This window comes from Vanacampus margaritifer, chromosome 2 (assembly GCF_051991255.1).
Source record: "Vanacampus margaritifer isolate UIUO_Vmar chromosome 2, RoL_Vmar_1.0, whole genome shotgun sequence".
NCBI classification, from domain to species: Eukaryota; Metazoa; Chordata; class Actinopteri; order Syngnathiformes; family Syngnathidae; genus Vanacampus; species Vanacampus margaritifer.
Window position 1 is genome coordinate 26,908,555 of NC_135433.1, and position 143,103 is coordinate 27,051,657.

At 40.6% G+C, this 143,103-nt stretch overlaps 9 protein-coding genes across 10 annotated transcripts; 2 read left to right on the plus strand and 7 right to left on the minus strand.

Annotated features, from left to right (window-relative positions):
* Positions 1-222: 222 nt before the first annotated feature.
* Positions 223-17,987, minus strand: cacng1b (calcium channel, voltage-dependent, gamma subunit 1b). Its single transcript, XM_077558313.1, has 4 exons — positions 17,612-17,987; positions 13,380-13,454; positions 12,402-12,539; positions 223-2,416 (listed from the first exon to the last, which is right to left on the minus strand). The coding sequence occupies exons 1-4, from the start codon at positions 17,850-17,852 to the stop codon at positions 2,184-2,186; spliced, it is 687 nt and encodes a 228-aa protein (XP_077414439.1). The 5' UTR covers positions 17,853-17,987; the 3' UTR covers positions 223-2,183.
* Positions 17,988-23,046: 5,059 nt separating this feature from the next.
* cacng4b (calcium channel, voltage-dependent, gamma subunit 4b) lies at positions 23,047-50,175 on the minus strand. Of its 2 annotated transcripts, XM_077559636.1 has the most exons (5): positions 50,106-50,175; positions 47,193-47,426; positions 29,345-29,428; positions 26,137-26,277; positions 23,047-25,580 (listed from the first exon to the last, which is right to left on the minus strand). In XM_077559636.1, the coding sequence occupies exons 2-5, from the start codon at positions 47,413-47,415 to the stop codon at positions 25,048-25,050; spliced, it is 981 nt and encodes a 326-aa protein (XP_077415762.1). In that variant the 5' UTR covers positions 47,416-47,426; positions 50,106-50,175; the 3' UTR covers positions 23,047-25,047. The 2 variants fall into 2 exon arrangements, with proteins under 2 accessions (XP_077415762.1, XP_077415761.1); XM_077559635.1 differs by lacking the exon at positions 50,106-50,175 and having other exon boundaries at positions 47,193-47,597.
* Positions 50,176-51,470: 1,295 nt separating this feature from the next.
* On the plus strand, positions 51,471-57,229 carry zbedx (zinc finger BED-type containing X). The gene is made up of 3 exons (XM_077559062.1): positions 51,471-51,785; positions 54,051-55,391; positions 56,618-57,229. Exons 1-3 carry the CDS (start codon positions 51,594-51,596, stop codon positions 56,984-56,986), a joined length of 1,902 nt encoding a protein of 633 aa, XP_077415188.1. The 5' UTR covers positions 51,471-51,593; the 3' UTR covers positions 56,987-57,229.
* A 2,695-nt stretch (positions 57,230-59,924) lies between these two features.
* On the minus strand, positions 59,925-62,936 carry aimp2 (aminoacyl tRNA synthetase complex interacting multifunctional protein 2). The gene is made up of 4 exons (XM_077559063.1): positions 62,678-62,936; positions 61,136-61,354; positions 60,835-61,069; positions 59,925-60,750 (listed from the first exon to the last, which is right to left on the minus strand). Exons 1-4 carry the CDS (start codon positions 62,798-62,800, stop codon positions 60,362-60,364), a joined length of 966 nt encoding a protein of 321 aa, XP_077415189.1. The 5' UTR covers positions 62,801-62,936; the 3' UTR covers positions 59,925-60,361.
* Positions 62,937-73,544: 10,608 nt separating this feature from the next.
* On the minus strand, positions 73,545-76,052 carry pvalb8 (parvalbumin 8). Its single transcript, XM_077557083.1, has 5 exons — positions 75,760-76,052; positions 75,508-75,578; positions 74,144-74,276; positions 73,952-74,061; positions 73,545-73,719 (listed from the first exon to the last, which is right to left on the minus strand). The coding sequence occupies exons 2-5, from the start codon at positions 75,566-75,568 to the stop codon at positions 73,694-73,696; spliced, it is 330 nt and encodes a 109-aa protein (XP_077413209.1). The 5' UTR covers positions 75,569-75,578; positions 75,760-76,052; the 3' UTR covers positions 73,545-73,693.
* Positions 76,053-81,544: 5,492 nt separating this feature from the next.
* LOC144043414 (parvalbumin beta-like) lies at positions 81,545-84,130 on the minus strand. Its single transcript, XM_077557021.1, has 5 exons — positions 84,060-84,130; positions 83,444-83,513; positions 83,214-83,346; positions 82,009-82,118; positions 81,545-81,913 (listed from the first exon to the last, which is right to left on the minus strand). Exons 2-5 carry the CDS (start codon positions 83,502-83,504, stop codon positions 81,888-81,890), a joined length of 330 nt encoding a protein of 109 aa, XP_077413147.1. The 5' UTR covers positions 83,505-83,513; positions 84,060-84,130; the 3' UTR covers positions 81,545-81,887.
* A 983-nt stretch (positions 84,131-85,113) lies between these two features.
* Positions 85,114-88,724, minus strand: LOC144044080 (parvalbumin beta-1-like). The gene is made up of 5 exons (XM_077558284.1): positions 88,694-88,724; positions 88,222-88,294; positions 87,158-87,290; positions 85,645-85,754; positions 85,114-85,303 (listed from the first exon to the last, which is right to left on the minus strand). The coding sequence occupies exons 2-5, from the start codon at positions 88,280-88,282 to the stop codon at positions 85,278-85,280; spliced, it is 330 nt and encodes a 109-aa protein (XP_077414410.1). The 5' UTR covers positions 88,283-88,294; positions 88,694-88,724; the 3' UTR covers positions 85,114-85,277.
* A 2,906-nt stretch (positions 88,725-91,630) lies between these two features.
* LOC144044079 (parvalbumin beta-like) lies at positions 91,631-96,385 on the minus strand. The gene is made up of 5 exons (XM_077558283.1): positions 96,225-96,385; positions 95,673-95,758; positions 92,921-93,053; positions 92,586-92,695; positions 91,631-91,880 (listed from the first exon to the last, which is right to left on the minus strand). The coding sequence occupies exons 1-5, from the start codon at positions 96,341-96,343 to the stop codon at positions 91,858-91,860; spliced, it is 471 nt and encodes a 156-aa protein (XP_077414409.1). The 5' UTR covers positions 96,344-96,385; the 3' UTR covers positions 91,631-91,857.
* Positions 96,386-98,292: 1,907 nt separating this feature from the next.
* On the plus strand, positions 98,293-133,713 carry lmtk2 (lemur tyrosine kinase 2). Its single transcript, XM_077557031.1, has 14 exons — positions 98,293-98,785; positions 112,817-112,938; positions 113,145-113,298; positions 113,403-113,479; positions 113,564-113,682; positions 113,884-113,971; positions 120,745-120,875; positions 123,994-124,078; positions 124,822-124,943; positions 126,300-126,449; positions 127,873-130,756; positions 130,848-130,980; positions 131,047-131,280; positions 131,415-133,713. Exons 1-14 carry the CDS (start codon positions 98,683-98,685, stop codon positions 131,441-131,443), a joined length of 4,431 nt encoding a protein of 1,476 aa, XP_077413157.1. The 5' UTR covers positions 98,293-98,682; the 3' UTR covers positions 131,444-133,713.
* Positions 133,714-143,103: the final 9,390 nt, after the last annotated feature.

The window sequence follows — 143,103 nt, forward strand, 5'->3', positions numbered from 1 at the left end:
AAGTCAACTGTACAGTAGCATATGAGAAGTGAAATGAAGTTAATTTTTTCACATAATGAATTAGTTGTTTCCTCCACAAGCCAATTGCGCACCAAAGCAATCTTACTAAGTGACCTTTCCTACCAGCAAGCAGAAAAACCAATAGCGATGCTCCATGCTGAAATAGCAGACAGATAATTACTATTGTTTACACAGCGACACGCGGATGAGCACAACCTTTTTGAAACTGACACACTAACACATTTGTTGTCATCGCACGGAATCCTTCCCTTGCATGTTAAGGTACCGCTAAATTTTGCAACGGATTTATCGGAAGCAGCAGGAGCCCCGCGGCGTGTGCGTGAATTCCTGGGATGAAACATGACAGTGAGTAAATACGAGACGGGCTGCATCCATCAATCCAAAGGTAAAGGTCTCATGAAAGATTAAAGCAGCTCCTTGCATACATTTCCTCCAGAGTTGCCATCAGCAGTGTGTGACGTCCCTGGAGATTTCAGCTTGCGTCTTCTCGCTTCAACGAAGATTTTCTTGCTTGACGCAAATGTGTGGGCAATGACCCCGAGATATCCACATGGGTTTATTAAAGAAATGAGAAATCTCTTTTTATTGGTAGAAGGCGCTTTAAGTCACTTAAAAGAATATGATAGGGTTGAATGTCATTGCTGTCAGAAAACACAATCATGCTGGAGTTATACGTATATATTTTTTATCATACGCAGTTACGCACCAACATCAAACACAGCAAAACACAACACCCCAAAATCATGTTCAATTGCTAATTTAATAATGTGTACACAAAAATGAGCTTATTTATTACAATTGACAATGATTAAAATGGTAGAATTGTTCGCCAGAAAAAAATCCCTTCACAAAAGCAATGAAATGACAAAAATCTTTTTCATATGTCTTAAAGCAATGGGCGATACATTAAACAAAATGATGAGCTCATTTAGAAGTTTATCAGGTGGAAATTGAACTTGTACAGCGAATACAAAACATCTGTACACTACTCTTTAATTGACGTTTTTTTGTGATCGTTTTAAATCATTTTCTGACATAATGTGGTTGCATAAATGTTCACACCCTCTCCTAACTGGGTAAGGGACTGTGTCAATAATTAAGCAATCCCATTCAAACTCATGTTAAATGGGAGTCAGTAAGCTCACACCTGCAGCCCTTTTCATTAAAGCAATTCCCTTCACTCCCGGCGGTTTTACTGGATTTTGACTGATTTTGCAAGGCCCACAAAATATTGTATTCTATTGCTATAAAAACATGGAACATACCAAAAGAAAGATTAGAGTCTCTTTTTTTCAACAGGATAAAAAGGTATATTTGTATCTTTTTTCTGTTTTGCAGCAATTGGCAATCATTATTCACAAATCTGGTTAGAACTGTGGGCAAATCAGCTTGTTTGCAACATGGCCCCGGTTGATCTCTTATACCCTGCTGCCACCTGCTGGCCGTTTGTGTAATAACTACAATTTCTTTAACCGTTCTTTGTAGTTGAGAGGCTGCATCAAAGCCTCTGTATGCTCTAGAATTAAAAAAACAACAACATTCAAAACATATAAATACGTCTTTGGGACACTTAAAACATTTCAAATAGAACGCATGTATACGTTTTTGGGAGCAAAAAAAGTGCACCAAATAATGTTTAGATGTTCTAGTAGGCTTTTCCCTGTCTAAAAGATACATTTTGTTGTTCAGTTGAGTTGTACAGGTTATAGGTCACATTATTGGTGTAAATTATATTTCTAATATCACAAAAACCTAGCATTTGACCAGGGGTGTGTAGACTTTTTATATTAACTCCCTGCTGATTTCGCACGCGGTGTGGCTTTGAGGAGCACATGAAGTTCAATGCGCAGGATGAATGACTGATAAGGCCAATATTATGGCGGCGCCTTCGGGATTCGAGTCAGCGGGGTGTTGCAGAATCAATGACTTTCGGACGAGACAAGTGTTGAGAAAAACAGCTGGATTTTGCTGCTTAATTTATATTCCACTAACACAATAGTAACCAGAATCTATTAAGGGCTGCATAGAACATATTTTTGTCAATCATTTTTTGGGGCATTGACTTCCTGGAAATTTTTAATCCTTTTTCACTAGTTTTTCTGCATAAAAGCTCTCTGTCAAACTGTTTTTCTTGCTTGCACCATATGCGAGCAGGTGTGAAGCTAATCTAAGGTGTCGGGCTCGGCGTCCATGCAGGTCTCCCAGGGGTTTCTGGGCATGTGCGGCATGGAGATGAGGAGGAGAGCGACGCCGCTGAGGATGAGGAGGGTGAAGGAGGCGCAGGCGCACGTGAAGGACCACGAGTAGTAGTACTCGATCCAGATGGTCTCGTCGCTGGCGATCATCCTCTTGACCGACTGACGCATGACTTCCACCGAGATGATGATGCAGAGGCCTGCGGGCAAGATAACACATACTTCAACCCCATACTAAAGTCTGTACTTTACTCAAGGATTTATTTTCCTGATGACTTTTGCTCCCTACATTTGGAAACAGATGAAGAAAGAAAAGAAAAGTATCTGGACTTTACTGTGTACTCCTTGGATGGAAGCGACAGGGACTGTATATTTCTTCTTCGATATGAACTTGAAGACGTTTAGTATTTGTTTAACTGTACAATAGAGATGATTATTCAAGAACAACATTAAATGATGTATAAGATGTGAAGTTCCCCCCAATACTGAACAGCATTTGCTGTTTCATGACAAAATAAGAACAGTATCGGTGTTCAGTTAGTACTTTCACCAGTTTTTTTTTCTATCATTACTTGACCTAAAGAGTACTTTTTTGACAGCTCTTGTGTCATACAGTCAGCTCCCTTCAGCCACTCGTGTCTTGTCCAGGTGTGCCTCGTTGTCTGTATTTAGTTCCCTGCTTTCTTTTAGTATGTTTTGGTTCATTGTTCATTGTTCATTGTCACATTTTATTTGTTTTGTCATGTTGGTCATAGTCAGGCTTGAGGAGTAACGGAATACATGTATCGCCGTTATGTAATCAGATTACCCAAAAAATGATTTTAAAAAAATGATTTAAAAAATGTAACTTCACGGACGGGAGGAGGAAATGGTGACCGGTATTCACTGGAACTTACTCGGAGCAAAAGTTTGAGCTGAGAGTCCAGCGGCATGCTACGGGCTGTAGCTTCTTGCTAGCTAGCGCGCTAGCCTACAACCATAATGTGAGTTACACGTTCCAAACAAATCTTCCTCCCACCAATTCACTATTTAAACATCATACACAACATATACACGGCTAAATTTGTGACTGGGATAAAAGTTCATTTTGCACTTGATGTCACACATCGTCATCCCCCACTATCTATCTATCTATCTTGTCACGGCTTGAGAAGGGCGGACCCAGATGCAGTGAGGAAGGCGAGCCACGGCAGGGATGCGGATAACTTTGATTTAATGTGGCGATAAACGCAAACACAAAATCACGCACACAGGCGGACAAAAAATAAACACAAACTCACGCACACAGGCGGATAGCAAACAAACTCAAAATCACGCACACAGGCGGACGAAAACAAACACAAACTCACGCGCACAGGCGGATCACAAACAAAACTCAAAAGCACGCACAGTGGCGGCAAAAAGGTAAATCATGGGCAGCAGGAGAAAACTTGTAAGACGAGTACAGTCAGGTCAAGAGAGCGGCGTCTCGGGGTAATCACCCGACACTCCTTGCTGTGTCCATCAGGCTTTTATTGAGGTCTGATTGCATGATGGGCAGCAGGTGTGTATGGTGGGTGGAGCCCACCAGCTGACCCAAATCATGACAGTACCCCCCCCTTAACGACGCCCCTAGGCGGACCACCCGGCGCCGATGGATGTGCTAAATGGAAATCCCGAACGAGGGACTGGTCCAATATCCAGGAGCGGGGGACCCACTGGCGGTCCTCGGGTCCGTACCCCTCCCAATCGACCAGATACTGAAACCCTCTGCCCCGCTTTCGAGAGTCCAGAATGTCCCTTACTGTGTACACCGGCTGCCCCCCCACTACCCGGGGAGGCGGCGGGGGCGCGGTCGGCGGGCACAAGGGGCTGGCAGAGACAGGCTTAAGCAGGGACGTGTGGAACACTGGGTGTACCTTGAGAGTAGGGGGCAGGTTGAGCCGGACCGCTACCGGGTTGACCATAGCGTTGACCTCAAACGGACCGATGAACCGCGGCCCCAGCTTCCTTGAACTCCCCGCCAACTGTAGGTCCCTAGTTGAGAGCCACACCTTCTGACCCGGTCGGTAGAGCGGTGCCGGAACCCGGTGCCTGTCCGCGAGCCGCTTGTTGCGGTCCGAGGTGCAGCACAGGGCCTTCCTAGTGTCTTGCCAAACCCTGCGAGCCCGGCGGAGGTGGGTCTGGACTGAGGGAATGGCAACACCGCCCTCCTGGGAAGGGAACAAGGGGGGTTGATAGCCACAGGCCGCGTTGAACGGGGACAGGCCTGTGGCCGAGCACTCGAGAGTGTTGTGGGCGTATTCGACCCAAGGGAGGTGGGACGCCCACGAGGAAGGGTGCTGATGGCACACACATCGAAGCGCTGCCTCCAAATCCTGGTTGGCACGCTCCGTCTGCCCATTGGATTGGGGGTGGTAGCCCGACGACAGGCTAGCCGTAGCCCCCAAGGACTTGCAAAAGGCCTTCCAAACCCGGGACACGAACTGGGGCCCCCTGTCGGAGACGAGATCCACTGGAATCCCGTGGATCCTGAAAACGTCTTTTATCAGGATATCCGCCGTTTGTAGCGAGGTGGGCAATTTGGGCAGGGCGATAAAGTGGGCCATCTTTGAAAACCGGTCCACCACCGTCAGGATTACCGACCGCCCGTTGGAAGTAGGTAGTCCGGTAATGAAATCCAGGGCCACATGCGACCAAGGACGGTGGGGAATGGGCAGGGGTCGGAGCTGGCCGGATGGCTTCAGGCGGGAGGACTTATTACGGGCACACACCGTGCAGGACGTGACATAGTCCTGTACGTCCTTGCGCAGCCCAGGCCACCAAAATCTCTGTGCTACCAAGGACAGCGTGCGACCCACCCCAGGGTGACATGCTACCTTCGACGCATGCCCCCACTGCAGCACTTCCTGCCGAAGGTGTGTGGGCACGAACAACTTGTCTTCAGGGCACGCGACCGGGGTCTGCGTGTCGTCCGCTGCATCCGCCACCTTCCGCTCCACTTCCCACCGGAGGGCTCCCAATACTCTGTCCTCCGGGACAATGGTTTCGGGTGGAGACCCCTCGGCGGCTGGACTGTGTATTCGGGACAAGGCGTCCGGCTTGGTGTTCCGGGCTCCTGGTCGGTAGGTGATGGTGTAATTAAATCTGGTTAGGAACAGGGCCCAGCGTGCCTGGCGGGGATTCAGCCTTCGGGCGGACCGGAGGTACGCCAAGTTTTTGTGGTCAGAAAAAATCTGGAAAGGTTCCGCCGCGCCCTCCAGCCAGTGCCGCCACTCCTGCAACGCAAGGATAACGGCCAGCAGCTCCCGGTTGCCCACGTCGTAGTTGCGCTCAGCCTGGTTGAGCCGGCGCGAGAAGAAGGCGCATGGGTGTAGCCTCTGGTCCTCCGGTGACCGTTGGGATAACACTGCCCCCACTCCTGTCTCTGAAGCGTCGACCTCGACGATAAAGGGAAGAGTCTCATCGGGGTGTGTCAACACCGGGGAACGCGAAAATAATACTTTTAAATTGACGAATGCGGCCTCTGCCTGTTGGGTCCAAACAAACGGAATTTTGGTGGATGTCAGTCTTGTTAGTGGTTCCGCTTTTAAGCTGTAGTTCCGAATGAATCGACGGTAGAAGTTTGCGAATCCAAGGAACCTCTGTAGGTGTTTCCTGGATGTGGGAGTGGGCCACTCGACCACGGCCTGGATCTTCGCTGGGTCGGCTCTCAATCGACCCTTCTCCACAATGTAGCCGAGGAATTGGACTGAACTGGCGTGAAACTCACATTTTTCGGCTTTTACATACAGCCGGTTTTCCAGCAGTCGTTCCAGGCAGCAACATAAATAAAATAACCAAAAAAAAGACAATGAATGATGGCCAGCATGAAAATCGAACCAAAACAAAAAGGCCCAAACAAAGAGCAAGGACTGCGTGGTAAATTAAGCAAAGTGAAGCGAATTTTGATGTGAGGTGCTCAAACCGCAACCGCTGTTGAGTCCCTCGAGTGTGAAAATCCTAACAGAAGGCCACGAGTGCGGCCGCCATCTTGCCGTAAATGGTGAACCCCGTGGCTGAATGTAAGGGAGCAAACGCTGAGTCCATTAGCGGCAACGGATATTTGTTCTTGATAGTTATGTCGTTCAGACCACGGAAATCGATGCACGGGCGTAGGGTCTTGTCTTTCTTTTCCACGAAGAAGAACCCCGCCCCTAGCGGTGACTTGGAAGGCCGAATCAGTCCGGCCGCCAGGGACGTGGTGAGGTACTCCGTGAGGGCTTGACGTTCCGGCTTGGCGATCTGATATAGGCGTGTACCAGGCAGCGGTGCCCCAGGAACCAGTTCTATTGCGCAGTCATAAGGTCGATGTGGAGGGAGAGACATGGCCCGGTCCTTGCTAAACACCTCCCGCCAGTCGTGGTATTCTGCCGGTACCTCATCCAGGTTAATCTCCTCTAACGTGGCTTTGGCTGGGCCACGGTGATCATCCACTGCTGACTGCAGGCAATGCGAGTGACAGAAAACACTCCATCTCTCCACCCTGGGAATGCCCCAGTTAATGTCCGGGTTATGCCTGGCCATCCAAGTCAGGCCCAGGACCACTGGGGCCGACCGGGACGGCATAATGAGGAACTGAACGGTTTCCACGTGGTTCCCCGATAGACGCATCTGTAGGCTCTCCGTTCGGTGTGAAATCACACCCAGGGTGCGCCCGTCGAGGTCGCGCATCTCCTTGGCTCTCTTGAGTTCAACCACCGGGCATTTCAGGATGTCCACCATCCTCGGGTCAATAATGCATTCATCCGACCCTGAATCCACCAGAGCCGTCATCCTAGCGTTTACCCCCCCCCCCATGTCATCTCTCCTGAGACTAGTAGTCTCCTTGGGTTACGTTGGAATGGGATGGTTGGGGCTGGAACAGGTGCGACGTGCCTGTGTCTCTCAGGCCGCCTCCCACACTTGGCCGCTAGGCGTCTCCACCGGTCCGTGTGCTCCGTTGCCGAGAGCCGCTCTCCTCCCAGCTGCAAAGGCTCCGCGCCATCTCTGGCAGGCGCGCGTCGCCATGAAGCGTTGGGAGGCGGGGCGTCGACGAAGCGCCCCGCGGACGTGGCCGACACCGGCTGAGCAGACGTCTCCGTTGCCTCCGGTCGTCGCTCCTCCTCCTCCCGTTCCCGCCGTCGCTCCCGCAACCGGTTATCCAACCGGATGGCCAAGCCGATGAGCTCCTCCAGCGTGGACGTCTCGTCCCGTGCCGCCAGCTCATCCTTAATCCGCGGGTTTAGTCCCTGCCGGAAAATTCCGCACAGCGCCGCGTCGCAGTAACCACTCTCGGCGGCCAAAACCCGGAAAGAGATGGAGAATTCCGCCAGGGAGGAGCCGGCTTGCTGGAGGTCCAGTAAGCGGCTGCCTGCTTCTTTCCCTCTTACTGGGTGGTCGAAGACATTACGGAATTCAGTCAGGAAGGCAGGAACTGAGGCTCGGAGCTCCGGGTTGGTTTTGCTGACCGCCATCGCCCATAATGCTGCCTGGCCGGACAGCAAGCTCATAATAAAAGCAACTCTGGAGCCGTCGTCCGGGAAGGTGTACGGCTGTTGGTCGAGGACCAGGCTACACTGATGAAGGAACTGGTCACACCCACCAATCTCGCCAGCGTAGCGGGGGGGATGCGGAATATTGGGTTCCCGGAAGACAAGATTGCCTGCTGATTGGGAAATGGGGAAAACAGGAGACGCTCTGGCAGGTCGTGAGTCTTCCGCGGCCGTGGATTCCGGTCTCCGCTCCATCTTTAAGGTGAGCGATCCAATCTGTGCAGTTAGTGCCGACATCACCTCCTTTAGATCCTGGAAGTATTGCTCGTGCCGGCCGAGCAAGTGTCCATGGCTGGCCAGGACCTGGCGCGGGCTGTTGGGATCTGCGGGGTCCATAGTTGGTCGGGTGATTCTGTCACGGCTTGAGAAAGGCGGACCCAGATGCAGTGAGGAAGGCGAGCCACGGCAGGGATGCGGATAACTTTGATTTAATGTGGCGATAAACGCAAACACAAAATCACGCACACAGGCGGACAAAAAATAAACACAAACTCACGCACACAGGCGGATAGCAAACAAACTCAAAATCACGCACACAGGCGGACGAAAACAAACACAAACTCACGCGCACAGGCGGATCACAAACAAAACTCAAAAGCACGCACAGTGGCGGCAAAAAGGTAAATCATGGGCAGCAGGAGAAAACTTGTAAGACGAGTACAGTCAGGTCAAGAGAGCGGCGTCTCGGGGTAATCACCCGACACTCCTTGCTGTGTCCATCAGGCTTTTATTGAGGTCTGATTGCATGATGGGCAGCAGGTGTGTATGGTGGGTGGAGCCCACCAGCTGACCCAAATCATGACATATCTATCTATCTATCTATCTATCTATCTATCTATCTATCTATCTATCTATCTATCTATCTATCTATCTATCTATCTATCTATCTATCTATCTATCTATCTATCTATCTATCTATCTATCTATCTATCTAACTGTGATGTGTGGTTGCTTTCAGTGACAGTTCGAAAACAGCTTATGGCCTTCAATCAATCAATAAATCAAGTAATCAATCACCCAATCAATCAATCAATCTATAGCCTACATGCTTTTTAATTACACAAGGATTTTTGCTATTTGTAGGCTGCCCGGGTCCCTATCACCCGCAAATAGCAGGGGCACATTGTATAGAATATATATTGTGGTGATATTTATTTTTATTTTGTCTTCATGAGCCTACTCAATATTGGAGTAATCCAAAAGTAATCCAGTTACATTACTTTAATATTATGGTACTTGGATTACGTTACTAACTACATTTTTTAGCTGGTAACTTGTAACTGTAACGGATTACATTTTAAAAGTAACTCTCCCAACTCTGGCCATAGACTGCAATGGCGTTTTCCTTCTTTGTGGATTTAGCAGTATATTTGACCAAAAATCTTGTTTGCTGTTGGGGGGATATTTAGCCCACTCCCCTGTTTTGCTTCTCCCACATCCCGGCATTTGGGTCCATCTCTTGCGTACACTCAACCACATTGAAACCCCACAAATTTGACATTCATGATGAACAGTGTTGTCACCAGTGTTGGGAATAACGGCGTTAGGTAACTCCTTTTTTTTTCCATAAACGGACTAATCTGACTAATTATTCTTCCCATATTTGAAACGGCGTTATCGTTATTCTATGAGAAATGTGTTGCGTTACAATTTATTTATTAGATTCAAGGCTCGAAAGTAAGCTTACAAGACATTGTGCGGTGAAAATGTCAGTTGCGCACAATTAGAGACACTGCTGTTGTCGTCGGACCTCGTCACAATAAAAGTATCTTGACAGCTGAAATGTAGAGTGACTTTTATTTTGGAGGTGCTGCAGGAAGCGTGTCAAGACGTGACGGCCGTGTCTTCTTTCTTTCTTCTGGACCTTAAGGCTTAGCATATTTTAGCATTTTAGCAAAGAGTCCACGTCCTCGCCTGGAACTGGTTTGAGAACTTTGACAAGAGTGACATTAATAAAAAATACAGTCAAGATTTGCAGAAAAACGGCCGCCATGAGGAGCGATTTGTTGACAACCATGTTTTACCAAGAGCCATATTGCGACTCCACAAGCACCATAACAGCGATAGTCATAGCGAGACGCTCGGCGAGTGTAATTAATAGCGCCAACAATTGTATTTCTCCTATTTCACGAGTGCTAAACATGGAGGCGATGGAGTGACATTTATATGTTAATGATGCATGTTAAGCCTAGAGTTGGGCAGTTTTCTGACGTAAATCAATCATTAAACACGTCTTTATATGTGTGGAATTATAAACTGAAGATATATCACCATACTCTCATATTTGAAAGTGTACAAAAGTATATGTTTTTCCAGAGAGATCAAGTGGAAGTTGATGATTCTGAGGAGTAAATATAGTAATAGTTATGGCTATGATTTTGGCCATAATAGCATTAAGCACTGTATATTTTGATAACATTGGCAATTTCTGTTATCTATTATTGATTATTTTAGCCCGCAATAATCATAACAAATGCCCGGGAAATCCTGGAGGGACTGGCTAGGACTATCTACAATTTACCTATTGATGACATACTGTATGTGCCACAAATCACCATCTATCCAGTATTTATTTTATCTGTATTATTATTCTGATTACTGTAGTAACTGGGAGTGGTAGAACATACATCACCCCTCCAAATTTAATGAATTATTATTGTTGCTGTTGTTGTATGATGTGTCATATTATGGAGTGAGGCATTTGTGTGACATAAATACTCACAAAATAAAATGAAAACACCCTATATAGCCTGGATGAAATTGAAATTCCTTGTATAAAAATATAATGATAATAATATATTTTTTAAAATCCAAATTGTTTGATAAAAACAATTTGTAGTAGTTTGAAGTTGTGAAAATAGTTACTTTGCCTGGTAGCAAGTTACTTTTTATTATGAAGTAATTCAATTACTAACTAAGTAATGAGTAACTATAACTAATTACTTTTTTAAGTAACGTTCCCAACACTGGTTGTCACAGATTACATGAAAAAGTAATGTGATTACTGATTACGGCTAAAAAAAGTAATCTATTTACTTTACTGATTACTTTATTGTCAAAGTAACTAAGTTACTTAGAAAGTAACTTATCAATTACTTTTTTACCAATTTCCGCCGTGTGCTCCCTCAACATAAGAATGATAACCGGTTACTTAAATAATACTTCATGAAAGTGCATAAACTTGAAACATCCGTTTCTCTGGTTTTACAATACAGAAACTGGTGTGTAACACGTTACACCAGCAGGCTGGTTACAAACTATAACTATAACATTTACATGTAGGCTGGATGCAACTGTAACTATAACATTTTTCTATTTTCTCAAGTACCAGAGCTGAACTACAGTCATGCAGATAGCCTTTTTTTGTTCTTTTTTTTTTTTTTCTCTGGCATACTTTTTCTCGAGGTATGACGACAAAGACACTCTGTGGGGGCAGCTCAGCATTATTACCAGTAGGGATCTTTTCTAGTGTAATGAATTAAGTGTGTTGTGTGTGTACAAACTATGCTTTCAAATCATTTTGATTGATGAATAGCTTGCATAGTGCCTACAGTACATTTGATCTTAAGACAACTTAAATAAGTTCAAATTTAAAACCAGTGATCCATTATTTTCACAAAGTGGGTAAATATGGATGCAATGTGGTTAAGTGTAATTTTTCAAACCAGCATAAATCCTGCAGTAATATGAACAAGAAAACATTTGGTTGACGTAATTTGATATACAGCATGTCACCACACGAGGGTGCCATATTTTCAAATCGGGACATTCACATTACGTCAAGGTCACTTCATTAGGTACACCCCCTTTCTCATTACTAAAATCCAGCTTCATCTGTTTTATCTGTTCGGACTGGTTAATGTATACTGAGCTAAATATTTCCTGCAGCACATGACATAAACGCAAAATTAGTTCATGTCAAGTGTTCTTGTTTTACTTTAAATGAAGAATTTACCTATAAAGATGGTGGTTTTCGCCACATTAGATTCTTGTAGCTGACAACGCAAAAAATTCTCTTAAAGTGGAAGTAAACCTTAAACATGTCTTGACAATATTATGTTATATGTGACCTCACTAGTCTAAACATGACATTCTTATGAATGAAAATGAGTTAAGCAGCAAAATACAGCTGTGTTTTGTTTTTTGTTTTTTTTAATCTCAGGGGGCGGCCATTTTTCAATTTGCTGTCAACTGAAGATGGCATCAATGTTGCTCAGGTTTCAGGGTGAGCTGTGATTGGTCGTTGCCTGAGACCTGAGCAACATGGATATCCTATTCAGTCATCAGCAAGTGGCAAAATGGCCGCCCCCTGAGATCAATAAAAACAGCTGGATTTTGCTGCTTAACTCATATTCCACAAACGCAATATTAAACAAAATAACATATTTAGACTAGTGGGGCTGCATAGAACATATTATTGTCAAAAAACAACGCAGACCTATTTTGACAAAGTAAGGTGTTCAAAATACAGTTTCAGTTTAGTTTTCAAATGTAGAGAGTAAAAATTAAAAGTGAATACTTAGATACAAGAAGTACAAATAAAACTTGTGCAAACAAACAGATTTGACCCCCCCCCCCCTTGCCCCCCTTCAAACATTTCACCATTAAAAACAGAAAATGAAGGGAGGAGCACCTGCAAAGGCAAAGAACATCCCAGCAGGCCGCAGCAGATAGTCGCGGCCCTTCCCGAAAGAGAAGATGACGCACAAGGTTCCCAGGATCATGAAGAACAGGCTGAAAATGGCGATGGCCGCCGCCGAGATGTTGTATTCTGACAATAAAAAAAACAGTGAAAAGTCCTTGTGGCGGCTGAGCGACTCGCATAATTGACTTTCGCCACACTTAATTAGCTTGCAGCTGAAAACAAGCGCCGCTTCTGCAAAGCTACCGTGATTCAATTTGCATGACACATTTGTAACAACAACATGGCCACATTAAAAAACACACACACACGCAATACTGTGTGTTATGACTGTGGTCCTGCATTTTAGCTTCAGTATTTGTGATGCTAATTTTGTCATATAAGCCTTTATTCTGTTATATAGAATTGCGCATTACCCTAGCGAGATTTACTGAATGACACTTTTGTCAGCATGTTGAGGTTCCTTAGCCGAGGTGTGGGAAACAATACAAATTAAAGCTACACACTGATTGCTTTATTTTAAATCCATTTTGTTGGTGATTAAGGCAAACTCCTAAAAACCACTGTCCAAATACTTCTGTGCCTAAATGTGTAAGCACTGCAAAACACAACCACAATAATAAACATATCATTAAATATATTAACTACCTGTATAATCTTTGTAACTAAATGCAGATTTTCTCCCCAAAGGGCTCTTCTAGTCAATCTCATTAGATATGTGCAGGTGTACCTAATGTTGTGGCCTTGTTGGCCTTGGCCTTGCAACAAATTAAAGCGGGAATAAAAGTCTCGCCTGTGGTGAAAAGTATATTACTGCAAGGATGTACGGCATCATATTTGATTGTTGTTCATCATGAGCAGAAAGTGCATGTTTGTATTTGCAGACGTGCTCTTATAAATATATACAATGCATACATGCACTATACACTCAGCTCTATAATGGCGTGGAGGAGGTGATGCAACTTTTACCTTTCTGGGTCTTCACTTCAAAAACTTCTGCTTCTTCTCCTGACGTGAAGTGTTTGAAGTAGGAGCAGTTCTTGGCTGCAGCGGGACAGACAGGAAAGACAAGTTGTAGGTGGCATACTTGGAGTGGCAGTCCTCTTAATGCTCGTATTATTTTAACTGTATTGTTGTAATTTGATTACTTTTTTGGGTCTTTTTTGTGTCTCTCGTAAACTCCAATTTGTAATATTCTAATAAAAAGAAAAACAACAATCCAAGGTCATTATAGCATTGCAGACCTCTTGCCTAGTGATGTAAATGTCACATTTGCAGATTTTCACAAACCTTCTTTTCACCACAATGTGCATCCCCAAGGAATTGAAAAGAAAATGCAAGTCACATCCCTCCCATCTATCTTGTGTTTGCTGTCTCTCAGGACAGCCCAGTTGAAAGGAGCCTTAGAAAAGCCAAACATCACCACTTTTAACCATCTTGACTCCCTCAGATTCAAACCAGAAAGCACACGGGTGCTCGCTTTCTGTCCACATCCATGGACAATATTAGTGCGTGCGTGCGTGTGTGCGTGAGTGCGTATGAGTGTGTGTGTGTGTGTGTGTGTGTGTGTGTGTACACACCAGGCAACAGAGGAGCCGTTTGTTACTCCGGATGAGAAAGAATCACTAAAGAGGTTACCTAGCAACAGGCTGCTGCCGGTTCTGCCTGGTCCAATTCAGCCACATGTTAAGGCATAGCAAGAGGACTGTAGACATGATTGCATGTGTGTGTGTGTGTGCGTGTGTGTGGTTATTTATTTATTTACTTACTTAATTACTTACTTACTTACTTACTTACTTACTTACGTGCCAGATTTTGGCCTTTATGGGCTTTTGTTTCTTGACCACTTTGAGATTTCTCTTGAAATGTGAAGTGCATTACAAATAAAATTTTATTATTAATATTATTATTATTATTATAATCATTATTCTTATTATTATTTAGGGGTGTGAATTGCCAGGTACCTGTTCATAGGCCACGATTTGATTTGATCCCGATACGAATCTATAAATTGATTATTGCGATTTTATTTTTTAAACTCAAATTTAGAAAATACAAATCAGTAAACTTGTACATGTACACTGTAAGATTTGTATGAAAATGTACTTTAGGCTTATAACTGCGAGCCACTGCATTTAACAAACAGGTTGCAGTCTGTTTCATGTTTGAACAGCACTGAAATCAAATATTAATGCTTAATGTTCCATTAATATAACATTCTTCCATGCTTAATGTGTGAATCCTAACCCTTAGTAAGACGTTTTGTTGAATATTTCCATAAAAATTTGATGTTTAAAAATCGATTCAGCTGCATATTGAATCGATTCGAGAATTGCGTGCTGTAATATCGTGATATATTGCCAAATCCATTTTTACTAGCACCCCTATTATTATTATTATTGTTATTATTATTATTATCAAGCTAATTATTATCATAATCATTATTATTACCATCACAAGTCGGACACGAAGTGTGACATAAACATGCACAGGCTAGATTTTGTTGTGGTATTTCTTTATTTTTTTAAATGGGCACCGTTGTGGGTGTGAACACATCTGCCAATAGACGTGGCCCCTCTTTTTCCCTTTAAAATCAGCACTCACACGGCCGAAGAAGAAATTGATTTGCTGAAGTCCCTGCAGAAAGTCAAAGGAGCTCCATGGCTATGTGGTGGCCAGTGGGATGATTTTAAGCAATATATATGTATGTATGTATATATATACACATATATAATGCTGATATTATTCTGATGCACCTCAATAAGATTCACCAAAATTTTATTACGTTACCTGTGCCAATACTTAGATGTGGTTTCAGCAGGCATGAAGTTTAGTCAAAGGAAACAGTGTCGGTTCACTGAAAGCTTCAGATTTGTCCTCACAGGGCCACTGAGAAAGTCTTCTTATTTATTTTTGTGTTTCTTGTGATAGCAAACCATTATGACCACACGCTTGTCGTCGAGTGTGTCCCATATGAAATGTGGCGCTCATTAAACGTAAGCTGCCGATTTGTAACGAGCGAAGGTGAAACCAATTGAAGGACGTTCGACCACATCATTGACCTTCCATCCAACAGATACAGACATTTTAGTTGCGGGGGAGCACCTGTCACTCAAAGGGATTTTTTTTCGGTGCAGTTGACGCTCCGTTTAGCAGTCTGTTATCCGTCTCAGTGTCGTCAGCCATCTTTGGTGTGGAATGACAGCTAAATTCTGGGTCAATGTGAATGAGGGTTGCCACTGGTGTTTAATTGGCCATGGAGCTCGAATAAAGTGGGACACAACAGAGCCTTCAGAGACTTCATTCATATCCTGCGGGTGCCTGTGGTGAGATGTGTGGCCTTAAAAAAAAGGTTCCGCTGTTCTTTGCTACATTTTATATGTAATAGGTATTATATACAGTGTGGGCTTGAGATACGAGTGACAAAACGAAAAGGTGGAAACAATTATTTTAAATTGTTATTGTTGTGTTTGTTTGTGAAATACAATATCCGGAAACAGAGTGCTAGTTTTCTTATTTCAAAACAAATTCCAGAAGTTCTTTTGTCAAGGACTGACGGACGGAGAGATTGGTGCGAAATTTCAAGTCAGTCAGTCTCATTGGGTATAGTTGCCATTTAACTCATTCACTGCCATTGACGGCTATAGGCGTAAAAAAATAATTTGAACTATTTATATTAGTTTAACATATTTTTCCACTTTTGCTAACAAAAGTATGAAAACCTAGAATTTTTTTTATTGTACATTTAGAACAGATATTACATTTGTGATTAATCGTGAGTTAACTATCGAAGTCATGCGATTAATTACAATTAAAAATTGCAATCGCCCGACGCAATTTTTTTAAGAAAAGACTTAGTTAATTCACGATTAATCCCAAATTTTATATCTGTTCTAAATGTACAATATTTTTTTCTAGGTTTTAATACTCTAACAAAAGTGGATTTTTTAAAAAAGTAATAGAAATACAGTAGTTCAAATGAATTTTTGACATCTATAAATGTCAATGGCAGTGAATGAGTGAAAGTTCGTAATTTTACCTGCTAGTAAGAGTACGCCGAGGCAAAATAAACAGTATTTTAAGTATCAAGTGAGTAATCATCACATTTCTGCAAATATTTTATTAGATCGTTTGATGGGACAACACAGAATACATTTCACTAAGGGGTGTGCTCACTTTTGTTGCCATCCATTTAAATATTAATGGCAGCTAATTGACACAGTTATAAAAGCTGTCCACTGACAGCAGAACTAGACTTCATCGTAAATATTCTCCCAGTCAATTTACAAGCTTCTGACTGTTTTCCTCAGCATTTTTTTTTCACTCTCAGCTCTGTCCAATAAAATCCAATAAAAGAAAGCATGCGGCGTACTGATTGTGCATGTAGGTGCTTTGACAGAAAACTCTGCCTCCATTATTATCCAATAAGACGATCCGGAGACATTCAAAATGAACATTCAAGACCCACTAAAAGCTCCCATTGGACGTTTGAACATTCTGCAACTTCCTTCCTCATCCTCAGCACACGATTCCTTGCCTCTGACCACGCACGCAGTACCTCACACCCCCGTCAATCCTCTCCACCCCCCACTCCCTCCAATGTTGGTCTCCCAGGTGTGCTTTTAACTGGCGAGTTGAAGCGCTAAGGCACACTTTATTAAGGCTCGTCCTGATGTGGAGCAGCAGGAGCCGCCGGGCTAAAAGTCAATGAATGAAATCTCAAAACCGAAGTGGCCAGGCACGCACACACAGCCAGAGGCTTAAAAAAAGATAAACTTCCCATAAGGCCAGCTGTAGTCCAAGAGCGAGAAGTGGTAAAAGTACTCACAATTTGTACTTTAGTAGGCAGGCATAAAGATAGTTGTGTAAAAAAAAAAACACACTCATTCAACTACTGAACTTCAAAGTAAAAAAAAAAAAAAGAGTTTGAAATGTACTGAAATAAATGTCCCAAAACTTATTTTCTTTTTGGTTCAGGTAGCATTCACCGAATGGACCGATTCACCGTACGACTTTCGCATCATCAACAAATCATCAACAGATACAGTAGATGAACTGACCGACCGGTCTGCCCAACCAACTGACCATTCGCCCGACAAATCGGACCAACTCTTGACTGACTTATCTGCCTACAGATGAACTGACTGACCAATCCATTGCCAGACCGACCGACCGACCTATGATCTTACTGGTAATCCTACCTCCAGGTAAACCGATGGGGCCGCAGCCTTTGCCTTGCGGGTCCTCCTCCACCATGAAGATATTTTTCTTGCATAGCCTCCAGAGGCCGAAGTGGGCGGCCTGGCAGGTGACATTGAGCTTGTCCACGCGGGGGCTGAGGACGGCCCAGTGGTCCGTCACTACGGCGGCCAGCATGGCCGACATGCCCGCCACAATCACCACCGACGTGATCTTCACCTTGGTGGCCTGCTCCTCGAACATGCTGCGCAGTGGAAGCCTGGAGTTCCTAAGTCGCCGTGCTCCTCCGGTCCCTGCCTACGACTCTTTCTCGTCTTTCTCGCCCTCAGTCTTGTGCCTGCTGTTTCGTTCCAGAGAAAAAAAAGGGGGGACCTGAAAGGAGCGCCCTACTTTCTACCTCTCCACTCTTGCTCTCCCTCACCACTTTCTGTTTGGTGAGTGGAAGCCGTGCGCTAAATGATGTACTTCTTACACCTCATATAGAAGCAATCTAAAGTCGACGTAAGGTCACTCATCCTGTTTCTCTTCCCCCTCCGCACTCCCGTTTTGGCACATGCAAGGCCTCAAAAACAATGTTGTCATTTATGTGGAACATTCTCATATTCTTAGTAGCTTCAAAACTCATTTGCGTGTCAGGGGATTTCCATTATTAGTTGTCAGATGAGCTGATCCACTTACCCAGCCAATCAGGAGTCACCGTTTCAGAAGAGGGTCCCACCTGATGGCAGGAGATGATCCACATTTAGAGACACGTAAAAAAATAAAATAAAATAAAAACTCTCAATGAGTTTACTGTATATAATGCAACGTGGCACAATAGAAAGCACTAAGTATTAAATCGTTTTTTGTGTGTTTGGTTTTATGTGGTTAACAAAAATTATATATGATTCACATGTTTGAGCTAAGCCTAAATGAGGTATGATTTGCAATTTCGGCCAACATTTTCTGGAAAAGTACAAGAACATTTTGTGAATATCCAAAGGATTAACTCCACAACTGACTGTTTTTTTTTAGTCTTTGGTTTTGTTGTGTTTTTAGCGTGTGATGCCACTACAGAGGGCACAAGCAGGGGCTGACTTACCATTAGGCAAAGAAGTGCAGGCAATTGCGGCGGGGAGGGGGGGGGGGGGCAATTTTGAAGCACCCCGAAACGTCTCATGAAACCTGATTATTAATAACGTTTTTGTCCATTTGAAGTAATTACTAATTGTCAAAATTCTTGAAAACCCATTAAAAATGCTTAATCTGTTTTAACTGCTCTTTCTTTTAAGTAATTGACTATGTAATGTATTACATTTTCAAACAGGAAGAAGATAGCAAAATGAACTTGTTGGCACGGTTATGAGAATGAAGCAGAGTTACCCTGGCGAAGTGAAAAGTAGATGTCTCCAACGAGTGGTTGGCGACCAGTCCTGCTTGTACCCCACCTCTCGGGCAGCTGTGGATAGACTCCAGCTTTGAAAATGGATGATTTGTTTTGTTAAAAAAATAAAAATAAATTGAAATTAGTTCTGCTGTAGCTGCTTTTCATCGTGCCAATGAAACCAACTCAAAATGTAATATTAAAAATCCTCAAAGAAGAGAGGCTCACTGCACTAAAATAAATAACTAATCTCACAGGCACAATCATACTTTTCATCCATATGAAAGGCTCATGTGAATGGTCATGCTCTTTATTTTTAAAGCAATGCGCTCCACTTTTGGCAGGCCTCTTTTTCATCCTGGAGAGCACAACTGAGGTTTCACACTCAAGTTTTTACAAAGTATCATTGGTGGGATAAAAATATATTTCACTGATCATTATACCAACACAAAATATACATTTTAGCTCTAAAAATTAAAAAAAAAACGACTTAAGGGTATGAGATTAATTTATGTATTCTTATTTAGAAGAATATATATTTTTTAACGTTTACATTGCGTTTAGAACTTCAAATGTATCAAACACTGACTGTTTCGATAAATATTCACATATTTTACTACATATGGGAGTAAACATGTCCTGCAATAATCAGAATTAGAAGCCACTTAATGATGTTGTTTTCTTTGTGCCAATGTATTTGCGTGAGTAAATAGGCGAATGAGAAGCATTAACGTTGTGCACTTTGTATGTTTGTTGTAGCGTTTTAAGATAACACGTAATGTCTACGTCTACGTAATGTCTAATCTAGCACTTTATTGTCTTGTCATTTAAATGCACAACTGACATGAAGTTTAGTTTAATTTGGTCAGCTATTGGTAAGCTAAACTGTCAAGCTAACCTAGCTAGCTTTGTTTCACAGGATCACAGTTCACACAGCTAGCTTACCTACGTGACAACGTCTGGCAAACATCGTAGTCGTAGATGTTGTGTTTCTTATCATTTAGTTGCAAACCTTGAATGTTGCTATTGTCTTTTTCCCTGTTCCATCAAAATGATAATTGAACCCAAATGTATTCAATGGGTTCCCCTTGACACCTGCCTAATGAGGCAGCCTCAATATAATGTTATTGAGTTCAAGTCAAAGTCAAGTCTAGACTTTTAGAAGTATTTTGCCAAGCAAGTCACAAGTCATGAAATCAGTTACTTACTTATCTTTGGAAGCAACAGTCAACAGTGGAAGCAGCTTGTATTTGTCAAACTTAAAGAAGACACTTTCTGGAAAGAAGACGTTAAAGATACATTGGTGCTGTCAGATACAAGTTGATTTATTTCTTAATGCAAAACGCACATCTCAAATCACATTTGAAATGAATGGAAATGCCATTAACTCATTCACTGCCATTGACGGCTAAAAATGTAAAAAATTCATTTGAACTATTTCTATTAGTTTAACATTTTTGAAGACCTAGAATTTTTTTATTATTGTACATTTAGGACAGATATGAAATTTGTGATTAATCGTGAGTTAACTAGTGAAGTCATGCGATTAATTATGATTTAAATTTTAATCACCTGACACCCCAAAATGTTAATAATCTTTTCTTTTCTTTTTCTTTATTCATTCACTGCCATTGACGGCTATAAACGTTGAAAACTTCATTTTAACTATTTCTATTATTTTTTTCCACTTTTGTTAACAAGAGCATGAAAACCTAGAATTTTTTTTCATTGTACATTTAGAACAGATATAAAATTTGCGATTAATCGTGAGTTAACTAGTGAAGTCATACGATTAATTACAATAAAAAAAATGTCATTGCCTGTCGCCCCAAATTTTTAATAATCTTTTTTTTTAATGAGTATATGGCAGTGAATGAGTTAATCTGTTCCAGCGTCCCCCCAAAAAATACTAATAAATGTTTTTATTTTTTTTATTAATAAAAATTGTCACGATGTGCGGGTGGTTGTGAGACCAAGTCAGCTTTCCTCCATTTTGCAGGTGTAACATGCAGCCAGCCATTTCTTGTGTATCCCAGCTGTGCCATTCGATTCGGACACGTCATACTATTTAAAAAGCGAGTGTGCTGCGAAAGTGCTCTCTGTAAACACCATCACTAGCTAAGCCAAGCGGAAAATTGATCATCACAGATAAATCAGATGGCTTTTAAAGAGGAGGAAGCAGGCGGCAGAGAGGCGTTTGTTTCATTGTCACGTTCCATCTGAGTGTGTTTGCAGCTGAATCACTGTTCCTGGAACATGAGGCTGATAAGAGCGTAATAATGGTGTCTTTTGGACCTGTGACCCTGTGAACCCTTTCATTTTGTGTCATATATTTGGTAGCTGCAACTTCAGTGAGGATTTAGATGACTTGAACTGCTTTTTAATGCAACCGCTTTCATGTCACAATTATAGAAACCATCATTCTATAGAAAACACAATGTGGAGCAGTTTACAATCAATATTTATCTAATAACATGACAAAACACTTCAAAAAATAAAATAAAAACCATTAGTTACCTTAGTTATGTTTCCAGTTGGTTGAGTTTTGGGATTAATGTTGCGTGCCAGGTGGGGAACTAGAATGGATTCATTTCAATTGGAAAAACAGAATTTTGAAATTAAACTTGTTCGTCAAGGTGCTGCTGTATTAGAATTTAACCTGTAAATGGAGACGAGTGTCTGAGGGTTTCCATCCACCTATTTTTATTCGAATTTTCAAGATTTGCGAAAAAGAAACTGAATTGAAACGCCAGAAATTCGAAAAAGGGCCAACATTTGCAAAAAAGTTTTGACGCTTGGAGGGGTTTGTTTTTGAAGCGTATCGAAAAAAGGAAAATGCGCATTTTGCCGATGGAAACAGGTTTTGCGAATAAGCGACTACAAGAGCGGATATACGTTGCACGTTTTGACCGATACTACACGTTTGTAGTCACAATAAATGGCGGATGATAAAGTAAGTTATGTTTGGGGAGATGAAGAAACACGATTCTTTTTATAATTAATTAAAGTAAAAAGAAGAGCGGATGGAAACGAGCGTAAGTCGCACGTCTGTTTTGCGCATTTTCACAAAATTGGCATAAAAATGTCGAAACATTTGGATGGAAACCTGACTAGCAGAGAAGGCCTTTCTGTCCCTGACTGTCCACCACTGCTTTTGGCCTCATGACCCTTTTGAACTTTTTCATTCTGTGCATGGCTTATGAGACCAAATCAACATTGGCATGGTCTCTAAGCAACAAGGTCACTATGGTGAGCCATCATCAGCTATCCAGATTTTTGGGACTCAAGTGAGGAAAACGAGCATAAATGATTGACGCCACTAAACCGCGCCGTGATTAACTTCAATTACAGCTGCCAGCCATCCTGTGAAGATTTTTTTTTTTACACCGGGGTTGAAAAACACTTTTAATTGGTGGCAAATTTTACCCCGTAGCGGAATAGATTGCTCAGCCTTCGGAGGCGATTCATTTGCTAATGACAGACAACATCTCTCCAGCTAAATTAGATTAGCCGTGGCCCTCGGGCCACTCTCGAGTCCTGTTAGATGGATACTCGTCCCCACGACACAAAACACAGCGCTTGTTTGTTTTGGCGGCGTCCTCGCCCGTTTGACCTGTTTTGGTTCATCAATCTCCTTCGGAGTGCCGAGCGCTGTGCGTTAATGAGTCCGCATTCAATAAACGTGAAACTCAAGTGTGAAGGCGGCTGCAAGATGGGAGAACCACTTCACTACTTAACTCAATGTATAAATGCTCTCTGAATAGGGAAGTTTCATCACTTTGAGCAGTAGCAGAGGCGTGAAGGCCCTTGAGAAACAGTCGTCTCTTATGTGCATTGTGTTAAACGAAACCAAAGTATTATTTACTATATTTGATTTTTCTACATATTGTTCTTCTGCTTATCTAATCAGGCCTTAAATGTGAATGTGCTTATTTCACGGTAAAAGTAGGCTATAAAATGGACACGCTTGACAGCTGTTTCTCCCAAATGTAGGCTACTATCTGGCAAAAACAAAATAATCATTTTAAAAATAAATTTTGTGACATTTTTCAATAAACGATGCTCACAATCCTGTACAAGTCTTTTGTCCACATTTATTTCTGACACTTTCATTGTAATCGTAAGCCATAACGTCACATTCCCCCCCCACACATTGTAATAATAAAGAATATACACATGGCTTTCTCTGACTTGAGATCAGCTGGATAGACAGTTTTGAATCTCTATCGGACACATGAATTACAATCAAATACATTTTTTTTTTCTAAAATCACGAGGAAATCAAATGATGCCCTATACATATTTTTAAAGTCTTGGTAGGGCGCTAAAATAAGTCCTACTCAAAAACACACATTTGTGTATATGCTATTTGTATAATCCTCCTATTTTGTATATTTAATTGATATTTGATAATACATTCATATTGATATGAAATTGTTCACTATTGTGGACCTATGGCTTCATAGTGGGGTGTCCATTTTATAAACTGTGCTTCAACATGTAATGGCTGAAGGCATTTATTCCCTCAAATGGACGACACACAAGGCCTCTATCAAGAATTAAGTGTAAGGCGCGTGTTTGAGGCGAGGCCCTTATTAGTCAGAATGCACTTTCATGATATTAAATCATATCAAACATTTCCACAAGACACTCAAAAAATGTCATATATTGTTCAGTTACAGTTAGTCATAGGGCAAAAAGCAATTTTCTACTTGAGGTGCTGTCTTTGTTTTGTCAAGTGGACATAGCACAGAGAGAGGAGGTCATTTTGATTTTAAAATCCCCATTCCTTGGAAGAAGAAGAAGAAGAAGAAGAAGAAGAAGAAGAAGAAGAAGAAGGAGGAGGAGCGCTAATGTTTGCTTTGTGCACCCTTCAAGGATGCACTTGTACAAATCATTTTGGAATGCAGCTGACAGGCTTATAATAATGGAAAGCCCTTGGAGCTTTCTATTTCATACGTTTAAGGCCCATGTACTAGTATGCACTTTGTCCTCACTGGCAAGGCACAGTTGGAAGAACTAGGGCCCCTGGTAGAACAATTGTGTCTGACAGTTTACACATTTCTGCATACTAGCTACACTGGAATCAGTTACAGTGGTGGGCATTTTGTTGTGACTAAACGGGGTGTAAGAGGCTACTAGTGTGTGACACATACCTACTAATTGGGCCTAGTAGTGTTTCTAGTACAGGACAGTAGTTGACTTATTGTAGTGCACTCTAGATGCTACTAGTACACTGGTAGTAGTAGTGTAGTAATGTTACTAGTGCAGCAAGAGTTGCTAGAACTAATGTGTAACTAGCAGTAGACACAGCTGTTCTACTAGTGCGCCCTTGTCATTCTTCCAGTTATCTTTCTTTTGAGGCCAAAGAGCATACTAGTACATGGAGCTTAAGCAGGTCTCAAAGGGTGGTAATAGTTAGTGACACGTCTACTACTTGAGTGTAGTAGTGTTACACTGTAAACACAGTAGTTATTAGTAAGGCTTATTTGTGTACTAGTAGGTCAAAAATGGCACTAGTAGTGGAAAAAGCCTTTGTCTGTAATAAAGTGTTGTTCTACCAGTGGAGTCTAGTTGTACTAGTGCACGGAATTGTTTTGCTTACGAGTACTAGCACATGGACCTTATGATGGATGACAAGGCCAGAAAGCCGTTTGAGCATTTATTTGATATTCTTGATAAGGAAGTGTGTGATGCAGTCCTACTAGTTGGGTATAGTAGTGTAACTAGCGTTCATTTGCGTGCTAGTGGGTGAAAAGTGGTAGTAGAGGAAAAATGTTCTTTTTCATTGTGCCAAGTGATCACACGAGACAGTAAACGTTCACGTTTACTTTTGTACTTGAGTACATTTCAGTCTGTACTTGTACTTAAGTACAGGAGTGAAATCAGTACTTCTACTTTTTTTTTTACACAGATCTACTTAAGTACAGACGATGAGTCACTTTTTCCATCTGTGGTGTCCAGCTGAGCATTTGTGTCTGTGGAAGTCCTTGGGCGAGCTCGCAAGCTCTCGGGCTCCAGCGGGTCAAGCCGCCGGGTTGTCCTCATTTCCCCGTCGTCCCCTCGTCGTGCGTCTCACACGGGCGTGGTCCTGCGATTCACACCGTCCTTTAAATCATTGGGGAAGCAGTTATGCACCTGCAGGAAGTCGGCGGCCACCTCGTGTTCGGGGCTGTACGCGTTGTCCGTCACGCTGTCCCGCGCCAGGGCGTACATGGACAGCTCGTCCAGGGGCCCGCCGGGACACGCCCCCCCGCCCCCCTTCAGGCCCGCCACGGGCGAGTTCTCCCGCGACGCCTCACTGGAATGGGAGCTGGTACGAGACGTCCGCCGGCGGTAGCGGAAGCTGGGGATGCGGGAGTACGGAGACGATGACGAGAGGGAGAGTATGAATTCGCGCCGCGCCCTCCAGCGCACTTCCTTGTTCTTCTCGATGTAGATGTTGATGGCCAGGACGGCCACCGTTTCGGCCACAATGAAGGACAGGGCGCCAAAATAAAAGGACCAACCGTAGGAGTACGTGTACTTCTTGTCGTCGTCCCGTTTGTCGTTGGGGTCTCCCGCGTTGCTCGAGATGTAAACGATGATGCCGATGATGTTGCTCAGACCTGGTAGATGAAGCGAGACAAGGGGCAGATATCAAATGAGTGGTGGGAAGCATGCACAATTCAAACAGCTGCAATAAAGGCGTCCACTCCAACTTGGCGGCCACGAGCAAGTCGAGAGGTGCGTGATGTCACGGGTATGGAGGACCAAAACTGCCCAAATTAAAAATAAATAAATGACTAAATAAATAAATAAACAAACAAATGTGAAGAAAAAAAACGGATGTAAAAAATATAATTCAAAAATGTTATTATTTTTTAAAATGGAAATTAATTTCCATTTCCCCCCAAAAAAATTTAAGTCATTTATTTATTTTAAATTTTGGCAGTTTCGGTCCTCCATAACTTGCTGTGTTTTTTTTCAATTTTCTCATGAGACAGTGGGTTACATTTATTTATATAGACACATTTTTATTTACTTGATATAAATGAGCTCCCTCCAGTTTCAAAATGAAATGACACACAACGGTTTTGCCAGCCCTGCCACACAGCGTGAGACCAATCTTCATTCTAACCCGCCTTATAAATGCCGGTTAGCTCCTGGCGTGTGACGCCTCACCTGCCGCCACAAAGAGAATCCCTGCGCTGAGGAGGATGTTGTTGGTCTTGCTGTAGACTCGGCCCGCTCCCACACACAAGCCGCCCAGCATGAGCAGTACCGTGCTGAGGATGGGGAACACGCTGGAAGCTCGTACAATACCTGTCATGCAGACCAAATACGCAGTCAGTCCACACAGCCTCGTACGCTTCAAGTCAAATAAAGCGCCATTTATTTGCGTGAATTTTCACCAAGAAATCTTTTTTTTTTCTTCTTACATTTGAGTCATTTGCTTAAAAAATATCTGCTGGTGACGAAGCAAGCTCTTAACTTAAGTGCACTTGATATTGTTAGCGTTATCTTTAAGTACTTGAGAGTCCTCACAAGTGAGGGGTAGGTAACAAATGGAGGCCCTGAAATTAATCACGACATCATCCATTGTGCACGTTTGTGAGAATGGATGAATCCATTCAGTCTTGACATCGATTGGCAGGCCTACATTTTATTTTGTCTGGCTAATGGATTTGAAATTTGTCAAACTTGTGAGTGGTCCTTTATATTCATACCCTGGGTTAGCTCAGCAACAGGATTTAGTGATTGAGTGTACCAGTGTGTCACTTTTAGCTATTTTTCACTTTGTGATGCTTTGTAAATTCACATTGGTGCTTTTCAAATATTTAGAATAGTCTACTCTCCCAGCACAGTAGTTGTTTTTTTCCATCTCCAAAGCCCATATCATTTTAAGATCTTACTGAATAATTTTCCCTTGATAGGGAAAACAACAATGCTGCAAATACTGCACCGGAGTACATCCATCCATTTTCTTGACCGCTTTTCCTCACTAGGGTCGCGGGGGTGCTGGAGCCTATCCCAGCTGGCTTCGGGCAGTAGGCGGGGTACACCCTGAACTGGTTGCCAGCCAATCGCAGGGCACACAGAGACGAACAACCATACTCACAATCACACCTATGGACAATTTGGAGTGTTCAATTAACCTGCCATGCATGTCTTTGGAATGTGGGAGGAAACCGGAGTACCCGGTGAAAACCCACGCAAGCACGGGGAGAACATGCAAACTCCACCCAGGAAGGCCGAAGCCCGGACTCGATCTCACGTCCTCTGCACTGGGAGGCGGACGTGCTAACCAGTCAGCCACCGTGCTGCCTCACCGGAGTACAATTAAGAAATAAACATCTTGCTTCTGGTGTAAGTGGTGTATTTATTTTTAGTTAGTTCTTTTTGTAAACTCACACATTACTGATTGTTGTTCAATGGATTAAAAAAAAATCAAGAAAACTGTTTATAGAATCAAATATATAGCTCATTCCAAAATCGGAATGCTCCATTGTTGTCCCTCAACATGCACTCATGTCAGTGACTAAAATACTTGTATTTTTACTAGGGGTGTTAGAAAAAATCGATTTGGCTATATATCGCGATATTACAGCGCGCTATTCTCGAATCGATTCGATATGTGGCCGAATCGATTTTTAAACATCAAATTTTTATGGGAATATTCAACAAAACGTCTTACTTAGGGTTAGGATTCACACATTAAGCATGGAAGAATGTTATATTAATGGAACATTAAGCCTTAATATTTTATTTAAGGAATGTTCAAACATGAAACAGACTGCAACCTGTTTGTTAAATACAGTAGCTCAGTTATAAGTCTGAATTTTCAGATAAATAAATCAATTTCATACAAATCTTACAGTGTACATGTACAAGTTTACTGCTGAGTATTTTCTAAATTAGAGTTACAAAAAAATCGCAATAATCAATTTAAAGATTCGTATCGGGATTAATCGGTATCAAATCGATTCGTGACCTATGAATCGTGATATGAATCAAATCGCCAGGTACTAGGCAATTCACACCCCTAATTTTTACCATCTATATCAGGGATGTCAAACTCAGACTAGCTCAGGGGCCACATGGAGGAAAATATATTAACAAGTAGGCCAGATCGATAAAATCTATATAATATAATAAACAATTGGCGTCAGTTATCCACCGTTTTTTTGCTATTTGCCGGCAAGCCTTAAATTGCGGGACTCAACTGTAAACATATTGTTCCAAAAAATAACACAAATGCAAATGGAACACGGCAACACTTTGTCCGTATGAGTTTCGGCTGTGTTATATCTACCTGTTTTGCATATATATATTGTTCCCAGAATGCATTGTGGGGCGTAGTTAATGAAGTTATAAGGATGTTAATCCTTGTTATATGTGTTTGTGTTACCAATAGTTGAATGTGTATTTAGCATGTTTAAGTTTGATTTATGTTGGTCTGTTAACATTTTTTTTTAAACAAACCCTAACTTTAGGTTATGTGTAAAATAATGACATACACAGCAATTCAATGTACAAGTTGCATTGCGCATCTGAGGATTGCTTGTGGAATTACAAATGTATATGTTCTGATTGCAGCTGGCTGGTTGATTAGTATTTTTTTTCCTTTAAAAAAAAAAGTATATATATATTTTTTTTTTTTTACAAAGTCTCACGGGCCAGATTGAACCCCTTTGCGGGCCTGATCCGGCACACGGGTCATACGTTTGACACCCATGATCTAGATAAAAAAAAAACAAAAAAAAAACTGACCAATGACATAATCAAGCTCATCAAAAAAAGACATATTTATCATGTCAGTTTTTCTTGTTTTTATCATAAATCTTTGTGTCTGTGTTGACCAGTTAGCAGAGCAGCTAGCACAGCTTAGCATATACTCTTGATAAAGTTTTGCAACTTTGCTATTGTAATTAAAATAGGGTTTTAATTAATTTTAATAGGGTAACACAAAATTAATTAGCTAGCTAGATAGCAAGCTAAGAAAGGTAGATCGCTAACTAGCTAGCGATCTAGATAGATTCAAATAAAATGTACAAAACTACAAAACTATGTAACAAATTTTTTCAGTACATAACACTTTTGAAATATGTTTCTCAGGCGCTTGGGTACCTGTAAAACAGTTGCACCAAAATAAAATATCTCATTAAAAAGTGTACCAATGATAATTGGGCTGGCCATCATTTTGAAATCACATTAGGCTATATGAGATTTAACACCTGTTTTTCCAGCAAACATGACAAATTAAAAAAAAAGATCAAATAAATGGTCCGTTTTTTTAAAAAGAAATAACGTTGCGTCGATTGAGGAATGAGCCATGATGATGAAGATGATAAATAAGAGGGTGTTCTATGTGGGTGCTGGGTGCACTTACGCAACAGGTATTCTGAGCTGTCCGTGTCGTAGTCGTTGTCGTCGGGGAAATGGTTGATTCTGTAACAGCTGCCTTGATTGATGCCTGCATGACAAAGACAAAAAAACAAACAAAAACTGACAGACAGAAAAGACTTTCAGCATTTATTGAGGTGATATGATGTAACATAAACATAACAAAATCTGTTTGTCTCATTAATAATCAGCGTCAAGGACATTTTGGAGTAGGTAGAAATCAATGGACACTTGATTAGGTACACATCTATTGAGAGCCAATACAAGACAAAATTGTCCAGCAAAATGTCCGTCTGTAAAAAAAACAGTAGGCGTTCTCTGCTGGCCTAAACAATTTCAGAATCACTCACCTACATTTACATCCCAAATTTTAATAATTGTTCCATGAATTCTATTAATTTATTTCAGAGTCTATTTGAAAAAGGAAAGAACACAAGACGTCTGCTTTTTTGGTTTCAGCATCCATTTTATATAAATTTTGAGATTTACGTTGAATGTTTAAAAACTCGGTCCCAAAGCCAGTTTAACCTAGCAATATGAAATTTGGTAAACATGTCTACAATGACTGTACACGCAAAAAAAAAGCCTAAAAAATCCCTGCTTGAAATCACACAGCAAGTCGGCCATTTTGGTTTGAATTGTCCGTTTTAGGGCAATTATGGTCATTTTCAACCTTTCTTTGAATATTCTCAAGATTCAGCTCCCAAAGCTAGTTTGAATTAACAATATCAAATATAGCATGCATGTCTATCATGAGTAGATCCACAAAAAAAGTCACAATAAATATACGCAGAAATTCACCGGAAGCTACCATGTTGGTTTGAAGCGTGCATTTTAGGCCAATTTTGGACATTTTCAACCTTTCTTTGAATATTCTCAAGATTCAGCTCCCAAAGCTAGTTTGAATTAACAATATCAAATATAGCATGCATGTTTATCATGAGTAGATCCACAAGAAAAGTCACAATAAATATACGCAGAAATTCACCGGAAGCTACCATGTTGGTTTGAAGCGTCCATTTTAGGCCAATTTTGGACATTTTCAAACTTTCTTTGAATATTTTCAAAATTCAGCTCCCAAAATTGATTTATCTTAGCAACATTAAATTTGCTGACAATGTCTATTATATATTTTAAAGAAAAAAAAGTCTGTGAGTACTTGAGAAGGTGACATTTGTCTTTAAAAAGCACCTCTCGCTGAGAAAGCAAGTCAATGCCCTATAAAAACCCCAATCGAAAGATCGCAGCCTCACTGACAAGTACCAATGCTTTTTTTCTGGTGCACTCCTATGCACAATGGTGCATTGTGGCTGAAGGAACATGAACACAAAAGCTCACGTCGGAAGCTTTTAACTCTATAGGTGAATCGCAATTGGACAATAGAGTGGACGTTGAGTGGGAGTGCCAGTTTGTAGCTGTCGTCGAGCAGGAGAGTTAAAAAAACAATTTGTCTAAGAAGAAGGGAAGGGGGTTGGTAGGGTTAATGCAGGTGCTGGAATAATGTTACAAGCTCCCGTGTAGCTGTAAATACCAGCCACACTTGATTAAAGGTGTGTTAGCATCTAATTTGCATAGAGCATTTCAATTGCTACGTCTACCAAGAAGGTCATGTTAGCATTTGTTCATGTGCAGTTTTAGTATTCTGTAGGAACATTTGGATACCGAAACCTCAACAAAGTTATGATTTGATTCTCAAAGGAGAAACACTTTTTGTCAAGATTTTTCCATGAAACTGACCTAATCCATGTTTTTATTGACTTTGTTTTGATGCACATTGTTTCATGTTATGGCTTGTTTGTGTCCAATGTTCATGTCTTGCCTGCTGTCTGTTTTTATTTTTTGTTACTCTGAATTTTGATGACAGTATTTTTTTTATTTGTTAAATTTGATTTTTTTCACGAATGAACCTTATTTGCATTTTTTTTTTTTTTTACTGTACACCTGTTCCCCTGCCTTGCTTCTCTTGCTTCCTCACATTTGGTTCCTAATGTTTTTTAGTTGGAAAATTAAACTTTCAATGTATTTTTTTCCTCATACCATGACTTTTCTTATAAAAGTACAAGAAACGTTTTAGATGTGTACAGTACTTTAGTGTGTCCCTATGTGTCCCAGCTTTTTTTTTGTTTTCTCGCAAACAGATTTCTTTTATTTTGTTTCCAATCTCTGTAGTGGAAGTTCAAGTTACACTCTGCTGGCTGTGTGTTGTACTTGTTCAATTCTTATTTCGAGGGCAGGATGTACTACACTTTGTTGAAATTGGCAACTGTGTCTAAAACCAAATGAAGATGACAAGTGGGGTTCCCCAGGGGTCAATCCTGGGACCCCCAATTGTTTAGTATGTCTAGGATTCCATTAGGTCAGCAAATTACTTTGCTTTGCCTTTATTTTACTTTTTTTTTATTTATTTGATTGTAGCAGTTATAGGCTACATTATTTTTTTATCTTCTTATTTTTTTTAAGTTTTGAAATGTTTTGTAGTGGCCTCATGTTTTTAAATTTTCATCATGTTTTTTTTTTAACGTAAAAAACTCTAATAGTGGTTCATTTAAGTGTATTTTTTATTAACTATTGTTGTATTGGATTAAGAGCTGTCAAATGATATTTTTTAATCAGATTAATCACATTTTAGAATTTTGATTAATCACGATTTATCACTTAATTAAAAAGGCTTTCTATCAAAAAAAATTGCCCACCTAATTTTAAGAGCACCTGTTATATGTTAATTATTTTGACATTTAATGTTATGAGGACAGCTTCAACATTTTTGAATCACTGCCCACTCTCAGCCTCCTCTTTTTCTAATTAGTCAATTACTTGCATAATTTAAAATGAAAAACAAATGACCCCAGTAGTTTGACATGAACAAATATTCTGAATGTCCTTCGCAAACATTTATTAAATGCTTTACTTTATTGCATGTAGTTATATTTATTGCTCAAACACAGCCTGTGCTACCCATAACATAACCATTCGCTGTCAAGCTAAAGGATCCTCTGCGGTCAAAATTAATAGTGCGATAAATCTGCATTAATACATGATTAATGCGATCATTTTTTTGTGATTAATCAATGAGTTAACGCTTTAACTTTGACAGCACTATGACAATTTATATTGGTTAGACTCTACACACTGATGTCATATATTTATGAGCATAAATTGCAACAAAAGTCTATGCAGGGACAGAAGCTGTTCAAGGTAATTTTGTGTGAATTTGATCTATGTTGTGACATGACATCAATATAAATTAAGTCAGTCGCATGAATTGGAACCAGCTTTAATTTGTTGTGCTTATGTATGAACTCATTACTTGTTGTCCCCTTGGATGCATAAGAGATGATGAAAATCTCATTTAGAAAACATTTGTTTGGGCTTTTATAGCAAACACCAAGTACATCAGTACAAGGCAAGGTGAGATGCTTAGCAACCATGTTACTGTTAAAATCTTTCAGGGGCTATTAAATAGGTCTGCTGCTTAATGGGGGACATCCAAATTAATTAGTGTCATATCAGAAATGGAGCACAAGTTTCTGTGTCTAGCTGTGAAAACAAGGCTGCTCTATTTTAAGATGTGATGTGACAATTTGTACCTGCTGGAAGAAAGGAAAAAATAGATACAGTACATGGCTCTATCCTGGCAAATAATGGGGGGAAAAAGTACTCAAATACTTATGTTTGTCACTTGGCAGTAATAATAACAGGGTATCTGCTAGAGTAAATTAAGCTCTGTAAAAAAAAAACTTGCATGGAAGAGTTTGTAACATTCAGAGAAACCCAGTCATTATTTAAAACACAAATTATAGTGTTACCTTAATTAGGGGGTTCCTCCATCGAACAAAAGGTGCGATTGAGGCTAATGGATTCTGCCAAGCAACCAATAGACATTCTTAAATGTCCTATGTGACAGTTATGATAAATCCCGATAAACTCTGCCTAGCAACATAGTAAGTATTTGTCATTGGCCTTCGGGGGCAGTTTGGCCCTTTTTTCATTGGCCTCTGGGGGAGTTATGACTGAGCCCATAAACTCTACCTAGCAACAAATGGACATTGTGTATTAATCTCCTTGGGCAGATGTAATTGGCCACTATGAACTCTGCCTAGCAACAAGTTGACTGATTCCTTTGGCCACTGGGCAGTTGTCAATGACCCCTATGAACTCTGTCGAGCAGCAAGTGGGTATTTTTTCTTCTTTTTTGCCTCTGGAGCAGTAATGTAAACAAGAGGAAAAAGGTCAACAGATAATATAAAGTCGTATGTTAAACTAACAAATGAAAACATAATATTGAAGATGCAACAAGATCTTAAGTGGAGTTGCAAAGCCTCCCTCAACTCTGCCTCTTTTCCATCACAACGCCCCATTAATCTTTTAAAAAGCTAATTTACGTTAGAGTAGGATGCCTCTGACATCTTCTTTTGATTATTGTTTGTTAGCCGGCAAACACAACACGTGGACATGGCACATCCAAACATAAACCCACACGGACGCACCTTAATACACAGCACACGCCAGACATGTTGGAAACAGCTGTGTTGCCGATAGCGACAGGATGCTGTTGACAGGAACATTGTCATTATTGTTGCTCCATGCGCCCAAAGCTTCAGTTGGGTGCAAATGAACATATAGGGCCTTATTTTGGTGCCCAGAGCAAGTCTAGCACAAAGTGCAGTTTCAATGTGCGCATGAGTTTTTTCTTTATCTAGAATAGAGTGTTTTGCGTCGTCGTGAGCCATTGTGGCAAGGAAAGCAACTGAGTCCAGGCCAATCAAAGCGCCGTCTACCCTCATTCTCATTAAAATCCAGGCGTGGACGGGCACATTGCAGAAGCAGAAATTGACTCGCTGGGGTCCGTGCATGAGATTGATGAATGCAAAGTGTGTTTACACATAAACTGCAAGATCTCTCCTTGTGAATGATGTAGATGATGCATGTGATGTGGGCAATTGGAGACAGCATTAAAGTACATTTTATTATATTTAGAGTGGGATAAAATACACTCTAGTTTAGAGTAAAATTGACATTTGGAAGAAAGTAAAACTAACTAACTAACCAAATTTAAAAAAAAGTCACTCAAGGGTTGAGGAACGAAATCATGACCTTCAGCTGGTGTGACTGCCACACTACAACCTGAGTTGTGCCACTCCTACTGCTTGCTTATATCCAAGAGGAGACCAGAAACATCGTTTTTTTGCTCTCTGAGTTACGAAGATTTAAGTTGAGCGATATACTAAAACACAGCAGGAGCTACGTGGCTCAGTGAGTATATTGTGTTTCCCAAACTGGAGTTGTGGGTTTGTTCCTCAAACCTTGAGTGACTTTATTTTTTATGTTTTTACTCTCAAGTGTAAATTTTATTCTATTTAGAGAGGGACCAAATAGACTCCGTGTAGAGTAAAATGTATTCTACAGAATCCCAATGTGACCCCCCCCCCCCTCTATACGGCAGTTGTGGCGCGTGCTCAGGGGGTGCTATCAAAACATTTTTAAGACAATAACAATAATAATTGAATTTGTTCAATGAATGGACTTCTACAATGATTCAGATTCATTGTCCTACACAGCTGTCATATTTATGAATGAAATACAATGACATGCACCCAAATCTCATTACAACACCTGTGCCACAAGTTAGATCTGCTTTTTGCGAGTCTGAAATCGAGTCAAATTTTTGCCCCAAAATTATGCACCTGTTATGCCGAGCGCACACACAGCTGTCTACGAAAATACGGCAAGATGTTCAAATATGACTTCAGAATGTGACTATATGGCATTTCCATTTCATTAGTATGTCTACAATTTCTCAGTCACGTTCCAATATGCCAAAGAACTCTTACACATACATATTATGTACATCAACAGTTTCATATACACAACATATTAGGTGTATTGTAAATAATTTTCAATTTGGGTCACTGTCAATTAACTAAATTATCCTTTGCACTAATTGTACAAATATTACAGTAACATAATTAGACTGTATTAATTACTTTCCACACACCAACATTTATTTCTCTGTATGTGCTGAGGTGGGGGCAGTACATTGTCCCAAAAATGTTTTCCCCAAATAAAACGTGAATAAACTGGGGATCGGATCAAAACACATGAAAAAGTGGAGGAATATATGAGAATAGGTTCCCTAAAACAATCAGTCAATACCAGACTATGAATATGCAGCAGGGATCCAAACAAATCAAACCATACAAAAATATCAACCACAGAGAACCACAGTTGAATTCGGTGTGGGTCCGGCGATCATAGTGGGTTTGGCTTCGACCCAAAAGCATTTTTTTTGTGTGTTTATCTTCAGTGATAAGGTAGATGTGTTCAAAAGCATTCTCAACGGACACTTGTTGTTTTGCTGGTGTTCCTTTTTCCAAGTTGATTGGCTGTCATGTCCAAAGAATTGTTGTTTCAGCAAACTAACACAGGAGATGTTTGGTAATATTGTTTGTGATGTTTTTGTCGTAGTAACTGTATGCATGTATGTCTGGGACAGACAGTAAACTGTCTGTCAAAAGCCTTCACACTCACTTTTGCAAATAGAGTGAGTGTGAAGAAAGCCTCGGCAGCTTAACCTCCGCCGGGTGATATTGTTCCACCGACGGCTCTGGCTTCATCTAACACGTTTACGCCAAACGGGAGCAGAAAACAAGCTGCTGTGAGGATAGCGTGAAGACTGGCTAGGGAGGCCGCGGCCGGCTTTTACAGCTTGTGGAATGAGGAGGTTTTGTAAAGCTGTAAACAGATTAAGCGGTGTCGCCGGGGCCGTAAATCAAATGCAGACGTACTGTGCATATCGCAAGACTGTCATTTATTACTACGTCAGAGGAACAATAGAAATACATCATCGGGTGTCTATAAATCTGCATTTTGCATGTCAGGATGAAGAAAAACTATTTTGCAAAGAGATTGTCGTGATCCTTATTTGTTTAGTTTCTTTTTTTTTTTTTTGCTTCATGGAATGTCTTGTGGTTCATGTCTTTCTCGTTATGGCTTTGTGGCCACCTGTTTATCAGCCCCTGTCGCTTGTGTCTACCAATCAGATCCCCCAGCCATTTGTGTCATGTCCAGGTGTTTGTCATTGTCTTGTTACTTTGCTTGTGTTTAGTTCCTGGTTTCTATTCCGTCCTTGGCCCAGTCTCAATACCCACACTACACCCTATGCCAGGAGTCACCAATTCCAGTCCTTGAGATCTGGAGTCCTGCAAGTTTTAGATGTTTCCCTTCACTAGCACACCTGATTCATATAATCATCTTATCAGCATGCCTGATAACGATCCTGATCTTTAGTATCAGGTGTGCTAGTAGGTAAAAATATCTAAAACCTGTAGGACTCCGGACCATGAGGACCGGAATTGGTGAACCCTGCCCAACGCTCTTCAATGACATCTTTACTTAATAGAGGTGCACAAAGTGTTAGAGAGCGCGGGTTACGAGCGTGAGAAAATTGTAGACGTGGGACAAATTGTGTGAAATCATCAAACATTGACACCGCGTTTGTTGTTTTGACAATTTTTCTGCTTAAAATCAAAACTGTAGTAAAGTAGTTACTACAGTAAGAACCCCAGTCAATGGCAGCTATGGTTCCACGCCTGGATTTGCGAAGCATTTATGTGTGGCCCATGCACGACCTGCGGGCGCATGCGCACAAGGTCAATAAGTACGGCAACTACACTAGGGCAAAATATGTAGGTGACGTTAAACTTCGGTAAAAATTATACATGTAAAATGGATAAAACAAATGCTTTGACATTTACACATAAAAATACTTTTTTTCGGCACAGGCAAAGGAATTGCCATCGAAAGTCACCATTTTTTCGCTATTTTGGCAAACTCCGCAATTAATTGTGCGTAATACACTTCAGCTGAACCCGCATTGATGCGGATATTTTTCGGTATATTTCTGGGCTGGCAGGCAGGAGCCCACACATTTGTTTCAAAATCGCTCGTTTTGAAATCAGCCCGTGAATAAAGAGTAAACTGACTTAAACTGACCGCCTCATTGTCAATCAACTGTAACTACAAGCCGCCTTCCAGGCCATTATATTATACTGTATATAGCACTGACTGACTGCCTTCGTTGATAAGGGTGTCACCGAGTTACAATAATTTAATATCAAAAGTAGCAAAACTTTAATCCACGAATAGAAACAATAACAATATAAATATAACTATATTAAACCTTGACTGTACAAAAATAACACATAAAAGAGGCAAAACACAATCACAAGTGTTACTAACAAAGCACGATGGGAAAAGCCTCCTACGATTACCGTTGCTCTCTTCAAGTTAGGGTCAGTCAGCTCAGTAGTGCACCAGAAGTGGTGAGAATACATTTCAAAAATAAGAGTACACTGTTAGCTGCCTTAATGTTGCTGGTTTAACTTGATTTGGTAAGTGTGTCTTGTGAAGTTTAAAATGTATTATCCGTTTTAATGTACATTTGCTTATTGGTTTCTTTTTGTCCATTTTATGCTCACATACAATTTCAAATAAGCAATGATCGTGCTCTTGTAAGAGCATTCAATTGTAAGTTACATTTTTGATCAAATGCAATTTGAATATCGTTGAAGGGAATGCTCATCATCTATTTGACATTGATGCACAAACTGTAAAATTGTGTATGTTCATTAAAATGTGAACTGTGAAATGTGTTTAAGAATTTTTAGGGAGGGAGGCGGTAATACTCACAGCTCACTATATGCTAATACTGTACCCTAATTAAACAGTAAAAGAAGAGTCTGCCGACTAATTAGCGCCCACATGCTCAAAGGGCGCAATCGTGTGGCCAGTGCTACCCACACACCCACAACCCCTGCAAATGTGCACTTACACCGCCTTCTCACTACAAACACATCCGCTCCGTCACAAGCCAACACGGCGTGGGATGTTTATCGTAAACTGCTAATTGCTTGATTCATTCCATTATTCCTCCATCTCAGAGTCGTCTTTATTTACCGTGGTCGCATGCGTGAGCCTCGACCTGACTGCGGTGCGCTGAAAGGAAGCGGGCGGGGACCTAATTGGCCTGAGTGTGGATTAATAAGCAGTAAAAAAGCTGTTAAGTAAAGCACGGCACTTCATAAAGCAAGCTTATCATTGGCGCCTCTGCTGGCTAAATGTCACAGCAGGCCTGCAGGTGAAGAGGTGATGCTTGTTGAACAGGGCGTTTAGGGATACTGAGACACACACGCACTGTAGGTTGAGGATGAGTCAGTGTAAGCCGTCTGTCTGAACCTTTACACTGTGTTCATTTATCATCCATACCGTATGTTCCAAAAATGCCCGAGTGAAAATAACCTATAGCAGCTTTTCACATCAACTACCACCTAAGACAATTCTTCGCTCTACTAGTACCACCATCACGACCAACATAAAACACGCAGTTTGAACATTTTGAAGAACTTGCACTACAGTACCTCAGAAAGACCACACTTCGCACACCTAGTGAACCAGCTAGTCAGCAGCCCGGCGAGGATGGCAAGTGAAGTAGCAAACGAGCAGCACAGCAAGCAAGAGTGGCTAGCAAGAACTAGCTGGAGCGGCTAACAAGAGTGGCTAGCGGGAGAAGCTAAAAAAAGCTAGCGAGAGCAAAGCAGAGGGAAACACGCGGCAGGAGCCAGAATCACAGGACTCAACGATAGAGTTGCCACCCATCCTGTTCTCTTTTTTTACCAGCTGTGCTGGGAAAATAAAAATCTCTCCCGAGACACAATTTGTCCCATTTTTTTTTAGGAAGAATGCCAAAAGCTAATTTGATATCCTTAATTCTGCAGTCTAAAAATGTCCCCTGTTCTACTGTGGAACGCTTTGTTACCGAGGGTGCTTCCAGCAACACATTTCCGTAGGTGCACTTTGCATTACCATAACTCTGGCACCGTTTGTGCTATCTGAAAAATGCCAATGGCGTCTAAAAGCTAAGCCCTTGCACAACTACTTACAGCAAAACTACTGTCATTACGGTAATTTCAATCCTCCCCTCACGGAAGCCAGGGAAGTGAGTCATGACGAAAGAGTGCAGAGAGAAACTGCGGGAATTTCAGACTTTTCTACAACAATTTTAACAAAAAAAATTAACAAGATGGTATGTATATTGACACTTGCATCACATGGTGGCTTTTTATAGAATCAAGTCAAATCTGTGACTTGGTAGTACATACGTAATTGTGGCATGACGTTTTTCTAGATTAGTTACACGTTGCCCCGTGTGTTTGTATCTTAGCTTTTTAGAGTGTATGCCTTGTTTGTAGTTTACAGTATGTGTGACTAGCTGAATAATGAATTTTCCACTAAGTTCAGTTTGTTTTGTGATGAGGGACATACATTGCATTAAAGTCTCTCCCTCTCTCTCTCTCTCTCCCTCCCTCCCTATTAAATGCAAACGTTTAGGCCACTGTAACATTCTAAACGCATGGCTCTATAGGACAATTAAAAAAAAAACATGACATAAATAATAAATCAGTTAAAATGTTCTGCACATTAATGCATACTGTAATGGATTTTAAATAAAACAGCCACAACAATTGTGCACTGTTTATACACTTGATTGAGTACACTTTTCATGTACCACTTGAGGGAGACTGGCAGCCTGCACAACACCATTTTTCTTGATTTAACACACTGTGGTAAAACTCAAGCTATTTTAGTGGACTCTCACCGTACACAAAATTTTACAGAAACTGGCCAAAAGTTACAACATCAAAATTCAGGTTAAAAGTATGACATTTAGAGATTTTTTTGGTTGTTTTTTTTGCTGTCAAATGTCAAAACGGGTCAAATTTGACGCAAACAGTATATTAAAGCAATGATGTCGTCCTCAGAAGCGGTAAAACACACACAGGCATCACTGTCAATAATCTGCGTGTTCCTCATATTGACCGCAAGTGTGTGTGTATGTGAATGTGCCTTTGTCTTTGCTACATTGTGGGGCCCATACACGCAAGTTTTTCCAGGTTTAACTTCCGACTTGAAATTGTGGGGACATTTTGGTGGTCCCCACAGGTTCAGACTTCTCTTTGGGGGTCAAGATTTGGTTTTAGAGTTTAGGTTTGGATTGGGTAATGGTTGAGGTTAAGGTAAGGAATGGAGGTAGGCAATCAGTTTTGATGGTTGGGATTAGGGGGAGGGGCTAGGAAATGCATCATGTCAATGAGATGTCCCCACGATGATACAAAGACAAGTGTGTGTGTGTGCGTGCGTGCAGACGGGGTGGGTTCTCCTCTATACTTATAAATCACCATGACAACGGAGCCAACGTCCACTAGCTTTAAGGCAGAAGCATCGAATGGAAAATAGAGTGATGTGCTAATAGGCAGCATTTGTTTGCAGACTTAATAATAAATATATATATTTTTTTAATTCTCGTCACGAAACTCATCACAATTCAATCTCTAGTGCTGCAGCTATTCATCAACTTTTGTTAATTTACTTCTTGTCACTAAAAGCAGAAACATGCGTGGCACTTAAATGTGTCGTGTTTGGTCATTTGTCATAGCTTCTTCTTAGAGAGCGGAAGGCCCAGTGAAGCGTGATGCTGAAAAAATGTGCTGTCAAAACTTTAAGTGTTGCAAAAAATAAAAAATAAAAAAAACATACAGTGATGGCATAATTAAATAAAATCTAAAGAGATGATGCTTTTTTTTTTTTTTTTATGTTTTTGCCTCAATTAACGGACATTGTCCTACTTCTTCTGGTGTGTGCGCTTTAGCCAGCAGTAAAGATCATATACCATATATCAGGAGGAGGATGTATCAGGAGTCACTATCCAGGAGGAAAAAACAGGCCTCCAAGAATACATTATGATGATGGCCCCCGGGGACAAACTGCTTAGTGAATGCCTCAGGCAACAGAAGCCCTGTAAGGAGAAGGTGCCAGATGGACTGTCATGGAAAGACATGTACCACTGACAAATTGAAGAAGGCTGACATTGAGAAAACATATCAGTGGCTGGAAAAAGCTGGACTTAGACAGCTCAGAGGCGCTAATCAAGGCAGCACAATAATAGGCGCTAAACATAATGAGGTAGCAGGAATAGTGTACCGGAGCCTCTGTACCAAATATGGAATAGAGGTTCCAGAATTAAGATGGCAGACACCGTCAGAGGCGCAAGTTCCTGTGGGACTTCCAGATCAAGGCTGACAAGCTGGTGATCGCCAAACCAGCCTGACATAGTGGTGGTGGACAAATATCAGAAGACAGCAGTCGTGACAGATGTAGGAATCATCATTGATAGCAACATAAGGAAAAAGAAACATGAAAAAAGGCCAATGACTGAAGGAAGAACTAGAGAAAATTTGGATGTTAAAGGCAACAGTGATGCCATTCGTGATCAGAGCACTGGGGGCAGTTACCCCTAAGCTGGTGGAACAGCTATTTAGATCCTGTGCAGAACCCTCAAGCTACCAGGCCTCTGGTAGAAGACCCAAGCTTGAAGCTAGAATGTAACATTACAGTAGAACAGATGTGCAACCCATTGACTGGGGAGGTTATCTCCTGTGCCACACGTGATTATTTGCCACTTATTTTAATTATGTGTCATCACATACATTTGATGATGTGAGCGAATCCATCCCATCAACCTCATCGATGGGAGGCGGCAAATCAAGTGACTGCCGAAAGGAAGGAAAGAGTGAAGGAGTGAAGGCCGGTCAATGAATGAGCGTCTGTCTGCATGTAAAATGAGACATCAACATAAGCACACCTCCGTTTTCTCACAACTCCACAAAGACACATAATGTGTATAACAGTAGCTTAAGCACAACATGGCACATTTTTAATATTTATTTTCACGTTGTGCTCGGACATGACATGTCTCCGAGTCATCTATTTTTAAATCAGCGGGCATGTTTCCATAGCGATTCCAGGGATGTTGCCAAGCAACAGCATCACGGAAGACGTGAATGAAAGTTGACGATCAGTGGGCACTTTGCTCAGAGTGAATGGACACGCCACTTTAGTTTTCTTTTCTCTCTCTCTCTGGTTAACGAGAATACTTTGGCTGCTATTGTGCGCACCCACTTGTGCACAAGGTGATGTCACAGCTTTTTAACAAGCAGAGCAGGACGCAATCTGTTGACATTCGCTTTCCTTTGTTACTGTATAGCATATTTAAACTTTCATACCACCAGGTCTCCAATTCACACAGTTTATCTTGCATAGTCTGTTGTTTTCCCTTTATTTAAACACCCCATCCATTCGCAACTGATGCTGCTTCAAAACTGTTGAAAAGACAACTGTGTGCATTGATGAGTATCTAGGTTTTGAAAATATTAAAGGATTAAAGGGCAATTAGGCCCCAATAGTCTCTCTGTCTTTCAGGGCATCAGGGTCACTTACAACCAAAAGCTGCAAAAAACAATGCTGAACTTCTCAATACTACAAGACGAACTATTCTACTGTGTTGTCGGTCTTTTGACAAGGAATGCATAACAACGACATAAATCGAGGTGTGGAGCTTTTAAGGGGTGCGTGTATAAAGCAAGTCAATTTCGAGTGCTTCGCGCTCCCTTTATTTAAGGCCCTTATGAGTTAATCATAGGCAAAGGCGGGTGAGGGGCGTAGAAGGCGAGAAAGACTAGGACCGATATTTTGGCTTTTGAGTTTTAATGTTCAAGATTTTATGGCGTCAAGAAAAACTGTTTCCGAAAATGAAAACTTTTTTGCTATATTTATCGGACCGTGGATGGATGTTGAAAAAAACAGAACGTGCTGCATTCAAGTAGGGATAGGTACATTTTGCATTTAAACCGGTTTGGTTCCAATTGTAGGTGTTGCGGTATCGATTCCGGTACTGAACAATACCAATTTTCTGTACTTTTGTTCTGTTGTTTGTGGTAATAAATGTTAATTTATTTAACAATAAATTTTTATATATATATATATATATATATATATATATATATATATATATATATATATATATATATATATATATATATATATATATATATATATTAGTTGCTTTTCTTTACCTGCTTTTCTTTCTTGGGCGTTAACTGGTTTTCATTCAGTTCCTCTTTCAGTTGTTCCTTGCGTAGTTTGTACTCCCGCTTCTGTGATTCGAGGAAGCTGTTGAGTCGTGTCATCGGATTTGCGGCCGTATGTGTTGGACACTCGGGTTATGAGAGGGGCGGAGCTGTCAACTGATTACCACCTGGTGGTGTGTTGGCTCCGATGGCGGGGTAAGATGCCGGTCCGACCAGGCAGGCCCAAACGTATTGTGAGGGTCTGCTGGGAACATCTGGCAAAATCCCCTATCAGAAAGAGTTTCAACGCCCATCTCCGGCAGAGCTTCTCCATTGTCCCAGGGGAGGCGGGGGACATTGAGTCTGAGTGGACCATGTTCCGCACTTCTATTGTTGAGGCGGCCGATCGGAGCTGTGGCCGTAAGGTGGTTGGTGCCTGTCGTGGCGGCAATCCTCGAACCCGATGGTGGACACCAGCGGTAAGGGATGCCGTCAGGCTGAAGAAGGAGTCCTATTGGGCCTTTTTGGCCTGTGGGACTCCGGAGGCTGCTGACGGGTACCGGCTGGCCAAGCGGAATGCGGCTTCGGCGGTCGCTGAGGCAAAAACTCGGACATGGGAGGAGTTCGGTGAGGCCATGGAAAACGACTTCCGGACGGCTTCGAGGAAATTCTGGTCCACCATCCGGCGTCTCAGGAGAGGAAAGCAGTGTGCCATTAACACTGTGTATAGTGGAGATGGGGTGCTGTTGACCTCGACTCGGGACGTCGTGAATCGGTGGGGAGAATACTTCGAAGACCTCCTCAATTCCACCGACACACCATCCTTTGAGGAAGCAGGGTCTGGGGACTCTGAGATGGGCTCTCCTATCTCTGGGGCCGAAGTCACTGAAGTGGTTGGAAAGCTTATCGGTGGTAGGGCTCTGGATGTTGTGGGGCGGTCGTGGTTGACACATCTCTGCAGCATCGCGTGGACATCGGGGACAGTGCCTCTGGATTGGCAGACCGGGGTGGTGGTTTCCCTTTTTAAGAAGGGGGACCGGAGGGTGTGTTCCAACTTTAGAGGGATCACACTCCTCAACCTCCCGGGTAAGGTCTATTCAGGGGTGCTGGAGAGGAGGGTCCGTCGGGAAGTCGAATCTCGGATTCAGGAGGAGCAGTGTGGTTTTCGTCCCGGCCGTGGAACAGTGGACCAGCTCTACACCCTCAGCAGGGTCCTCGAGGGTGCGTGGGAGTTCGCCCAACCAGTCCACATGTGCTTTGTGGACTTGGAGAAGGCGTTTGACCATGTCCCTCGGGGAGTCCTGTGGGAGGTGCTTCGGGAGTATGGGGTACCGAACCCCCTGATACGGGCTATTCGGTCCCTGTACGATCGATGTCAGAGTTTGGTCCGCATTGCCGGCAGTAAGTCGAATTTGTTTCCTGTGAGGGTTGGACTCCGCCAAGGTTGCCTTTTGTCACCGATTCTGTTCATAACTTTTATGGACAGAATTTCTAGGCGTAGCCGAAGCGTTGAGGGGGTCCGGTTTGGTAGCCTCAACATTGCATCCCTGCTTTTTGCAGATGATGTGGTGCTGTTGGCTTCTTCAAGCCGTGATCTCCAGCTCTCACTGGAGCGGTTCGCAGCCGAGTGTGAAGCGGTTGGGATGAGGATCAGCACCTCCAAATCCGAGATCATGGTCCTCAGTCGGAAAAGGGTGGAGTGCCCTCTCCGGGTCGGGGATGAGATCCTGCCCCAAGTGGAGGAGTTCAAGTATCTTGGGGTCTTGTTCACGAGTGAGGGTAGGTTAGAGCGGGAGATCGACATCGGTGCAGCGTCTGCAGTGATGCGGACGCTGTATCGGTCCGTTGTGGTGAAGAAGGAGCTGAGCCGAAAGGCAAAGCTCTCGATTTACCGGTCGATCTACGTTCCTACCCTCACCTATGGTCACGAGCTGTGGGTCGTGACCGAAAGAACAAGATCCCGGATACAAGCGGCCGAAATGAGTTTTCTCCGCAGGGTAGCCGGGCTCTCCCTTAGAGATAGGGTGAGAAGCTCGGTCATCCGGGAGGGACTCAGCGTCGAGCCGCTACTCCTCCATGTTGAGAGGAACCAGTTGAGGTGGCTCGGGCATCTGGTTCGGATGCCTCCTGGACGCCTCCCTGGGGAGGTGTTCCGGGCATGTCCTACCGGCGGGAGGCCCCGGGGACGACCCAGGACACGCTGGAGAGACTACGTCTCTCGGCTGGCCTGGGAACGCCTTGGGATCCCGTCGGAGGAGCTGGCTGAAGTGGCTGGGGAGAGGGAAGTCTGGGCTTCCCTGCTAAAGCTGCTGCCCCCGCGACCCGACCCCAGATAAGCGGAATTGAAGACGGATGGACGGATATATATTTTAATAACATTCACTTTAAGTCATTTTTCATTAAATAAAATCAAAGTCAGATTCATGATGTTTTACTATATGTGAGATTTTCTGACAAATAATAAAACAATGAATTTAAAACATGAGCCAGAGAGGAAGGAGTAAAAAAATTATAATCAAGATATAACATTAATAAAGTAGAAATAATACCATAAATTAATATTACAAATAACAAAGTGAAGTTATTTTCAATGAACAACATAAAGAACAAAATTAAGCAGTAATACAAGAACAGACGATAAATAATTGTATTAAGTGTTTTTTACTGGTTCCTTGTGCAGTTGTTTTTCAAGAACGTGCATGTGCACGTAGCCCGATGAATTCGATCGCAACTTGTGTGTGAAATCTCGCCAAAAAAATGACAGTTGGAAGAGGACATAAATGACAATGAAGAAAATAATTGGGATTTGGGAGCAAACTCAATGTAGACTGTATCCAACGCGGCACATAATGTTTGCTAGTGCTACAGGTTGGCTACAAGATTTTGCAGTTTTATCGTTACTCCTGAAATTATAAATATGTGGCATAAGTAATATATTGTAACAATGGTAAAGCCACACACCTTATAACATGATTCAAATCGGTTGGTGAAGACGGACATCTGCTATGTCCGCATTGTGGTTCGCGCCAAGAAGAGGCAGGCATCGCGGCGGTGCTACCGCATATGGCGAGCCGATGATGGGAACTTCCCAGCCGCCGCTCGGCCTTTAGCCCCAAGAAGTCCACGCAGGTGTGGGGCACCACCCTCAAGCAAAGCATACTAAGAACCGCAAAGCTTCACTCTCCTTTGTCTTGCCTGTGTACGCTTGTTTATTAACCAAAATCCCAATGCCCAAATGCATTTTAGCACAGATTAAATATAGCGCGAACGAGTGACGTCAGCACGTTGGCTGTGTGTACACTGCTGCGTTCAAGTGCGCCATAGAAAATTACTAACAACCCCCCCCCCCCCCCCCCCCCCGTGTGGACAGACACAATTTAAGACGCGCTTCGGAACATGGCACCGTTTGTTTTAACGTGAATCGGTGCCGTCTTCGGTACCCATCCCACCCGAAGTTCACTGATGCACTGACTCTCTGGTTACCCCCCTCCTCTTGAAACATTTTCTCATCGGATATTTACGATTCACGTAGGTGACCGATTTTGGATTAAAAACGGAGAATTTCGCCGAAAGGTGAGGGATTTTCATGTCTGAAAATAATGTAATTGAAAACATCATAAAATGACAACAAGACATTTAACTTTACAAAGCGCTTTAGCCGTGTTTAATGGGCAACAGAGGGCTCTGTGTCTTGCTCAAAGACACTTCAACATTGTCACGGGGGCTTAGGATCGAGCCCAGAACCTTTAGATAAGGAGAAGATCACTTTTACCACTTGAGCAGACGCCCCCAAAGCGCAATGAAACCATTTCGCGTGCGTAAAATGCCAGTTGGAACATACTGGAGAAAAGTGCCACGCTGTTCCATACTCACCCTCAATACAGCAGATCCTCCAGAGTCCCGAGTGCGTGAGGTCCCCCTTCCTGCTCCTGGGCGGCGGCTGGGACTCGTCGGCCGTGGTGTTGGTTACGTTGCAGATGTACGCCCGCGAGTAGAGCCAATAGTCCGTGCCGATGGCGATGCTCATGAGGCTGAAGGCGGCGAAAGCCCCCACGGTAGTCAAGAGCGTCTGAACCCCGCGTTCACACCAAGCCATGTTTCCTCATGCTATACGGAAAGAACACAGTACGGTGTACGGTATAGCCTACAGCACAGTCCGGACACCGAGCCGCGCGCGCGCGCACCGGAGGGCGTCAATGCGAGGGGGCCATGCGCCTACTTGTTGAGGCGTGCACTCACTTCTTTTGCAACAGAAGCGACAATAATGGCCACAGACGCAGAAATGCTCTTAAAGCATTCATGTGTCAAGCCACCCCCCCCCCCCCCCCAAAAAAAAACACCCCATTTCAATTGTCGGAAAGAATCCTCTTGACGACTCCAGTGTTTTAAAACAGACCCCATCCTAATCGAAATGGAACCAATGGAGGAGAGATACTAGGTGGAGGGGGTGGGGGGATTGCAATCAGACATAGTCAGAGGTGGTACAAGTACTCACACTAAAGTAAAGATAGGCTACTTGTTACATAAAAAAACCTCTGGTAGAAGTATACAGATTTGACTGCTTAATTTAAAAAATACAGACTTAAATGTACCCAAATTTAGAAGTAAAAAAAAAAAAAAGTTCACTGTCAATTAGTAATGAAAACAAAAGCTTTATGAACCACTTGCGATATATATTTTTACTATTTTAACTCCTCTAGATTTAGGTTTAGAAAATGATTTCCGCTGCATCTTTAAATCAATAGCACCATCTAGAGGAGTAATATATCTATCTATATATATCTATATATAGATATATATATACACACACACACACACACAGTGGTACCTCTGTGTTCGAACATAATTCGTTCCTGCGGAATGTTCAAAGTCCGAATTGTTCAACCTCCGAAGCATTTTTTCTTATAGGAAATAATGTAAATGCAATTAATCCGTTCCCCAGGGTCTAAAAATAGAAAATTCCTATTTTAATTTATATTTATGTTTTTTACATTTACATTTACAGTACAATATTTAAACAATAAAAATACCTTACCTTTTTTGTTGTGGTGTGATGGCATCAGTGGATGATAAATGCTATGTTAATGTTAGCTTTAGTTCAGTGCTGAGTTTGTGTAGTTTACATTGGGCATATTGTTAGACTACTAAGCGGTCTGCGTGCGTTGTTTAACGTCAGGCACGTTTTTGAACAGCTAAGGGGGGTCCTCGTGCCAGTATTTACAGAAGTAGTCACGGTAGTTACAACGGCGCGATAATCTCCTTCCTAATTCTACTGTGGTTCGTAGCACTGTATGTTTTGCTTTGCTGCAAGTGGCACTGTTGTCTTTCTTTGGGCCCATGGCGGAGAAAATTGTCGTGGAAAAATCAAAATGCACTCGCGAGTATGGACTCCGGGAGCATTCACGATCTGACCGGAAATGAGCAGTGCATCGCCTCAACTACCACAACGTGACTATTTGACGTTGCTCGGCTTCGCTCAACTTCATTCGGCTACCCGTTTTCGAGGTATGTTCGGCTTAGCTTGAATGTTCAAACTCCGAAAATGAGTTCAAACTCTGAGGCATTTTTTACTCAGATTTTTTGGTTGAAGTCCGAATTGTACGAGTTCCGAGACGTTCAAACTTTATTTTGGCTCAACTAGGGGGGGAACTGCACACGGAAAAGTTTCTCTATTTTATTTACTATATTAATGATAGTTCGGGATTGGGATCGAAAACTGCCTCTTTTAAAGTAAAAAAAAAAGAGAAGAAAAAACATAAAATTGTTGTAACATTACTGATTGAAAGTAGCATGCCATAATATTATAATATGGATTGTTTAATATAATAAAAATATTCATTTATGACATTATCAATTGAATGGCCATTGTGCTCCCCTTGGCCACATAGAAGTCCTGGAGACATCTCAACTCCCCTCTCACTCATCAATACAGCACTAATATTAATCACTCTACACAGAGGATCAAGAATGTATGACAGTGAGTACTGTTATATTTTTTGTACATGTTCTGCTGCACTGCTTGTGTTCAGCCTGGTGCCTAAAAGGTTAAAACACCACAACACAGATGCTATTTGGTGTTAGCATTAAGCTAGCAGACTGAAAGGCTAGACTACATGGTCGTTTTAAATACACAAAGTATGATTCACTTTGTTTTATAGCACTCAAAGTCAATCAAAGCATAAAATTGATTTTAAAAAACTGGTAAGTTGAGTGACTTGTATTCCAAGACAATAATTATAATTCGATTCCTAGGATCTGAATAATTTGTTTGCTTGCCTGACAATTCTGCGTATCGATTCCTCTCACGCAAATGAATGACGTCATGCGCCAGAAATGCATTTTGGTTCTGATTCTGAACTTTCTCTACATGGTGTCAAGGCAGAAGCAATCTAAAATTTGGCTATATGAAAAGATAATTTGGGGGCTACTTGAAAGGCATTTATTTCCTCTAAGTGTGGGAATACTTCCAAGAGAACATCTTCTGTATTATCAGATGATTTAGATCATATAATATAGAAAATGGTAATGAAATCAAACATAATATATCAATTGTATTATTTCATTTGATCACCCAATGACAATTGATAAGAGAATAAACCAGGAATCGGCTCTACAAGAAATATCAATAATGGAATTGGAATCACATGATTTGTTTGTCACATGCTGTACCAAATGTGCAATCAGATGTTACCATAATAAGAAATCATGCCTGTCATTTTCGGGCCACTGCAAACTACAACCACAACAATACATCAAGTGTTAAATTAAACTACATAATCATCAAACCTGAGCAATGAGAGCATTATTATCTTGGTAAAGCAAAATCTGTGATGCATCTCTTGTATCATGGGAAGACTTGTGGCAGCTGCTGCAGGAACTAATCACCGTGGATACCAAAATCACCAATAAGTCCCTTTGGGACCGCCCATTAAAAGGCAGCATGCTGGTTGGGAGAAAGCATGTCTCCACCGAGCAGAACATTCATCACAAATGCTCATTGTGATTACCCACCCTCCCCAATCCCAAGCAATATCTGTTTATAAACAAAATATCCCAGAAACATAGAGAAAGGGCATGTGCAATTGTGCATGCATTGACCCGTACGAAGTACACCTGCAAACTGCATTATTTATGAATTATGAACAATTAATGCACCCAGTAATGGCCATGTATAGCCTTCTGATTTGTGTCGCTGCTTCTCCGGAGATCCTTGTTTTATTAGTGATTCCCAACCTGATTACTGTGGGACCTCTAGTGGTATGAAGAATCAACAAAGAACAGTTCAGTTGTATTTAACTTTTTTTGCTCAGTGCATTTGTACTGCATTTCATTTTTAAGAACTGCTTGTTTTTGAAACATTTATTTAGGTATTTTATTAAATTAAACTTATATTTGCAATATATTTTTTAAATGAAAATTGAAGCACAGAGTTAATATTCAAACTATAATATAACATTAAATATTCTTCACAGGCTTTGTTTTTGATTAACATTTAGTCCTACAATGTGAACATAAATAAATAAATAAAGTGCATATAATATAACATTAAATATACTTCACAGGCTTTGTTTTTGATTAACACTTAGTCCTACTTTGCAAATATAATTATACGAATAAATACATAAATAAATAAATTCACAACCACTGCACCAGGTACATAATTAACCTGTGTACAGTATTCACTTTTTGTGACTTTTTTTTGGGGTGGTATGATGTGAGATTTTTCTCATGTAAATTACAGTATATGCATTGGGTCAATAAAGGTCAGAAAGCATTGAATTAAAGTAAATGCCCTTAGATGCTTTAGTAATTTCTAACTTACTGTTACAATATCACTAAAATTATAAACGTGCTCACTGCTTGCTTCTTTTCTTATGCTCGGAATTCGTTCAAAAGACTTGGAAATTAAAATCAAAATGTTGAATAAAGTTGCATTACCTTTGATTTTCCAAAAGGTGGGGCTAGCTCGCTGCTGTGGCTGGGAAAAGGCAACATGACTGCGCATGCGCACTACAGTTGATTTGTTGACTCGTATCACGTGAACCCCAACACTGCGCACGCGTGTCGCCTCTCCGAGCCGCCATTGGCGGAACGTATCTTGTTGTCCACTCCTGCCTGGTTCCGTCTAAACAAAGACCTGCCCCCTTTTTTTTCCTCCATGAGGATTTCTCCGTCGCCCGTCGTTACTTTTACGTGTAATCACGATTACTAAATCGGATTACGACTCCTATATTGTGTTTTAAGTGGTTTTGGCGCTCACACGCGGCTTCCCAAATGGACCTGGAGTTCAATGCAAGCTGTGGCGAGACCAAATCGGCCATACATTCTTGGCGTTATCGCCACCATTTCTCGTACAAGGCAGATCAAGGAAAAAATGTCATCGTGCAATGTAATCTGTGTCTGCCGAGGGTAAACCTGCTGTCCACGTCCAAGACGTCCACGTCAAACCTAAAGAAGCACTTGGACGTAAGTTGCGCGTCCGTCATGAAGTTTTAAAACGTTGCTTTCACTCGTCGCCAGGTTAATGTTTGAAAATAAACACTGTCCATTTAATCATCACGACTGTGGTTGCATGCTAACTATCAGTGGTGGGCGGTCAGGATCAACAAGGTCTTCTCGACTGGCCTCATCAGTACCGGAAGCGCTCGCCTACATTTACAATCTCTTTTGCAATATGTATTCCATTGCATTATTTTATTTTATTCCATTTTATTTCGTTGTTTATCTCTTGGCTGACTGCTTCCAGTACTTGAGTGTTGATGTTAGATGTTCCTATCCGACCAGATTTCAGTCTAAATAAGTGTTGACTTGTAAATGATATCTTCCCATAGCCTTCACAATCAGCAGCATTGCTGGCCACATAACTTTCAATTCTATTAGCAATGAGATTGTTTCTTTCACCAGTCAGATTTCCAATTCGTCCTCACTGGCCAGTGAAGTTGCATTTTTCCAACATCTTATTGGTTGCTCACAGTAAAACTTGTTACAGCCCATTAGCGCTGTGTAATGTGGACAAAACTTAACATTCCCATGTAGGTTATTTTCCCTTAACATTGCATGAAATGTGTGTTTTATCTTTTCTGTATTTGTTTATAAAATACTTTTATATAGAAAAGACAATTAAATTAATAATAATCATCAGATTTATATAGCACTTTTCATGCTTAAATAAATATCCCCACTCCCCATTATATAGATAATGGTGATTTAAAATAATACTCAATAAAATTCATAATTATATATATTGTCTACCAGTGGATGAAGTAGAGAAGCGTGTAGTTTTGGGGGCGATCTAATTTGCATAGTGGGAGTAAAAAGAGTGCAGATGATTGATCCATTTAAAGGGGAAGTCAACCTTTTTTTCCTTTTATTTTTTGACAATAATATGTTCTATGCCGCCCCAATGGTCTAAATATGGTATTCTGGTTAATATTGCCATAGTGGAATATGAGTCCATCCATCCATCCATCCATTTTCTTGACCGCTTTTCCTCACAAGGGTCGCGGGGGTGCTGGAGCCTATCCCAGCTGGCTTCGGGCAGTAGGCAGGGTACACCCTGAACTGGTTGCCAGCCAATCGCAGGGCACACAGAGACGAACAACCATACTCACAATCACACCTATGGACAATTTGGAGTGTTCGATTAACCTGCCATGCATGTCTTTGGAATGTGGGAGGAAACCGGAGTACCCGGTGAAAACCCACGCAAGCACGGGGAGAACATGCAAACTCCACCCAGGAAGGCCGAAGCCCGGACTTGATCTCACGTCCTCTGCACTGGGAGGCGGACGTGCTAACCAGTCAGCCACCGTGCTGCGGAATATGAGTTAAGCAGCAAAATCCAGCTGTTTTTATCCATCTCAGGGGGCAGCCATTTTGCCACTTGCTGTCGACTGAAGATGACATCGCAGTTGCTCAGGTCTCAGGTAACAACCAATTACAGCGTAGCTTCACAAAACAGATGAGCTGGGATTGGTCGTCCTGAGCAACATTGATGTCATCTTCTGTCGACAGCAAGTGACAAAATGAGATGGATAAAAAAATCTGGATTTTGGTTCATAACTCTTATTCCACAAATGTAATATTAGTCAGAATGTCATGTTTAGACTAGTGAGGTCACATATAACATATTATTGTCAAGAAATTAAAGTGGATACAATTTAGAATTTTGAATATCAGTTATTAATATTACTATGAAAAAACAACAACAATGTGCAGATTTAATCACATTTATTTATAAAAAAATGTATTGGTAGCCTGGTTAGGTGACCTGACACAGTCACATGGTGACCCCTAGGCCACTGCACAATTAGACCGTCCACTATTTGCGGTGGATTGGTATAAAACGCTGCCGCAAATAGCCAAAATCCACAATTAATTGGTACCCTTCTAAAAAGGTTTATAATTGCCTATAGATGCCATAAAATGGTGACAAAACAAAGCACTACTTGAAGCTCCTCAAATCAATACAACATAATTCCTTGGCAACAAAATGCCATAAAAAAGGTAGCTACGTAAAAAAATGTGTCAAGGCCAAACTGCAAATATGTGGGGGTTCACTGTATTATTATTATTTTTGTATAGTATTAATGGTTTCTATAGGGTGGATTCGGTTTGGTAAATTCATACAAAGGTCCAGGTACCAAATGTCCAATCCCGCCTAGCGGTGATGTCATGTCAACGTCGAGTTGAAGGAACATACCCAAAGCTTTAAAACATGATGTTTTTCAGAGAGCACATGTAGGATGTGACGCCAGGCCCGATCCGAAGCGAGGGAGGAAGAAGGAGGACTACAACGGCGAGGAAAGTAGCCACGGTCAACTGAAAAAGATTAAAGCGGAGATCCTCTCCAAATGTGTGACGCAAGAGAAGATCGACGACCTCATCTTCAACTACATCGTGGAGGACTGTCAGCCTTTTCATGTGCTGGAGCAGCCCGGCTTCAAGAAGCTGATCGTGGGCCTGACGGAGGGTCTCCACCCCATGGACAGTGGGACCTTGTTCTCCAAGGTGATCGTCAGCTTCACCAGGATGCGCGAGGAGCTGATCGGCAAGCTCGCCGGCGTTCAGTACGTGTGCACCACGGCCGACTTGTGGACCGTCAGCAGCGGCAGCTTCTTCGGCATGACGTGCCACTGGATCGACAGCGGCTCGCTGGAGCGCAAGTCGGCGGCTCTGGGCTTCGCCAGGATGCAGGGCCGGCTCACGTACGACTCGGTGGCCGCCAGGATACACGACATCCACGTGGCGTACGGCATCGAAAGTAAAGTTCAGACCACCGTCACTGACAACGCCAGCCCCTTTGTCAACGTCTTCAAAGAGTTTGCGCTGGACGGCACGGATTGCGGCGACGACGTCGGCGTTTTTGAAAACGTCTGCGCCGTCCTGGAGGGCGAGCCGGAGCAGGACATGCTCCTGTTTTTGCCCACCATCCAACGTTGCGCCTCGCACACCTTAGAGCAGATAGTCACGGAGGACTTTTGGCGCGCCGTGTCGCAGGGACCCATGTGCCAGCTGTATTACAGCACAATGTCCAAGGTCTACTCTATTTGGACCAAATGCCACCACCTGCAGGTCGGCATGGAAGCGGCGGAGGAGATCAAGAAGATGGCCTTGTTCGTCCCGGCCGTCATCCGCTGGAACGTGGAGTACTGCGCCCTGCAGAAGATCGTCTCCCTCACAGAACGGGAGCTGACGGAGCTGTCGGCCCGCCTGGACGTTGGCCGCCTGCAGCCCGAGGAGATGGACTTCCTCAAGGAATACGTCACCGTGTTCCACCCGCTGGCGTTCGCGCTGGAGCTTTTCCAAGCCGAACAGAAATGCTACCTGGGCCTGGTCATCCCGACCGTCCTCAGTCTGAAGAACAAGCTGAACGAGCACAAGGATTCCGCCAAGTACTTTGGCGACGTCATCGTGGCCATGGTGAGCGCCATCGAAGTGCGCTTCCGCGAGTTGTTCACCAGCGACGAGGCCAAGTTCGCCACGGCCACCACTCCCCAGTTCCGCCTGTGGTGGCTGGCCGCCTCCGAGCGGGAGGAGATGTGCTCCCTGCTGGCCACCGAGGCCTCACAGGTAGTGGGTGTTAATGTCGTTAACGAATGCTAAACAAAAACACATTTTTAAATTTGGACTAGACTAGATTGTACTAAAACCCTCATTTGCTCCCAAAAACGTATAAATGTATTCTATTTTAAATATTACCATGCTCCAAAAGACGTATTTATATGTTTTTTTATTATGTTTTTTTATACTAGAGCATACAGAAGGCTTTGATGCAGCCTCTGAACTGAAGAGAATGCATGAAGCAATGGTAATTATTACAAAAAGTATACAAGATCAACCAGAGCTATGTTGCATCAAGCTGTTTCCTCAATGTTTTAAAGAGATTTGTGAATAATGATGAAAACTTATAGAAACAGATGGAAAATATACTTTTTTTTTCCTGATGAAAGAAGAGACTCTAATCTTTCATATATGGTAGGTTCCATGTTTTTTTTAGCAATGGAACACAATATTCTGTGGGCCTTGAAAAATCTGTCAAAATCCAGGAAAACAGCCAGGAGCGAAGGGGGTTGCTTCAGTGAAATAGCTGCAAGTGAATGAGTTATATATATATATATTTTTTTACAATATTGTGAGTTTTTACACATTATCGTGGGCTTTTTATATGTCCAACCTTCCCACAATATTGTGATGAGGTTCATATTGTGATATTTATCGTATCGTGATGTTTGGATATCGTTACACCCTTTCAAATCTGCAGCTAGCGAGTGCAACATGCACAAACACATGGGACAGACAGGAAGTGGATTTACGGTGAAAGGTTACCAAAAAAAAAAGTCAATTATAACTTTAATATAACATTAATCCAACGGCTATAACGTTCCAACAATAATGTTAATCCGACTGATAACTAATGCTGGCTTACTTAGCCTACGAGCTCATAGCATGGAGCCATTGTAGCCACTTATAATTGTGTGTCAAGTTGTTTTTCATCAAAAAGTTCAGAGAAAATTTTATGTAAAATCGTTTTAGATCTGAAATGTTCAACATTATCTGCTGACAAAAAATATACAGGGGTAAAATGATTGTCCTGACTAAAACTAGACTAAAATGTTGACGTTTTTTGTTGACTAAAACTAGACGAATGAAAGTATGTGTTCTTTCACTAAAATGTTAGATTTATTGTCGACTAAATAAAAACAGGACAAGGTTGACTATGTTAAAAAAAACTAATACGCGTGATTGAAACTGGACCAAATAAAAAAAATGGCTGATCAAATAAACACTACTCCCAGGTGGACCCCTGCGACTTGATCGAGATCACCACCAGCCAAAACATCACCATCAAATCCGAAGACGACTTCTTCAGCTACGGCTCGGCCAAGCTCACGGCTGGCATCCAGGAGCGCGGTGTCACGGAGGAGATCCGCAAGTACGTGGAAGGAACCGGCAAGAGCCTGGAGTGCTTGCAGGACTTCCCCAGGGTGAAGCAGCTGTTCCTCAAGTACAACACCACCTTGCCGTCCACCGCGCCCATCCAGAGGCTCTTCAGCCAGAAAGGCAACCTGGCCACCTCGCAAAGAAACGTTCTGACCGACGACTACTTTGAACGCATTCAGTTGCTGAGATACAACATCAACGTGTGCTCTGTGCTCAACAGTTGAACGCGTTTGCATTGATGGTGTTCAAAAACAATCCTCATCACAACATACCGTACTTCCTCATGTAGTGGCTCTTTAGTTGGGTGGGAGGTTGCAATGACATTGGTGGAATATTGAAAGTAGGGCAGCGACTAACGATAATTAATATCAAAAATCACTATAATGATATGGTTTAATTGGTACCATTTTGGGAAATGGGCAAAAATGTTGATCATTGTTTTCCAGAGTAAAAGATGTTTGCCAGTGTCTTATTTTTATTCAACACAATGATAATCAATATGCTTTCATTGAGGACTAAAGAAATCCAATATTAACTGTTGAGAGGCTGGAATTGGAGGAGTGGGATCATTTTAAGTTAAAGGGGGGAGGTCAACCCCCCCCCACAAAAAAATTGATTGACAGTAATATGTTCTATGCAGCCCCACTTGTCTAATTACAGTATTTTGGCTGATATTGTGTTAGTGGAATATGAGTTAAGCAGCAAAATCCAGCCGTTTTTATCAATATTAGATGGCGGCCATTGTCCAGCGATTGGTTGGCAACCCTGCCTACTGCCCGAAGCCAGCAGGGATAGGCTCCAGCACCCTCCGCGACCCTTGTGAGGAATAAACGGTTCAGGAAATTGATGGTTGGATGGTGGCCATTTTGCCACTTGCTGTCACGTGAAAATGACATCACAGTTTTTCAGGTCTCAGGTACAACCAATCACAGCTTAGCGTCAGAAAACAGATGAGCTGTGATTGGTCGTTACCTGAGCTGAGCAACTATATCATCTTAAGTTAACAGCAAATGGCAAAGTGTCAGCACCCTGAGATGGATAAAACAGCTGGATTTTGCTGCGTATCTCTTCGGCCTTCCTGGGTGGAGTTTGCATGTTCTCCCCGTGCTTGCGTGGGTTTTCACCGGGTACTCCGGTTTCCTCCCACATTCCAAAGACATGCATGGCAGGTTAATTGAACACTCTAAATTGTCCATAGGTGTAATTGTGAGTATGGTTGTTCGTCTCTGTGTGCCCTGCGATTGGCTGGCAACCAGTTCAGGGTGTACCCCGCCTACTGCCCGAAGCCAGCTGGGATAGGCTCCAGCACCCCCGCGACCCTAGTGAGGAAAAGCGGTCAAGAAAATGGATGGATGGATGGATGGATGGATCTCATATTCTGCTAAACTCATATTCCACAAATAGTGAGGTCACATACAACATATTGTCAAGAAATGTTTAAAATGATTCCCGACTGTCATGACAAGTTTGCTCTATATTATTTATTTGGTTGTTACTAACATAACTATGAGATTCATTTTTCAAAAATCATTTCCAGTTGAATACATTTTGTAGAAACTTTATTTGGACGTACGCCGCCAAATTATTTACGTCGCAACGCATTCAGTGCGTAGTGACGTAAAATGGCGGCTTGTGTAAAATGCCTACAAAGAAAGCAAAAAGAAACGATGCGATCGGGAGAGTCACCGTCCCTCGCGCTGTGCTCTCGTCATTCACCAGACGCATTCAAGAGTTTTGATCGTCCATTTAGGAACGCTACGAAGGCTTACCTTGCTTTCTTCATTGGCGTTTCACATGTCTCGGCAGAGAGCCAGCCGCCATTCTACGTCACTACGCACTGGATGCGTTGCGGCGTCCAAATCAAGTTTCTACAAAACGTATTAAACTGGAAATAGTGTTTGAAAAATGAGTCTCATAGTTATGTTAGTAACAACCAAATAAATAATAGAGAGCAAACTTGTCATGACAGTCGGGGTTCCTTTTAAGGTTGCCTTCCCCTTTAAACAAGGTCTCTTAACAATTGATTATCAAAATAGATTGAATGCAATGTCATTAAAATCGGTTGGTAAACAACATCTTTCCTTAAATATTTTTGTATTATTATTCTTAGGGAAACGCTATCTGGCACGTGAAACTGCAATTTAAAACAAAAAAAACTGAACTATTTTGAGGGAAATGCGGCGAAACGGCAAGTCATGTAGCTCCTCTGACAAAGCACACAACATGATGGAGTGATCATGTCAAGCATTGACGTTGTCCTCTCCACATCACTGCATAGCGAGCACCATTCCACAATAGCGTCAACAAAAAGTGAGCACTATCTGAGGAAATACGGTCATCCTGATCAATGTAAAATGTGATTCAAGCCTTTTCTAATCAAACATTTATATAGAAATATTCAATTGACAATCAAGCCAATGATGAAAACACAACAGTGAGATTAGGATTTCACAAGTAGCCACTCGTTGTGACATTTATCATTCCCTTTTTTCCCCCTTCCTATGGCTGTTGAATGAGAATATCGTGTTTTATAAAATACAGGGATCAGACAAAAGATCATTTAATGTCCTCTCTTTGCCCATTGGAGTCTTGACAACAAAAATGTTGCATTAGCATGCGCTGCCTACATCAGCAGATAGTAAGTCACATTTTTAATGCTGTCTTTGTGTGAAAACAAACACAATTCCCGTACACTTTGCTCCCAAGTGTGCTGCCTGCCTTTTGTGTTGGACGCCTGTCAAGAGCATTCATCTCGTCATGTAGTGGCCTCAAGAGCAACAACCAAGATTGTATTTCACAATGTGACATATCTGAAAGCCTAATCCCAAAAATCGGAAATCTCTTCCTGTTTCAACGCATCATTATATACTCGCACATTAGCACAGCTGGTTTGCCAAAGATGAAAATGCTAAATTTGGATTACATACATTTTATGCTTCATTGTATCGTAGTACCTACCACGCCATCTTATTGTCGAAGCCTATTGGCTCTTCAGTAGAGTATTGTTGGTTTCGAGAATTGTGGTATTAAAAGGTGGGATAATTAATTCCCCACTGATCCAGGTAGCAAAATGCACAGGCCGCCATTCTGATGACATTGTACCATTCATTGGACACCTTCAGTATCAATATTTTATTCAAAATATCAGTGAAAAATAAAATTGAGGTAACTAGTAAAACAAATACATAAATGTAAAGGATCGACACTAGCTCATTGGTATCAATACAATATTCACTTTAGTTTCGATACTTGGATCGATCTGCCCAACCCTACCAAACACTGGCGCCGATAATCAGTGTGTCGCTACCTTTGAGAACAACTAGTAATACCATGTGACCACACAAACTTTTTTTTTTCCAAGTGGCATTTATTTCGTAGGCACAAAGTGGGTAAAAGGTGTTTGCACATCCTTGTCCTCACAGTCCTCTCGTGCTTCCTCCCTTTTCGAATCTGTTATACAAAAGCAGCATGACAGAAAGAGACCAACGTGTGCCTCACTGTCGGGAGAGTGATTTTATTCAAGAGGTAAGCATGAGAAGGTGTTCCTGACATGGCTGGCCCATTTTCTCTCACTTTGCCCTCCTCGCCAGAGGCCGGGGTCACTGTAGGAGTACCTTGGCGGGGCCGAAGTGGCCCAGGTTCTCGCAGGACTCCAGCCAACGCTGGACGTTGGCGGGCACCGAGGAGGCGGGGCCGGCGAGCAGCAAGCAGCAGTAGCACGCCACGTCGGCCAGGGAGACATCGCGCCCGGCCAGCCAGGGTGCGCGACCCAGGGCCGAGTTGAGAGCGCGCAGGACGGCGGCCCGCTCTTTGGCGCCGCCTTCGGCCAGCTGGAAGAAGGCCGTGTCCACCCAGCTGTCCACCAGGGTGGCCGACACAGCGTCGGACGGGTACGGCGCAAGCAGCTTGAAGAGGAAGCGCGCCACGTTGGCCTCGCCTTCGATGGGGCACATGTTTTGAACGCTGAACTTCATCTGCAGTTTGGAGACTGCGGAGGTAAATAGGACATCTGGCGGTTACACACTTTGCCTCAACTGAGTTTACACGTTTGACCTCTCCAGGGGCGCCTTACCGTCTTTCCATATGAGGGTGAAGCCTAGCTGGAAGAGATGTCGGGCGTAGCTGTCGGAATGGCGCGGGCCAAGGCAGGAGAGGAGCTGAGGTGGCACGCCGCTGACCGACGAGTGGACGTGGACGGTGGAGAGCACCCGATAGCGCTGGCACAGCAGGTTGTGGAGAACCAGGAGGGTGAGGGGGGGCTGCGCCGGGTTGGCGTTGATGACGATGTCACGGAGAGCGCCAAGGTCCTTGGGGGAGGAGGTGACATTCATTTAATACACGTTTAACAAGATATCTCATTTCAAACGTCCTACCTTTCCCAGTAGCGTGTCTAGGTCGGCCGCGCCCCGGAAGGCGGCAGAGCTGGAGCTTTGGGACGAGAGGCTGCCGCTGACTGTCAGGTCCATGTCTGCGTCTGGCGTGGTCACCGTCTTGGCCAGGCCCTCCACGGCCGCCTTCAGCTCGTACAGTTTGCGCATGATCTCGTCCTGACGGGCCTCCAGGGCTCTGACAGCCGGGTCCACCTCACCATTCTGCATACAGGAAATAATTCCCGCAACTTAAATTTGAGAGAGGCAAGATACACCCTGAACCGGTCACCATCCAATCAAAGAGCGCGTATAGTCAAACAAATCACACGCACATTTAAGAAGCATGTTTTTGGAAGGTGAGAGGAAGCAGGAGCACACTGAGAAAACCAAAGACAACACGAAGAGAACATGCAAACTCCACACAGAAACGCTGAGATTCAAGCCCCCGAATCTCAGAACTGTGACCACTAACTATTCACTCACTCACTGTGCCGCTGACCAACACAAAATACAAATCAAAATTATATGGCACTTTTCTCAAAGCTCAAACGTCAATGACTCCAGCTCTAACTCTACTCCATAAGCCACACCCCTTAAAGGCAAACATCCAACACGTCACTACTACAGTAGTAGCACTTTATGAAACCAGTTTATTTCTTTACATTCTCTATTAGTAGGACTGCTCGATTATGGAAAAACTAGTAATTATGATTATTTTGGCAATAATTGAAATATATAAACACTATAATTATGGAAAAAAACTTGAAGTTGGGGTGCAGCATGTGCACTGTGCAGTCGGACGATCGTTGATTTTTTTTTGGTACAAAACAAGAAAATGTTTAAACGGAAAAAAAAAATTTAAAAAAAATATAAATATTAAGACAAATAAAATTATTTGAAACACTATAATTATGTAAGTTCCTTTTGAATGAAAAAAATATTAAATTAGTTATTTTAAAATTTAATAATGGTGCAAATGTATAAATTTACACACACAAAAATAGTATTAATAATCTTTTATTTATGATTATGCTGGTTTTGTAATTGTGGAGTGAACAATTGTAATTGAATTTCGATAAATTGCAAGGCCCTATCCATTATTATGTTTTCATTCAATAAAATGTTATTTTTCTTAATCAAACCAATGTTTTGGGGCTGTCTGGAAATGATTCATGGGATTTCAATTAATTTCAAAGCAGAAATTAGACGTGAAATTGGTCACAAAATGAATTAAACTTTAAAATTAAGTGTTAAAGTCGAGACTCGAGACGTTAGTGTTTTTTGTTTAATAAAGGCGGCTGCAAAAGAACCTTCAACGAGATGCTTGCTTCTAATTAATATTACGTGCTGATGAGAACCATTTTGAAGACGGCGGTGAAAGTAAACGTGACTTGCATCAGCAGCCCGAAAGCTATCTCCACACCGCAAGTAACTGGCAGGGCTGGCTCTAAATTGACTACGAAGGTAAAACATACGTGACGGCGTATATGAAAGCAAAGCGGAAGTAAAAATAATCTCGTTGATAATAAATGACTTGTCGTTTACCTGAAGCGCGTGCTCGAAGTTGCAGCTGTTCCCCGGACGCGCGTGGATATTTGCTAGCTTGTACATGCAGGTGGGCAAATCAACCTTGATGTCACCCCCGCACATCGGCTTTACCTGGTACATGCTGGAGGGCACAAGTGTTTCACACGGCAAAAACAAACAAACAGACGGAAAAATAAGAAATCGGGGACGTAGGTCTGAAATGGAAGCAGCGTGAGGTTGACAACCAGCAGGAAACAGCCCACACACCGGAAAAGACCGAAAAGAACAACTGACGTCACATCCCGTTTTATTTATTTTAGTTACTTTATTATTTTTAATTAAATAGTTTGAATATAGTACGCGTTTAAATATATGTTTCTCCATTCATTTTATTTTACACTGCGATAATTCGAAAACGATTGTACCATATTACAAATTGGATTTGGTAATGTATTCTATACACGACAGAGGGCGCTAGAACGTTATGTCTGGTTCACTTTTGTTTGAATTCACAAGTCAAGATGGATGGATGGATGGATGGGTGGATAGATAGATAGATAGATAGATAGATAGATAGATAGATAGATAGATAGATAGATAGATAGATAGATAGATAGATAGATAGATAGATCCACTACTGGCTGTGAAGGCACTGGGCAGATTAGATCGACATGGATGAAATCTGATTGGGCAACAACAACAAAAATCCATCCTCCACATTAATGTCCTGAAAGGAGTTCAGCTAAGAGAAATGCTACCAACTGAAGACAATAAATTATCGTGAATAAATTAATACAGTTTCCTGGAACAAATATACGTCAATTTGTAAATGTAGGTCAGGTGCTTCTGATAGTGGTTAGGTTAGGCCAGCAGTTCTCATTTTGCTAGCCCTGACCATTGAGTGATGTTTTGTAGATCAACAAAGCAGTTTTACAATAAGTCTGTGCGAGGCTAACGTTTCAATCACGAGTGGTCTTTTGACCTGATCAGACACGGCAACACAATCCTGCACCAGGAAGCAATTCAACTGGCCTCCACTTGGCCTATTCGTCTACATTGACATGGCCCCTTGTGGTGGCCTCCCGTCACTGCTTTACACCTGAGCTACATCCACTCTCTGGCATATAATGCTCGCACGTGAAACTTGAGGACTGCTGAAACCTGACAGTGACGAGCAGGAGCTTTAAATGATGCAGGAACAAGGAATACAGACTTTGTGAAGGCCCGCCGGGTCACAAAGGTGGACGATTAAGGCGACGTGGGCCTTGTAAATGCTTGCGTACGTAAGAAAGACACTGATGAAGTGTGTCATGTTGATTCTGAGTAACGAGCCTGTTGGTTTGCTGTCTCAAAGACACGTGCAAACAATTAATGATGAATAAAGCAAGTTACACTGGTGCATATGCTGCCGGTGGCTAGCTTGCGTGGTCGGTCGAGTTAGGAAGCCTTAAGCTTGTCAAACAGTTTTAACCAGTTGTCAATATCCCTCGCTCAATATTTAGTGCAACGATATTGAAAACATGAAAATCATTATTGAATTAATTAAGGGCACATTGTCTTTTTATTTTAGACTTTTATTGAGAAAATGGAGAATTTTAAATTGCTCTCATGACATCCTGATTGTGTTTGATTTCGAATTAATTCATATTTTGAAGTGGAAATGCTTTGAACCATTTAAGTCATGCATATGGAAAGAGGAGGAAAAATTTAAAATGCAAACATGTAACTAACTCGAAATTTGTCTGTGAGTGTAATTTTTGGAAATATGGGAATTATTGTACTGTATAAAATAGTTCCAGTGTTGTTCTGAATGAGCTAAAGATAACGTCTTTTTCTTCTTCTGTAAATATCTCATTCACTTCATTTGTTTGTGTGGGAAAATATGGAATTGTGGGGAAAGCGGCTAATTTTGGAATGAGGAAAGTTCTTAACATTTCCTGAATGATGTGAATATTGAATGTCAAAAAGTGGGCAGAACAATAATTTAAACAGAATATGTTGCAGTATAATGTGTGAAGTTTTAAAAAAAAATTTTTTTATGGCAGCACGGTAGCCTAACGTCAAGACAAATGAAGTTTGTCATTTAAATGCCTTGCTAGTGTATGTACAGTATGTTGTGTCTTCTCACTTGGAAAATTCTTCACTGCACCCGATTGCCTCTCAACATTAGCTATTCATTAACTATAAGCACGTTTTACTTCTTCTTAGATGACACCTGCCTGCTCGCAGCTTTAACAAGGGGGTGCAGCTTTGAGGACGGTCTAATGAGATACAAAACATTGACCAAGTTAATGACGCTCATTTTTGATGGACACAATCAGAAAGGTATCCATTTAATAATGCATTCTTTATTGTGTTTTTAATGCCTTAAAGACTCTGTGTACTTGTGTCCTAAATGTGTATTTTGTAAAACAGTGCTCCCTCACTACTTTGTAGTTCGGTTAGTCGCATATTTTCATTTGTGAATATTTGCGACATTTGTAACATGGTTTCTGGTTAAGGTAAGCCTTTTCACTCTTTGACTGCCAGACGTTTTCAGAAACGGGATGTCGCCAGTGCCAGCCGATTTAAGCATTTTGACTGATCTTTCAAGGTCCACAGAAAATGTTGTGTTTTGACTATGGAAACACACATACTACCAAATGAAAGGTTGAACTCTCATTTTTCATCAGAAAAAAAAGTTTGTTTCTACCTTATTCCGTTCTTCAGTAATCAACAATAGAAAATGGTTAGTTTCACCGAAATGCTCTGTTTTGAAACAAAAAGCGGAGAAAAAGAGCTTTTTGTGAAACGATGTTATTTCATGCACTCTAGTGAATTGTACACTTCTTTTTGTTCATGAATGATGCCACAAACACTTAAATAGTGCTTTACTTCTGTAAAACGCTATCACCAACAATGAAAAAGTGTTTTTTGGTTGCAAAATACGTTTATTTCCATTCAACAGTGTAACAATTTGACAAAACAATTTCGCAAACTATTTACAAATGTGTGCAACTGTGGTACTATTTACAATTATGTGGATGTTTCAAATACAGTTTTTCTTTTTGTAACGCTCCCATGCGTGCAAGGAGACGCAGCAGGATTTGCACAACAGATTAGTTTCACTTGCGATGGCTCCTTTCGCGTGCAGACGTTACACTTTCTTGACGGCCTTTTTTTCCGGGGAATAGCAAGTAGCACACTGTACCCACTCCTCCGATGAATATGCATTGGACTCGGGGCACTCTTCGTCGTCCGATTGAACGTCCGCCTGAGCGTGCTCTGTTGTGCTCCGCGTTTTCCGGTGTTAGCATCGCTAGCCGGTGAACCTTTATGACATCGTCATAGCCGCCGCATCAACGCTTGCAACTTCAGCGTCAACCTCGGAGTCACCATCATCATCATCGATGATGAACATCGTCGTCATCAATGTGCTCTTTAGCGTTGGTCGATGCTTTTCGTCTTTGAAAAAAACTGCTCGACCGTGAGCTGCTTGTAACCGGTCGCCATGTTTTCTTCCCTTCCCCAGCCATTGTCCCCTCTTGCTCCGCCTCACGTCTTCTACTGACGCCTACTCAATCTTGTCAAAAGAGAGTCATTGCTGCCATCTAGGGGCCAAAAATAGTCATTAGGCTAACTAGATTTGCTTGAAACTTTCACAGCAGCTGGCCAAGGCTTTCCTCCACCCGTTTCAAAAAAAAAAAAAACTTGGATGACGTCTTTTAACGTCATTGGCGGCCCTCCGTAGGTTTTTACTTGACGTCTTTTAACGTCCATGGCAGTCAAAGAGTTAAAGTTAAAAGGAAAAACTTGAATTTGATGAGTTTCACTTTTTGAATTGAACTAAAGAAACAAATGATGTTTTCTATGATATTCATATTCATAGTGATGTAGCAGTGTATACAACTCTACTTAGGTGGGGCAAAATGGTTGGAATTCAAAATAGGAGGAATACGACAAAGAAAAAAAGTATATGATGTCATCAACCAACATGCATTTTTATAAATACATTCATCAAACCAATCAAAATTCAGTGTTAAAAGTTCAAAGTAAAAAAAGAAAAAAATCCCCCAAAAGGCCTATTTACAAGCTACATAATCCGTCTGTCCTTCTACTGTGTTGTAAGTATGTCATATATGCACATGACTGTCATTCATTCAATAGATGGTCAGGAGTTGTCGTATTGGCAGGCCGAGGCTGTGGTCTCGTACATAATGAATGGCCTTCCTGCGCGGGGCCCACAAAGACATTCAGTCATCCTCACACGGCCGCTTCAATCTTTCACGACGTATAGGATGGCAACCACTGTCATTGCAAAGCCTGGAAAGGATTCAATATACAGTACTCACAAAAAGTTGGGCTGTTGGGTGAAATTTGTACTCAAATGTACTATATGACCTTTCCAGGTGAGCTTAAAGGGAGAGTCTCTGATGTAATTGTGTCATTTTGTCGCGTGTGGATCATGCAGCTGTCGACTTGAATAAGAAAGCACTATTTGACTTTATTAAGAAAGTAAAATATACTGTATATTTGCAAAATAATAGCCATTCAAAATATTCACCTGGTTAATGTGATGAGCATACAGTGTCGGCACATCAGGCTGTAGCCGTTTCCTTGATTTCCACACACGTTTGTAAACTGTCATCTGTGAGGCCTGAGAAATGTTTGTTTTTAATCTAGCTCACGTAGCAAGTTGCATGAAATGTTTTCCCCCAGAATTATTTTCTTTTCTTGGATTTATCCATGGTTTGACTTCCATGGGTCGAATAGCTCTGTAAATATCGGCGCAAGGTGCACATCGACGCCCCTGTGACCCGTTTTGGACTTTTTGATGCTTCTGACCAAGCCATTTCAAAATAAAATACTGCCATATCATATTAAGTGACAAACACAAACAACAATACAAGAACATCATTAACTTCAAATTGAAAATTACATTTAAAGTAGGAAGGTTATTATTTACATTTAAATTAAATACTTTTTCTAGAGCCGCAGTTGGTAGACACCGGGTTTATATGTCCTCAGAAGATTGCATCAGAGAGACTGGAAGAGTCACAGAAAGGCATCCTTGTAAATGTAACACATTGTGAATTTTGCCGTTTGCTGTCGAAGAGCAAGTTGTGTGCGGGGATCCCTTCCCTCTTTGTTTGATAACACTTGAAGATGGGACGCACATTAAACTTTTAAACGGCCTTAATAAGTAAGATGAGCTTGGCACACCTTTCTTGATAGGACTTTTTTCTTTTCTTTTTGGAGACAATGTGATGAGCGCATCAATAATTGATGACCTAAGCAGATAAGCAGGCCATCCCGCATGCGGCCTATTCAGACCTGCTCACTCTTACACACAAAGAATATTTAAGGTGCGGCGTGTACATAAAAAGTGGATCACAGCAAGTGACACACTGGAGCATAAAAATTGGATGAGCAATTGCGGCCAGTCGTCAAACGTAAAATAAATCTAATTTACATAAATGCTTGTAATATAATTGTTACACTGGTTCTATAGTAACCCATATCAGGTCAAATAGCTAACCCAGCACTGCGTCCAAAAGGGTCAGTCAATGCTGGGTTATTTATACCCAGCGCATTGGGTTGGGGATTAGACCCAGTACTGTACATTGGTTCAAGATTTGATCAATCAAATAAAATGCACACCACTATATGCCTTAATGTATTTTATTTTATTTTATTTTATTTTATTTTATTTTACTAATATCATGATTCAAGACACAATGTCAAGTGTCTACTAGGCTTATCCGTAAAAAAAGTAAATAAATCATTCATTCATTCTGTGAACAGCTGATCCTTTAGAAGAAACAATACCTAAATAGCAAATCGGTCAGTGTTAAATTTCCAGTGTTGGATCAGATATGCAGATATGCGTCATCTTAACACTATTAGGATAAAAAGTTACACTGTCAGAGTAAATGTCCTTGAATGTTGGGGTGAATGTGGAGTGTAACCTGAATAGCACTACCTTGAGTGTTCAATTGACCGCACCCTCATTTCCAATGAAGGAGAAACCTTCCAATTTTCCAGCGCGCTGTCGACATTTCAATAGTGATACATCCAGTTGTTGTTGCAGGCACACCCGTCGCCATGGGCGGACCATAGGGGTCCGTGCCCGCCCACCAAGATGATTGTTGATCTCTAAAAATATATATTTCTATTTTTATATTTTTTATAGTAGCTAATTTTGTGTTTTAAAATACAAATGTTGAGTTGTTTATCTCTAAGACATAAAAAAATATGAAGAAACAGTGGTGTGATTTTGTTTGATTGATGGCCCTTAACTGAAAATAATGTTAGGTACGCTGGCTTATACGCGACAAATACGTCAATGTTGGCGTGCGAGAGTCATGTACATTTTTTCAAGTGAAGCTGCAAGTTTTTTGGTTTGGTATTGCAAGACATGTCTGTATAACATGTACGTATTTATAAATGAGGCGTTCTGAGGACGCTGGCGCACAATACCGGCGTACGGCAAGTGAGGAGGGACATACTACATTCGTGTCAGCAACTAAAGAGCCACTTGAAAAAAGTAACCACGGGAGCCACATATCGTTTGGGCATCTAAAATGAGGTAGGATTTTGCTTTCCTTTTTTCTTTTCATTCAGTTGCAGACACCGTTCAAACGTGTGGCCCGTTTAAAGCGATATGTCAGCGCATCCGCCATATTGGATGTGGCAATTGTTTTCGCTATTAAATTGGCAAATAATTAGTAAGATTGAGTTAGAATGGGATCATAAAATGAAAGGTAATGGTTTCTTATTAATCCAATGGGTTGTGGCCTGATGATACATCTCCAAGGAGAAAGTGAATGAGGCATCTTAACAAATGGCTTCACTTGCCTCATCCAATATGGCTTCGGCGTCAATGTACTATGTTGCCATCTACTGTATGTGTATGTACTGTAATTGCTGTCTATGGTAATACTTGTCAGCGGGCGCCATTCAATGGATGGATGCATGGCAGTGCTACGTGAATTTATCCAACTATATGAGGCAAGTTAATGCTGTCTGTAGGGTAATCATAATAATTGGACCCCCCATGCATTTCATATGCCCCCTTTAAGCCTGGGCAGTGATAGAGTGATTGTCTCGCAACCCTGAGAGCGTGGGTTTGATCCCAGGCCAGTGTGACTATGTCAAAGTATCCTTTGAGCTCCTGATGCCGTGTCATCAGTAGTCAAAATGTAAAGCACTTTGACGGCTTACCAGAGTAAAGGATAGTTTGAATTTTAACACTGACACTAGTGAGTGCAATTACTCATAATTTTTTAAACACCAGAGTTAAGTGTAGTTTGGCAGAATTAAATGTTTAACTAACACTCACAGTATTGTAGAGTACTTTCAACACTAGTCAGTATTAACCAGTAGATTTTTAACACTATACAGTGTTGGACTAACACTGCTTAAGTGTGAAAAAAGTAACACTTTGAAAAGTGTCAAATTTACACTCATTGGTGTGGACACAGACAAACACTTTTCTAGTGTTAGATTTAACACTCTACGTGTTAATCTAACACTGGTGATTTTGCTGTGTAAAAAATCCTTCCTTTTTCCTCAAATGTGTGGATATAACACATTAACTCATTCATTGCCATAAATTCATAAAATAAAAAAAAGATTAAAAATTTATAAAATATTTTTTTAAATATACTGTAGGTATTCATACTCTTGTCAACAAAAGTGAAAAAAAAAAGTTAAACTAATAGAAATAGTTAAAAGGAATTTTTGACTTTTAGAGCCGTCAATGGCTGTGAATTAATTAAATAAAGATTATAAAAAATTTGGGGCTTCAGGTGGTTAAAATTTTCAATTGTAATTAATCGCATGACTTCACTAGTTAACTCACGATTAATCACAAATTTTATATCTGTTCTAAATGTACAATAGAAGTTTTTTATAGTTTTTTTTTAAACTTTTGTTAACAAAAGTGGGATTTTTTTTTTTAAACTAATAATAAAACTAAAAATGGTTCAAATGAATTTTTTACGTTTTTAGCCATCAATGGCAGTGAATGAGTTAATGATCTTCATGTAAACATTACGTCTACAGATTGTTATTGTCATGTTTGGGTTCTGTTTTCCTTGTGTGTTTCCCTTGGTCTTGTCTAAGTGTAATCCTGCCCTTCCTCATGTGAACCAATCAGTGCCCTCAGCCACTTGTGTCTTGCCCCAGGTGTGTCTTGTTGTGTCGTTAGCGTCTGTGTATTTGTCTCCTGTCTCCCCCCTGTCTGTGTGGGTTCATTGTCTTTTCCCCATGTCATGCTGCTCGTTTTTGCCTTGTTGTTCTGGTTGTTCTCCGCGGCGGCAGCCCCAAGTCCCCGTACCAGGTCTGCCGCCTCCATGGCAGCCCCGGGCCTCCTGGCCTCGGCCGATCTCGTGCTCTCTTCGCCTCTTCCATGGTGGCTTCAAGCCCATGAGGGTGGACGGGAGGTGCACGTCCTACTGCCGTTTTGTTCCAGTGTGGCGTCCGGGGCGCCCTCTGGCCCGGCGCTGCCGGGCTCCCCTCGTCTGGCGTCCAGGACGCCCCCCGGACTGGCCCTTCCTCATGTGAACCAATCAGTGCCCTCAGCCACTTGTGTCTTGCCCCAGGTGTGTCTTGTTGTGTCGTTAGCGTCTGTGTATTTGTCTCCTGTCTCCCCCCATGTCTGTGTGGGTTCATTGTCTTTTCCCCATGTCATGCTGCTCGTTTTTGCCTTGTTGTTTCCCCCCATGTTTTGGTTTATCTGGTAATTTGGAAGATCACCTTTGGTTTCATAGACATTAAAAAAAACCTTTTTTGCATCAACTGCATCCTTGCCCGGCTGTTTTTGCTCCCTGCATCTGGGTCCTCCACCAAACCTCAACCTTCTTGTCAGTTATCTTACTATGAGATTGGGCCGCAGAAAATCCTTAAAAAAAAAAAAGTACATTGCCGTATTGCCACTTGGCAGGACGTTTTTCAGTCTCCAACTGCTGTTCAGTGCCACTTTAAGAATCTCTATGGTGCGTAGTACAATTAATACTAAACACGTTTCTTTAAACAGGATCTGTTCTTGACAAACCACACTGTATAAATACTTGATGGATTGGTTTTCGTGTGTTTCATAACTCCAAGATGACGAACGTCAAAGCGGCCCCGGCGTCCTTCAATTTTTCTGTATTTGACTATGTAAAGCAAAAGTCTGCACACCCCTGGATTGGACCATCCTGTTACAGGTCTGCTTTACATGTTTGAAGAAAGACACTTGAACCTTGTGCTGTCCTGCATGCAGTCATTCAATGTTGACCTGTTGGCTCACATTCCCTTCCTGTTTCTCACTCGGCTCTACTAATCACACAACCATTGTAATTTTGACACATTTGTGGAACGTTTTCTCCATTGAAGTCGGCAATGTGGTGAAAACAAAAGCTGTTTGTGGTAGTTTTTCATTCATATAAGCAACCTCTGCTCTAATGAATGCCCCTCTAGTTGGAGCATGTTCAAAGAAGGAAACGCTATCATTAAATTGGGCACCTTAGTCAAGTGTCAAAAATCAACTCATTTTAATACCAGGGATTTGCTGTAATAGACATGATGGAGCTATGATCAAGGATCAGTGAAAGATCTGGTTCTATTTGGCCTCCTCCACCTGGCGGATGAGTGTCGTGGTGGTTGTTCGTTCAAATCCCACTAAACCTGAAGATGATAAAGCACTGCATGTTTCAACCAGAAATGTTCAAGTGTACGTCGTTATCAGCAAACCAGGAAGTAGCCTGCCAGGCAAACAGACATATCAAGGTTTTGTGATCCGTATTTTTGTTGGCTTGGTTTTGATTCCATTTAGTTTTCTTTCATGTTGTGTCACAATTTCCCGTGTCCTTTTTTCATGTTTTGTTTATGTGTATGTTTTTCGTCTCTACCTGTTCTTTGTGTCAACTAATAATGCTGCATTTGAGGATGGTCGGAAATCGGATTTATCCCAGTTGGCTTTTCCCAGTTCGGACCTCAAAGCGTTCAAGGAGAAAGTAAACAACCAAAATGGTGGATAGTGATTAATTGTTTTTTATTTTGGTCCCCAAATCACATTTTGACCTCCAGCAAACTTGCCTTCTCGCAATTTTGTTCATTTATTGTTTTTATTAGGGGTGCTAGAAAAAATCGATTTGGCAATATATCGCTATATATATATATATTTCTGAGTTCAAGGGGGCGTTCCTGTACACACTTTCTGGTTCGGAAAAGTCCGACTTCCCACGTTCCTTGAATGCAGCATAAGCTCCCTCCAGTCACTCTTGTCTTGTCCAACTGTGCCTAATTGTCTCGTCAATTAGTTTGTATTTAGTTCCTTGCTTTCTTTCAGTTTGTGCTGGTTCATTGCTGTCTCCTGTTACGATTTGTTATTTGTGATTTTTTTATGTGATTTTAGGTCTGTTTTTTTGCTGACTCAGTATTTGGAGTTTTCCAAAGACCTTGCTTGCCCATTTTTTTAATTTAATTTTTAATGCTTGCGCCCTCCTTTTAGCTCCCCATCACAAATCCTGACAACTGTGCTTCTTCGAGATATGACTTTGATTCATTTTATTTCAAGTGTGTTTATGTGTTCATTGTTGGTGGTTTTGCTGCCTTATAAGTGCGCAGCAGGTTGCGTTGGCTTTATTTCACAAAGCTGAGGTCTGGTGACATTTGATCCAGCCCAAGTGAGGACTACAGTGGTCATTAAGGTCACCTCCTCCACTCACATTCAAACACACACACGGCATACGCTCATCAATTACGCATTTGAAACTTCAGTACAGGAATGTGTTGACTTCCACCGTGAGTTGTGCAATTCCAAGTAATATTGTAATTGTCGTCTTTTATAACAAAAAACACACACTGGGAAAAATTGGAACAAGCCACAATACATGGGTTTCATCAGTTTTATTTATATGGGTATATTAGATGACTTTTACATTTCTTTGGGCAGTAACTTATGATGACAAAAGGGGGTTGAAACCGTGATGATGATGTGCACCAGATGCCTAAATTAAGGGAGTTCTTGACGCCGTGAAAAATGAGAGCCAGCTGCGAAAAGCATGTTTAGGACAGGGCCATAGCTTGAAACTCTGGAGAAACAAAAACAATCAAATAGAAAGAACTGTTAATTAGGCTGACACTGGCAATTAAAGTGCAATGCAATCCACTGGCATTCTGATTGAAAATATAAACCTATCAAAATGATCAGTTTCGTCAATTTTACTGTTAAGGTTTTATTTCATTTGGCAACATAACATCCATATTCCAAATGGAAATGTATTTATTTATTTTCAGAAAATGAAAGCTGTGTATCACTCGTACCTTCGACCCCAATGCGGCCGTCGCTGTCATCATCGGCGGCGTTGAGGAAGGCCTTGGTCTCTGTGTCTGTCAAGACCCGGGCGGCTGAAGAAAACCTCTGAAGGAAAAACCTGGAAAGAGCAGACATCCAAACGGTCTAGATGCAAATCCCATCCGGAAGGGTTCGATGTTGCTATTTGGCATCCGACTCACTTGAGCTCCTCCTCCTCAATGTAGCCGCTCCCATCGTTGTCCAGGATGCTGAAGACCTTCTTCACATCCTGCGGGCTCTTCTTGGCGAGGCCGCACACCTGGAAGAACTTCTTGGGGCAGAAAGACTCTGGTGCTAAAGCCAGGAAGTCGATGAACACAGAGCAGTGTTAACAACATCGTCTTTGAAGTCCGCATAATTCTGTCAAGTCATTTTATTGTGATTATTTGCAATATTTGCAGACTTTTGCGCCCAGGCCAGCAGTAAGCTTTTACTTTGGCCAATCTGGTGGCATTTTGTTGCCGTGAGTCGAGGAGCATCATTTAGACAATGGTCGTCCTAGGTCGCCATCTTAGGGAGCCATTTTAAGGCGTGTGAGTTACTTGCAGAGTTTTGCTATTCACAAGCAGCGCTCGGTTACAGTCTCACAGTAATTGAGTTGGGGGGGGGAATGAAAAAACGTTTTCAAACTTCCACCTATTTTATGATTTCTATAATTCATCTACTCACAGATTTTTTTTTTTGTAGGAACCTGTCTCCTGTTAATCACAGAAACCATTTTTTTTAACCCAATCTGCCGCATATTCTCATTTTCGCTTTTAATTGGTCCCCGCTTATTAGCATTTTTCTTTAAAACCCGTTGCCCAGCTTATTAACGTTAATATACCTGATCACCCCACCTTGCCATTTTGTTTTTGTTTTTTACATGATCTCCTGCTATTTATCAAGTTTTTATGACCTGACCCCCTAACCAACCCTCCCCCTCCCAATTTTTTTTTTCAGATGCATTTATTTATAAGAGAGCAACAATTATTTAAGTATTTGTTATTTACTATTCATATTTAGTTTTTGCTATTTGCGGTCAAGTCTGTGAATAGCATTAGCAGGGTCCACTGTACTGCAACCACAATAATAAGTAGTCTAATTTTTGGTACAGTGCTTGTAATGTACATTATTGTGCTGTATTGTATTGCACATGTTGTACGGTATAATGAGTTATATGAATGTTCTAGTGTCGCAATCAGGTGACAAGTGTGGCTTGTATTTGCCTTCCCTGCAGGATATGTATTCTGACTTCTCCTGTCCTGTCAAATTTGCATTATTTGCACAAAAGCAACCACGTGGAATGTACATTTGAACCTGTTAAGAAGAGACACTTGCATTAAGATTTACCTGATCTATTTAAGTACTTTCCCTCAGTTAAATCCGTATAGAATCTGGCTTGACGACTAATATTTACACATAACGATGATAGTATTGCTCAAAGGAAAGCCCAAATGTAGAGCAAGACAGAATTACACAAACACCGAGTGAGACAGATGCACACAAATGAAAAAGGCAGCGATGATGAGGTGCAAGCTGATACCTTGGCAGTCCTTGATCGCAGTGGCGATGGCATCAGCAGATAGGATAGATGACAGCGACATGTTTTTTTACCTGCAGGTGCATGCAAACCTTGAATCATTATTGAATCATTATCATATTTCCCTGCAGGGGCAAGAAGCGTCAATCGTCAGAAAGCTATGGAAATTTCCTTCTTGCGCTGATACTCAAATAATAAGCTATAGGGTAAAAAATAATATTCAACTTCACCATACAACACCAGTGTCCAACTTACCAGGTGTGGAGGCTGGTGGGCCAGTTGTTGATGCAGCAGCGAGAGGATGTTGTGCTGAGTGGTGACTGCCATCCGTCAAGGTGGCTTATATAGGCCCGGCTGCACTGACAATGGGCTTCACTTGAGTTACCTGTCCGTGGATCAAATTCTAACTGGCCGCCCCGATCCAGTTTCCCAGCTACCTAATTAACCTTTACTATTTATAAACGCCCACGGCCAAAGAGATGGGACCCGTGGACATGTGGAACGCCCTTGTGAAGAGCAAATTCACTTCAAAAGTATCCTCCACCCCCACTTGCACGACACTTCCAATTGTCTGCACACGCACCCTCCTTGCCTGTCTACTTTATGAATACACAATGCAAAAAAAAAAAAAAGTTTGTTTTTGTCTTTCTTTCTGCTGGTCCTGAGCACCCCCCCCCCCCTCCCACCACCACCACCATATCAATTCATGGACATATCCTTTTACAGGCAGCAGTCCCAGCACCAGAACACATTACACAATGTCTCTTTATGGACAATTTAAACACAGAATGGTAATACGAATTGCACCTTTGGTTAAAATTTGACTTATTTCATGTAAATATATTCTCCTCTCCAAGTTACAGTACATGCACAGACTTTTTTGGGCAGCAGGTGCTCAAACCTCACCAAAATGATTCGTACACTTAAGTAAAAACAGTTATACATATTTAACGTATGTATTTATATTTATTTCTGTTAACACAACTGACATGGTCAATAATACAACTATCTACCAAAGAGGTGAAGGGAATCTACAGCGAAATCAACTGACCCCTGTTTAATTTGCAAGATGGCAAGTTAAAAAAATGTGACCAAGATCAATTAATTTATATTAATATATATATATATATATATATATAAATAAATTATTATTATTATTATTACTAAAAAATATTTGAAAAACAGTGGGTAACTAAAAACTGTAATTTTTGCCCCATTCAACAGAACCTTTTTTTTTAATCTTCTTCTTCTTTTTTTTTTTCTTTTTTAAATGCAAAATTGATGCAGAAGAAACGTGCACCATCTAGCATTCCGCTTCTATTTTAATTCTTCTTAGTGAGTCACAGTGTCCCATCACTTGTGTGTTATTTTTAAAATAGACTTGTGGGCTATTTATGTTTTCCTTGAGGCTAACAAGTACCTACTTGGACCATTTTTTTCATTCTATTTACAGTATTTAGGACAATGCACATTCATCAACTAACCAAAAAGACAATGTTTGCACAGCGTGTTTTTCGTCTTGCTACCAAGCCCCCCATACCCCCCGCCCCTTCCCCTTTGCGTAGCTTCTCATGAAGTTCTCAAAAAAGTTCAAAGGCAAATAACTTTAAAGAGGTGACTCATTTACTCAACTCTGCAATCAGCCAGTAATGCATGTATGTATGTATGCATGTGTTTTATTTATTTATTTATTTTGTAGGGGAGAATGAAGAGGGGCGGCACAGAAGCTGACTGGTTAGCGCAGAGGTGGGCATCGAGGGCCGGAGACCTGCAGGTTTTGCATGTTGCCCTTCTCCAACACAGCTGATATATGATCAGCTCATCAATAAGCCTGATAATGATCCTGTTGATTGGAATCAGCTTGTGTTGGTAGTGAGAAACCTCCAAAACCTGCAGGACTCCGGCCCTCGAGGACCGAGATTGCCCAGCTCTGGGTTAGCGCGTCCGCCTCCCAGTGCAGAGCACATGAGATGAAGTCTGGGCTTCGGCCTTCCTGGGTGGAGTTTGTATGTTCTCCCTGTGCCTGCGTGAGTTTCCTCCGGGTGCTCTGGTCTCCACCCACATTCCAAAGACATGCATGGCAGGTTCATTGAACACTCTAAATCAGGGATTGGGAACCCTGGTCTTCGACAGCCACTGTCCTGCCTGTTTTCCATGTCTCCCTCCTCCAACACAGCTGACTCTGATCAGCTAATCAGCAAGCTCTGTAAGCTTGGATTTTTTCCCCTTTTTCTTTTATTTGAATGAATAAAAAAAAGTGGGCTATAGAAAAATGGGGGGGGGGGGGGGGGCTTCCGTCTAAAGCAAAAGGGCAGTTGCTTAAGCACCAGCTCGTAGCCATGTGTGAATTTGCCTGATGATATCCAGTATAGCTCCCTTCAAAAGCTGATTTCCATTCTACTTGTGCATTTTAAAATCCCCTGAATTGTTGATATCGATAGAGATGCATTTATTTAACAAATGTGCCGTGCTTTATAAGGCAATCAATCTTTTTTTGATTACTTCATTTTTAAACAAAAATGGATACAGAAAAGTGGTAGAACTATTTACAATAAGCTAGCCAATCAGAAATCAGAATAAGTTCATCATAATAATGAAACTGTGACTGATACATAATTAAACCACCTTTGACATACAATATACAGTCCATATTTATTACTTATTATTTATTTTCCTATATTTAAGCGCAATAACATAAATATAACATGTATTTTTCTGATCCCAAGTAATCCCCAATTACATATGACAACTGCTGCGTCGCCTTTTTTCAGCCTGTTGCAGAATAGCTTTGTCATCTGTGCTGATTCAGGGATGAAAAGTCACCCCTCACATGCTGCTGCTGATGCTGCTGCTGCTGCTGCTGCTGCTGCTGCTGCTGCTGCTGCTGATGATGATGCATAATGGAATGGGTCCCTCTCGTTCACAGGGGGGGCCCCGGGGTTGAGCATAGTGGCGACAACAAGAGATAAACAGTTTGGCAAACGTGTGCATATGCATCCTTTCCTTTTCCAAATGTCATTTTTGCAACCATTTTTTCACCATATCATTTTGTCTAATGAAAGCCAGCTAGCTTAATAATGCTAATGTGAAATTAGCATCAAAGTTGTGGTAATGCTAAACCTTCGAACTACGGCTATTTTTAATCACACATGGAGCAACGCATACAAACAGAGCATTCTGCTTTTCTACGAGGGTTTTCTTGTGGTGTTACAGAAAGAGTATAAAATCCTGTGAGTGGAGGGATTACTTTAATTGTTTGTGCATGGACGCCTGTCTTGCTTGCAGGAGCTGACCTGCAGCTGGGGAAGTCAGGAATCTGAGATGTCATTAGGTTCACACTAAACGTTACTCAAAGACCTGAGAGCCTCCAAATACATTTTTTGTTTGTGAAAAGAAGAAATCTGAAAATTGTGTGCCTATTATCCAGTATTATCGGTATGGGATTTTTCAGAGAATGAATTCAACTCTAACTTACTCACTACTTATGACCTATACTTTTGGTACGAACTAAACTTAACTTAATCTTAACTGGAATACATAACAGGGAACACGACACATGACTAAAAATAAGTTCATATCCTTCGCCTTTGCCTCCTTGTTTCGTGAGTGCGGTGGAAGCTGAGGGAGAAACTCAATCGTGTCCCTCAGAAAAGAGACGAGCGGCGGAGTGGACACCGGATCGACAGCTGGACTCAATCCGCCGCAGTGCAATCGCTGCATGATGTCATGTGCCAAGGAGATACCTTTGCACGCTATTCTGTTACCCACGATCATTTATTCATTTACATTTGCTAATGCTCTCCCACATCGTCTTGGCTTCTGGAACCTTAGGCCAAAAGCGCGGCCCGTCCTCTGTTCATACTCTCAGACAGACTGTTGGCTATTTATTAGGACTTTAAAAGCAAATGTAGTCATGAAGTAATTAATAGTGCTGTCAAAGTTCAAGCGTTAACGAATTAATTAACTAGTAAAAAAGTGACATTCAGAATATTTGTTCATGTCAAACTATCGGGGTATTTTTTTTCCATTTTAAATTATGCAAGTAATTAACTGATTAGAAAAAGAGGAAGATGAACGTTTGCAGTGGATCAAAAAACTTCCTCATAACATTAAATGTCGAAAGAATTAACACATAACAAGTGCTCTTTAAATTTGGCGGGCAAATTTTTTTGATAAAAAGCCTTTTTAAATAAGCGATTAATCGCGATTAATCAAAATTCTGAGACGTGATTAATCTGATTAAAACATTTCATCGTTTGACAACTATAGTAATTAATGACAATAATTCGTAGAAAATGAAAAATAGTCAGTATGAACGGTCTATGAATTTTTCTTAGCCCTGAATTATATAAGAGTAAACTACACAGTATATTAATATTTTTGCAATATAATTGTGATTGTAGCTTTGCTGATGAAAATGCCAAATTCTCCATAATAATAATAATAATAATAATAATAATAATAATAATAATAATAATATTATTATTATTATTATGTCCACCTCACAGTTCTGAGGTGCAGGTTTCGATTCCGGCTCCGGCCTTCCTGTGTGAAGTTTGCATGTTTTTCCCGTGTTTGCGTTGGTTTTCTCCGGGCATTTCGGTTTCCTCCCACATTCCAAAAAACATGCATGGTAAGCCGATTGACCACTCCGAATTGTCCGTAGATGCGATTGTTGGTACAAATAGTTGTTTGTCTATGTGTCCCCTGTAATTGGCTGGCGACCGGTTAAGGGTGTACCCCGCTTCCTGCTCATTGACAGCTGGGATAGGCTCCAGCATGCACGCGACCTTGGTGAGGAATAAGCGGTTTGGAAAATGGATGGATGGATTTTTTTTTTATTGCATGCTATAAGGTATAAGATGAACAATCTTTACCATAGACATTATGTTGAAATCGTTAGAGTGCGTCTATGTGAACTGAATAATTTATTACTAACACGTTTACTATAAAATAAATAAACTAATCTAAAATATTCAAATTTATTGAGACTCCCCTTATGTATTGCAGAACCACTAGTGTTACATGGGCTTCCTCTAGTGCTATGTGAAAGAATCCCTGCTTGAGTGAAGTTTGGTTGTGGTTCATGTGTGCATTTAATGCAGGGGTGCTCAAGTTCGGTCCTTGAGAGCCCCTATCCAGCCTGTTTTTTTTTCATATTTCTCTCTACTAACACACCTGATTTATGATCAGGATCGTTTTCAGGCTTCTGCAAAGCTTGCTGATGAGCTGATCATTAGATTCAGCTGTGCTGCAGGAAGGAAACATGGAAAACGGCTGGATAGGGGTTCTTGAGGACCGAACTTGAGCACCCCTGATTTAATGTTTGTTTCGATATATTTGTTTGGGTACATTTTTGTTTAACTTTCATGTGCAATAAATTTCAATTAAATAATTTAAGTCCCCCCCCCCCTTATATTTAAGTGGAGTGTTAACGTTCAAAGTGTGCATAATGTTACAGTTGCACTAAAATTTTTACTTACAGGACACATAATGAGGAGGCTTAATTACAATGACTTTGTATTCCACTGGATTTTGCATTAAGAATTGTTTTCATTCATTCTAATATGCAGGGGGAAAAAACAGAAACATGTTGCGCCACCTAGTGGAGAAATTTGGGTATTACAACTTTGACAACCCTTAAAAAAAATTATATATATATGAGAATGAATATGAGAAATGTGAGCTGCATCTGCGCAACAACAAAAAATGTGGTAGGTGCAGTGGAAGGACAAGCTTTATTTTGGCCTTTAATATTTTTAAAATGTGTCATTGTTTTAGTTGGAGGGTCCATGACATTGCTTGATTATTTAGTTTATTTGATTACTATGATAATGACTTTTTGTGTCGAAAAAGTTTGAAACCAAATATAGGCTTGGATACCTTGTTTTAAGAGGATTCTTTTTTTAATCACTTGATTTTGTCAGGCGCATCCCTTCCAATTCAGCAAAGATGGCGCCACTTGGTGGTCAAGTGTAAAGTGTTTTGAGTTGATGTGCAAATTTCTTTCTCATAGCGTGATTGAATGGCGAATAACGTGTTAGTTTTCCTGTCCTCAAGTTTATTCGGTGCTTTTTCAGTCAGATTGTCACATACACATGATGAACCTCCGATAAGACCGAGCGACCGTAGCAAAAGAATATTTATTCTTTCCTACCGTACGTTCCTGGAAAGTGCATAGATTTTACAAGAAGCAAAATTCATATTTAAGACATGAACACAACCGAACGACAATCACAATCATCATTTTGTTGGACAGTGTGTGTTGCGTAGGAGGAAACGTCTCTGGAGCAAATGTATAAAAATGATTTGTATTCAGATGAAAAGGGGGGAGGTGGGCGTTGTTGTTCCATGAGAGCGGGTGCTGTTGGTCACTTGCCACTTTACGCCTTAACCAAGGTGGTGAACTCTGCGGGCAGGTGAAGGGGGTGGGGGCACATAGGAGAACAAAAAGTCAGCGTTAATTAGCTCACAGCGAGCGCATGCGCAGAATGCTTGTCGTACCATCAACGCCAATCTTGCCGTCGCCGTCGGTGTCACCGGCCTTGAGGAAAGCCTTGGTCTCGGCGTCATTCAGGGCGCGCGCGCCGTGCTTGAAGTTCTGCAGGAACAGCCTGGGGACACGCGCATCGTCGGTCATTACGTCATCAATGACGTCTCAGCTGCCTCATTCTTTAGTTTGCGTCATTGCTATTTTTTTTTCGTTATTTTTATTTATATTTTATTCTTATTGTTTGTTTTAATTGTTCTTTACTTATTTTCATGATATTATATAAACATATGATATCAAAAATATTCAATTTGTATATGAATTTATTTCATTATTTATGCTTTAATGTTAATCTTTTTCATTTTTTATTTTCAATATTTTCAATTTCCTTTTTTTATTTTTATTTTTTATTCATACCTAAAAAAAATCTACTATTATTTTTTTACTAAGCATTTTCTCGTGCGCTTCATTTATAATGAATTGTATTCTATTTTTCTTTAATGTGATTTTTTTATTTGCAATTTACTTATGTATTTCTTTTGATGTTATTATTGTTAAATATTTTATCATATCATTCATTAATTTATAACTAATGTATTCTTAAAGATATTATTAATTATTGATTAATGTGTTTAAATTGATTGGTTCCTTTTGATTCTATGTATGAGCTATTTTTCTAATATCAGCATAAGCTAAGACGTGATACGTGATACGTGATACTTAAAACTTACGGTAGGTAAAAAATTTGACTGATCTGCTAACTTGGATCCATTTGACCCAATTTGACCTTGCTGGGTTGTTTTGCAACCTAAACAGAAAACATCCCAATATTGGGTGAAATTGACCCACGATAGTGCATCGGTCCAATTTTTGACCCAACAGTTTTAAGGGTACATATTTTTCTTTATATCTAATATCAATCAATTGTATTTGATATGTTGTGCCATTTAGGATTAGGAAATTTGTATTGTATAAGTGTAGCCGATAGTATATGGATGTCAGTAACAGCACCACAGCTAACCTTAAAGTATGAAAAACAGGCAGTATGGTAACTCTGCCCAATACAATTTTGAGCCATTTGAAATATGTCAGTCAGTCATTTGTGAGTCAATTAAACATCAGAAAAGCACTTTTAAATGTCATGAACATTAAATGTGGGTTTATTGCAAGACTCTTATCACATATGAGTATGTCCTTTATTTTGTGTCTGTTATCTTACTTGAGCTCTTCCTCCTCAATGAAACCACTCTTGTCCTGGTCAATGATGTCAAAAGCCGCCTTCAAGTCTCCCGTGGACTTGCCAGCCAGGCCGCAGGCCTTAAAGAACTTCTTGTGGTCGAACGATCCGGCGTCTGAATTTCAAGTAGGATGTCAACATCATCAAGACCAGAGTATTTCGTGTGCAAACAGAAAATGGTTTGTGTGTGTCAAGGTGAGTTTTCTTGCCACCTTTGCATCCATCCAGGGCTGCAGAGATCTCAGCATCATGCAGGATACCGTGCAGGGCCATTGTAATGTGCTGTTTTCCAAACAAAATGTATCATTAGGGACGCATATTGCAAATGAGCCATAGTGATGTTACATTTAAAACAAATCAACATGGATATGTCATGTGCTGTGTAAATGAGATGATCCTATAATTAGGTTTTGCAGCAGCATACAGTAAAATATAACTATTAGTCAGTTATATAGATTGACTTTTTTTTTTTTTTTTTTTGGAATGCGGTTGCTGGTAAGGAGGGGTCCCCATTAATGGTGACCACATCAATTGATCCGGCCTATCATGCACGTATCCACTCAGAGGAAGTTTAAAAAGAAAAAAAAACCACAGAACTTCTTAATCACCCAAATCAGAAGGACTCAATACTAAACATGCTATAATTTTCAATTCTATTTTCATCAAATGGACGTCGTGAATGACAGGTCCCATGTGAGTTTATAACTCAATAGGTGTCAAAAGCGACGCGTCTTCTTAAAGCAGCTGATGCTTATCCTTCCCAAATTTCATGGTATGTTTTTAAAAAAATCTTCCTCAACATTTAACATCTTGCTGAATCAAACTCACCTCTGGGGGGGTCTTTGTTTTGGACGGTACGGATGATGCGGGACAGGAGTCGGGGAGTCGACTGCAGTGATCGCCCCGGTGTCACCGCTGACCTTTTATAGGTTCACCCCATCGAAATCGGAGCCACTAGATAATTGACACCACTGAAATGGGGAGGGGGCGAGGGGAGGTAGGGGGTGTGGGGGGTGTACATTTTGTCCCGTAGCCAGGGAACGCTCTATTTTTAAAGTTTCACAAACGAAGACGCTTAAAAGGTGCGTTTGAAGAAGTCTGTGGTCACCCCCCTTCACCCTTTCCTTGCTAAGAATAGTGCGACGCCAGGCTATGGGGAGGGGGACGAATTGGAAGTGGTGCTGGCAACACTCAGCCATATTCAACAAGTGGAGCTTTGATTTTGAATGGGCAGGCCAGCGTTCAATTGTAAATGGCAACAACGTTGCAGATTAGAGCAGAATCCCAACTGCACTGTGAATAGCTGATTTTGCACCCCTGGTAGAATAAACGGAAAGTCTTTGACCGACGACGATTTTGGCCTTGACATTGGAGATTATTGTTCACATCTAGGTGGCACTACTGTCCCATGTTGAGGGGTCTCACTTGGCAGCTGTCACATTTAACGCTAACAAGCCCCAAAGAGAGTCTGAATTTGATAGGGGCTGAGCTGTCCCAAGATTATTTCCGTGCAAGGTTGCACCGCAGGGTTTACACAATGAGAGTACAAACAGAAAATATGTTTTGAATTGAACTGACCAGCCTCAATGGAAATCTCCATGCCACTGGAACTGTATCCAATATGTGTGGCAGCACAAACCAATTAAGAAAACAAGCACTGGCGAGGTCACTTGCTCTTGTATTCAAAAAGCTTGGCAAGTGCAGTCGCTGTTTTTCCCTGCCAAATTCCAGAGCCCATTCCAGTGACATCATCACTGTCTGTATGTGTCGACCGTCTCTCGGTGCATAAACAAGCGGGCCACAAGACGGATGATTTTTTACACCAAAAGAGTATTTATTCCTATTTTTTTCACTCTGCCTCAAAAGTGCAGATGGTGTACAACTTGCACAAGTTTCAGAACATTCACACACAGCAGTGAAAGGATGTGCTCCAATGTTGAGGAATAGTCCGCAGGCGACTCATAATTAAGCTATAAAAAATATTCTTTCAGTTGATGATCCCGCGAAGACGTCCGTGAAATCAAGAGGATCTTGGTCAGGGGGAATTTATGCCTTGACGATGACAGTAAATTCTGTAGAAGAAGAAAGGAACAGATGTTAGGGAGCGCTTTGGTGGCTGACTAATTGCAAGTTATGTTCGTCTTTCATTAGGACTTGGTATCAATTCTAATTTCCTGAATCGATTCGACTTTGATTCACTAGAGTTCAGTTCCATTCCCGATTCTATTCGATTCACTTCACTTCAGTATGATATTGATTAATTATGGAACATCAATTCTTATTAAATATCAAGGATATGATAAAAACTCCACAAACATTACATTCCAAATGAAATTTTGCAGAGGAAATTCAGTATTGGGATCAAAATCTATTGTTGTGTAAGTGTCCATCGAAATACTGAACGACAGCTTACCCTCAATTCCGATCATGCCATCGCCATCATCATCAGCGGCGGCGAGGAAGGCTTTGGTTTCCTTGTCGGTGAGCACTCTGGCAGATGCAGAGAAGTTCTGCAGAAACAGCCTACAAACCAGGAAATCAATTGGCACATTAAAAAAAATAATATATATGCAAATGTTATTGACTTTGAAATAGTTTATCACTGACTCAAAGATTTTAATTCAATGTTTACGTTTGTGTCTTTTTTCAATCCATCCATTTCCTGAACAGCTTATTCCTCACAAGAGTCGCAGGGGTGCTGGAGCCCATCCCAGTTGGCTTCAGGCATTAGGCGGTTTACACCCTGAACTGGTTGCCAGCCGATGGCAGGGTACACATAGACAACCAACCAACCACACTCACAGTCCCACCTAGGGACAATTTAGGCACTTTAATTAACCTACCAACCATGCATGTTTTTAGGAACATGGGAGGAAAACAGAGAACCCGGAGAAAACCCACACAGGCACGGGGAGAGCATGCAAACTCCACCTAGGAAGGCCGAAGCCCGGACTTGAACTCACATCCTCAGCACTGGGAGGCGGACGGGCTAACCAGTAATCCACCTAGGTTTTTATTTTATTTGAAATCCTAACATTTAGTTTTTTTATTGTTAAAAGAATATTCATTTTCTGCTTTGTATGGGGGAAATCAGTTTTATACTCTCACTTCTCACAATGTTGCATTCTGAACCTTCCACCATATTTACTTACAAATTATTCATCACCATTAGATTAATTTAATAAAATAAAATAAAAACAGAACAACAAAAAAATATGCAAAAAAACAATTTATTAAATGTGTAAGATACATTTACAAATTTCCTTTCATTACCTTTCTGTTGGTTGGCATGTTGCCTCCATTTACATTATTTTGTTTTAATTTGAAAATATGGTTAATTACCCTATAGAAGGCTAATCATTTCCTGGAAATGTATATTAGTTTGTATGTAAACGAGCAGGAAACCGACTACTTTATTTAGCGTGGTCATAAAATGAAAATACATGGAATGTCTTTTATTGATCGTAGAAAGCGAAAAGCAGAAATAAAGTATTTTTAGGTAATTACGTCGTCCGCACGTCGCGCTTACGAACGGTGTATTCCAATTGAGCACAAACGACCATGTATACGGGCGGGAATAATTCTATATTTGCTCTGATAATATGGCTCTTGTGTGAGAGAAAAAAAAAGTAAGTATCAAGGGGTTAGCCTATTGCATAACTTCCCAGACACCAGTCATTTTTAACTTATTGTCCCAATAGCAACAAGGAATACCCATACGCTTGCTAAACAAAACAAAAAAGATTTTGTTTACTTTATGTTTGCTTGTCACTCATCCAGGTCATTGTAATCCGCAAACGTTGAATCGAGGCAACTGAACTCTTTCTGTTTGTTGATTTTGCACTGTTATTTTCCGCTAAAATTCAAACGTGACTTAGGAACTATGCTATCGAAATGTATGTTTCACACATGTTTGGACATCTTACTTGAGCTCCTCCTCCTCAATGAAGCCGCTGTTGTCCTGGTCGATGATCTTGAAGGCTTTCTTCACATCATCGGCAGACTTGGTGGCCAGACCACACACCTTGAAGAAAGACTTGAAGTTGAACGAGTCGGCGGCTGCAAAGCAAACAGTCAAGTGAACAAAACAAAAACAAAAAAAGACAACTACGCTAACAACTGTTAAACACTAGACAAGACAGATAGATAGATAGATAGATAGATAGATAGATAGATAGATAGATAGATAGATAGATAGATAGATAGATAGATAGATAGATAGATAGATAGATAGATAGATAGATAGATAGATAGATGGATAGATGGATAGATGGATAGATAGAGAGATAGATAGATATGCCTCAAATGCTTTGAGGTCGTAACTGACACAATCCTTGGATTGATTTAAAATCCGATTTCCCACTTTCCCCAAATGCAACATTTATCCTCGGTGAAAGGACACTTTCTGCTCATTGTTAAGCATTGGACTTTGGATCGTTGTAATTTGATTTGTGAGGATTATTTGGATTTGAAAATGTGATCAAATGTCAATATGCCCGGTGAGTATGCTAGTCACAGACAAAAGCAGTACAATACGCCGTGGAAATGTAATTGTTGCATTGTGGAAATATAAGAAACGCTCAGATGTTCAGAATTGTCAATCCCAATAACTCGGGAGATACAATTTTGGTTCATTCCTGTTACCGAAATCATTTTTTCATGTTATTAATTTTTAAAATCAAATTTTTTGTTGAATCATGTCAATGAGCTCATCATATAGTGTCAACATGCTCCTTGCATAAATGCCGCGTTGTTACATTTCATCCATATTTTCTAATTCTATGCTCAAACTTGCTCTGACTTTCAATACAATAAAGAATGACGTAATGAAATAAAGTTATCTGAGATGGCTAATACATACTATGAGTCAGTATCAGATATTGAGTTGAAAAGAGGCGTTATTTGCCACAACGAGCGAGGAACCAATTCAGCGGAATGGCCTGTACAGATATAGCTAATGTTGAAAGACAAATATGTATAGATAGATTACCTGCACAGCCATTCAGAGCGGCTTTTATGTCAGCTTCATTGAGCAAACCAGCTAAGGCCATTTTTTTTCTTATCTACAAGAGAAGGATAAACAAGATCAACAATTGTTAAAAAACAAACAAACATGAAATAGTGACCTAATTCAAAACTTCAAAGTATCTTTTTTCATGTCTGTTCAATACAACTCAACCTGCCACAGACATTCACACAGACATAAACACAACAAATCGTGAGAATGACATAGTTTATGCCAAACAAGTGAGCCTTCCCAACAAGATACATCTTGAGCGAGTGCATTGGATGCCAACATCCCTTGCACAAATGCTCATCATCCACAAGTCCTCTTGTGTCTTTTGATCCAAATTGGAACATTCGCCTCCTTCTCATTATCATTGTAGTCCAGGCCAGGGCGCAACAAGTGTCCTTGTGTGAATCCTCAGTTTTGTGGAGCTTTTTGGGAGGTGCGTACTCACCTTTGCCCTGCGTTGAGGCGAGTGAAAACACCAAGGCGGATTCCGAGTGAATGTCCCAATAGAGCTTTGCATGCCTCTTATATAGCCTATCCTCCAGAGCTTACGGAGCTTTGGGGTCTGGTATCGGGTGCCAAGATGCACTGGCTCTCGAAAAAATTTGTCAACTTGTCCAGTCTATTTTTAGGGCAACAAATGATCGGGCTTCCATGTGCTCGTAAGCTAATGAAGGACCCGAAAAAGGCAAATTAACCGACTTCCGCTTACTACACGAGACAAATTGCGCACGTGTGATTTTGGAGATGATTCAAGTGTCATTCGCCATGTGGAATCAGACAAATGAGTGACTGGGTCTTCCTGTTTGTGGGCCAATCAGAAGTCCGCTCTTGGTTGCAAATGACAGCATCCAGGATGTGTTTAGCGCTGTGATAATGACTTCTATCTTCATATTACAGCCACATGCTCATTGATACTTTTATATCGGGGCTCGAAGGACAGTGCGAAAAGTCAGGGTAACTTTATGTTATTTATTGCTATGCATGTCAGCATTATATATTTTTTAATCAGTTTATTTTTACAGAATAAATCCCCAAACTATAGGAAAATGATGACATACATATATATATATATATATATATATATATATATATATATATATATATATATATATATATATATATATATATATATATATATATATATATAAAGGCCAACTAGAATGTCTACTTTTACTGAACATATTATTTGACACATACGTTACACTACATTTTATTTCTGTTTATATTTAAGAATGTTTCCTGGAGGATGATTAGAATGAATCCCCCAAAATAGTAAAATGCTGGATAAATATTAAGATGATTAAATCATCCACTGCCATTGACGGCTATAAATGTCAAAAATGTATTGTAACTATTTCTATTAATTTAACATTTTTTTCCACTTTTGCTAACAATAGTATGAAAACCTAGAATTTTTTTTATTTTACATTTAGAACAAATAAGAAATTTGTGATTAATCGCGATTTAACTAGTGAAGTCATGCAATTAATTACCATCAAAAACGTTAATTGCCTGACACCCCAAATTTTTCTATCTAATCTTTCTTTCTTTTTCTAAGACGGAAAACAACCATTGATCGACAAAATGAGCAATATTTACTTGAAAAAAACCTTGTAAAGTTTTTTTTCGCTCAGAAATTCTAAGACATTTTTTGTAATTTTTGTAAAAAAAAAATTGTAAGCGTCGAGGAAAGAACTCATGACCTTCAGCTTGGGTGGCAGCCGCTCTACCACCTAAGCCATGCCACTCCTTCTATATGTTAGTATATTTGTGGTGTCAGGTGGAATCCTTGCACGTAATAACCCCCTCAGTCCAGACTTGATTTGTGTTAATTAAACTGCAGCTGTTGAGGCTAACCAAATTCCTGCGCCTGAGTCTTCCCTGCCTCGCCTTGTCAAAAAGTAAGATATGTAATGATGTGGCTGAATAAAGTTAAGAACAAAAAATATATATGCCTGCCTATTTCAAATCAAATGTTATAAAGTTGTAGTATGGATAGCTCTTAAACATGGTTAAGAAACACGAATATGAATTTGCATGAACATGCCTGCCATACATCTAATTGGAATGGAAGACTTTATAATAGCTACTAATCAAACAGATGTCTTCATGCTCACATCTATCCATGTTCTTCATTATGCGTGCATATTTGTTGGTTAGAATGTGTGTAGTCAGGCTCATGTAGCTGTCAATCTATTCTCGTATGTGAGAAGATTGGCCCTTCGACACCTTCAGATGATGTGCTGCTTCCAGTCTGGGTGCTGTCCTCGCTCTAGCATATGAGATTAACGCCTGCAAGTAAAAGTCATCACTTGTCGTATATTTCATTCATAAACAGGCAGTTTGCTCTGAAATAACCCAGTGGGCCTGTAGTTTCTCCATCCATCAGTCATCTGGGTTTCGGGAAAGTTGACAGCTTGGTGCTTTTTACTTCTTTATCATAACTTCATCCAAAACTACTTTCAATATATTGATAGCTTCCTTGCTAGTAAACAATCTCCAGTTATTATTCCCCATAATTGCCATAGAAAGTTTCCAATCTCGTTGAAGTCTCTCTTTTTTTTGCGAAGACAGAGTTCAAATCCAACATGGCTACTGGCCGAAGAGAGACAGTAGTGAATGGCATCGTCGTTGAATGTCGTTGTTGCGGGAAAAACTTGATGACTGAAGAGTGACGTTGCTCGCAAAGACGACGTCACGCAAATAGACGATTTTGATTGGGCCGTCCTGTTTTCGGACGGAGCCGAATCACAGTCTATGGCCGCCTGACCAGACCCACGCTCTATTTAGAAAGTGGGTGTGGCTTGCCAGGCTGGACAATTACAGCAACTACTGTACATAGCTTGATTTTCATGAATTTAAAAAGCTTCATGGTTCAAAACCAAATATCAAAATTTATAGAAACATGGTCTACGTATATAGAATTTTTTAACCTAATTCTGGTTACTTAATTCTGTCTGTTAGCGAGAGCCACCACATCGTGATAACTTACATTGATGTTTCTGCATTTGGCAATTTATTATTATATTATATTATTAGTATGGGATTTTTTTTAATAGGCTTTAGGTGAACTGATGAATACACACACGCTCGCACGCACGCACGCACGCACACACACACGCACACACACACGCACATACACATACTCACCCACATACAAAAAAAATATATATATATATATATACAGTATATATATATATGTATAATTTTTTATTTATTTATTTTTTTAAGTAAAATTAAAAAAAAAAAGGAGAGCAATGATGATGTCAAATCGAATGAACAATACTGAGCTTTCCTGGAAAAAAAAAAAGCTTCATGGTTTACTTTTAGGTCATTCGTCTTATCCACTGTCTAATGTCGGGTAATTAAAAACTCCAGAGAATTTCATCAAATCATTTATTGATTATTTCCAAAAACGTTCTTGATTCATCGTAACACTCATGGGCTTCCACAATCCATCAAACCAACAAGGAGAGCAGCAGGTAGACAAGCAGGTTTGGATTATCTGAGTTTTCTGGTCTTTGCTTCAACAAATCTGGAAAGTCATGAGTCTCCATCTGGTATTATTTCACAGGGGGAGACAGTCAAGGCTAGTGCATGCAGTTCTCTTCATTTCAGGAGATTGTAGAACTCTGATAGAAAAATAAATTAGAAGAGTTTAAACACAACATGGGTGGGCAGACGGCATGAGTGAATGGAACATAATATAGTGTGTGAGTTCAGCACTAGATAGTGGATAGCTCCCTCTAGCCCCTCTCCACGTTTACTTTTTTTTTTTTTAATAAGCTGTAAGCAGAATGAACGGATGATTAGTTGGCCATTGACGTGAATGCCTTGACTGGCCATAGCAGCATAGTATAAAATTAGGACCTGTTTATTTGAGCATAAAGTGATTATTTGCAATAGTAATAGGTGGATAAACAGGCTTGTTGTACCTTCTGACACACAGTGAAAAAGTATTTTATTCTGGGTGGGGGGTGGTGGGGGTGATGTTTTAATTGGGTTTATTGATTAATTGAAAAAAATAATCGACAGATTTTAGAATAATCGTTAGCTGCAGCTCTAGTTAATTTTGAACGCAGCCACATCCCCACTTAGAAGAGGGTGTGCACACTCGTACCATCATTTTATTGAATTGTTTATTTTCATTTTCTCTCTATAATTTTTTTTTCAATTGAGTACACTGGTAGAAATGGCATTTGAATAGGAGTGTGTATACTTTATATACCCAATGTATACAGGAAGTAGGTGTCCAAATAAGGATTCCTGCTCAGCCTTTGGCGGAAGAACGCGCTCAAGCAAGCTCTATACCTGTTTAATGTCCACATTTTCCATACCTTTGAGCCCGATCTTGCCATCACCATCTCTGTCTCCTGCCGCCATCAGCATCTTGGTTTCAGCCACCGTCAGCTCCCTTGCATTAGGGGAGAAATTCTGAAGTAATAGTCTGATGGATGAACAAAATTGAGTCAGTTTGTACTGTTGACATTTGACCTTTTATGCTATAGGTTTATCTGATTGCCTTTAGTCAGCCTTTTTGCAATAATTAACAGTTGTAACGTTCAAACAGTTGTAACATTCTGCTTGAGGGCTCTTAAATGCATCTAACTCAGACACCCTCCTTGCTTATCTAAAACTTTAAGCCACTCAAACGAAACACGCTCAGCCATACTTTAGCTCCTTCTCCTCAATGAATCCGCTGCAATCCTGGTCCAGGACTGTGAACACATTTTTCCAACTTGCTTCCGGCATGTCAGCCAGTCCCACTTGTGAGAAGAAAGTTTTGTAGTTGAATGTGCCAGGAGCTGTGAATAAGTAAAAAAGAAAAAGAAAAAAAAAAGACAAGATTAGACTGCACTGTAGTGCTAAAAACATATTTGTTTTTTTTAATTAAAGAATTATAACCGTAATTCAACAAAAAGATGTTTCGGTCTAAGGAACTGAGCGATAAAAGAAAAAGGGAGTCTTCAAAGCAGCAAATACCGGTCACTTATTATTAAAAATGTTTTTACTTGTTAAAAAATAGTAAACAGCTCACCACAACCCCGTGGTGTGTGTGAAAGTAATTTTGTTGCCTGTCAAAACAAAAATTTAACAACATAATTTACATAAATTTAATTATTATTACGATGTCTTTTGGTGACGACTACTCGAAGATGACGTCATACTAGGAGACGTGCCAGGTCGCTCGCCGCTGCGCCTGCCGTCGGTAAATTGGTCGCTCCGTCTCACTCACAGTAAACAAAAGCCTAGGTCATAGAGTGCACTGAGGACGCGGGGGACACGTTCCCCCCAGTTTAATAAAGACCACGATCCTTCCCCTCCACTTTCGCCACGGCAAAAATCTCCGGTAAAACAACTGTTTCTCTCCCCCATCTGCTACAACTACTAATGCGTTTAAGGTACACAGAAAATGTCGGAATTTCTTACACTTAGTCAGAATTTGAATCATTCTTCTTCCTGAAGTCAGCAAGGCAGATGGATCTTACAAGGCAGCCATAGAATGGATTATATATGCTAATGATGTAAACACTATAGTTACATGTTTTCTTGTACTTTCACGCGGCTGACAAGCGCTAGGAGCGCGCAGCTCTGACGTTACTATTGCGAGCAGCATGAATCTGTAAAAAATAAAATAAAAGACGTCTGCTCAATGTGAAAAATAGAAGGAACACTTTCATAGATGTTTGTACCTTTTTTTTAGGCTAATTAAGTCTTGTGGTATGTACTCAATAAAAGCTGAATTGAATTGAAATATACTTTAAAGTATCTGTGGACATTTCTACGTGATCTTTGTTTATATTATAACCAACAGCTCTGTTTTTTACATTGGTGGGGTTTGCGGCCAGAGTGAGGTCCTAAGAAACAGGTAGCAGTGTTTTCAGAAATTAGCGGGACAATGAAGAATCAATAAAAATATAATCACAGCGTTTTCTCAAGAACAATCGAGCTTGCTTGGATGTGGCAGTTAATTGTGGAATACAGTTGCAATAACTAAAGATTGACAATTTACACAGACAAATGGTAAACGGCATTTGCTCTTATCTGAATCAAGCTAAATGTAAAATAAGACATTTTTTTACGCTACATGCACTATAGTAAAATCATAATAGCACTACTTGTCTTATTTAAAATGTAAATTCCATGTACATTTTACATAATAATTTGTATTGATGTAAATTTGTTGTTCATAATTGATTAGTCATGCACAAATGTTAAAACTGTTTTTTGTGGGTGATTGGCATTGGCATTGCAGAAAAATAACAGTTTCGTCATATATGATTTATTGTTTAGCCATTATTTCAATTAAGAATTTTACAATGGATTTTTTTTTCACATGCACGCACGCACATACATACACACATACACACACCCTCTATCAAATTTTTATCCCCCCAAGCTCCCCGCCCCACGCACAGCGGCTCGATGGCATGGGTTCGAAGTTGGAACCCCAAGTGAGTGGACAGTGCAGGCCAGGGACATTATCATGTGCCCCTTTTTTTACTTTGAGCACCTGCCCCTCCGAAGATCACTGCATGCCCCTGCTGAAGATTGCCGTAGACTGTAATACAAACGTAAATGCTAAAAGTCCATCGTGCATCAAGACACTGTATAAACTAATCAAAGTGTATTGCATGTTATAGTTGGATAAAAACATACTCAAAACTTTGAAAACAACAATTTCTAAACAATTGCATGCATTTTATATTAAAGTTAGGTACGATTGAATTGTTGTACTTGTGCTCTGTAGCAAAAAAACAACAACAATTTCCACTTTTGAAAGTTACACAATATAATATGTCAAATTAAAATAAAAATATTTCCAAGATACATGAGAGAAGTCATTGCCTCCAACAAAATTGGAAAAGTCAGTGAGTTTGCTCGAAGCGTCACTATTCAGCCCTGACATTCAGATTTCATCACAGTACCTGAGCGGTCGTGCAAACGTTATAACTGGAGATAGATAATTAAGTGTTGAGATGTGACAGTTTGTTCTGCACAGGGCCATGTGGACCAGGTGACAGAGTTGGGAAGGAACAAATACAAATAATATATGTATATTAATTTAATTTATTGAAATTTTTTAAAACGTTAAAAAAATTAACTCAGTTAAATGAGTTTTATTTACTTCCTGTTACGGCCTATAACCTGCAGCCAAACGACGCAAAGATGGACAAACACGGACTATATTATATATTTATATGTGTGTGTGCTTTTAACTGAATTAGCGTGAAAATAAACTGACAAGGCAATACAGATCTGCTCTCTTTGCTTGGTTACATGCACTCTCTATTCTCACTGTGGACAAACACATGATACAGATTGGCCCCGATTGGAGTCTAGTCTTGTGTATGTCCATTTATATATATTTCCAATCTTGATTAGCGTGTGAAAGCAATTTCATGTCCAGCGGCTTGACTCACCTTGACACGCCTGCACCGCAGCCTCTATGTCCTCTTCTCTCAGCATCCCTGCAAATGCCATGGTCCTGTCTTTCCTCTGCGTTTGCCTGGGGGAGTCACGCACATGCACGCAATTCACAGTCAAGTGTGGGGAAGGTGTGTTCTGTTTTTAGATGACGCATAAAGTCAGAATTTAAGCGCATGCCCAAGCACATTGTATCATAGAGCCATAGAACCCCCCCCCAAAAAAAAACATTATTTTCAATAAAGGAGTTGATTCATGCATCATTTGATAGTTTGATGTTGATTGGTATTACTGAACTACTGGACACTTTGTATTGCTTTCATGACTCTCTATACTTTGTAAATACTGTACTGTATACATTTCTATAGTGTCATTTTTGCTGTAGTGGCTCCAACTACCTGAGACCTGAGACAAATCCCATGTGTGTTTGAACATACTTGGCCAATTAAGATAATTCTAATTCTGATAGACTGCACATTCATCATGCCACACAGCCAAAATAGTTGCTATAAATAAAGTCATGCAGAATAAATAAAAAAGATGCTTACCGTTCTTCTTCTTTGTCACACTGTCTGTCTCCGTTTGGATTGTTGTGCCTCAAAGCCACCAAAACTCTCTTGCAGGTCCGTGATGTTTTGTGCGAGGAGCAACCTGACACATCTGTCATCAAACCCGTGGAGTGTTTCCCCACCACACCACCCAGTAGGCATCCTCCTCCTCTTCCTCCTCTCCTCCTCCTTCATCAGTTAATCAGAGCACATAATTCTCTTACTCAGATTGTTTTTGCTAGCTTGCAAGAATTCCCTGAGCAGAAGTAAATAATTCAGTGGCGCAATTTTTCTCTGATTATTGCTGCTTGTATATTTGAATTAAAAGACAGTAAATGTGTTGCATTTATGAAGCCCTTTTATAATCTTCAACGCACTTCAAGTATTTGTGTTTTTTTTCTATAACATTGATTTGCTTCAGTCACATTTATGATGATGGCTTATGTTATCTACTAAGGAACAGTATATAATATGTGAATATTCTGGTACCAATCATTTTAGTATTTCAATGGTCGAGACCTAGGATGGAGATTCTTTTGCCTATCCCATGCCATTTCAATTCTGATAAATTCGTCCAAGGGCCAAAAATAAATGGAAGATGAAGGGCCTTTTCAACACATTGATGTTACATATTGGATGTTCGCACCCAAGTGGACATTTTGTGTTTCTGATGACCTTCCTCTTGCAATACTGTTGCAAGTTTCAATCAGCAACACCATCTGCTTCTATGTATATTCCCAAATCACAAACATTTTACCAAAGGTGGGGGAGTCTGTCACACATTTTCCCACATGTTGATTTTGTTATGGTGCAGATAAGATTGAACTTTAGACAAGGTGGAAGGAATTAACGAAGAGTGTGAAATATCAGTCAGCAAGAAAAAAAATAATCAGGCAAAGTTTACAAGAAGATCTGAACTTTAATTGAGGTTAACTAGAGGCACTTTAAATGATGGCAGGAACTTGAGTTTGAATGTAGGGATGCACGATCATATCAATAGTCGATAATTATCGGCAATTATCGACCAATTTACCATCAAACAGATAAATCAGATCATAAAGAATTTTTGGGATTTTTGAAACATGAGTGTTTTGTTTTGGCATACTCAAAATGAGTTACTGGGGTTCTTTGAAGCAGAGATATCAATAGAATTCAGATTCATGGTGCTTTACACAATGTTTCAATGTATTTGTACATGTCAGACTTCTAATAGGACTCAAAAGTATATTTGTATTCAAGTTAATTTTGCAAACAATTATCGGCTGACTTATTGGTTATCAACATCTGCACTTTCTAAATTATTGGTTTATCGGTATCGGTTGAAAATAGCATTATCATGCATCCCTATTTGAATGTGATTGTTAATTCTGAAGACAGCCACATCTCAGCTCTAAGAGCGTGTGCACACACTTATGCAACCACATATTTCTGTTGTTGAATTATTACCACCGCTGTAGAAAAGATCAAAACTTTTTATGAATTGTTTCATTCTTTTTATTTCACAAAAACCTGTCATTTGAATAGCGGTATGTAGACTTTGTATTCTGTATCTATGAAATGTAATTAATTTGTCACATTTTAGACTTGATCGGTGATCACCCTTGTCCACCAGACCACAGAAACTGGCTGAAATACAAATGTATCTTTGTGTTAATAAAATATGATTTTGTTTTAATTGTACACGAAGGACATTAAAAAATACACTTTTACTTTTGTACTTGAGTACATTTCACAGTAGTGTTTAGCTACCCCCCCCCCCCCCCTTTTTTTATTTTGGCTTAAGCACAGGAGTTAAATTGATACTGTTCTACTTTTATTCTTTTTTTTAACACAAGTATTTGTTCTCATACCAAAAATAAATACAGACTGTGAGTACTTTTCTGGCGTCTTGCTATGCTGTTGTAAACTTTCCTCAACCTTCATGAAATGCGTTATGTTTCTATGACAAATAATGAGTGCTGCTGATTGGTTGTACGTTCTACCAGTCATGACAGTATTCCAAGCCGCGATTGGCTATTACACCGCGTCAATTACGTGATGGTATCCGCCCCATTTCGTGATGTGACGTCGCGAAGGAATATGGCGCTTCGGAGGGAATGAGTTTCATGATAGTCGGATTTGATTTATGCCTCTCAGTCAACGTTCACGTGAAAAACGCCAAGCGGCATCTACCAAATATGATGGAGCGACAAGCTTGTTCGCACCTTTTGTCCGAATGGACGCCGAAAACGGCCGTTTTGTAGCCGCGTTTGTGGTCGCTAGCTAAGACTGTTACCATTGACATGCTAGCTGAAGCTAAGTGGCTAAAGAGCGACAGAATGCTTGTATGTGCCACCTACATCAACGTTCTAGTGTTAACCAATGACTGAAACGCGACTTCTCGTCATACCCGGGCGCCAATTGTTGACAACGACAATTCCGACCATCTAGCGGCTTGTTTTGAAGCTAATCTGGGAGGATGAAGAGCTGTTATGGATATGTTTTGCTTCTGCTCAACGCGATCTTGGTGTGGGCATGCTGGCCGGTTGAAGGTGCTCCTCTTCAGTACCACCACAAAATAGGTAAGGCGGTTGGAGAATTATTGGTTGTATTTGTTTTTCTTTCAATACATATACAACCCCATGATCGTTTCCTCTCCGAGAGCTAACGCGAAAATTGTATGATTATTCAATTCTCAACTGTTCGACTCCTAGCTGCACTGATTCCAATAAGCAGGGGATATTTTGCCGTGACCGGCAAATCTCCTGCGAGCGCTAGTTTGCCGTGAACGGCTCTGATTGGCCAATCGCCGAACCAAGTCATACACTGGGCGTGGTTCCTGCCTTACTTAATCATCTTCTGTCTTTTTTTACGAAGTTTTCAATTTTGTTCTGCCACTGACCATAGGCTGCTATGCTATTGACATTACCAGCCTAACTATAATCATAACCGTCGGACATGGGCTGCTATCGTCATCGGCCAAATCCTAACCATAACCTCAAGATGTTGTCGGCGTTACAAGATCTTACCCATAACCCTCAGAACATATAGGCTGTTGTCAAGGAATTGTAGTTTTAAAAAATGCACAAAGCGGGACGCGAACCCATGACCATGCTTTTGGGGTGACGGCCGAAACCATTAAGCCGCACACAAGCTAGTATGCATTCACAGGCACATCATTTGTACTTTGAATTTGTTCTTGTGTGGTTCATGGCAAAATAGGGCTTAGTGGCGAGTTACTGGTCACGACAAAATATCTGTTTCGATTAGGGATGCACGATAATATCGGTGGCCGATAATTATCGACAATTATCAACCAATTTGACATCCTACAGATAGACCAGATAAAACAGAAGTCTGCCGATAATAATAGACTTGCCGCGTTGGTCCATCTGTTGTGGTTGTGTTGTGGCTCAAGTTGTGCCCGACTCCTCAACCCCTCCCATCTCCTATGATAGTGTCGCATATTTGTGACGTCATAATGCGCACAACAGACCTCGTGTTGACAGAAGATGCATCATGGCAACATGGCAGTCGCCAATGTGAGCTTTCTTTACTGTGTTTTCCCAAAATGTCACCCTTGCATTTTTATGTTGCATTTTTTAAACACGACTATTTTGTTTTGGCAAACTCAAAATGGGTTACTAGATGTCTTTGAAGCAGAGATATCAATAAAATTCAGCTTCATGGTGCTTTACACAATGTTTCAATGTATTTGTACATGTTAGCCTTATAGTAGGACTCGAAAGTATATTTATATTCAAGTTGATTTAGCAAACAATTATCGGCTTACTTATCGGTTATCGACATCAGCACTTTCTAAATTATTTGTGTATTGATTGAAAATAGCATTATCGTGCATCCCTAGTTTCGATTCAAATACGCTTAGAATTTTTTTTTGTCCAATTATATTTCAGCCTCTATGAGTTGTGACATCAATCTAATCTCCCCAGGGCCTTCAGAATCAGTAATGCTGGCCCATAAAATGCAAACTAATATTATCGCCAACCAATCAGAGTTCAAAATCATCTTCACAACGCCAGTGAGCTCGAAGACGTCAATATTTTTCTAATCACTGATTTGTCAGTGCACAACTTATTACAGTTAAAGCACATCTATGACAATATCCACATACTGATACATTTCATTGTCCTTGTCACACTTGCGCGAGTGCATGTTTTAATGCTCCCTCTGCAATCCCACTGTTTAGAACATGTTGCAGTCTTTTTTACTACTTAAGCTTGTCTCCTCCTCCTGCATGCTTCCGTTGCAATGAAAGAGTGCCGAGTACGCTTTGCGCCACAGTCCACTCGCAGCATTTTTCGAAAGTGTCATTCAGTTATTCAGAGTGCCACAAAAAAGGAGTGCAGGAACGCTCACTTGGCACACCGCGTCAGGCTGTGCAGATGGAAACGCTTCAAACATGAGTTGCTGATCGGATGCATTCAGAATTTGCCTTTTTTTTTTTACCATTGTTGGTGCTACCCCTAGCAGCAGCCAAAGAACATCTTTTGGATTTAAGGAAAAGTCAGCTTGAGGGAAATAAATTACGGTCATATTTGTTTCCCGACTTATGTTCAACAAACCCTGAATAAAACTTTAGATAAAGGTTTGTTTTCCATTTTTCCAATTAATTTCAAATTCTTAAATGAAAAATGGGAGATGAATCGTTCCCATTCAGTGGAGATAGCAATACAGCCTTTAGTGGAATGTTTGCAACGTGTGTGTGAATATACTAAAAACTGCCACGATTTATAGTATATCTTAAAAATAAATGTGTGTGCCTGCCTGTTGGCCCACAAATGCACCTTCAACAATTTATAAGCAGAACTGATTATTTAGTAATTAAGTCATGCATGATAAATGCATTTTTACATCATATGAAACAACAGTATGCCTATTAAGACAACTATACAACAGCAAATATGGTCATGCTGTACTTATCCAAAAGAATGGTGCAACCAAATCCTGTGCTGGTTGGTCGCATCAGTGCTACCACCAGTGCAAACATTTGTGGCGAGCTGGTGCTTTGAAGAGGTGGATGAAGTCAGCCAAATAAATAAATGATAAGAATGACAACTGTCTTTACGCTTTGTTATTTTTCAATATTTTTCAATTAAAGGGATACTCGACTCATTTAGCCATTTTCAACAGTAAAAAGTTAATATATTTTCCATAATTATTTTAATATTATAAATTCATTATTTTTCATGTACAATAACAATTAATACCTTTTATAAACACATTTTGCCACTTGCTGTTGATTGAAGATGACATCGCGCGTGCTCAGGAAACAGTTAGCGACCAATCACGGCTCACCTGTTTTTGGAGTTTGGTCATGTGACGCTAGCAAACTGAGCCATGATTGGAAGCTACCTTTTTCCTGAGCACACATGATGTCATTTACACTCGACAGCAAGTGGCAAAATGTGTTTTTAAAGGTGATAATTGTACATAAAATATAATGCCGTTATCACATTAATTGTAGACACAATATCTTCTTACTGCTGAAACTGGCTAAATGAGTCAATTATCCCTTTTGAGTGGCAAATGTCAAATTCTGTCATGAATTTTTCTTCCCATTGCTACCTGCAGTACTCTGAGCTACAGTAGCATAGCTGACTGCAGGTATAGAAAGGTCATCTTTATACAGTGTTCAGCCAGTCGTCAACATGTATCATGCAACACAGTCAATGGTTATGACTAACTCATAGTGTGCTATTTAAATCTTAGGTCATTACTCATTAGCGTTGGGATAAGACAACATATTGAGAGATGTAATGGTTTTTCATGTTCCCTACCCAAGATGTAAGTAAAAGCAGCAGCGAGTATTTTGTAATGAAGCTGCCAATGTATAACCGCAACACACATTCCAAGTTTATCATCCCTAGTCAATTATTAGCAATGCTGTTGTTTGCTCAATCATAAGACTGCATACAGGGAAAATGTTTTTGATATGGTGTTAAATGTTTTTTATGACATTGCAACCTGTCCTTTGCCCAGTCTTAAAATTGTAATAGATGTGTTACAATGCAATACATGATTCCGAAAGAAGCTGAGATAAACAGTTGTTGTAGCTGTTGTTGGGACTCTCCCATCAAGGCTCACCACTGTGAGTCAGTTGCAACCAACCCATTTTGTATTTGGGCCTCGTAGCTTCATTTACTCCATTGAAATTCATTAACATTTCACGAATGTTATCCAATCGTGTATTGTGCAAAACACAAGAAAATATAAGAAAAGAATAATAAAATAAACTGGTAAGAGTAGTTACTGTATGTACTAGGGTTGGGCGGTTTGACGATGAAACGGTATCCCAGGGTGTCTAAAAATAGCAACGGTTTCACCTTCAATACCGTCATAAAAAAAAAAAAAAAAACTACAGAGCACAAGGACCTAACGTGATATTAAACATTTTTTTTGATAGCACATGTAAATAAATGTGTAGTAATTGGATTACCATAACAATTTGTATTACTATAAACAATTTAACAATAATAGTCACGTGACAGTCACATGACCATCTATAAGACTGAAGGAGACATGATGGCCAGTCATGCAGCTAGAGACTCAAGCACATTGGCCCGCCCCAAAAAATGCAATTTCACCAATTTGGTAACAAATGTTGATGAGGCCTATATACAAAATCTGCAAGAAGACGGTAACAGTGTGAGATGGAATATACTTCGCATCTCCAGACTCATCTGAGGAACAGCAATCCCCGCTGACTGCTGCAAAGAGAGTTTGAGTCCAAAAACATTTACCAACTACAGTCTATAGTTGTATAACCTCCCAGAATGTTTCCACAAAGTGTTATGTATCCCAAAAATCAGGATGGACACACCTCAACCTGAGATGGCATCACGCAGGTGGGCGTTTAGTCTCCGTGTGAGTGTGTATGTTTTTGAGTTGCATGGCTGTCTAGTGTGTATCATTGACAAAAAGAGTCAAGAAAGCCGAGAAACAGTTTGTGGATGTGTTTAAACAGAACTCTGCGGCATAAAAAAAAGCCGTCAGTGGCAGGGCATGAGTTGTGGCCTATAGCAGCAGCTACTTGCGAGTGATCTCATTTCATATTTGCGTTTGACTGTTTGTTACCATTCAACATATGGCTGACAGTGCATCGCCGTCTTTAAATCTCCTTCATTGCGTAGTACCTTCATTTTCTTACTTCACTCAAGCAGCATTGTCGATTGTTTTTACAGTATACAAGGCTGATAGTTGAGTTTGGGTCAACGTTTTATCTCTCGTGACAATCAAGTGACAGTGACACTTCTGGTCTGCTAGTCAGGTTGTACATTGGCCTCAACTTTATGTTGCTTGGACTTTCAGTAACCTCTTTTACACAGAGATTACACAATTGCCACACAAGAGTGATTTACTTACTGGTTTGTAAGTGCACCGTTGATTGCTTTCAACATAACAGTGTGTGAGTAATGAGTGTTAGTAAACGTTGAGGCATACCCTTACACACAGGCTGCATCCTGCTTCTTTTGGAGGTCTGACACAATTGCCAAAGGCGTAAATTGCTGCGTTGGCTTTAGAAAGTGGACAAGGACAGTGTTCCCCCCATCATATCACAGTTTATCTTTCACACCACCGCTATATTGTAAATTCTTAAGCAATAATATACAGTACACAGGGAAGTCAGAATTTCGCTTTGCACGCCTTCATTAGTACCACATTGTGGCACAGCATCCCAGGCAGGACTGAGGTCTGCTGGTAGAGATGCAGCGTATGTAAGTAGAGCAAAAAGAAGAGACAGAGAAGGTCTCCTATTAAACTGCACTAATTGCCATTGTTCTCACAGAGCAAAGACATTATAATTATGCCTAATATTGGTGCTGCTTTGTGTATTAAAGTAGCAGTTGTTATTGTAACATCAATGCTCATTTCCATTCCAGTCTTTTGTGTTTTGCATTATAGCTTGCCACAAAACTGGAAGGATCTCTTTAGATGTAATTGCATGCTTTGGTAGAACATTTTGGCTGAATGATATGGCTCCTTAATTTATATAACGCTTAACATCCAGCATTTCCCCACGAGTTGCCTAGCAATGGAAAACACACTGGGTGGCTGACTTTTCCAAATGGGTACACTATTTTTTTAACTTGCCCAGAGCTGGTTCAAAATCACAGCACTGTCCGCTTCCCCAGTTCTGTAGTGATGAGATGTGTTTAAAGACATTTTCACAGTAAGGCATATAACATCATCATCAAGCGCTATCGTGATTGATCAGTAGAGGTTAGGGGTGGTTGATATGGCCTAAAAATTATATCACGATATTTCAAAGAAATTTGCGGTGACGATATTGATAATTACTAAACAATAGATTTGTGAATGGTGCTTTGGAATATAAATTTTATTGCAGCACAATATTTAAGACCTTTTTACCACAATAGGTCAGTTTACAATTATGCCCAAACTACTATTTATAGAACAGCGAATGTGCGTGGCCAGTTGATTTTTGGACAAGGAACACAGGCAGGCGACTGAGGGAGTGTATTTGTACGAGGCAAAACTTGTGAACTGACTCGCTATTTCACCATAAATATACTTAACAGACGTATTATGGTTACAAACCAATCGACCTCAGGTATGTTTATCGTCTGCTTTCTCAGCGTTAGCCTTGCTAGCTGCCTGCTACAACATGCCAGCTACTATACATCATGGTGTAAATGCACCAAAAATACCTCGGGTTTACTAACGGAAGCTGTTGCTGCATTGATGTGAAAATTAATCTAAAGTATCATTTTTGCTATAGAACCATATTGGATGTTTTAAAAGGTAACCTATGTCTACAACATCATGCTAGTTGATCACTGTCACTAGATGTGAGCGGTCACTATGTCACCACGCAACTTTAACAAAAGTAACTAGACAGAAGTAACAGCCCAAAGGTAGGCCTAAAATCGTGACTTTAACTCATTCACTCCCAGCCATTTTCACTGAAGCCACCCCCTTCCCGGCTGTTTTACTGGATTTTGGCTGATTTTGCAAGGCCCACAGAATATTGTGTTCTATTGCTATAAAAAAAACATGGAACCTACTAAAAGAAAGATTATAGTCTCTTCTTTCATCAGGAAAAAAGTGTATTTATATCTGTTTCCATTTTGCAGCAATTAGCATTAGAATATTGCTAGGTTTCATCATTATTCACAAATCTGTTTAGAACTGTGGGTAAATGAGCTTTTTGTTGGCCCTGGTTGATCTCTTTTACTCTGCTGCCACCTGCTGTCCGTTTTTTTGTAATTACTACCATTTCTTCACCCGTTCTCTGCCGTTAAGAGACTGCATCTAAGCCTTCTGTATGCTCTAGCATAAAAAAAAAAATTAAACAAACGTATAAAGTGTCTTTGGGACATTTAAAACATTTAAAATAGTATGTATTATTTACGTTTTTGGGAGCAAATGAGTTCATGTATTTCATTTTTGTGAAAATGAGCGACCAACACGATATTAGCAGTCATCTCATTTTGTTCACGCCAAACAACACGAGCTGTTTCCAAGTCCTCCTCGCATGTCTTTAGCCTGCGCATCCTCTTAACTTTAACGGCAACAGTTGTCCTACTAAAATTGTATTTTTTGCATTATATCTGACCTCTTGTAACCAAACAGCCTCCACACAACGAAGGTAGCTCACTCCCATTTTGCTGACAGAACTAGCTGCAGCTCACAGCCTCACACTCATTACGTCATCACGTTAATTTCATGATAGTTCAAATTTTTATCACCCAAACAAATACACCGGTAATATCGTAGTAGCTATGATATGGAACACCCCTACACCAAATATACTTGTACATCATAGGCCGAATTTATTCTGGCTACCGCCGGTCTTTCTATCTTGGATTTTACCTTTTTGCAGTTGGGTCTGGAATGTAACTCCTACATTAAAGTGGGGTACTCATTAGTTGCAATTGCATTCTGCTATAGCACATTTTTGCCCCTATTTCCAGATTTTTCAGATACCAGCACTTCCATGTACGTCATCTTGTTCCTATCTATTAGGAAAAGCCGAAACACGTCAGATAGACAATGGTCTATTCTTTATTTACTGTTGCACTACTGTAACTACCAGTGGGAGAAATTTTCCAAAGTGGGTCATCTCCACTACTGTGTGAATGCCTTCCTGAAATATACAGCTGAACTGAAATGATACCAGGCAGCGTCTTTCTATATTTGTCCTAAATTCAAGCTGTGTCATAATGACAACACGACTCCGATAAAGGCTGATGTTATGTCGAGTTTGTGAAAGAAGGCAGCGAGAATTGCAAGGTGCGACTCTTGCACAACAATGACGTACACTGCTGTTAAGTGTATAATTGAGAATTTTTTACTATTAGTCAGGCTTATATGGCTCTGGGACTGTGTACAGTTGAACCTCCAAACTTATTCACAAGCTTGCCATTCAAACAAGCTTGAATGCTTTTATATAAATTTAATTAAAATTAAAATTAAAAGTGTTGGCTAATGTCACATCTTTGTGACTTCTCATATGACGAGTGTCTTTGCAGCTCTTTTATATTTTTCTCAGTCTGTCATGTGTCCTGTTCTTTTTAGTCACATCTGTACTACCAAGGAATATTTAGAAACTCTCAGCAGCCTTGATATTTTTGTTGTAGGTGTGAATCTTTAACTCCGAAGTACACATCCTATGCCTCATAAAGCGGCCACTCTTGGTTTGTTAACTTATGAATTTTCCTTTGGTTCAATGATTCTTAATGCCTAAGAGGCGAAGTGTTTTCAAGGACATAAGGGCAGCGGCAGCAGTATCTATTACGACAAAGTACAACTCCAGTGATTTCCTTTAATGGATGTGTAGAAAGGTTCATGATTGTAGTTTTCTTTAAGTCGACAAGTTCCATGTGCAGTGTGACTGCAAGGCTGATTATGCGCTGTAGTGATACCATTAGGTGGAAACAATAGAGAGCTCTTTAAAAAGCTTGCATGCTTTCATTGCGGCCGCAGAACCCAAGCTGCTTACATAAAAGGTTCAATGAAATTTTTTTTTAGATATTAATTGAACTCTTAAAAAAAATCACATCTGTTGAAGTATGAGTTCTATATGGTCAGGAGTACTCAGGAGTTTGTTCAGTATTTCTGTCAATGGATGTTGTTTATAAGTACTTTACAGGTACTCGGGATGCTCTAGACATCCTTCAAACATTTGGGGGGGAAAAATGGTGTTTGATTTCATAGTCACTACACTGTGGGTCTAATACACTTGCACTACACGGACAAAAGTACTGGGACAGCTCGAAAATGCAGAGCCGGTGCTCCTCATGTCCTGATGTGACACTGCTGTGAGTACTAGATCCTAGTGCCTCTCAGATTGCACCACAAGCGTCTCTTCGAACATTCTGAGACGCAGTGACATAAACACAATAAATCCAAGATGCCACAATGATAGATTGATGCTAACGTATTTGGACTGTTGACTCACCGCATCAGAGAGAGCGTGATAGGACACATAAAAATGTGACCAGTGGTCATATCTTTCAAGTGAGCAGTGATATTTGGGAGGTCAGCCAAAGTGGATACGAACAAGACAAAACCTACCTTCAAAATACAGAAATGATAAATAATCATTTTACAAGCTTTTTTCTTTTTTTCAGTTTTTTTAAACAAGTGAGCCTTCGCTCGGTGGAATGTATTTATTAATTTTATTAATCATTTTTTAAATTTTGTGTGTGTGTGTGTTATACAAAATTTTCTGAGCAAGCAAGCTTTAGGTACGCTTTCAATTGAGTCTAGTGAAAAGGTTATTTTACTTAAAAAAATTTTTTTTTTTTACAAACCCCCCCCAAAACTCTTCAGAATACACTGATAAACATTCAAAGTTTTCCATGAAAAGTTGGGGCTAAAGGGGGAGGGAGGCAGGGGGGGGATTCCCAGAAGGAAAAAAAAGAAAAAATATTGAGGGAAAAAAGAAGAAGAAATATACGGGTGCCGAAATGCGACTATGCATAGACTGTAGTTTCAATTATAACATCCACCAGGAGGTGGCAGACATGTCTTATGCCAAAGTCAGATTACACGAATGTAGCCCGATTTTGACCCGACAGATGTGGCACAGACAAATGTTCACCATCGTGGACAATTTTTAGTTGTCTTGACGTTTTGTAGCCCATGTAGTGTGACATACTCAACGGTTGGTTATCTGGCGTTTGGGAGGCTTCACAACCATGTTGCAGAAAGTCTGGCATGTTTGCAATTCTTGTTTGTCTTCCTGCATAGTGTGGCATGCCATACATTGCCCTACGATGGATTTTTCAGCATTGACCAAGAGTGAGATGGATGAAACTCCCTGACCAGTGCATTCTAGCTCCCTTTTACATGTATGCCCGAGATTATTTTTGTAGGACACAAGTGCAGGTCCATGCCGGCCGGATCTTGGCAAAGTAGGAAGTTACATACCTGTACATTTCTGTAGGCACTGATGCACATCTCACGTAATACCGCCAATAATTGCAAACTACCATAATTTCCGAACTATAAACCGCTACTTTTTTTAACTTGCATTCGACCCTGCGGCTAATACAACGATGTGGCTTATCCACCAGGTCACAAGGGGGCACACTATAAAGGAAGCGCAAGAGCGCCAGGCAGAGCAAAACAATCCAAGCGAGCCCAAATACAGTAGATGAGACAGAGCGAAAGCGAGACAGTTTGCGCTCTCATTATGTTAAAGAAACGGAGAAGTGCATAAGATGCTGCGTTTAGGTTAAAGGCAATCAACCTGTTCGATTCTGACACTGACTAAGAGGAAGAGGAATTTTGGTGTTTTGAGAGTGACAACAAAGTAGAGAGAGTGGCTGACAAGGCCATTCTGGGCCTGTTCGATTCCAACACTGAGGAAGAGGACTTCAATGGTTTTATGTCAGTGGTGGGCAAACTCGGTCCTCGAGTGCTCGAGTACTGCAGGTTTTGGATGTTTCCCTTCTCCAACACAGCTGGTATATGATTAGCTCATCTGCAAGCTCTACATAGCCCGATAACGATTCCGTTGATTGGAATCAGCTTGTGTTGGAAGAGGGAAACCTGCAAAACCTGCAGGACTCCGGCCCTCGGAATCAGCTTGTGTTGGAAGAGGGAAACCTGCAAAACCTGCAAGACTCCGGCCCTCGAGGACCGAGTTTGCCCACCTGTTTTATGTAGTACGCAGAAAGAGGATGATGGCACGAGAATTACCGATAATGCTATAGCAGGCTGGTTATTTTTGTTACAGTAATGTATTTGTGTACAGCCGTGTCATTAATGCACCTTTACTGCCGTGTTACTTGCAAGCACTTTTAAAAATGGATTTCATTTAGCCATTTGACGTTGTTGCCTTGTCAAGCTCTGCAAGTTTTGTTCTGTTGCTATACTCTACTATAGTACAGTTACAGTATAACAACTACTGTCATAGTATACTGCAGTCACAGTAGTATACCACTGTGACTGCAGGACGTGCGCTGTATTATTTGTGCACCTCATGAATTCTGTTCAGATGTTAATAAATGGGACGCTTTGCATTCCCAAACAGTCATCTCTGTCCTGAAAATCTCCTCTGTGATAGGTGGAATCCTTATATACCGGTGCGATAACATTAAAACACCTGCGGCTTACAGTCGGGTCCGGCTTATACATGCTTATTAGTGATGCACCAAATATTCGGCCAGCGGAAATTTAAAATTTAAATAAAAAATATATATATATTAAATTAAAGCCAAAAGAATGTTGCTGAAATGAATTGTTGTGACGCAAGCAAAAAAAACAAAACACTGCAACCAAGCGTCCGTTTGAATTAAACAGCGAACGTGGGGGTGAGTGGCTGCCTTTTCTTCTCGCTGGCGTTTGCACCGGTCGGTCTCAGCAGCTCCCAGGGTCATTGCGCACACCGGAGGACAGAGGCGTCGCTTGGTGTACAACATTTAAGTGGGTCGAAAAAAGACAGAACTGCCGTGTACCACAGTACAGGTGAGCCACTCTTTCTCCTGCAGCGCCTTCCCTTTTTTCTTTTTAAGAGTCCCTCGAACGCTTCCACTTTTTCACTGGCATCCTGGTGGCCGTGCTAAATACTTTAGCTAATGCTAGCACTATTGCTATCAACAGTTTTAAACACGGAAACACTTACCGCTATCTCCGGGTGGCAGCAGACCTGTACAGGACGGCAAGTGTGACTTTGCAGTTCGTTCTTGAAGCCGATTAGGTGGTGCGAACAAATGTATTTATTTATTTTTAAAAAAATTTGAATATGTGAATGTGCCGACTTTAAGTGCGCCGCATGCATCCGTCCCCACCTGTGCGAACTAACATTGACTATAAGGTGCAATCGCACCGCCAGAAAATGCTCAACCCTCGTTTGGTGTTTAATGTATTATTAGCCAACATGTCTGCGGTGTGGGCACATTTTAATTTATATTGTGCTTGGTTAAAATGCCAGTGCTAAATAAATATTTTATAATAATATCCATCCATCCATCCATTTTCTTGACCGCTTTTCCTCACAAGGGTCGCGGGGGTGCTGGAGCCTATCCCAGCTGGCTTCGGGCAGTAGGCGGGGTACACCCTGAACTGGTTGCCAGCCAATCGCAGGGCACACAGAGACGAACAACCATTCTCACAATCACACCTATGGACAATTTGGAGTGTTCAATTAACCTGCCATGCATGTCTTTGGAATGTGGGAGGAAACCGGAGTACCCGGTGAAAACCCACGCAAGCACGGGGAGAACATGCAAACTCCACCCAGGAAGGCCAAAGCCCGGACTCGATCTCTCGTCCTCTGCACTGGGAGGCGGACGTGCTAACCAGTCAGCCACCGTGCTGCCCTATAATAATATTATAATTTTAATTAATTATATTAAGTGCAATGATAGTAAAAATTTGCATAATTTTTTTTCACCGTTTCGGTTTTCGGCCAAGCATTTTTCGTTTTCGTTTTCGGCCAACCATTTTAATTTCGGTGCATCTCTAATGCTTATACATCTGGAGTATTGGAGTATTCCCTAAATTTAGCTAGTGTGGCTTATAGTGAGTTTCGCCTTATAGTCCGGAAACTACGGTACCCCTCCATCCGTCCCTGCAAATGTTATTAGTCTGCGGGTGTTTTCCAAGACAGTGAGGCACAGAATGGAATGGGATGTATATGAATAATCTCACATAGCGACCATCATGAACAATAAAAACAAATTGTGTAGTTTGATCTTGACATTAGTTGTGCTGACACATGGTCTTCAATAATATTACAATTTTGAATAAGTTGATTTTTGTGCAAAAATTTACAAAATTAGTTCTTGTCCTTAATATTGGTTTGTTGTTAAGCAATGTGCCGTCCTTGAAAGGTCATTTTTATGCAAGAGATCCCTTTGCACTGGTAAATATCAACAGTATGTGGTCATTTTGTTGTTTGCTTCAAACCCTTTTTTGTTGCATTTGAGTCATTGGTATTTCTATGCATGACACAGAACTGTATGACAAATGAAATATATGCGGTATCCCGTATTTTGGACATATGCACGCATTTTGTCCATCCCTAAAATGTTGTTTTGGTCATACATCTGGTTAGGAAGTGTGTGGTACACTGGTGCTGTGAAACCACCACCCCCGCCCCCTCAATAGTACTAATGAAAAATTGTGGACCCCTCTAGCATTTGCCCATCCCTACTCTCCCTCAAATTGCTGCACATTGAAAGTGGTTGAGTGACTCTTCATCTAATTTATTCACAAAAATAAGTGCCATCGCTTATTTATGAGAAATCCAAGATGTGTTGCAAGACAAAGAAGCCATGCGAATATTGGTTGGCGTTAGTGTAGCATGAGCAGTGCGTTGGCTGCCTGACTTTTGAAAGTGCTAGAGCAGCGGCCTCCTATTCGCTGCTGACCAATCAGCTGCCTCAGCGTACACAACCCCCAGCCCAGCACAGACTGTCGGAATGGCTGATGAGGAGGGCTTTGTCTGGGCCATCTTGCCCACACTTAGCATGGATTAGCTTGAAACCTCTTTTGACCTTAATACAATCATTTTAAATCATTTTCAGTTGGTGGAAAACAATAAAACCCTGCATTATGTTCCACCCACAAAAGGTGAAAACATGCCATTTTGAGAAATCATATAAACATTTTTTTAAATAGTTTTGCCTGTCTATCACACTTTAAATTCATTTAAACGTATTAAAACAGACTTTTTAAAAGTATTCCTTAGTGCTTGTTTTCACTTTTGCTGCCAAGGGAGACCCTAATCATTAAGTTGAAGAAATTAAAAGACTGTCACGCAAATTTTGCTTTCATCAAGCTTTTTATTTAATTTCCATTTTATGTTTACTGTAAAGCTGACACGTGAAACAAACATGCTACACATTGTATGTTAAAAAAACTAAAATGTTCAACACAACCATGTAATTTCAAAATAAAACTTTGCTAGCTCGGTCCTAACTTTGAATATAGTATGTATAATATACTGTATACTTTTTTTTTTATGTATTAACTAAAGTGAGAAGATTTTTGTTTAATTAAATACAAGTGTAGGAAGGAGAAGCCATCAAATCTGTGCGCTGTATTAAGACAGAACAGGGATGTGATGTGAAGTTGTGAAGCCCTTGCTCATGTCTGCTTTTCCTCCAATACAGACAGTGGCGCGGGGGATCCGTCATACGTGTCTCTTTACTTGTCGCTGACGGGGCTGGTGGCGCTGGTGGTGCTGCTGGTGAACTGTGTGACCTGCTGCAAGGAGAGGGAGATCAACTTCAAGGTGAAACTCTCAGCAGACGCTCAGCCTGACCGGTGTTTGTCCTGTAGCATGATTGGCCTAAAATGTCCCCTGCATAGCTTAGAATTAGATTACAGTCGAGCATTGCTGCGACCTGACAGTTTGATGTCTTTTTAAAATATGTCTTATTTATGTATTCTTTATGGCTGTAATTCTGGATGGTTTACTGATGATGTTTGTTGAAGCAGGAATTCGAAGACCACTTTGACGATGAGCTCGACTTCACGCCGCCAGCTGAGGACACGCCGTCTATGCAGTCACCGGCCGAGGTGTACACCCTCGCAGTCTCCCCTGTGGCCTTGCCCGGACCCCTGCATCTTCAACCGCCTGCACCTGTCGCAGGTGAGAAAAATGATACATTCTTTGTGACTTTATTTGTTAGCATGTATTTGATTTTCTTAAATGTTACTTGACAAATGTTTTGTTTTTGTTGGTTGAATTCCCAGAGGGAACCACTGGCTTCCATGTAGCCCGTCATAGTCTGAGTTACATTCAAGAGATTGGCAATGGATGGTTTGGCCAGGTAAGATTTTTACCTTTTACCAATTTAAAATAGTCAAAAGTCTATGGGAGATTTGTTCTCAACTGGCTCAATGTTTACTAACAGGTGATCCTGAGTGAAATCTACACAGATCCTGGTGGCACCAGAGTGATAGTAAAGGAGTTAAAAGCCAACGCAAATGCCAAGGAACAGAATGATTTCTTGCAGCAGGGGGACCCTTATAGGTGCATGTCTTCTTCTTTTTTTAATCCCCTATTTTATAATTTACAAAAATAATATACCATACTGGCCTTCAAATGGCTTGAGGCCAGATTTAACCTGCATCTCGCCAAGTATCTGGTCCATATAGATATAGAAAATGGATGGATAGATAATATTAGGAAAAACGTAAAATATTTGCTTCCTCTCTTATTTTGTCTTCACAGAGTACTGCAGCACCCAAACATCCTCCAGTGCCTTGGACAGTGTGTTGAAGCAATTCCCTTTCTGCTTGTTTTTGAGTACTGTGAAATGGTGAGTAAACGGTTTACATTTTACACAATGAGGTTTTTGAAAGAGGACATTAGCAGCTAATTAAAATGCGTACATGATCAGAGGAAAATGGTCTTTCACTTGTGTAGCGCTTTTGCAACTGTTAAGGCACTCAAAGCGCTTCACAGTGACTTCACATTCACCTACTGATGGTGCAGCATCAGGATCACCTGGAGGGTCTGTATCTTACTCAAGGACACTTTGACATGGTCACAAGGGCTGGGGATTGAACCCACAACTTCTGGCTTGGGAGACGACCACTCTACCACGTCATGCCACCCCACTGCGGTTGTCTGTGTTCTTTTTATATAATTGTGACTTATTTTCCCCCTAATATTGCCGTTTAATATGCAAGTATTTTTATCAAGGTCTTTTCTTTTTTAGAAAACACACTCAATCAATTACCATAATTTTCAGACTATGCATCTCTCCGAAGCATAAGTTGCGTACCAGTCAAAAAATGCATCATAAAGAAAAAAAAACATAACTTGCAGCCTGTGTGATTTGAAAGTTACTTTCTGCTGCACTGCGATATCAATTTGAATTCTGTTATTTTTTGAAGTCTATTATCTGAAGATGGTGATCTGCCTTTTTTTTGCAGCTAACTCAACTTCATTGAAGTTCAATGAAGTTTATTATTAGAGAACCAAGCTTTTTGGTTTACTGCGGCAAGTCTTGTTCAAATCCAGTCCAGAATGTGTGCATAGCTGACCTTCCCTAATGACCATTTGCACGGTCTGAATCTTGAATTAGAACTTGTAAATTATCATAACTCAAAACGACGTCATAGCAGCTGATTTCCTGTTTCTATTTATCTATTCTGGGTGGGCAGGTTGGATGCTTCCCTCCCCAATTGGACTATGACCCTCCCTCTCTCCTCCCGCCTCCTGTCACATAGCTTATTTAGGCTTGACACTTCTCACATTCCCATCTCACCCAGTAAAGCAGCGAGCTCTATTTACACCCATCCAGTGTCGTCTCCACCAGTTGCTGTGTTTGTGCATTTTTACTGCCAGCGATGTGTTTTCTGGATCCTTTTTAACTTGGACTTATGCAAAGTAAACAAGACCTATAGTATTTCTGACCTAAATATTGGCGTGATTCAGCTTTCCAGCGGTGCCACAAATCTTGTCGTAATCATATAGCTGACAGCAAGAAGTGATCTTGTCCAAGTGTATACATTGAACTCTCTTAATATAATCATGAATGAGTTTACACAACCTGATCAAATAGGTGTCACAGGATAAAACTTTGAACGAGGCTCTGGCTGCTTATATTGTCTCTGTCATGCACAGTTACTTGTTTCTCAGGGCCGACAAAGAATGACTAACCCCGCTTCCAACATCCCATTTGTCTAAGCTGGTGACATGCCCAGCAGGTCCAGTCCTTTGCCAGACATTGTGTCACGTTGCTGGGCATGATTATATTGGCATGTACCCGGACCTGGTTGGTTTCCTGGCACTGTGAATTACTTCCTGTATATAAAATATGTGTGTCATTTGCAGTGGGATAATATTTGCATATAGCATATACACTCCAGCAGTCTCAACTGTCTAATAAGATCCAAAACAAGAGCTGCATTAGAAAGTCAGCCTTTGAAAAGATACTAATGCTCTGTTTCAAATGGCAAGGTCAGAATACATTTAATACACTATTTAGACTTCATGTGAAGTGAAAATAAATTTGTACTGTATGTCTTGTAAATCTGAAATGGCGTAGAGAAGTGCTAATACAATGCCAAATTTAAATGGTTGAAGAAAAGTATATAAAAATAGGCTTGAAAATATTGAAAAATCAAGTCATTCTCTGAATGTGCCAAAACTACACCGCGCTCAATTGTCAAATGTCAATTAAATGCCAGTGTTAGTCCTGGAAATAAGGACGCTAATTCATTTTACACCTATGCATAACATGCTTGAGCTGAGAGAATATATCTGCTTAAGGCCTCTAGGGATTGGAATATATCCCACTGCATTTTTGCGATGTTTTTACATGCCATGACAATGAGGCACTCTAAAGCGGCCACGCCAGCGCGACGCCCTTGCCCACATGCTGGCTGTCAAGTCAGACTTAAGAGAAAAAAAAATAGAAAAAAAAGAAATCTCCGCCTCCTTGTCCCGGCTTTATCTGCCTGATGTGCGTGCACTCACGGCTGACAACGAGGCGCACTAAAGCAGAAGATGTCATTAATTACCAGCTAGTTAGCTGCATGTTCAGTTGCGCTGCATAACCACTGATGATGTGGCCGATGTTGCTTGAGTTCTGCTGTTGTGGGTGAGGAGTGAGTTTAGAAAGAAATCTTCAAACTCACTTTACAGGGTATATAAAATGTGACGAATTTGAAATTGGCTTTGCTACAAAGTATGTAATGGGCATTTTTTGGCAACCTCTTCAGGCCATGTCACTCATCCACTATAGAAAGATAAAAACATGACACTGCAGCTGCACACTTGACCTGGAGAATCTCAAAAAGACAGCACACGATACGGTGACGTTACCCCGGCAGTCCGCTGATTGATGACCGTTTTTCTGTCCTGTATTACCCGTGCAGAGTAACCCTGAGTCAAAGCATTTTAGACATCAAAATACATTAGGTAACCGGTGCATGGGGCTGCAGAATCTCAGGCATGCCAGAGTGTGAGTGACAGCCTCTAATGTATGCATCTCCTCTCTAATGGTTGGTATGGATATTAGTCGGACCCTTCTCTGGTTCAGGATCTCTAAGAGCCATGTGAGTATTGCTTTTCAAAGGCTTTTGTCCTCTGTATTCCGTTACAAAAAAGAAGAAGAAGCAAGACACATACAGCATATTGAAAGTCCTCGAAATCTTTAACCACCCTCTAATGTATAAATCAATGACCAGTCGGGTCACTTTCACTATGAAGTGGCCAAGTAAGTATTTAATACAGTACATTTATGTTATGGATGGATACATTTTCACCATTTTAATTGGATGTGGTCAAGCCTGACATGTCTACTTTGCCATTGTGAATATTGATTGATATAAAAACCTTTCAGAAATGTGAAATCTATTTATTATACAGTACGCCGTCAGTTAGCTAACTAAATGAGGTTCTAAAGTCAAGGTCGTAAACCATAAATGTCCATCCTATTAGCAAGCTCACATTTCTTGCTTTTTGCATGTGAATTATCTACTTGCAGTTAATTTATTTAAAAAAAAAAAAGTGTGGGAACTTGACCAAGTTGAAGGGAAAATCTCATAAATATATGAGATTTAACGGGGGTGGTCTATGACACCTTACAGTGGTATTGACTCAATCATGTCTCGTTTACATTGCAAAACATTTTTGTCCATCCCTAGACGAACACAGGTGTTTTTAAAAGCTAATATTTTGTTTTTTAGTAAGGGTACAGTGTCTCCTTTTCCAATCTTCCATAGTCACTGACGTTGTGCCTTTTGCAAGAATGACTTTCTTCAGGCTTCTGATTGGCTAAAATTGTGTTACTGTTACACTGTAATAGTTTATCAGGCCAATTGCTATATACAGTAGAGTACATATCTATCTATTACAGCATATCAGGTCTATATACAACATATCTATTTTAAAGCTACAATATTTACTCGTGTATGTGATCATGCCCTAGGCTCTAATACATAGTCGTTTTCAACATCCCTCTATTAATTAAAACTAGCTGTGAAAATTTAGAGCCCATTTAATTAAAATATGATGATGATGTTATCAGAGCCCTAGTGGATGAGGCCAATTATTGTGCTGTGGATGTATTTATTATGAAATGGATATGAGATGGAAGCTTACTAGAAACAACCGGTGGTTCCTCAGTCATGGTTTAGAATAGACGCAACACAAACTAATTGTTCTGATCACTCACTATGTCATTTCATTAACCACACCGACTCCTCTCTCACGCTGCTGTGGCTGCGGCATAAATAGATACAGGAGAGGATATCACTTACCATACATCAATTTTAGCTCCACTGCAAAGACTGCTTCCCAGATCTAGTAGGCTCCATCATAGAGTATGTCGTTCGCTTCACACCTGTCATGTGAATGCTTTCTCGCATGCATCTCGAGTGGCCCCTTGTGATCGCTTCTCACTACCCTGTTATACATGTCAACATGTATATCATTTGCCTTTACAAACAAACACCCATTGGCCCTGATGTAGAGTGGATATAAAAAGTCTACACACCCCTGTTGAATTGCCAGGTTTTTGTGATGGAAAGAATGACACCAAGATAAGTCATTTTAAAACTTATGTCCACTTTTAATGTGGCCTGTACTTCTATATTGAACAATAAATGGACATCTTAACTTTTTGCATACATTTGCAGTTGCACATCCTTAAATTATTTCTTTTTTGCAGCACCTTTGACTTTTATTCGACCATTTTCTTTGGGGCTATCAGAGGGTGGGATATTGTTGTTCCATGTACTAAACAGCCAGTACTTACCAGAAATTCCTGCAACATCGTAGAGGTGCTATCACTTTTCTCTATTTGGACTTAAACAAAGGCAGAGTCCCATTTTACATTATTTTAAACTTGATTGGTTGATTATAAACACAACAGCATTTGAAAATTGAGATGAACAAACTTAATGGGAGAACATTTTTTGAAAAGATTGATTAATTGTTCTTGATTCATCACTAAACCTGGCATTTTAACAGGGGGGTGTAGACCTCATATCCACGTATGTTTTGAACATTTGCAGGAGTCAGCGTGCCCGTGAGTTAACAAGGAAAACAAGCAGTTGGCAGTTGATCTCATCCAAGATGTATGACACACATTTGACTGTGTGCATCTCTGTGGAATTTACACACATGGTGGAAAAGGCCAGCATGCGAGATCCGAGAACCGGAGTACTTATCACCCATCAGTGTGCTCCAGGACATGTTCACATACATGCTGACTATCTGGGACTGTGCTATGATCCACTGACTGAGCTCATACCCCGATGCTTCCTGTATTCCTAAAGAGGGACACGGGGAGGGAAGCCCCTAATAAATGTGCACATGCCCCACCCCAGAGTGCACTCTCGCTAACGGGACGGGAATTGACATTTGGAACAAAAGTACCTCATGACTGCTCTATGAACATTGTGTTGTCGGTATGTTCTTTACTCATTCCTCAGGGAGCTTTGTACCACTCACTAATCTCCTTCACTGCACACAATCCTGCTCTCAAATTATAGCACATTGTTGCAGTGCACTTTAACATATTAGAGCATTAAAAGTCGAGAAAGAAAGTGAAAAGGGTTATTTCCACTTGTTGAATGATCATCACAGGTGTCAGTGACATTCTGACATTCCCAAGCCGCCGTGGTTCGGAAGCTGTCAGTGCACAGTAAGTCCCCCAGGAACCAGTCCAACCACAAAGACCCGAGTAATCTTTTGATCTCAGTGGAGGTACAGTACACACAGTGCCTCAGATCAACCTTTAAAAAACAAAAAACTCTTGCTATAGACCATCTGCTGCGCTAATATGTCAAATGCAACATAAGACCCACTTATTATCCCATGTGTATTTGTTGTGTTGGCTCAGGGCTCCCTATTATTACCGGTGGACCCTCACTGAATTGTTACAACAGAGTTCAGTTCACTTACAGGGGGAGTGAGAAGGCAGGAACTGGATAATTTACTGCCCCCATGTGGTAGCCACTGTACAATGCATGCATGTTTTAACAACTGTACATGATACATTTTTGAGTTTTACAGTTAACATATATCAGGTTTATATGTCAGTCAAATGTTTAAAATATTTGAATCCATATTTACTATACAGCATTGTTTTGGGAACACATGGGTCAAATAAATTTTGTTTTTCCCGAAAGTCTTATAACTGCTATAGAAAAATAACTTTAGCGAAATGTATTACTGCAGCCAGTGTTTAAATTGATACTCAAGTTACGTAACTTTTTCTTTTCTTCTTTTTTTTGTTTACACCACCTAATGTTATGTTTACTGTTATTAAAAAGTTATTTCCATTCACAAAGATTTCCTTGACAAAGGTATAACTTTTCCTATTCAACCATTATGCATACTTTATTGTTGTATTATTAATATAGGCTTGTATAAATCATATAATTGGAAGTGTTTTGAATTATTTTCTTAAGGGGAAGATTTAATATAGTACATGCTTTGAAAATTGACACACCAACAGTTGTGTAAATAATAGAACTATTTTACTGTTCAACAAAATGTTAAAAATAACAAAAGAGGCATGTAAACCATGCAGTCAATTTACAACCTTTTTAGTAATATCATTTACACGTATGTATGGATAGTCATGACTGTTTGCTTTCTAAATGTTTACATGCTTGGAATGTCCCTGTGTAGATTTGGAAAGAAATATCAATTACAAAGCATTCATTTGGCGGGGGAAGAAATATAATCATCCACATGACCTGAATCTATCTTATATTATTTCTTCAACACATTATAAATACAAATGGGGTAGGAAAAAAACTATAGAGTTTTTTTTATATTTTTGTATCACAAAAGCCCAAATAGAAAATATGGAGTCATATATTCTCATCTTTCTTTTGTTTTGGCCCATAGTATTAGTCATTATTTTTCAGAAAATGCTAAAAACTGGAACAAATCCTGAATATATTATATTTACTAATAATGACATTTATTAATAATATGTTCATGAGTGATCTTAACAGAATAAGTCAGTCTCATGTGGAAATGATTTAGGCAACAAAAAAAGCATATGTCTTTTATTTTAGCAAGGGCTTGTCTGTTGAAAGTGTGTGTGTTTTGTTTTTGCAGGGGGATTTGCGAGGCTATCTGTCTCAGCAGGACTGGACGTTCAGAAGCGCTGAGATACTGCAGCTGCAAAGGATGGCTTGCGAAATCGCTGCCGGGCTCACTCACCTTCACAAATACAACTTCCTGCACAGGTAGCACTCCAAAACTGCAGCGGCAAAGAAACCTGACTGGATTTTGCCTCGCTCCGCCTGCGTTGCCTTTGGCAATATTAAGCAGTGTGCCCTTTATTTTCAGTGAGGACACAAACCGAGGGTGACATTTGTATCACAGCCTCTAGTCATGCTTCCTTTACTCATTGGCTTCCTTTCCGTGTTTCATTTTAGTGATTTGTTAGGGTTTGTCTAGATTTTCCAAAATGAACGTCTTTTATTAATGATCCTTAATAATCACACGTTTTCCTTGAATCTACTGATCAAAGGTCCCCAAAATGCCACAGACAAAACAACTGACATCATCATATTTTCTCTCTATATATTTTTTATTTGCTTAGACCTGCAACTGTTAATCAAATAACTCGAATAATTTGATTGCAAAAAAGGTAAGCCCAAGTGAACAAAATAATACTGTAAGCTCATTTTAATTATGTTTACAGTAATAATAATGCAAAATATATCGTTATTCAATTATTAAGTATTTGATTAAATAATTGGTAGAGTGCTCAGCTCAAAATATCAGATAGGTGCAACCCTTCATTTTTTTTGTTTCTCTGGAAATCTTTTTGTACCGCTATTTGACTAACTTGTAACTAGTGTTTTAGCGGAAATAATAGTAATAATAACATTAATTTATTTAGCACCTTTCAAGCAATACAGAACAAAGTGATTTACAAACAAAAATATATACACATAAAAGCAATCAAACAGTTAAAAGAAAATTGGACAGAGAAAACATTAATAAAAAGATGAGACTGGGCGGAACCAAAATATCTTTCAAGAGGCTTTAATTCGACTTTCTATAACCTGCAGACTTGTTTGGGGATGCTAGAATTCATGTGAGTATATCACACTAGTATAAATATATTGCAAGTTTGGCTCACAGCGTCCTTGTGGTCCTTCATGATTCACATTATACAGTACATTCATGTATGTGATTTACTATTATGGCTCTGTTTCAGTAACTAAGATGGCAATGCGAGGGAGCATTGGCTTGATAATACATTGTTAAGTGCTTTAGTGCTCGCTGTCAAACCACGGTGAGGAGTTACCAGTGTTTTCCAAAAAAGGTTTGTACGGAGGAGAGGCGGCGTTTCATTCCCGTTTTTTACATTAGATGCCCAGCAGCTCTCAAGCGACAGGCTGCAGGTCGGGAGGGGGCGGGGTGTCGGTAAAGTGCGGCTCAGGGTAACATACGACGCTCAGCTCATCAGCTCTATTTGCATGCTCGGAATAAGCTCCGAGGGTTCCAATTACACAGCTCCGATGCATTGCCGCAGTGTCAGCTGTCTGCTGCCAGAGGCGGATGATGATTCTGCTCTTTGCGTGTAAAAGGATAGCCCCATTTTGGAAGATGTCTTTTAAATCCTTGTTACAACTCAAAGGGAGTTCTCTGAGGATCCCTGCAAGTGAGGGACTGGAGTCGTCAATCCCGAAAATGTTTATACGTCAGTGACCGTTTAGTGTCCTTATATCGCTGATAATAAAGTGGCGTGATTTGTAATCAAGTGTGCATTTTCATAAACTGAAAGAAGAAAATAAAATGATATACATTTAATGTCTTAGTAGCGTTAAATTGCATAAATGACCCTGAAGCGTACTGATATGTGATCTGAGTGTGATGGTTGCCATACCGCCAGCTAGCCTTGTAGGGTTAATTTGTTGGGCCCGTTTCCTGCTGTGCTTCCCAGTCGCGGGCAATTGGCCAACAGCAGACGACCGCAGACAAGAGGGTTTAAAATAAATAACCATTTGTCTTACAGAGGTTTCACTGCCTTTGACACTAGCAGAGCCATGTCCATGCAAAAACGTTTGTGTCAGCAGTGTTTGTCATTGGGTGGGTGGGTGTTTGCAATGTTTTCATCTTGAACAAAGAAAATAGGAAAATAGTAAACCACTGAATGATTAATCATGAGTGTTTCACTGTGAATCAACAATGTCACTTGTTGATTTAATTAACACTTGGAGAAACAGAGCCACTAAGTGCTGTACGCCATCTCCTGGCAACAACACAAATAGTTTGCACAGGCTGTATTTCCCTCAAGAAACAATATCCTGCTACTGTATGCATGAGTCAGGAATAGAACCTGTGCATGTCTTGTTGCAGGGCGAAGAACAGCCATCGCCATTAGAGCCTTAAATCTCTTCGTGGTCTTGATTTATCTTTGGGAGGTAAAAGGAAATGTACAAACTAAACCTACAGCACAAACAATGGTGCCTTAAGATCGAAGTTAGTTCCCATATCACAAAACTCTTGTGTATCTAACCTGTGTTTCCCTTTAATATGAATGCAATTCCATTAATCTACTCCAGCCTGCCCCCCCAAAAACAGCAGCAAAATTTAAGGAATTAAAGAAAAATAGCACACTCTTTTAGATTATAAAAAACATAGTCATGACATAGTTACAGTAAATACAATTTAAAGAATGAATCATTTTTGCTTCATTTTAGTGGACTGCTGCTCCTTTCAGTCAGTCAGTCAGTCAATCAAACTTAATTTGTACTGCACTTTTCATAAATAAAATGCAACTCAAATCCTTCCCACTCATCACTTGTCCACATGGACACGCACGCACGCACAAACACAAACACAAACAAACATGTAGGTTAGAAATGAAAACGTTAATGACCTAAGAACGTGTAATCCAGACCTCGAGATACTTGATGAAGAGTTAGTTTCTCTGCAGACTCAGTAAGACTAAGTTGTAGTAAATTGTCATTTTTGCCTATAAAAAACAAAGCTTTGTGTTTTAAATATAAACTTGCCAATAAAAAAGGCGAACATGTCATTCTTTTTGAATAAAGGGATGGAAATGAAAGGATTTAAAAAAAATCAGATTCATCCATTAATCAGCAAAATAATCGACAGATTAGTTGATCTATCTCAATTTTTGCTTTCAGCTCAAGGCCCGAATTAGAAATGTTTTCTTCCCAGGACCTAAATTTATGAACACACATGTTTTTCCATACCATTTTTTAATAGTCTTCTTGACTACACCAGTGGCCCATTTTGTGTTTAGTTTAGTCTACAACGATGAAATCATTGAGAAATTCAAATGTGTTTGACTATCTAACTTATGTCATGTTTCCTTCGCAGTGATTTAGCTCTGAGGAACTGCTACCTGACGGCAGATCTTACTGTGAAAGTCGGAGACTATGGAATTGGGCCCTATGCATATAAAGTAAGCAGAAATGTCAAATTAGCAATAATTCGCTACTCTTTCCTTCTTTTTTGTTGTTGGCTCGTATAAGTGTAATGTATAAAGTATTCTGTGACCTCGTGTTTAATAATCCAGGGGCTGTAACTCAAGCCTTTGAGTCTCATTGTGGTGCAAGTAAGAAATTCGTACCACCTAACAAACACTGCTCAACAACAAGGATTTCCTGATTAACAGCCAAGCAAAATGTCAGGTCCAGCTTGTAAAGCTGACAAGCCGTCTCATTGGCCAAGTGCTAAAATAAATAAAATAATTAAACACGTTCTATTGTGAAGCTGATGTGGCAACGGCATCATGCTGGTGTTTAATAAGAGTGAAACACTATTTGAGGAGAAGATAAAAGAAGGAAGAGTTGCAGGTATTTGCTTTGCAATGAACAGTATAATTCTCTTCTGACGTGACGAGCTGCGCTAACTCAGCGCGCCAAGGCCCTCCTGTCTGCAGCGTTCCTTAAATTCTGCTGATCTGTCACTTTGAATTTAATACTCATAAGATAAGGTCACCCACTGGTGCTATTTCTGGAGAGGTTGGCGAGTCAAAAGTGAGCGTGCATTGCCTGCTTGCATCAGAGCATAAATCACTTTTGCAGCCTCAAAAACAATAAATTCTTTTGTTGACGCACTTATGTTCCCTTGTCGCTGTGCCGTTTGTAATCTCGCCCTCTGATCTTTTTCTTGTTGTTGTTGTTGTTTTTTTTGTCATCATAGGAGGATTACATCATCACAGAGGACGATGAATTTGCACCCCTTCGCTGGTTGGCTCCTGAACTGGTGGGCGAGCGCCATGGAGGTGTGATCACTTTGGAGCATACCAAGTCCAGCAATGTTTGGTGCGTATACATAATAACTGTAGCTCAACTGTCGTATCCTTAACGAACCGTGCAGTGGCCGACCGTGACGCAATTAAATCAAATGACCTCATAAGAAAGTTGCCATGATTTAACAAAACCTTCACCATAAAGCTTTATTTGCAAATAAATATAGATAAACATCAAATATTAAACTCAAACGTTGTAGAGTTGTGTTGTCATGGCAACCAATCGAAAGCTATACGTGCGACAGTACATCTGCAAAGCAGTGAAGTGCAACAGTGTTGATATTTGACTTTATTTCAATCCCACTTGAGACATGAAGCATAAAGTGGATATTTGTGCTGATAGATCGTAATAAATCTGACACACAAATGGCGCATTTGTGACACGCATCAATGGCGTGACAACGTGACGTCATCTTTACTCAAATCAGAGGGCCATTTCCGTCTGCACTGGTTCTGTCAGTACTGACGAAATGCCCACCTCTGTTACAGGCTCACTTAATACTGCCATACTTGCTAGTTTTCATTTAATTGTTTTATGTTTTTGACCTGGGAGTGTTGTTCATGTATATTACAGTAATCGTGACATTTAGAAGTTACCAACTGTGCACTATTGACGAGTTTGCACTGTGATGTAAAAATCAGTTGTTACACAGCTCACGAAAACACACTCAGTCACTGCTGCACTTACTGGATTTATTTGCTTGATATTTTTGGCCTGCAAGTGTTTTTTATAAATATATTTACTGTAAGAGAAATCTGCCATAACCCCCCTTTGCACTTGCTCATTAAATTGTGCTTCTTTATCAATGGAGGCTTATCATTCACATTAGTGGCCCATTCTAGTCTGTGTGTGTCATGTCTGCCACTAACAAGGCACAATCTAAGTAGCTCGAATGTGCAGACTGTCTCCCGGCTGCTCTGCTGCTTAGCCAAATGCTTCTTGGTCATAAATTGCAGCGTTACGCAAGGTAGTTCGAATTACCTCCATATCCATTCACATTTACCTTCTGAATAAACTTTGCTCTTCACTAGGTAATGGTTTAAATTTGGCCCAACCTGCTATCGGACATGCTGTGTCAATCATCGAGTACATTTTAGCCAACTCGATGAAGCGTCGTGTTTGATGTCAGAGGTCTGTTAGCCAGCTGAAAACAAAGTATTTTTCCACTCTTTAGTTGCAAGTATTACAGAAGGGTGTGGATTATGTTTCTTTTGTAATCTGTTGTGGCGTCCTGCATTATGTTGCAAAAATCTCACCACTAGAGGCCAGCAAATGCTAATTGTCTGTTAACTTCATTACGCTTTGGTGGTCTACAACTATACATACATACTTTATTATTTTTTTTTTTTACTCCTTTATTGTTCCTAGGTCCTTGGGGGTGACCTTGTGGGAGCTTTTTGAGAATGCTGGTCAACCATATCCACATCTGTCTGACCGGGAGGTTCTCAATCATGTGATCAAGGAACAACAAGTCAAACTCTTCAAGCCACAACTGGAGCTTCCTTATTCTGACAGATGGTGAGAGTTTTTTTTTTACTCTTATGTTTCTCAATGAATAGTGATATTATACTTAAAAAAGTTAAGAATAGTCAGCTGTGAAATTTCAACATGAACCTAAAATGAAGTAACTTTGATAGGTGAACGTAAGTGACTCTTCCAGTTACTCTGTAACAGGAGTGTTCAAGTTCGGTCCTCGAGAGCCCCTATCCAGCCTGTTTTCCATGTTTCTCTCCACCAACACACCTGATTCATGATCAGAATTGTTATCAGGCTTCTACAAAGCCTGCTGATTAGCTGATCATTAGATTCAGCTGTGCTGCAGGAGGGAAACATGGAAAACAGGCTCTCAAGGACCGAACTTGAGCACCCCTGCTCTGTAATCTGCAATCTTCTGATTATCATTAGAGACATATATATGTGTTTGTGTATCTATCTCTCTCTCTCTCTCTCTATATATATCTATATCTATATATATATATATATATATATATATATATATATATATATATATATATAAAGTTTAACACCACTAATTACTAATAAATACTTTTAACGTGCGATTAATGACCGCTCCTTACTTAGAAAGCCTGTTCTGGGGGAATTCCAGTCGCAACGTAGCAGACAGGCCCACGTCAAAATTTTGCAGTAATAAATTTAACCATAATGCATATATTTGTGGAGACTGGAGTCAAGTTGTAGTTTACAATTTTAAAAAATGTGCAGAATTTCACAGGTTACTTCATGTTAAAGATTAGATTAGATTAGCTCTTAATATGAAGGTGTAAGGCTCCATAAAGTTCCTAAAGGGATCATCAAAACTCTTGAATGCGCCTGGTGAATGACGAGACCTTCACTTGATCGGGGAGAGTGACTCCCCCGATCGCTTGTTGTTTCTTTAGGAATGCTACAAGGCTTAACTTGCTTTCTTTGTAGGCGTTTCACATTGCTCGGCAGAGAGCCAGCCGCCATGCTACATCACCACGCACTGAATGCGTTATGACGTAAATAACAATGGCGGCGTACCGACAAATAAAGTTTCTACAAAATGTATTAAGCTGGAAATGATTTTTGAAAAATGAATCTCATAGTTATGTTGGTAACAACCAAATAAATAATATAGAGCAAACTTGTCATGACAGTCGGGGGTTCCTTTTAACAGTTCTTCCACTTTTATGTTAACAAGAGCATGAAACTTTTATTTTATTTATATATTTATTTATGTATTTGTTTTATTTTAATTAGTTTTTACTTGACACTGTAGTACTGTAATTTCTTTGGAAATACAAAGTGCATTACACATACAATTTATCATTATTATTAAACTTGAGGGGAGGAAATTATTGTACATTTTATTGTACATTTAGAACATATCAAATTTGAGATTAATCGTGAGTTAACTTGAAGTCATGCGATTAATTCCGATTAAAAATTTAACTTTCAGGTACGAGGTCCTGCAGTTCTGCTGGCTCTCCTCCGACAAGCGTGCCACGGCTGAGGAAGTTCACCGTTTACTCATCTACCTGCGCATGCAAGGCCAAAGGGACATTGAAGAAGACTTTGAGCAGCGCTGGGACTCTCTCAAGCCGAGCGTTTCCACGCGACAGACCACGGTTAGCCACTCCTCCTTCCCCATCCTGGAGCAGTTTGCGGACGATTCCCTGCAGCAGGACATTGACGAGGTGCTGACCGTCACTGAAACCAGCAAAGGTCTCAGTTTTGAATACATTTGGGAGGCAGCCAAGCACGACCACTATGACGGCAGCCATTCACACCCAGGCATGGACACGACGGTGAACTACCACAGCATGTTCTATCCCGTTTCCACTGAAGATATCCAGGCTCATTTTCCAGATCCCGTCGCCAGATCGGCAACTGCTGCTGGTGGTGGACACACTCCGTCTGGAATACCTGGGATTGTGCCAGTGTTGGATGCCCACAAGCCAGCTAATGGGAACGGGTATTACATACAACTTGAGGATCAAGCAGGAGAAAGCACGACTGGACAAGATGGAGCTCAAAGGACAGGCTTCAATTCGAGCCAGCAGGACTTTGTTGTCCTTCAAGATGTTCGCTTGGATGAATCCAGCACAGAGGCTGACTTTTTCCACCACAGCATTGACTCCAAGGATTCGTATTTACCAGACAGTCATGTCTGGTCATCTCTTGAAAATGACAGTCCATACCACACTAATATTTTCACAGAGGGAGAGTCCAGGCAGGAGGACTCGCTGTCTTGGAGAAACGATTTTGTGGCGCTTCCAGATCGTAACAGCAATCCTTTTTGTGTAAATACTCTTTTGGATATACAAGATGTGAATGCACAGGATTCTTTTTTAGGCCATATTTCAGAAGCCACTCACCAGACTCTGGAGGAGGCCAGTGCAGATACCACCAGGCTTCTGAACACTGAAAAGCTGGCAGAGAATTTTATATTTCTTAAGGAGCAGCACCTGATGAAAGAAGACGCACAGTTTCTAAGTTCACAGCAGAATTTTCTATCACCTGGTGTTGTCCATGAGCCAGAGAGAAACTTCAAAATGGCTTCTTGGGACAACCTAGACACTTACGGCAGCTTAAAGGCAGCGGATTCTTATTTCAAACCTGCATGGAGTAGCACATCCCCGAAACTGGGAAATTTGAACTCGCCGAGCAGCAACTTTGGGGAACATAATCCGTTTCGGGTACAAAATGAAACACTGGTGCCTTCCATTACTGTCTTCTCAGAAGACGACATAAGCAAGCAGCTGCCAGAAAGTAACCGTTCTTCCACTGAGGACCTCACTCTGCTCCAAGCGTCAGACAGAGCCGTTGACTCTGATTTTCATTCTACCTCGGAGAGTTTGGCTATTCTCCTTAGTCAGGCTGACGATCAGATTCCCGTGTTCTCTGAAAGTGTCCCTAGAGAGGCGTCGTGCACCGATGCCAATCTGTCCAGCCTCGACCATGAAACCTCTAACAGTAGTGCTCATCAACTCATCGGAAGTCAAATACCTGAAGAAGTGCATATCCAAGCCTCGGTTTCCGACAGTGGACACATTGACGATCTGACAAGCGCTGATCTGTTGAGTGAACTCAATGAGGATGCGGATTTGGAGATGGAAACAAATTTGTCTGACCACGAAGAATTATTTACGGATACCAACGGGCAACCTCTCGGAAGATCCTCTCTGTTGGTATCCGGGCCCTCGTTGGACCAGATTAGTCAGGACAGCTTGCTAGAGGACAGCATGTCCACCACTCTACCCACCGTTGACAACTCCGCGCAGACGCCAGACTCTTTAGACTCTCTGGACATTCACCGGCTCGGAGACCAACACAAACTCCAGCCTCCATACAAGATAGCCGACAGTGGGTATGAGACAGAGAACCTGGAGTCTCCTGAGTGGAACACTCAGCCCATCGATAAAGACATCTCACCTGTGAAAGATGGCGACAGTGTGGCTCAAAAGAAAAACATTGACGAGACCACTGCTCCAACCAATCTGATTCCTCCGGAAATTGTCATCTCTGAAGCCGAGGGCTCGCCGGATGCTTCTGCAGAGGACTGCGATGACATCGTTCCTGTCGAAGAACCGCTCATGAGCAGTAATTACAGAGACTCCGCCTACTTCTCAGACAACGAATCGGAGCCGGAGAAGAAGTCTGAAGAAACAAAAGTGGAAGGTTCCGTTGAAGTCGCGTCGCTGCAAAACTCTACCGGGTTTCCGATCCCAGCTGGGGAAAGTCTGACCGAAAGTCTGACGGAGTCTTTAATACCACAGGATGAAGTCTCTGCCGCTCCGCAAGCGCAGGGTGACATCGAACCAGCTCTATCTCCAGAGATCCATTTAGACGTCAACGAGAAAGTAACAGAACCTTTAAGCTGGCCCAATCACGATGGAGACAGATCAGTTTTTAATGACCAACCTGAGTCTCCTGAGCCAGATCAGCCTTCCCCAACTGGTCTGCTTCCATCAGCCGAGGACGCCGTTCACGCTAAGCTAACGCGGGCCTTCACCGGGGAGGCCCATAAGATCAAAGAGCCCGACGTGGAGGGCCGTTATCTGAGCCGGCGGGACGGCCCCGAGGACGGCATGGACGCCGACGAGGAGAACGAGAACAGCGACGACTCGGACGAGGACGTCCACGCCTACCAGCTGCACAGCTCCAGCGAGGACAGCGAGGATGAAGGCCCTCACGCCGTGCCGCTCATCATCTCCGACGACAGCGACGCCAAGAACCTGAGGAGCTTGTTGAAAGCGGCGAGCCTCAACACTGGGGTGGCCACCACCACCAGAAGAGCCGTGTCCTTCTTTGATGATGTCACCGTCTACCTCTTTGACCAGGTACGCTTGTCATGACATGTTTACTTTTTCGTCCTTGACTCCTCCGCTACCTGTTTAAATCATGCCAACTCAAATCGGTGTTGTTATCCAGGACACGCCCACCATGGAGCTGGGCGACCACTCATCAGGCTCCAATATGTACACACCGCAGTTTAGCAGCCCGGTGCCAAATTCCAGCTACCTGAACCGCTTCACCAACTCTGAGAGCTCCACAGACGAAGAAGGTAAACATGTCCACATGTGCGGGACTCTCCACTCGCTCATCGCCCGCCCGTTTTCCCGTCCTTCAGGCGGTGGTTTTGAGTGGGACGACGACTTCCCCTCGGCGCCCGCCTTCCCCTCCAAGACGCACAAAAACGTGGCGGCGTCAAAGAGCCCGGCAGCGTCCCGGATCTCGTCCCCGGCCGCTGCGGCGGCATCCGGCTGGGGAGGCTCCTCCAACTACTCGCGCTTCTCCATCTCACCGGCCAGCATCGCCAGCTTCTCCCTGACGCACCTCACCGACTCGGACATCGAACAAGGAGGTCAGCTGAAAATGCACTTTAATTGGGATAGTGAGCATTTCGGGTGAAATTTCAGGATTCAAGTGAGCCGTGTGGATATTTATGAAAGCAGATCATTGCCACTGACTTGATATCTTTTTTGGTTTCCCTTTTAGGAAGCAGTGAGGACGGCGAAAAAGACTAGCCTTCTGATTCAAGGCACTCCACTACAAGTAGTTGTCATCACACTATCAAACACTTGCACTTTTTACGGGATGGGATCCTCAACTGGAGAAGGCGGTGGTGGTCAAGACAAGAACCCAGCTGGTGGCTGACGTCGAATTCGCAAGCTCTCCACGGATGTGCAAATACACTTGGGGGTCCAACAGGACATCATTGATGCGTTCCTAATGAGCGTTTTTTTTTGGGCTGCTTCCTGCTTTTACTGACAACTACACTGTCACCCCCAAAAAACTTGAAAAATATATATATTTTTGGATGAATTGTGACACTACAACTAAATAGGAATAATATTCTCTTGGAATCTGTCTGGTTATTTCAAGTGTTGATCTGCCATTACTCATTCTTCTTTCGTGATCTTCCTTGTATTCACAATCTCCTCTTTGGAGAGAACCTTTCTTCTGTAGCCTCTATGCGCAAAGGTCATGTAAAAAGAACTAGTGTCTTACTGGTACCATTTTTCCCACTAGTACCTTAACCTTAAGGTGAATATCAAGAATATGGAATAATTCCTCAAGCGGCTTTAAAGACACCTCAAGGTCCAGGTACAAGTACGTGCTCTGCCCTCATTGGTAAGACAATTCACCGCACTAGTAGAGCAACTATGTCCCCTGGTTAAAGAACTAGATCCCGTGGTGAAACTAGTATGAAGAAATGTCAAACGTTAGTGGAAAAAATGCTGCTAGTTAGAACACTAGAGCAGTTTAGCATCACTTGTGGGTCTACTAGTGAGCTGACTTGTCTTACTAATGAGGACAAAGAGCTTGTAGGACAACTTTGGCATACTAGTAGAACAACTACATATTACTAGTGAGCCAAAACTGCACTAGTTGACAACTCGTGACATCTAATTTATTCAATGACCTTCATATCAAGCTCACGGTCACACTCTTTGTCCTCACTATTCAGTGCACTAGTAGAACAACGAACATTTTACCCACTATTGTGTATTCTACACAGAAACTGTGTACTAGTATGATGCAAAAGAGGCACAAATAGTGGGGCATTTAAGATGCTGAATTGTATTCGTGAGGGCAAAGAGTATACTAGTGCTTGTACCTTACACTGGATATCATATATTGACTAATTGCTCAAATGGCTTTAAAGGCCGCATATAATTAGATTCTTCCTTCTGTAACATCTCACTATGTTGTTTTCTTGGATAATATTGCAATTGCTGACGTGAACTCAATTGAATTGAGTTGTGACAAATGTGAACTTTAGCCGTGACAAACACTAAAGTACTTTTGTAACTGTCCCTCGAGGCGTGTGAGGAGAGAAAAAAAAAGGCTGCCCACTTGGGCGCTACCAAATCTTATTTTTAAATGGCCTGAGAGGAATGTTTGAAGTTTGTTAAAAAAAAAGAAGAAAAAGTTAAAAATTACACTAACAAAAAAAATGTGCAATGACTTTGTATATTGATTGGTGTAAATGGAAGAGGTGCAAATTGATGTTGAGCACGCAGGAAAAAAGAGCAGTCACAATCGACATGACACTGGTCTCCTTCTTGCCTTTGTTTTGATTACTTTTCATTTTTAATGTGATTCCATAGAGATTATTTTATTACTACTTTGCTTGATTTTTTTCCCTTGTATTTCATTTTATTTTCTTGCTTTTCTTGTTTTTTTTCCAATTTGAAATTTGTATTTCATTTTATTTTCATACCCAAAGAACCTCAGACAGGAGCGTGTGCGTCTGTGTATATCTGTTTGTCTGTCTTAAACGTGTGCGTGCGTGTGGTTGAGTTTGTCTGTGAATGAGATCCGCATTGCAAAGTGTGTAATTGAGTTGTGTCCCCCCTTTTTGACCTCCAGTTTTGTGTAGACGACACCACACGAACCCCCTGACCTTTTTTGTGGAAAGCCCCGGCCTGCGCCACCTCATCCAAACTTGAAAGTTTATTTAAGGACTTTGACTGGACGAGCGCCGTCAGCGACGTTTGCTTCATCTTGCACATTTGACAAAATGTAACTGACATGCAAAACTACAACTGTACTGATGTGTATAAATGTTTATAATTTCGGGGACGAGGTTTCGTTGTGTGAACATATCATAGTCGCAGTTCATTAAAAGCCAATCATGACGATGATGACGACGATAATAACACGCTGTTATTTAAACGTGTCCATTTTAAAAGTGATATTTTTACTTCACATTGATCATGCATTTGTGTCATTGAATGAGATGTTTCTAATTACACTCTTTAATATGAAAATAAATGCAATTGAACTTCTAGTGAGGCTCTGTTATGCTAATTTGAACCGTGTAAACAACTCCTTACCTACTTTTAAGACCCAAACCCTAATTTAGAACCCCAAATTTAGTATAAAGCTGACTAGGTTAAATCCCTAATTTGAATCTTGACTAGTTTAAAACACTACTTTAATAAAAACATTGCGCTTTTCTAGACACTCAAAGACGCTTTACAAAGGAATAGATACATTATTCATGCACTCACACTGTGGTGGCGGTAAGCTACTTGAGTAGCCACAGCTGCCCTTGGGTAGGCTGACGGAAGCATGGCTGCCAGTGTGCGCCTACTGCCCCTCCGACCACCAACAAACATTCACAACTTCCATACACCATTGTCAGTATCACTGGAGGCAATGTGACAACGATCCATGACTTGGGGAGAGCGGGGATCGAACAGGGTACCTTCTGGTTAATGAACAACCGTCTCTACACCCTGAGCCATGGCCGCCACTTTGAAATTCTAATTTTAAACCCTACCCCTTGTTTAAAAGCCTTATTGGACACGTTAACCCTATACTAATGCCAGTAAATTTAAAAGCCTAATTGGTAACACCAACCCTACTTTAAAACCCTGCTTTGAAACCCTACCCCTAGTTTAAAACCTTACTTTTAAAACTCATCCCTAGTTCAAACCCCTAGTTTGAAACCCTACCTGTTTTTTAAAAGCCTTATTTGAAACCTTAACCCTAATTTAAAGGTGCAATTTGAGACAACAAACCTGCTTTGAAATCCTAACCCTAATTTAAATCCTACTTTTAAACAACTACCATTAGTTTAAAACCTTACTTTAAGAATTTAGCCCTAGTTTAAACCCCTAGTTTGAAACCTAACCTCTTTTTTAAAAGCTTAATTTGAAACCTTAACCCTATACTAATCTCCCAGTAAATTTAAAACCCTAATTGGTAACACCAACACTACTTTAAAATCCTGCTTTGAAATCCTACCTATAATTTAAAACCCTGCTTTGAAACCCTACCCCTAGTTTAAAACCCTACCTTTAGATCTCATCCCTAGTTTAAACCCCTAATTTGAAACCCTACCTCTTTTTTAAAAGCCTTATTTGGAACTTTAACCCTAATTTAAAGCTGCAATTTGAGACACCAACCCTACTTTAAAACCGTGCTTTGACATCCTACCCCTAATTTAAAATCCTACTTTTAAACCCTACCATTAGTTTAAAACCCTACTTTTAGATCTCATCCCTAGTTTAAACCCCTAGTTTGAAACCCTACCTGTTTTTTAAAAGCCTTATTTGAAACCTTAACCCTAATTTAAAGGTGGAATTTGAGACACCAACCCTACTTTAAAAGCCTGCTTTGAAATCCTACCCCTAATTTAAAATCCTACTTTTAAACTCTACCATTAGTTTAAAACCCTACTTTAAGAATTCAGCCCTGGTTTAAACCCCTAGTTTGAAACCATACCTCTTTTTTAAAAGTTTAATTTGAAACCTTAACCCTATACGAGTCCCAATAAATTTAAAACCCTGCTTTGAAAGCCTACCCCTGGTTTTAAACCCTACTTTTAAAACTCATTCCTAGTTTAAAACCCTAGTTTGAAACCCTACTGGTTTATAAAAAGCCTAATTTCAAATTAGAGTTAGGGTTTCAAACTAGGGTTTCAAATTAGGGTTAGGGGTTCAAATAAGGGTTAGGGTTTCAAACAAGGGTTTCAAATTAGGGTTAGGGTTTCAAACTAGGGTTAGGGTTTCAAATTAGAGTTTCAAATTAGGGTTAGGGTTTCAAACTAGGGTTTCAAATAAGGGTTAGGGTTTCAAACTAGGGTATCAAATTAGGGTTGCGGCTTCAAACTAGGGTTTTACATTATGGTTAGGGTTTCAAATTAGAGTTTCAAATTAGGGTTGGGGTTTCAAACTAGGATTTGACTTTAGGGTTAGGGTTTCAAACTAGGGTTTTACATTAGAGTAAGGGTTTCAAACTAGGGTTTCAAATAAGGGTTAGGGTTTCAAACTAGGGTTTTACATTAGGGTTAGGGTTTGAAACTAGGGTTTTACATTAGGGTTAGGGTTTGAAACTAGGGTTTTACATCAGGGTTAGGGTTTGAAACTAGGGTTTTATATTAGGGTTAGGGTTTGAAACTAGGGTTTTACATTAGGGTTAGGGTTTCAAACTAGGGTTTAACATTAGGGTTATTTTTTTCAAACTACGGTTTTATATTAGGGTTTCCAATTAGGATTAGGGTGTCAAACTAGGTAGTTGGAAACCCCAACCCTAATTTGAAACCCTAGTTTGAAACCCTAATTTAAAACCCTAGTTTGAAACCCCAACCGTAATTTAAAACCCTAGTTTGAAACCCTAACTCTAATGTAAAACCCTAGTTTGAAACCACAACCCTAATTTGAAACGGTAGTTTGAAACTGTAACTCTTATTTAAAACCCTAGTTTGAAACCCCAACCCTAATTTGAAACCCTAAAACTAATGTAAAATCGTAGTTTAAAACCCCAACCCTAATGTTAAACCCTTGTTTGAAACCCTAGTTTGAAACCCTAACCATAATGTTAAACCCTAGTTTGAAACCCTAACCCTAATTTGAAACCCTAGTTTGAAACCCCAACCTTAAGATAAAAACCCTAGTTTGAAAACCTGGGGTTTTACATTAGGGTTGGGGTTTCAAACTAGGGTTTCAAACTAGGGTTTCAAATTAGGGTTAGGGTTTCAAACTAGGGTTTCGAATAAGGGTTTCCAAATAGGATTAGGGTTTCAAACTAGGGTTTTATTTTAGGAATAGGGTTTCAAACTAGGAAGTTGGAAACCGCAACCCTAATTTGAAACCCGTTTGAAACCCTAGTTTTAAACCCTAATGTAAAACCCTGGTTTGAAACCCTAATCCTAAGGTAAAACCCTAGTTTGAAACCCTAACCCTTATTTGAAACCCTAGTTTGAAACGCTAACCCTAATTTGAAACCCTAGTTTGAAACCCCAACCCTAATTTGAAACCCTAGTTTGAAACGCTAACCCAAAAGTAAAACCCTAGTTTGAAACCCTAACCCTAATGTAAAACACTAGTTTGAAACCCTAACCCTATTTTGGAACCCTAATGTAAAAGCTTAGTTTGAAACCCTAACCCTAATTTGAAACCCTAGTTTGAAACGCTAACCCTAATTTGAAACCCTAGTTTGAAACCCCAACCCTAATTTGAAACCCTAGTTTGAAACGCTAACCCAAAAGTAAAACCCTAGTTTGAAACCCTAACCCTAATGTAAAACACTAGTTTGAAACCCTAACCCTATTTTGGAACCCTAATGTAAAAGCTTAGTTTGAAACCCTAACCCTAATGTAAAACCCTAATTTGAAACCCTAATCCTAATTTGAAACACTAGTTTGAAACCATATATTTAATTTGAAACCCTAGTTTGAAAACCTAACCATAATGTAAAACCTGAGTTTGAAACCCCAACCCTAATTTGAAACGGTAGTTTAAAACCCTAACCCTAATGTAAAACCCTAATTTGAAACCATAACCCTAATTTGAAACCCTAGTTTGAAACAATATCCTTAATTTGAAACCCTAGTTTCAAATTAGGGTTATGATTTCAAACAAGGGTTTGATATTAGGGTTTCAAATTAGGGTTAGGGTTTCAAATTAGGGTTTCGAATAAGGGTTTCCAAATAGAATTAGGGTTTCAAAATAGGGTTTTATTTTAGGAATAGGGTTTCAAACTAGGAAGTTGGAAACCGCAACCCTAATTTGAAACCCGTTTGAAACCCTACTTTGAAACCCTAATTTAAACCCTAGTTTGAAACCCCAACCCTAATTTGAAACCGTAGTTTGAAACCCTAACCCTAATTTGAAACCCTAGTTTGAAACGCTAACCCAAAAGTAAAACCCTAGTTTGAAATCCTAACCCTAATTTGAAAACCTAGTTTGAAATCGTAATCCTAATGTACAACCCTAGTTTGAAACCCTAACCCTCATGTAAAACCCTAGTTTCAAACCCTAACCAAAAAGTAATTTCCTAGTTTGAAACCCTAATCCTATTTGGAAACCCTAACCCCAAACCTAATTTGAAACCGTAGTTTGAAACCCAAACCCTAATTTGAAAAATTAGTTTGAAACCCTAATCCTAATGTAAAACCCTATTTTGAAATCCTATCCCTAAAGTAAAACCCTAGTTTGAAACCCTAATCCTATTTGGAAACCCTAATATAAAATCCCTAGTTTGAAACCCTAACCCAAATTTGAAACCCTAGTTTGAAAACCTAACCCTTATGTAAAACCCTAGTTTGAAACCCTATCCCTAATTTGAAACCCTAATTTAAAACCCCAACCCTAATGTAAAACCCTAGTTTGAAACCCTAACCCTATTTTGAAACCTTAGTTTGAAACCCTAACCCTAATGTAAAACCCTAGTTTGAAACCTTAACCCTATTTTGAAACCCTAGTTTGAAACCTTAACCCTAATTTGAAACCCTAGTTTGAACCCTCAACCCAAATTTGAAACCCTAGTTTCAAACCCTAACCCTAAAGTAAAACACTAGTTTGAAACCCTAATCCTAAAGTAAAACCCTAGTTTGAAACCCTAACCCTATTTTGGAAACCCTAATGTAAAAGCCTAGTTTGAAACCCTAACCCTAATGTAAAACCCTCATTTGAAACCCTAGCCCTAATTTGAAACCCTAGTTTGAAACCCCAACCCTAATTTGAAACCCTAGTTTGAAACCCTAACCCTAAAGTAAAACCCTAGTTTGAAAGCCTAATCCTATTTGGAAACCATAATGTAAAACGCTAGTTTGAAACCCTAACCCTAATTTGAAACCCTAGTTTGAAATCCTAACCCTAATGTAAAACCCTAGTTTGAAACCCAAACCCTAATTTGAAACTGTAGTTTAAAACCCTAACCCTAATGTAAAACCCTAGTTTGAAACCCCAACCCTAATTTGTAACCTTAACCATAAAGTAAAACCCTAATTTAAACCCTAGCTTGGAACCCTACCCCTAGTTAGAAACCCTAACCCTAAAGTAAAATCCTTGTTTGAAACCCTAACCCTAATTTGAAACCCTAGTTTGTAACCCTAACCCTAATGTAAAACCCTAGTTTGAAACCCTGACCCTAGTTTAAAACCCTAGTTTGAAACCCTAACCCTAATTTCAAACCCTAGTTTGTAACCCTAACCCTAATATAAATCCAAAAGTTTGAAACCCTGACCGAAGTTTGAAACCCTAACCCTCAAGTAAAACCCTAGTTTGTAACCCTAACCCTAATATAAATCCCAAAGTTTGAAACCCTGACCGAAGTTTGAAACCCTAACCCTCAAGTAAAACCCTAGTTTGAAACCCTTATCCTGTTTGGAAAGTCTAATATAAAACCCTAACCCTAATGTAAAACCCTAGTTTGACACTCTAACGCTAATTTGAAACCCTAGTTTGAAACCCTTACCCTAATATAAAACACTAGTTTGAAACCCTAACCCTAATTTGAAACTCTAATATAAAACCCTAGTTTGAAACCCCAACCCTAATTTCAAACCCTAGTTTGAAACCCTAACACTAATGTAAAACCCTAATTTGAAACCCTAACCCAAATGTAAAACCCTAGTTTTAAGCTCTAAGTCTAATGTAAAATGCTAGTTTGAAACCCTAACCCTAATTTAAAACCCTAGTTTGAAACCCTTACCCTAATTTGATGCCCTAATCCTATTTGGAAACTCTTATATAAAACCCTAGTATGAAACCTTAACCCTAATGTAAAACCCTAGTTTGAAACCCTAAACCTAATGTAAAACCCTACTTTGAAACCTTAACCCTAATGTAAAACCCTAGTTTGAAACCCTAACCTAATTTGAAACCCTAGTTTGAAACCCTAACCCTAATGTAATACTCTAGTTTTGAAACCCTAACCCTAGTTTGAAACCCTAACCCTAATGTAAAACCCTAATTTGTAACCCTTACCCTAATGTAAAACCCTAGTTTGACACTCTAACCCTAATTTGGAACCCAAGTTTGAAACCTTTACCCTAATGTAAAACCCTAGTTTGAAACCCTAACCCTGATTTGAAACCCTAGTTTGAAACCCTAACCCTAATGTAAAACCCTAGTTTGAAACCCTAACCCTAGTTTGAAACCCTAACCCTAGTTTGAAACCCTAGTTTTAAACCCTAACCCTAATGTAAAATGGTAGTTTGAAAACCTAACCCTAATTTGAAACCCTAGTTTGAAACCCTAAACCTAATGTAAAACCCTACTTTGAAACCCTAACCCTAATGTAAAACCCTACTTTGAAACACTAACCCTAATGTAAAACCCTAATTTGTAACCCTAACCCTAATGTAAAACCCTAGTTTGAAACCCCAATCCTAATTTTAAACCCTTGTTTGAAACCCTAACCCTAATGTAAAATCCTAGTTTGAAACCCTAACCCTAATGTAAAACCCTAATTTGAAACCCTAACCCTAATGTAAAACCCTACTTTAAATCCCTAACCCTAATGTAAAACCCTAGTTTGAAACCCTAACCCTAATTTGAAACCCCAACCCTAATTTGAAACCCTAACCCTAATGTAAAACCCTAGTTTGAAACCCTAACCCTAATGTAAAACCCTAGTTTGAAACTCTAACCCTAATGTAAAACCCTAACTAGGGTTTCGGGTTTCCAACTAGGGTTTTACATTAGGGTTAGGGTTTCAAACTAGGGTTTTACATTAGGGTTAGGGGTATAAACTAGGGTTTCAAATGAGGGTTTGTGTTTAAAACTAGGGTTTTACATTAGTGTTAGGGTTTCAAACAGCGGTTTAAAATTGGGGTAGGGTTTCAAACTAGGGTTTTACATTAGGGTTAGGGTTTCAAACTAGGGTTTTACATTAGGGATTGGGTTTCAAACTAGGGTTTCAAATTAGGGTTAGGGTTTCAAACTAGGGTTTTACATTAGGGTTAGGGTTTCAAACTAGGGCTTTACATTAGGCTTAGGGTTTCAAACTAGGGTTTTACATTAGGGTTAGGGTTTCAAACAGGGGTTTCAAATTAGGGTTAGGGTTTCAAACTAGGGTTTTACATTAGGGTTAGGGTTTCAAACTAGGATTTTACATTAGGGTAAGGGTTTCAAACTAGGGTTTCAAATTAGGGTTAGGGTTTGAAACTAGGGTTTTACATTAGGGTTAGGGTTATAAACTAGGGTTTCAAATTAGGGTTTCAAATTAGGGTTAGGGTTTTGAAACTACGGTTTTACATTAGGGTTAGGGTTATAAACTAGGGTTTCAAATTAGGGTTTGGGTTTCAAACTAGGGTTTTACATTAGGGTTAGGGTTATAAACTAGGGTTTCAAATTAGGGTTAGAGTTTCAAACTAGGGTTTTACAGTAGGGCTAGGGTTTCAAACTTGGGATTGACATTATGGTTAGGGTTTCAAACTAAGATTTTACATTGGGGTTAGGGTTTCAAACTAGGGTTTCAAATTAGGGTTAGTGTTATAAACTAGGGTTTAAAATTAGGGTTAGGGTTTTAAACTAGGGTTTTACATTAGGGTTAGGGTTATAAACTAGGGTTTCAAATTAGGGTTTTGGTTTCAAACTAGGGTTTCAAATTAGGGTTAGGGTTTGAAACTAGGGTTTTACAATAGGGTTAGGGTTATAAACTAGTGTTTCAAATTAGGGTTTGGGTTTCAAACTAGGGTTTTACATTAGGGTCAGGGTTTCAAACAGCGGTTTAAAATGGGGTTAGGGTTTCAAACTAGGGTTTTAAATAAGGGTTAGGGTTTCAAACTAGGGTTTTACATTAGGGTTAGGGTTTCAAACTAGGGCTTTACATTAGGGTTAGGGTTTCAAACTAGGGTTTCAAATTTGGGTTAGGGTTTCAAACTAAGGTTTTACATTAGGGTTAGGGTTTCAAACTATGGTTTTACATTCGGTTTGGGGTTTCAAACTAGGGTTTTACATTAGGGTTAGGGTTTCAAACAGGGGTTTCAAATTAGGGTTAGGGTTTCAAACTAGGGTTTTACATTAGGGTTAGGGTTATAAACCAGGAATTCAAATTAGGGTTAGGGTTTCAAACTAGGGTTTTACATTAGGGTTATGGTTTCAAACTTGGGTTTTACATTAGGGTTAGAGTTTCAAACCTGGATTTTACATTAGGGTTAGGGTTTCAAACAGGGGTTTCAAATTAGGGTTAGGGTTTGAAATTAGGGTTAGGGTTTCAAATTAGGGTTAGGGTTTCAAACTAGGGTTTCAAATTAGGGTTAGGGTTTCAAACTAGGGTTACAAACTAGGGTTAGGTATTCAAACTAGGATTTTACATTAAGGTTAGGGTTTCAGACTAGGGTTCCAAATTAGGGTTAGGGTTTCAAACTAGGGTTTTACATTAGGGTTAGTGTTTCAAACTAGGGTTTTACATTAGGGTTAGGGTTTCAAACTAGGGTTAGGGTTTCAGACTAGGGATTTACATTAGGGTTATTTTTCAAACTAGGGTTTTACATTAGGGTTAGGGTTATAAACCAGGAATTCAAATTAGGGTTATGGTTTCAAACTAGGGTTTTACATTAGGGTTATGGTTTCAAACTTGGGTTTTACATTAGGGTTAGGGTTTCAAACCTGGATTTTACATTAGGTTTAGGGTTTCAAACAGGGGTTTCAAATTAGGGTTAGGGTTTCAAACTAGGGTTTCAAATTAGGGTTAGGGTTTCAAACTAGGGTTACAAACTAGGGTTAGGTATTCAAACTGGGGTTTTACATTAGGGTTAGGGTTTCAAACTAGGGTTAAAATTAGGGTTAGGGTTTCAAACTAGGATTTTACATTAGGACTAGGGTTTCAAACTAGGGTTACAAACTATGGTTAGGTCTTCAAACAAGGGTTTTACATTAGGGTTAGTGTTTCAAACTAGGGTTTTACATTAGGGTTAGGGTTTCAAACTAGGGTTAGGGTTTCAGACTAGGGATTTTCATTAGGGTTAGGGTTTCAAACTAGGGTTTCAAATTAGGGTTAGGGTTTCAAACTAAGGTTTAACATCAGGGTTAGGGTTTCAAACTAAGGTTTAACATTAGGGTTAGGGTTATAAACTAGGGTTTCAAACTAGGGTTTTTATATAGGGTTATGATTTCAAACTAGGGTTTTTAATTATGGTTAGGGTATCAAACTAGGGTTTTACATTAGGGTTAGGGTTTCAAATTAGGGTTTTACATTAGGGTTAGGGTTTCAAACAAGGGTTAGGGTTTCAAACTAGGGTTTTACATTAGGGTTAGGTTTTCAAACTAGGTTTTTAAATTAGGGTTAGTGTTTCAAACAAGGGTTTTACATCAGGGTTAGGGTTTCAAACTAGGGTTACAAACTAGGGTTAGGTATTCAAACTAGGGTTTTACATTAGGGTTAGGGTTTCAAACTAGGGTTCCAAATTAGGGTTAGGGTTTCAAACAAGGATTTTACATTA

What these genes read in the sequence shown, in the direction of transcription:
- LOC144043414 (XM_077557021.1), bottom strand. Translation starts at nt 83,504, where the DNA reads ATGGCCCTGCACGGTATCCTGCATGATGCTGAGATCTCTGCAGCCCTG. An exon ending in AGCCCTGGATGGATGCAAAG is followed by an intron (nt 83,347 to 83,443) that starts GTGGCAAGAAAA and finishes CTTGAAATTCAG; the next exon opens with ACGCCGGATCGTTCGACCAC. An exon ending in ATTGAGGAGGAAGAGCTCAA is followed by an intron (nt 82,119 to 83,213) that starts GTAAGATAACAG and finishes GCGTGTCCCCAG; the next exon opens with GCTGTTCCTGCAGAACTTCA.
- LOC144044079 (XM_077558283.1), bottom strand. Translation starts at nt 96,343, where the DNA reads ATGACAGATGTGTCAGGTTGCTCCTCGCACAAAACATCACGGACCTGC. An exon ending in ATTGAGGAGAAGGAGCTAAA is followed by an intron (nt 92,696 to 92,920) that starts GTATGGCTGAGC and finishes TTCATCCATCAG; the next exon opens with ACTATTACTTCAGAATTTCT. An exon ending in TGGCAAGATCGGGCTCAAAG is followed by an intron (nt 91,881 to 92,585) that starts GTATGGAAAATG and finishes TTTTTCTATCAG; the next exon opens with AGTTCTACAATCTCCTGAAA.
- LOC144044080 (XM_077558284.1), bottom strand. Translation starts at nt 88,282, where the DNA reads ATGGCCTTAGCTGGTTTGCTCAATGAAGCTGACATAAAAGCCGCTCTG. An exon ending in CGCTCTGAATGGCTGTGCAG is followed by an intron (nt 87,291 to 88,221) that starts GTAATCTATCTA and finishes TTTGCTTTGCAG; the next exon opens with CCGCCGACTCGTTCAACTTC. An exon ending in ATTGAGGAGGAGGAGCTCAA is followed by an intron (nt 85,755 to 87,157) that starts GTAAGATGTCCA and finishes CCTGGTTTGTAG; the next exon opens with GCTGTTTCTGCAGAACTTCT.
- cacng1b (XM_077558313.1), bottom strand. Translation starts at nt 17,852, where the DNA reads ATGTTCGAGGAGCAGGCCACCAAGGTGAAGATCACGTCGGTGGTGATT. An exon ending in TGAAGTGAAGACCCAGAAAG is followed by an intron (nt 12,540 to 13,379) that starts GTAAAAGTTGCA and finishes TTTTATTGTCAG; the next exon opens with AATACAACATCTCGGCGGCG. An exon ending in GATGTTCTTTGCCTTTGCAG is followed by an intron (nt 2,417 to 12,401) that starts GTGCTCCTCCCT and finishes TCTTGCCCGCAG; the next exon opens with GCCTCTGCATCATCATCTCG.
- pvalb8 (XM_077557083.1), bottom strand. Translation starts at nt 75,568, where the DNA reads ATGTCGCTGTCATCTATCCTATCTGCTGATGCCATCGCCACTGCGATC. An exon ending in TGCGATCAAGGACTGCCAAG is followed by an intron (nt 74,277 to 75,507) that starts GTATCAGCTTGC and finishes TCCTGGCTTTAG; the next exon opens with CACCAGAGTCTTTCTGCCCC. An exon ending in CGGCCGCATTGGGGTCGAAG is followed by an intron (nt 73,720 to 73,951) that starts GTACGAGTGATA and finishes TTGTTTCTCCAG; the next exon opens with AGTTTCAAGCTATGGCCCTG.
- lmtk2 (XM_077557031.1), top strand. Translation starts at nt 98,683, where the DNA reads ATGAAGAGCTGTTATGGATATGTTTTGCTTCTGCTCAACGCGATCTTG. An exon ending in CAGCAGGGGGACCCTTATAG is followed by an intron (nt 113,683 to 113,883) that starts GTGCATGTCTTC and finishes TTGTCTTCACAG; the next exon opens with AGTACTGCAGCACCCAAACA. An exon ending in AAATACAACTTCCTGCACAG is followed by an intron (nt 120,876 to 123,993) that starts GTAGCACTCCAA and finishes TTTCCTTCGCAG; the next exon opens with TGATTTAGCTCTGAGGAACT.
- zbedx (XM_077559062.1), top strand. Translation starts at nt 51,594, where the DNA reads ATGGACCTGGAGTTCAATGCAAGCTGTGGCGAGACCAAATCGGCCATA. An exon ending in ACCTAAAGAAGCACTTGGAC is followed by an intron (nt 51,786 to 54,050) that starts GTAAGTTGCGCG and finishes GATGTTTTTCAG; the next exon opens with AGAGCACATGTAGGATGTGA. An exon ending in TGGCCACCGAGGCCTCACAG is followed by an intron (nt 55,392 to 56,617) that starts GTAGTGGGTGTT and finishes CACTACTCCCAG; the next exon opens with GTGGACCCCTGCGACTTGAT.
- cacng4b (XM_077559636.1), bottom strand. Translation starts at nt 47,415, where the DNA reads ATGGCTTGGTGTGAACGCGGGGTTCAGACGCTCTTGACTACCGTGGGG. An exon ending in CAGCTCAGAATACCTGTTGC is followed by an intron (nt 26,278 to 29,344) that starts GTAAGTGCACCC and finishes TCTGCATGACAG; the next exon opens with GTATTGTACGAGCTTCCAGC. An exon ending in GATTCTCTTTGTGGCGGCAG is followed by an intron (nt 25,581 to 26,136) that starts GTGAGGCGTCAC and finishes TTCATCTACCAG; the next exon opens with GTCTGAGCAACATCATCGGC.
- aimp2 (XM_077559063.1), bottom strand. Translation starts at nt 62,800, where the DNA reads ATGTACCAGGTAAAGCCGATGTGCGGGGGTGACATCAAGGTTGATTTG. An exon ending in TAGACACGCTACTGGGAAAG is followed by an intron (nt 61,070 to 61,135) that starts GTAGGACGTTTG and finishes TCCTCCCCCAAG; the next exon opens with GACCTTGGCGCTCTCCGTGA. An exon ending in CACCCTCATATGGAAAGACG is followed by an intron (nt 60,751 to 60,834) that starts GTAAGGCGCCCC and finishes TTACCTCCGCAG; the next exon opens with TCTCCAAACTGCAGATGAAG.